The 140,689-nt window shown below is 42.3% G+C and overlaps 1 protein-coding gene, 1 long non-coding RNA gene and 2 other non-coding genes across 5 annotated transcripts; 3 read left to right on the forward strand and 1 right to left on the reverse strand.

Moving 5' to 3' along the window:
* Window positions 1–12,809: 12,809 nt before the first annotated feature.
* LOC128423476 (uncharacterized) lies at window positions 12,810–21,377 on the forward strand. The gene is made up of 4 exons (XR_008332764.1): window positions 12,810–12,932; window positions 15,028–15,080; window positions 18,687–19,887; window positions 20,953–21,377. It is a non-coding gene; the product is annotated as an uncharacterized LOC128423476 (long non-coding RNA).
* On the forward strand, window positions 14,100–14,234 carry LOC128423809 (small nucleolar RNA SNORA13). The gene has a single exon (XR_008332870.1). It is a non-coding gene; the product is annotated as a small nucleolar RNA SNORA13 (small nucleolar RNA).
* LOC128423808 (small nucleolar RNA SNORA13) lies at window positions 15,566–15,693 on the forward strand. The gene has a single exon (XR_008332869.1). It is a non-coding gene; the product is annotated as a small nucleolar RNA SNORA13 (small nucleolar RNA).
* A 929-nt stretch (window positions 21,378–22,306) lies between the features above and the next one.
* On the reverse strand, window positions 22,307–119,792 carry EPB41L4A (erythrocyte membrane protein band 4.1 like 4A). 2 transcript variants are annotated; one of them, XM_053408637.1, is made up of 23 exons: window positions 119,497–119,792; window positions 118,626–118,917; window positions 84,979–85,083; window positions 79,472–79,523; window positions 78,900–78,978; window positions 76,899–76,996; window positions 74,922–75,042; window positions 70,998–71,085; window positions 69,064–69,152; window positions 68,173–68,236; window positions 58,516–58,607; window positions 54,019–54,096; window positions 47,884–48,005; window positions 41,461–41,539; window positions 39,056–39,139; window positions 36,642–36,755; window positions 36,118–36,195; window positions 33,076–33,195; window positions 27,816–27,863; window positions 27,645–27,713; window positions 25,199–25,309; window positions 24,211–24,292; window positions 22,307–22,831 (listed from the first exon to the last, which is right to left on the reverse strand). In XM_053408637.1, exons 2-23 carry the CDS (start codon window positions 118,722–118,724, stop codon window positions 22,703–22,705), a joined length of 2,001 nt encoding a protein of 666 aa, XP_053264612.1. In that variant the 5' UTR covers window positions 118,725–118,917; window positions 119,497–119,792; the 3' UTR covers window positions 22,307–22,702. The 2 variants fall into 2 exon arrangements, with proteins under 2 accessions (XP_053264612.1, XP_053264613.1); XM_053408638.1 differs by lacking the exon at window positions 119,497–119,792 and adding an exon at window positions 119,337–119,395.
* Between the last annotated feature and the right edge of the window lie 20,897 nt (window positions 119,793–140,689).

Here is a 140,689-nt window from a genome sequence, read left to right on the forward strand (position 1 = left end):
CTTCTGAAAATATAACTGCATTTGCTAGAACAATTGTAATACACTCATACCTCGGAAGTCGAACGGAATCTGTTCCAGAAGTTTGTTCAACTTCTGAAACGTTCGACTGCCAAAGCGCAGCTTCTGATTGGCTGTAGGAAGCTCCTGCAGCCAATCAGAAGCTGCAGAAGCCCTGTTGGATGTTTGGCTTCCGAAAGAATGTTCGAAAACCAGAAAGCTCACTTCCAGTTTTCGATCATTCAGGAGCCGGAATGTTCGACTCCCAAGGCGTTCAGGAGCTGAAGTACGACTGTACAATGTTGTTTCAAGGGTATCTGTTACATTTATATTTTGCCTTTCTGTCGTCAAGGAAATTAATGCAGTTTAAGCCCTCCTCTGATATGCAAACCTTGCATTAAGTAAATGTGTGAGGGCCCCCCAGCTCTGCTCATTGTTTCCATCACTTTCCATAATTTGGAGAGGGACTGCTTGAAATGGGGGCCCTCCTGTACTTATAGATGCTTTCCACAGATTTGAGAACCTTGATTTTCCAGGATTCTAAAAGACACAGTGGAACCTCCATGACTATTGGAGGCTTCTGCTTTCAGACCATCATCCTCCAACTCAAGGAGGCCAATGAGAATGATGAGGGCGGAGCTTAGCCAGCATGCTTGTTCCCACATCGCCGCCTTGCAGGTTTTCTTAACTCTCATACCGGATACCTGAAGCAGGCTATAAATAAGCCTATTTTGGGTATTAATAAACCAAATGATGCATGAGCTTTGCACCTGCATTGTTCATTTTTGCACTGCTTGTTCCCATTCTGGTGTATTGTGCTTATCCCAGAAAGTCCTCAATTAACCATAGTTTTCCTTTACATCCAAATCCTAAAACTATGGTTAACAGGATTGCAACAAGCCAGGATATGAAACCATAGTTTGCTTTTGCTTTATTTTTACCTGGCATTTCTATGGGTACAGTTGGAGATCAGAATGCTAAGCTGGGTTCTTTCCTGAATGCCTGTGGTTATTGATGAATAATAGTGAATGTTGTTTCATCAAGGGATTTTTTCTTAAGTGTGAAAGACTGGAAATTTGCAATCACAATGTGCAACTTGATTGGGTATATGCAAGTGTCATTTATTCAACTAAGTGTAAATTGTTGTTGTGACATAATATACAATCTCCCAACGCTGACATCACAGAAGGTAGAGGAGGAAGGAGGTGAGGTTGATGTGGTGTGAACACACTGGCATGAGCACCAGTTTGGCTGCACCAAAAAAACCACACATCCACTGTTTCATGGGGCCGCAATGGAGCAAAAATGTGGTAACAAAGTATGGATCCACATGGATACTCAGGATTTTTGCATTGGGCTACCCCAAACTCCACGTCAAATCACATATCTTGTCTGTGGCCACAGCATGAACCACAAAAATCATACATCCACTGTTTCGTTCAGAATATTTTTTTTCTTGTTTTCCTCCTCTAAAAACTAGGTGCGTCTTATGGTCGGGTGTGTCTTATGGAGCGAAAAATATGGTACTCAGTTTGTGGGGATGGCACAGAAAGCGAGGTTTGCGACACAAAACGGCACAAAAGCAGCACACCACTTTGGCACCTATTTGGAATCATTCAGAGAAGAGTGCAATTTTTGGCATTAACTTGTGATCCTGAAGGTGATGGACCGAAGATGCATGACAGGCAGGGTAGAGTGGATCCATCGGGACGGGAAGCTGAGAGGAGAAAGGGAAGCTCCCAGGTGAGAGCTGGGAGGTTTCACTCTTCTGTGTGTGGAATAACTGTGATAAAGAGCTTAGTATTATTATCCTCTTTCCCCCCTTTTCTTTTTTTCCCTTTCTCTCTTTTTCATCTCTCTCTCTCTCTTTGCTTCTTCCCCATCTTTATCTCTTAGATTAGTTGTGCTGTTTTGTATTTTATGTTGAAAACTTTCAATAAAAATGATTATTAAACAAAAATACTTGACAATGTTTTTCTTTGCTTGATCCAAAAGATTTTTAGACTTATGGAGACACCTGGTGGTTTCTCAACAAATCTGGGAGTAAAGAGAACAGAAAGACGATTCCTGGTGCCTGATCTCTATATAGTTGAGCCTTTATTATTTTTAAAAAATGATCCCTATAGGACTGAGTTTCAGATTGCAATTCTAAGGCTATAATCTTCTGTACACAGTGGGGATTAGACCCCACTGAATTCTGTGGTCAACATCATAAACCTACATAAGCACAGAACGAACATGATTTGCATGTAAAAATAACATTAATAATGTAATAATATTTTTACTAAGGCCAACTGAAGCCGTGTCAGGTGTGTCAGTTCTCATTTGGGAGCAAGCATTTTAAGTTTGATACAGATACACAGATACATAGATACAGATAGATACAGATACACATATTTAGGTTAGATGTTAAAAGTTAAGGCAGAACAAAAGTTGCAGGAAGGGAGAGAACAAATATACGTTCCAGGGCATGATGTCTGCTTTCTGTAAGTCAGCCATCAACTTGCTCAGATACGTGTGGGATTTAAACATACCCTGTGCTCTGATTTTATTAGAGTTCAACTTGTTACAAGGTATCCTGAGATGATAAGGTATTAATGATTGGCCTGGTTACATTATCTTGAGGCTTGCTTCTGCAAACAACCTTGTCTACTGAGAACAAAGGAGAGCTGATTTTGCAAAGAGACCCGCTATTTCTAAATGAAAAAGAGAGGAAAGCCTTTTGTTGATTTATTATGATTTATTATAATTATAATTATAACTATAATTACAGTAATTATTTATAATTATTATTATTATTACAATTGATAAACAGAAAAAAATAAATTGTAATATTAATATACCCAAGGCAGAGTAGGCCACTAAATTTTCTTAAAGTAAAACTCACACACATTCCATCCAACATTCATTGTACTCTGTTTTAAAAGTCAAGGGAGGGGACTTTGGAACTTTTAGTTCATTCTGAATCAGAATTCTAAGAATGTTAGGTGCTGTATAACCCAGAAACCAGAGCACTTTTTTCCCACCTTGCTCTTCAGCTTTTATGTGAGATGGTTGGAATAGTGTTCTCGAAGCTACCAGCATGAGTTTGACCAAACTGCGGGAGGCAGTGGAAGACAGGAGTGCCTGGTGTGCTCTGGTCCATGGAGTCATGAAGAGTCAGACACGACTGAACAACAACCACTAGCATGTGGCCCTTGAAACGTTGCCCAGAAGGGAATGCGGCCCTCAGTCTGGAAAAGGTTCCCCAACCCTGAGATACACATGCAGCTGTGCTGTGCCTGCATCATATGCCTGGTTAAATACTGGAGAAAACTCATAGAATATGTTCCTGTTCCTTCCCATCCACTTCTGCCATCCAGAAGTTTCAGAAGGCAGCAGGGCTCACCGGCTTATTCCCGAGTCATAATAAATGCAGGAGGTGAAGTAGGCTGGCATTTCAGATCCCAATATTGGTTTCAGGCTCAATAGAACAGAATTCTGCTAATTTAGATCAGCCAGCAATTGGCTGGACAGCAACCATAGTTCTTCGTTCTGATGCTGCAGACTTGCTCCAACCTGAAGATTTCATGTCGGAGCAATGCTTACACGATAAGTATAATTTTGAAGACAGGCGCTTTATTCTTTTTGACTGCTGTTTTTCAATTCAGCCCAGATAATACAGAGACTCTTCGTAGAAATTATAGAAGAAATTAGGAATGAATTCCCAAATATACTGAGACTCACAAGCTCAAATCAGGTAATGTTTCTGAACTAATACTAATACTATTTCACTATTATTTGAAAGTTAAGTTTCTTTATACAATAGTCTGTTAAAGACTGCATTTGCTACAAACTCAGCAAGTTTCAGCTTAATGTTTTACTTATACACAAAGTTAGAAAAATAATTAATATATTCAGGGGAGACAAGTTTTGGCATAGCATACCTCCAGAAAGCTGCTCCACAGATTATTATTTTTTTTAGTATCATTTTTATCCAATGATGATAAAAACGATATTATTACTAAATCCCCCAAATAAGCATACCCGTGTGTGCATCTATTGAGTTAATTTATCCAAGTAAGCAAGGTTAAACAGATGTTTCTAAAGCAGTCTAATGATCTATGGCATACAATGTTCTTTAGTAAAGAGCCCAAGGTTAGTAATGCTAATTTCCCCCCTTACTGGTGTTTCTGTGAATAATTGTCTAAAATACATGTCAACTTGGTGCATTTGCTGGAATGTTGGACTAGGAGGGACCAGGGTTCAAATTCCCACTTAGCCATAAAGTCACTGGATGGCAGCCCAGTCACTGTCTCTCAGCCTAACCTCCCCCACAGGCTTGTGGGGAGGGAGAGATCCATTTATGCCATCTTGAGCTCCTTGGATTAAAAATGAGATATTAATATAATAAATGAATGAATACAAGGGTCAGATGTTTGCAGATCTCATTATATATTCATTGTCCCCAATGGCAAACTATTACTACATCAGCAATAGGGCCCAGTGTGGGAATGTTGAGGATAGTAGGAGAGAATATATTGATTAAATATTATCCTTCCTCACTCATGCTACTGAGCTAGTAGCAGAGCACATTCGCTTCTACATTGCAGGAAGCTAGTTGATGGATTCGTGAGAATCATTTGACTTAAGCAATCCAGTCTGGCTTGTCCAGATTGGATTGTTCCTGGTAAATCCCCTTTAGTTCCCTCTTAAAAAGAATAATGACCCAGCAGTCTTCCTTTTAAAAGTAATGGTAAAGTTTACTTACATTCAGTTCACTGTATGGTCCTGAAGGGCAGGCTTTATCTTGTAGTTTCAGATACAGAGAAAAGTGTGGGTTCATCCTCTGTGAGGGATGAGCCCATGTGCTGCTGGCTGAGAGCCAGCAGACAGCAAAAGGCAAAAGGGAAAAAGGCGGAAAAGGGAAGATGGCTGCATGACCAGCCCTTTTGTAGGGTCTGCTAGGGTCACGCCCATCTACCTGGTCACACACAGGGGGAGAATGCTCCAGACCAGGTATGACAGTAAGTCCTCCTGGCTGGAGCAACATTCCCCTGTGTGTCCACACTGGACAAACAGGAAATGTTGTATTTGACTGCTTCAGTGATGTTACATCCCACACCCAGAGGCATTGGAGATAAGGAAGATGCCACCAGTTGCAGCTATCTCACTTCACACTTGGCTTTACAGTGCTAGGCTGAGGGCGTACCAAGTGTCTGAGCTGCACAGTTTCCAGTGGGATCACCACCTACTGCCACTCATTTCCTCCGTTCCCCTGGTAAGGGAATTTCAATGGGAGGAGCATGTTTTGGAAGCTAAGCCTGCTGAAATTCATCTAGAGAACTGTTAAAGGTACAGGAGCCTTGTCCTCTTTCACATCTGACCACATCACTTTCCCTCTTTCCCAGATACATAATGCATACTTAAAGTGAAATATGGAATTTTCATGTGATCCCGAATGCTCTACCCAAAGGTCTTGATGCATCAAACTGGCTTTCTCTGTTCTAGGCCTCCCCCCCCCCGAGTACCATAATTTGACTATTTCCCCCCCTCCTTGTATTGACTTATATTTCAGGACGGCAATCGCACCGTGCAATCTAGATCTGTCCTTGTGAGAGCGTTCTCTTCCGCTCTTCAAAATCAGTTGGGAATTTGTGCAGCCACACCTCACATGCTTCAGGATAATGAACTATAACAAGTTGGTTTCTGGTATCACCTTTATAGGAAACCGGGACAATGGCAGTAGGTTGAAAGATTGCATCTACCCCATACGGGCTAATCTTCAAGGGGTCAGGCTATATCTGTTGGGGCAAAACCAAATCTCTAGACACGCTCATAATATCGGAGCCCGTGTCCCAAAAAGAGTTCACAACAATTTGATTGATCGTAATAGGTGCTGTGAATTCTAAATTAGCCCAATTAACATGTGGCACTCTCGTTCCCGCTCCAGTTCTCACTGGCCCCACATTAACAGCATTGGAAGTGTTTCCAGTGGTCATGCGAACTGTAGCACCAGGCGCTGATCCACCCCCATTATTTTCTGGGAGAACTATCCCTTCAGCCCTCAACCCTTGCGACTCCACCTCCCAGTCCTCTGCTGGCCGTTGAATTACGCGCACTGTCGGCGTTGACATCACGGCTGGGGGTCTTTTATCTTTTAGTTGGGGGCAAGCTGCCTTCACATGACTGGACTTCCTGCAATAGAAACACAGTCCCAAAGAAGGAGTAAGTTTAGACCAGTCACCCTCCCCTGAGGAGGAGTCTTTGGAAGGCATGGGGTTAGCCCTGCTTTGTTCTTTAACCGGAGAAGCAAACTTCCCCGCTGGAGCTGATGCCACTGGTCGGTTTCTGCTGGGCTGGCTTTTGTTTGCTAGATGCGACCGATTCAACTTAAAAGTGTGAGAGCCAGTGTGGTGTAGTGGTTAAGAGCGGTAGACTCGTAATCTGGGGAACCGGGTTCGCTTCCCCGCTCCTCCACATGCAGCTGCTGGTGACCTTGGGCTAGTCACACTTCTCTGAAGTTTCTCAGCCTCACAGAGTGTTTGTTGTGGGGGATGAAGGGAAAGGAGATTGTTTTGAGACTCCTTAAGGGGAGTGAAAGGCAGGATATCAAGTCCAAACTCCTCCTCCTCTTCTCTACAGGAAAAAACCAAGTTGCTTTATGATCTCCTTTCCTATCCAGCAAAGACCGCCCTCATTGGTGTAATGAGCATTTCTTACTCAGCACTAATTTATTGGGTAGGTTAGTAAATACTGTTCTTTCTGATCCTTCTTGTTTTGTGCTTCCCCTTCCCTTCAGCAAAGAATTGAAGCCATGCATTATTCTTCAATTACTGTGCACACTTTTACTGTGCACAGGTAGCGGAGCGGTACCTGTTTATCTACTTTGACGTTATCTACGTTGACGTGCTTTCGAACTGCTAGGTTGGCAGGAGCAGGGACTGAGCAACGTGAGCTCACCCCGTCGCGGGGATTTGAACCGCCAACCTTCTGATCGGCAAGCCCCACTCACCTCACAGAGTGTTTGTTGTGGGGGAGGAAGGGAAAGGAGAATGTTAGCCGCTTTGAGACTCCTTCGGGTAGTGATAAAGTGGGATATCAAATCCAAACTCTACTCTTCTTAAAAGTCTCTGCAAGTTGGGTAGCTTGCTCAAGAGTAGCAGGGTGTCTGTCTGCCACAAGACTCGCTACTTCAGAAGGCAATTGTGGAGTAAACTGTTCCTTTAACATTAATTGCCTTAGGCCCTCAAAAGTATCCACACCTTCAGCAGAAAGCCAAAGATCAAAATTTTGAGCCATTTTCGAGGCAACCACAGAAAGACTGTCCGAGGAGGTGGTTTTATCCCCCTTCCGGAAGGCACGCCGATAATTCTCCACATGCAGCCCATACCTTTGCATCACCAGACTCTTGTAACTCTTATAGTCCACTGCCTGGGATAAAGGGAGGTGGCCCATCAACTTGGCTAACTCCCCACAAATTATTCAAACTTAAAAGTTGGTACATCTCTTACAGGTTTCAAACAAGAAAATAAAAACATTGTTTAACATCGCTAGCTAAATATACTCACTAACGAGAACAAAGAAGACTTAGAATGTTTGTAAGGTTCTCGGCGGATTCCGGATTCCAGGACAACAGACAGGCACCCTACATCACAAAGAGCGTGCATATGAATGGCGGCTGTCAGCAAGATGGTAAGCCTGGCAAGATGGGCAGCTGCAAAAATGCAACTCAGTTCCCTAAGATTTTATCCCTTGGGACTCACGTGTATTCGGACCCAAGGACCAATCAGTTCTTCTAATTAATTAAGAATCGCCAATGGTTACACAGAAGGGCGATAACTCAGCTTGCTGCTGCTGAACCTTGTTTGTTCTCAAGACCTTGAGATGAAAGAACATCTTCCCAATTCTCAGGCACACACCAGATACACATTCTTGCTGTAATAAGGTTGATGACTCTATTCACACAGAAACGACATCTTAGATAACCAGGTGTTAAGGCACACAAATCAACTAAAAAGCCTCCTTCCTGCAGATGGGGGAGATAACTTACCATATTTTTTGCTCCATAGGGCGCACCGGACCATAGGGCGCACCTAGTTTTTAGGGGGGGAGAAAGGGGGGGATTATTCCCAGCCCCAAAGAGCAAAGAAGCCAAGACAGCGAGCGGGATCCATCCACTTAAAAGTCTTGTTGGAAGAGAAGGGTCTTTAGTAGGCACCAAAAAGACAACAGGGATGTCACCTGTCTAATGTTTAATAAAGGGAGGGACTTCCAAAGGGTGGGTGCCACAACACTATAAAGTTAACAAAACAAAGTTGAATATTACAGATACATTGTATCATGTCAAATATTTTGGGTTTTGTGAAGAATATGCCTTGTTACACTAGTATTCAACAAACATTACTCAATTCCGTCTGAACACAAGTTTTTGCTTTCTTTCTTTCACTCTTAAATAGTAAAGTACATACAAAAATCTCCATAGGCCTTGTTAAGTCTGTTACAGTAAAAGTGTATTGAAGCATGTTACTGAAGCTGCAGTGCTTTGTGCATACCAGAATGTAAGCATGCCTGGAACATGTTTCTTATGGTATAAGCTTTCATAGACTGCAGTCTTCGAGGGTGCTAATATTTACTTGCAAGAATGGCAAGTTTGTACTTTCCTCAAAATGAGTCTCAAACTGGTTACAACGAGGGACCTAAAATACATTGCAAGTGCCTTATAAACTTTCCTGAATTGGCAAGCAAACACACACACAGAGAGAGAGAGAGTGGTGGGATGTAGAAGAGTCAGTGTAGAGGGAAATGAAAAAGAGACGGGAGCAATTACTGGACCTGGGGGGAAAAGTTACCGAGACAGTATTTTCTACATGAAAAAAGATCCCAGCAACTGCGAGGCTTATTGCTTTACCAGTTCAATGGGGCTAACAATATCCCACCCAACCACCACTTAAAAAAGAAAGAACAAAAGTGAGAGCATTCCTCCTATCCACGTGTTACAGACCAAACGTCTGTACCCCTGCCCAAATGGGTGGGATAAGCCACCCACCCTTCCCCCTCCCGGCCAATAGCCAATCACGCAGCATTTTCCCTCGGCCCGCGTTAATTTAATCCAGGTCTCTCTCTGGTTGGCCAACTCCGTATCAGATTGGCAGCCCAGCTGGGTTAGCGTCACTCGACCTGAAGGAAAGAGAGCCGCTTTTGCAGGTAGCCTACACACACACAAGAGAGAGAGAGGTGCGCGCGCGCCTTTGGAACGAAGCTGACGCGCTTCTCGCCCAGCGCCCCCTCAGTGACCGCTCCGGTGGTCGGAGGTGCCTATTCTCCTGCCACCTCCCCCCCCCCACTTGGCTGCCAGTGTGCCTGCTATTGACCACGCCTGCCGTGCTCCTAACTCCAAACGCACCGCTGTTCGCCGCCGGCTCGGCTCATTGGGCCGCAGGAGTTGGCGCTGCGCCCCCCAGGCTTCAGGCTGCTTTCCGCAAGCCTTCGGAACCCGGTGGGAACTCCTGCCAGGCTCCCTAGGCTTGCGGATAGATGCCCAAAGCCCAGGGTGCGTGGCGCTGCGCTCCACGGGTTTCAGGCTGCAGGCTGCTATCCGCAAGCCTTGGGAGCCTGGCAGCAGTTCCCAAGGCTTGCGGATAGCTTCCTGAAGCCTGGAGAGCTAGAGGGGTCGGTGCGCATTCGCTCCATAGGACACACACACACATTTCCCCTTCATTTTTGGAGGGGAAAAAGTGCGTCCTACAGAGCGAAGAATACGGTATTCACACTTTCAGAGCCAAGAAGTCTACGGTTTAAAGAAACAGATACACATTCCCCATAAGTCTCTATTCTTTGGTTCTCCCACAAAGACCTTCCTTGGCTTGAAGCAAAGTTTTCCTTGCTAAGATTTCCTAACATCACTATAGAGTGTGTGAGGGATTTTCCTCAGCACCATAACAGAGGATGAGAAGGTAAAATTTCCTCTTCCATGCCATCTCGAGATTCTCATAATTATAAGCCCCATCAGCTGATGCTATTTGCTCTAAAAATGTTAGGTGCAAAGACCCCTTTTTTTAAAACATTCACATATAGTTTGATCTTCCTTGTGCAGACAAGGATTCAGTATGAGATAAGATTCAGTATGGCAGCTTCCAATGTTCCTGTGATAGCATATTACAGCACAAACAAAAAGCACTTCAAGTGGACAGGCTGAAGCCAGATAGTCTGTTAGGACCAATGCCTAAACCAAGACCGCTCATTACCTGTAACCAATAAAGTTGTGGCCATATTTAGCCCATTAACCTTAAATAATTGTGTCATGTGTCTTTATTTCCACTGGGGGGGACGACTCGCCACGCAATCTCAGAAGGGGGGTGTCCTTAAGAGTGAACCAGTACTAAAGTTATTTTCCAATGAACTTTAAGGGAGACTTCCCAGGAGTTTGCACTCTTGAGATTTCCACGTTTTGTGAAATTTCAGGTATTTGTTTGTTTTATTTGTTACATTTATATGCTTTAAAAAAAACAGGAACCTAGTACTCCTATTATAGTGGTATGGAGGATTTTGTGTGGGGGATGTTCAGTGTAATAATAATAATAATAATAATAATAATAATAATAATAATAATAATAATTATTCCCCGCCCATCTGTTCTTCCTTCCTTCCCTTGTGTGTTTTGGACAGCCATGCATTATTTGTCCCTGGCACAGGTATAAAATAACTCTGGCAACAGGTGAAGGATTGTATCAAGCAATAAATCCAAGGGAGCCATCTCCGAAACCCAAATGGCAGTCGAAAGGAGTTAAACAGAGGACTCATAGAGTTACTGTGGACAACGGAAATGTTTATGTGCCTCTTTCAGATACAGATGGCAATATAGATTCTGATCATTATAATAATATGCACAATAGGATTATACTGCTTTCTAAGAAAAAATAGCATCTTCTGTGCTTCATAGTAAATGGCTTTAAAATAACAACGAATGTGAATGTTATCTTTGCTGTCTAAAGAGCATTCAGCTTCTGAGTGATATGAAACTGAGCTCCAGTCTCTCTAAAAAGGGAGTTGATCAGATAAGTATTTGTGCCTTTGAGAAGAATATACAGTGGTACCTCAGGTTAAGTACTTAATTCGTTCCGGAGGTCCGTACTTAACCTGAAACTGTTCTTGACCTGAAGCACCACTTTAGCTAATGGGGCCTCCTGCTGCCGCTGCGCCGCTGCCGCATGATTTCTGTTCTCATCCTGAAGCAAAGTTCTTAACCTGAAGCACTATTTCTGGGTTAGCGGAGTGTGTAACCTGAAGCGTATGTAACCCGAGGTACCACTGTAAAATAAAATAGAGCATGCACATCAGCAGAAACTTTTTTAAAAACATTTTTTATTAGTTTTTAGCATACAAAATTTTAAAGACATACCACATAAATTATAACACACATATTCATATTTAACTTCCTTCAGCTCCTCTGATAATCCTCCGTCATAATCACATCTCCTGCAATTCTTAACTTAATATTGCCTTTACATTTCTTAACAGATCATCTCTCCCTTTCCATTTTTACAATATTTCTTAAATTACTCCTCACAGAACTTCTTGTAGACATACAAACGTAGTCTGATTGTCACAAATACTTTTCAAATACTCTGTAAATTTAGTCCTGTCTTCGTTGAATCTCTGGTCCCGCCAGTTTCAGATCCTTCCTGTTAGCTTGTCCAATTCTGCATAGTCCATTAATTTCATCCTCCATTCTTCCAATGTTGGTAATTCTTCTTGCTTCCATTTTTGGGCCAGTAATATTATTGCTGCTATTACTGCATATAAAAAAAGCTTGCAATCTTTTCTATTTATCTCATTTCCAACAATACCCAAAAGAAATGCTTCTCGTTTCTTTATAAATGTATATTTCAACATTTTTTCAACTCATTATATATCAATCTCCCAGAAACATTTCACCTTTTTACACTCCCACCACATATGGTAGAATGATTCTTCTTTCTCTTTGCATTTCCAACATTTATTACTGACTTTATACATTTTTGCTAACTTAACTGGTGTGATGTACCATCTGTACACCATCTTCATCACATTTTCTTTTAATGCATTACATGCGGTAAATCTCAAACCCTCTTTCCATAGTTTTACCCAATCACTTAACTGTATATTATACCCAAAATCTTTTGCCCAGTAAATCATGACTGATTTTACCTCCTCATCTTTCAGGTGCCATTCAAGCAGTAATTTATACATTTTAGGCAGAATTTTAAAATCGTTATTCAATATTTCTTGTTGAAAGTTTGATTCTTTTTCACAAAAACCTTTTTCTTTAACATCTTGTTTGAACATTTCATTAACCTTGCACATCAGCAGAAAATGATGTAATCTGGTTTAATCACCAAATAAATAGAAAATGACAGAATCTGGCCATTAACTGCTGCGCCAAACAAGATGTTGTGCAGTATCTCCACGTGCATTTCTGCCCCTCTCCTGCTGCAAAATGCAGATCCCAAATCAAAAGAGAAGAAACGAGAGCGGAACGAGATCTGCTTTACTCTGCACTGCTATCTCTAGGGTCCCGCAACCGTTTGAAAGAGAACAGCGGGAAGAAGGGGGTAGAAGCACAGTTGGTACATTCCACATTCTCCTCATGTTTCGACAAGAGGAGGAGCGAGTCACCCGAGAGCGCGTTTGGTATATGTCAGACCTTTGAAACCTGTCTGGGCTACGATGGTTTCCTGCAGAAATCAATGAATGGAGCGGTCTGGCCTGGTCTTCTCTCTCTCCTCCCCCCGCTCTAGCAGCAATGGTTTGGCCCGAAGCGGAGGCTGTAAGAAGCGGCCGGAAGGGGAAGGGAGTCTCTTTTCCCGCTCTCGGCGCGCGCGAGGGAGGTGGCGGTTGAGAGAGCCGCTGAGGGCAAGTACCAAGCGGGGTGTTTGAAAAGCGCGGGAAGAGCTGTGGGGGCTGGAGCCAACCAAGTGAGTGAGGCTGGGGGGGGGGGCTCATATGTGTGGCAGTTGGCAAGGGAGGCGGGAAACAGAGGAGGAGCGCGGGCGGGTGAGGCAGGCATGGAGGTTTCGCTGAGGGGGGATCGAAGTGAGCCGGATTCCCACAGCCTCTGCCATTTCGTCTCTCCCTCGGAAGAATCCCGGGCTCTGCGCTTTATCTCCTCGCGGAGATGCAGTTCCCAGCAGCCCTTTTAAACGAAGCGCAGCGCCCTGAGGAAAAAAAGCGCTTCCTTTGAAGGCCTCAGCCTCTGCCGGCGAAAGCTCCGCGCCGCTTTAAGCTTCCGCGGGGGCCCGAGGTATGAACGCCCCCACCAAAAAATAATAATAAGCCCGGCGGTTAAAAGTAAAGACCCTACGCGCTCTTTTTTCTTCCCTTACCTCCGGGGAACTGAGCAAGGCGGGCATGTAGGCCTTGCCGGCCCCTGAGGGAGCTCGTCCTCTCGCGCGAATGGGCGCGCGGAGGCTGCGGGGCCTTTCAGCTGCTGCTTAGCGCGTGGTGTTAGTGGGGGCACAGAGGCAAGTAATGACGGCGTAGCGTGGCCGCCTCGGCTTCGCGCCCTGTGGAGCCTCAGGAGGCGGTGTTGGTTGGGCTTGACGGGACAGGCTAGCACGAGGGGGGCCCCATCACTTTTAGATAGGAAGCGGGGATATTTTGCACGTGTGGCAAGTTCGCTGTGAGCGCAAACACGGGCACAGCAGCTCTTCTCGCGTTGCTTTCTAGAGAGAAAAGGGTAGAGGTAAATAAGATTTTGTGAGAAAGAGCCCATAGAGGAAAGAAAAGTGGAGGATCTTTTTCTTACAGGCAGGCATATAAAATTTCAGTATGCTGAACTGCAGGAAATGTCTCCAGCTCTGTAATGTAGGTAAGCTGTGTGTACAGTGGTACCTCGGGTTACAGACTTGACTAACCCAGAAATAGTACCTCAGGTTAAGAACTTTCCTTTAGGATGAGAACAGAAATCGCACCGTGGCAGCGGGAGGCCCCATTAGCTAAAGTGGTACCTCAGGTTAAGAACAGTTTCAGGTTAAGAACGGACCTCCAGAATGAATTAAGTTCTTAACCCGAGGTACCACTGTATAGGCATGCAGGTGCAGATCTTTCCTTGCTTGCTTAGTTTTGGTTGCTTTGTGTCATCTTGCCTTCAGTGTTGCCCGTTCGTTTTGGTTGCTAATGAACGTGGTGTCAGAGAAGGCATAAAACAAATCCCCCCCTTGCAGCTTTTTCCTAAGCTAGGAATTGTTCCTAGCAGGCTTGCTGTATGTGGGACATCTTTAGCTTTGTTTGCCTGTGGCTCCTTGAAAGTCTTATGTGTAGGTTTCTTCTTTGTGTTCATTTTAAGCTTTTTACAAACTTAAAAGCTCCTGTCTGTTTGAAGACTTAACGCTTCAACTTGACTGCAGTCCCTATTTTCACAAAGAGCAAAGGACCAAACTGGACATGACACAATTAACAATTTCCTGAACGTTGTTTTTTTAAAGTAAATTGGTGCAGACGTCTGAGCAGTGGCTAAGGGTGGGACCCCCACAATGCAGTGGCATAGTGTGTAGTTTGCTTCAAAGACTAATCTCATGCCAGTGCTTGTTTAAATCAACCTCTTTACAAACTTCAAAATTACTGGGTTGTTATCCCTGGCATATTCCATATGTTTACTCGGCCGCACTGTATACCAGTACAGACAAAGCTTTCTGATTCAAGGAACCTATGGGAAAGAACTGGTGTATATGCACTTCTCTAGCATTTTCACTCTTCCTTACAACCACATGGGTTGGTGACAGTGTAATTTGCTAGTTTGCTCTGAAGTACATTCCACTGTTTGGGACGGACCCTGAAAAGGGACTGTTGATAAGAGTGAACTCCACAACCACTTTTGCAAGTGAAACCTCCTGGGATTAATGTGACCTTATGTGCTAAATGTGCACTATGCAGGTTTCCTCTTAAAAGATTGCATTATGTAGTTTCTATCTGTAACTGAGGGACTGTGTGGGCTACTTTTAAAGCAAAATGTTTTGCAGTCATACAAAAATGGCTGGTTCATTGTATCATTGTTTCTTTTTTATTTTTCAGGTATAGGCAAAACCCACACAGTTTTGACGAAACATTTCACTTCAGAATATAAGGTATGAGTACATTGTGTTATTCTATGTTTATACACTTCTTTAGCGGTCCGAGAAGCCCTCTTGAGGGTCATTCTACACCAAATCACCTGGTGCCATGTGCTCTCAAAACTTTTTCTTCCTAAAAAATTATGTGTAGATACCTATGAGAGAACCTCAAATGATTTTTTTAAGATTAATCTGAGTTGTGAGAGCACAACTGAGTATTAAAATACAGTAGGTGATTTGGCATGGAACGACCCCAATAGTAATCATGTTCACGTGTTTTTCACATAATACTTATATGGTTGCTATACATCGTATTTACTGTGCGCTTCAGAGTTGCACAAATTCTTTGGGTGTTTGCCTTTTCTGTGCCTTCTGCCATGGCTGAGTAAATGCTTTGACTTTCCACCTCAGTGTGATCATTGGCTATGTTCACCCTGGCCTAGGCACACATTTAGTCCACAACACTTTGACATTGATCCACATTTTGCAGCATGTAATTTTGCCTTTGTGTTGCCCATTCATTACTTTCACTAGTGAATGTGGTGTCAGAAAAGGCATATATTAACTTTAGCTGTCATACTACCAGGAGTTGGTTATGTACCTTCTCTGTATTTCAGCTAAAACACACCATTTGTGTTGGGTCATTCTATGTCATTTCAATGAAGGCATGTCACCCTCTGTCTCGGATGTTGATGAAATTTGGTGTACACCCTTCCCCTGTGGTTGGAAGAAACCCCCTTAATTTTTTCCTCTGTCACAAATGGTTTTAATTTTATAGCACTATCTGTTGTCTGTCCCGCTTGAGACCTTCACCACAAGATACTCTTGTGCACATTGTTTTTTCTCCATAACCATTGATCACGTCTCTGAAATTTTACACAGAGCTCAATAAAATGATGAGATTTCAGGAAAAAATACACCAGCACTCAAGATTTTATAAATGCACTTACCATAACAGATTATGCTATCATCACAGTTTATTACCTTACAAGTTCAATGATCCTCAGTTTCTTTGCTGTAGCCTCAGTATCAGCTGCAAGATTTTCATTTTTTTTCTTCTATCAACACCATACACTTGTTGGGAAAGAAGTATCTTCTGCCAGTTATTGTCTTTGGGAGTTGTACAATACCAAGCGTGTGAGGAAATGGTTTTACGCAAGAATTGTCATGGCTAGGCCAGCAGAATGAAGGCGAAGGTCGATTTGGGTGAATAAATTTTACAAAAGCATCTCCATCATCTTGATTATTTTCCGATACCATTCCAAAGTACCACAAATGATCATACTTGCTTGCAAGTTACAAAACATCCAGGATACAGATCATCAGCATTCACAGGAAGCTTGGGGAGGCTCCTCAAGTTGAAAGTGAGGAAGGGTTCTTTATCAGTGCTCATTCTTCTTGCTTCAGTTGTGCCTGTAGAATTCAGTGGTTTAAAGTTGTGGAAATTGTGAGTTCCAGGGAGTGTCTGCACATCTCTGAAACAGGTTTCAAGGGAACAGCAGATTACGTCTACGTCTTCCCTTGCAATATAATGGAATTTGACCTTTTCAAAACAAAATATTTTTGGAGTAGTAATCTGCTTCTCAAGGGATCTCTGAAGACTCTTTTCTAAATAGAGTGAAACAGACGCATTGGAACCTCCTTTAATTAGGAACATGTCAAATACCGAACTCTTGGTTGTACATAGTAGCGGAACCTCTTGTACCTAAATTTAAGTGTCACACACAAATAGTGGAGAGAGCTGTCAAGGAGGTAACAAAAGCAAGCCTGAATGTAATTGGTATGAAGCCACGAGATGCAACTATAAAGACATCAATGGAGAACTGGGTCAGATACCCAAAACAGGAATCAAAGGATTTTGTCCCAAAATAGTTCATTCACAGCTTTATTTTTATGTGTTATTGAAATAATGTACAGTGGTACCCCGCAAGACGAATGCCTCGCTAAACGAAAAACGCGCAAGATGAAAGGGTTTTCTGATTTTTTAGCCGCTTCGCAAGACAAATTTTCCTATGGGCTTTTCTCGCAAAACGAAATTTTTTTTGAATTTTTCCCCACAGGCTCCCTCTAAACTTCAGCGGAGCGGGGCGGGCTGGGAGGGAATCCCTTGGACCGCGCTTTGCTGCTTTCCCCGGAGTGCTTTTAAAGGTGGGCGGCAGTGAGGGAATCCCTTCGACCCCCGCCGGACTTCCCGCAGCTCTTTTGAAGTCCGGTGGGGGGAGAAGGGCTTTTCTTCCCACTGCCAGCCTTCAGAACAGCCTTCTGAAGGCTGGCGGTGGGAAGAAAAGCCGTTCTCCCCCCCGCCTGCCTACAGAAGAGGTTCGAGGAAAGAGGCGAAGGAGCGCTGCCCCTTCACCTCTGTCCCCGGAGCTTGCCGTTCTCCCCCGGCCTGCCTTCAGAAGAGTCTGGTCTGAAGGCGGTCTCCATAGGAACGCATTAATTGATTTTCAATGCATTCCTATGGGAAACCGTGCTTCGCAAGACAAAAAACTCGCAAGGAGAAAAAACTCGTGGAACGAATTAATTTCGTCTTGCGGGGCACCACTGTAAATGTAACTTTACATGTCATTATTAGTATTAAGTTATGTAATAATAAAAGTTGGTATTCAATACCCACGTATCCAGTTGCTTAAATGTAGAAATAATTGTAGGATCGTATGAAGAAGAAGAGGAGGAGTTTGGATTTGATATCCCGCCTTTCACTCCCTTTAAGGAGTCTCAAAGTGGCTAACATTCTCCTTTCCCTTCCTCCTCCACAACAAACACTGTGAGGTGAGTGGGGCTGAGAGACTTCAAAGAAGTGTGACTGGCCCAAGGTCACCCAGCAGCTGCATGTGGAGGATGGAGCATGTATGAGTCACATTTGGATTTAAATGTCAATACTATCATCATTAAAAAAAAATTTAAGTACTGGTTTTTGTTGTATCAATTTGTATTCTGCATCTTTTATTGTTCTCTAAAAAAAATGCAATTCCTGCAAAATAAAACTGAATTGGTCATAAAGTGACAAAAAAAGACCTTTGGAGCAGGCATTAGTTTTTTGTTATGAACTGCCTTAACTTTTATAATGCACTGCTACAGGATGCAAAGTACAAGAATCAGAAGTCCAGTGGTACCCTTGTACCTCATCTTGAAGCCTGCATACAATTCTTGTAGGTTGTCCATTATTAGCCGCTTTCTATGATACTCTTTTCCAATTCTGACCACATCTTTTATTCCTGGCTTTATTCTAGACTTCTCACCACTGTAATAAAAGTTTACAACCTTGCTTACAGTTTCAGATGGAAGCTTTTTTCCACCTCTGGTATCTGGTTCAGCTAAAATTCCTCTTTCCTTTAAAAAGCTTCTGTGCCTGGCAAACTGAATCACTGGGGAACAATTTTTTTTTCTTTTTCTGTTGCATGAGATTTTCCAACTGTTTTTATATGTTCTTTCAATGCTGATTTCAAATCTGAAATCGATTTTTGTGTACATGCTATAGTTATCTTTCAATTTCTGACTTTTGCCGATATGTCATATTTGCACTGGGAATAAGTGGACAATGACACATTGATGTACCCTAACCAACTTAATTTTTCTTTATTTTTATAGTTTTGTAACCTAAATATTTGTATTTTTCAGATCAGACCATGGCTTCTTCAAAATGTGTAAACAACCCTGATGCCTTTTGTTATGTATGTGGCTGCTACGCATTTCCTCATCAAAGATGCAATATAACAGCGTTTGTGAGGCGTGCCTATAAAAGCTATTTTGAAATTCCCCTGGGTGACCAAGACAAGAAATGGGCTCCGCATATTGTCTGTCACAATTGTGAGGAAATGCTTAGAGACTGGACAAAAGGAAAATGGAAGAGTATGCCTTTTGGGGTTCCTATGGTTTGTTGAGAACCCAAGGATCACACAAGTGATTGCTATTTTTGTCTGGTCAATATGAAGGGTATCGGCAAGAAAAACCGACATGCTGTCGCCTATCCCAGTATTCCTTTAGCAATTAGACCTATCCCGCACTCTGAGGAACTCCCAATTCCAGTTTTTAAGGGGTTTGTCTCTTCTGAAGATGAAGGAAGTGAACATGGTGAGGAAGATCATGAGGATTTTGGGAAGGTGCATTGAGAAATGGCTGTAGAATCCGAAGACGACTCATCTTAGTAGCGATCAGCTCCACAGCAGTTTGGCCAACGGGAACTGAATGACTTAGTGCGTGATTTGGGCCTCTCCAAGAAGGCAGCTGAGTTATTAGCATCCAGGTTGCAAGAAAAACATCTACTGCACCACTCGGCAAAAGTGACATATTTCTGAAAGAGGGACCAGGATTTTATGGGCTTCTTTTCAAAAGACAAGCGCTTTGTTTACTGTCATAATATTCCAGGCCTTCTCTGCCAATTAGGCATTACATCATACAATTCAACAGAATGACGCTGATTTCTTGATAGCTCCAAGCGCAGTCTCAAGTATGTTTTCTTGCAGAACGGAAACGTGTATGGAGTGGTTCCCGTTGGTCATCATTGATGATGATGTGGAGGTGAAAATGAGTGAGGAAGATGAGGGTGCAAGAAGGCTGAATTTAATAAGCCCCAATGGACTCCTACGGACCTGGAATTTCAAGGAATCCAGCAGAAAAAGAAATTGACAGTGTGTGAGCAAAAAGAGAAAATCAAGGTACAGCACATAGTTCTGGACTATGCCCCACTGAATTCAGTGGGATTTTCTTCTGATTAAACATGCCCAGTCTTAAGTTGAAAGAAGAAGAAAACATGCTTGGGCAGGATATGAAGAGAAACACATGTGAGGAGTGGGAGCAAGGTACAGGCACTTTACTTGAGGTAGGCTTCATTTGCTTTCAGGCAGGTAAAGGTGGTGGCTTTGCTGGGTTGTATTCCAACAAACAAGTGAAATAACTTATTGGAAATAGGGTAGGTAGGCAGGGTTAAGGCACAGTGGATTGTCCATTACATCAGCAAAATACGCATGTGTACCTTTACGTCTACACCCACTTCATTCTGTTCCTGTTTTGCCAGGGTCTTGTTCTTCGCTGTTCATACACTCTCTTTATTTTTCCCATCTCCTGGAAGCAAGGCTTCAAATCACCATGGTGAGGAGCAGGATACACATCCTGGACATGAGAAGTGCCATGAGAACAGATGATTTTGGCCCCATGACAACATTACCGATCATCCACGTGGGGTGTAGCTGTTTTAACTGCACAGAAACATGTTTGCCCCAAAACATTAGCTGCTACACAAGCACACTTCTTCTTGATGGGAGAAAGTGGTCTGCCCAGGCCAATGAGTAATAATAGTTTATAATAATTTATTATTTATACGCCGCCTATCTGGCTTGGTTTCCCCAGTAAGAGGTCATTCATAGCTATGGGCCTGGTGATTGACCTTGTTGCTAGGGCTGCTCCTGGATTCACTGCAGCATGGCAGGCAATTTGACAAGTGGATTAATGCTCTGCTCTTGCCATGCGTTTGGTGAAACAAGCATCAGGTGGTGAAGCTATGTTAGATAATTAATAGTTCACATTGCAAAGGTTTGATGAGTTTCTACATTAGAAAAAATGCCAAAATAAATTTGGCTGGGGCAACCTTCACAAAAATATGGTCACTCACAGTTAGTGGACCAAATGCAAGATGGCCACTTAAATGCTCTAAAAATGAATTTACCACCCTTTTCACATAACTGAATTGACACAGCACATAGTATGTAAATACAGGTTTCCAACATCAATAAATTAGTTTGACAAACTAAAAAACAAAACTAAAAAATAAGATGGCCACCAGTTAATAACGACTTCAAAAATTAGGGTAATCCAAATTCATTTCTTGTGGCACATTTTCTGTTTGGTTGCCGGATAATTAATAGTGGATTGTTTTCTTCTTTTGCAGGAATATGTATCTACAGCATCAGCTGCAACATGCTAGCAGAAGCCTGTATTAAGGAGGAGAGGGAAAGTAATGTGTAAATATTACCTGTTGGATTGTGATAATTACACCTTGAAAGTAAATAGGGTGAACATGCCTTGCTCCATTGCAACCACTCACCACCAGAACACAGACAGACTCTTGTTGATGGTATATAGTTTCCAATCTATTGTTCCAGTAAGCTTTGCACACAGGGGTTTTAAAGTTAAAACATGGAAACAGATTGGGATTGAAAATTAACACCTGCCACTGAAGTATCAGTAGTTTTACATGGTGTGGCTTATTCTGCTCAACTTCTGTATCAGGTAATTTCATGTATAGGTATAAAGAAACATCTGTACACAGCATCTGTGTATGTTCAGTTTAAAAATAAATCCATTTCAAAACACCATGGTTGCTAGATGCGTCTTTCTCATCCATAAACAGTGTGATACACACAAAAAAGCTGCCACCATAAAAGTTACTAGAAGAAAAGCAAAACCAAACCAGTGTTTGTGGTGTGGGCAATCCGAAGTTCTCCCCTTCAATTAAGATGTTCTGCCGTTTGCAGGAAATTAAAAATGGGAGGATCTCACAGTTGTAAAACCAAGTGGACAGCAACAATGAGCTAGCAGGAATAGAAAATGAAGGGTTTGACCTTCATCCCTTGTTATTTAATCATCCAGTTTGCTTTTTTCCTTGGAGTGGAAGGATGGAAAAATGAAACCTGTACTCTTTTGATATCCAGAGTTGGTGCTATTGTAATGCTTCCCTCCTTGCCATTCTTTTCATCTGTTTCTAGGCCCTGTACACTAGGAAGCAACATCTGGAGGGCCACATGCCCCTCCCTGCTCCTAAACATTGGTTGCTTAAGAATATTTCATTATATCATAGCACCTTAAGTCAAAGGTGGTGGCAACTCATTTCAAAATACTATAGCTACACCTTTTACAGCTGAACACTTTTCTCTGTTCTAAACTCTATAATTTGATGCCTCATTCATAGCTCTATGAACTTCCCCAACCAGATACCCTGCAAATATTTTTGCCTTCATTCTTATGATGAGATTTGTAGCCAAGGGAAGGGTACCAGGTTAGGGAAACCTGCTCTAGAACCACAGTAAAAGATCCTAAAAACATCGGCAACAATAGCATGAATCTTAAGGACCTAATTTTAGGACATTAAAAATTGGAAGGCTGCATACAAGACAGTCTGCTTTTGTGTGACCAAGCAGGATGTAGAATTCACTGTGTAAAGTTCTGATAAAATAATCAACATTGCTGTGAATAAGAATGAGATTGCTAGGCAAGTATAGGCATATGAATTACAGTCCTTACTCTTAAATTCAGAAAACATTTACTATTGCACATTTGGCAAGTACATTGCTTTTGCATCTTTGCTGATACTTCCATTTTTTGAATCAAGTCACCCAGGGCATTGTCCATGGTTAACAATCGGCTGTAACTGGTTTTTGGAACTGGAGTAATTATTATCTAAAGCCTTTACTTTTCATAGATCTTCCAGTAAGCCAACAGCTGTTTTGTTCAATCCTCTGATCTTATTGGTGTTATCCTTCAGAGCAATTTGCCTCGTCCTCAAGAAATATTTCATAGTTTAAATCTTTGCTTTAATTTAGGTCAAAAATCCCATCTGTGCAGTTTAAGTGTAGTTGGACTTCTGTACCATTTGAAAATGCCAAGGAGCAGCATCCTCTCACAGTCCTTTGCTAGAAGAATCAAGTCTCTGTCTTAAGCCGTGAAGCTTGTACAATTTTTATTGTCTTTGCACTGTGCTTTCCATCCAGGTTGTTGATGGGTGCCTGTGTCTTTTCTTCTATTAGGCTGTCTTTAGATCCATTTCGCCTCTGAAGAGAAAGAAAATGCATTACTATAAGTTCAATGCAGAACCGATGAGAATTAAGTCACGTTCTGTGTTCTGGTTACAGTTCTGCAAAAGGAATTACTGTATTTTTCCATATATAAGACAATGCTTTTTGCTTTTAAAATTTAGTCAAAAATTGGGGAACATCTTATACATGGATGGTGAATGCACAGGGGCTCTGGTTGTGGCTCTGAACCTGGTGCAGGAGGCCTGGGCTTGAGTTCAGGCTCTGACATGGGCGGCCTGGACTCTGGCTCTGGCTTGATTTCTTAATTTTGGGTTCAAAAAAATAGGGGTTTTCTCATACAAGGGGGAGTGTCTTGTACACGGAAAAATATGGTACTACAGTCGTACCTCGGAAGTTGAACAGAATATGTTCGGGAAGTCCGTTCGACTTCCGAAATGTTCAAATTCCAAAGCACGGCTTCTGATTGGCTGCAGGAAGCTCCGTGGAAGCCCCGTCGTACATTCGGCTTCCAAAAGAACATTTGAAAACTGGAACACTCATTTCCGGTTTTTGATCGACTCCCAACAATCAAAATGACCAACATTCGGGAGCCGAGGTACGACACTACTCCCAATATAAACACTGAATTAGTGAAAGCAATGCAGAAAGCTTTCAAACGTCAACAAGTTAGCTAATGACTAAATTGAAATTAACATTGTAATGCATGGGACTGAGAGTGTGTCTGCAGAGGGATCCAAAATTAAATCCATTAAATTTAAATGGGGTGAGGTGGCATTGGAAATGCTTGGCATTTGATTTCAGCAACATCCGAATACTGTTTGGTATCCGAATACTCTTTGGTTATCATCCTAACAGAATCAATTAGGATGGAGGCAGGTGGCAGGATGGATGAGTTGGTGAATGACTGTAAGAATGAGGGAGTGAAGTTAGGCTAGGACAGGCATAGGCAAACTCGGCTCTGCAGATGTTTTGAGACCAGTACATCCCTAGCTAACAGGACCGGTGTTCAGGGATGATGGGAACTGTAGTCCCAAAACATCTGGAGGGCTGAGTTTGCCTATGCCTGGTTAAGTCCTTTCCTCTGTGTGCTGAAGTCCCAATGAGCCAATGAGAGCATTTCAGGTGTGGTATTTAGCACTAACTAGAGTCAGACACAACAATTCTAACTCTAGGAAGCCAGTGTAGCTTTCACTTGTGTATGTTACTCCTATTGTAAGCTCCATTCAGGACTGTATGGGACAGGCTACTGCCAGCAGCTGAATGTAGGTCCAAGTTTTAAGGCCTGAGTCCTGGGTCACATGACCTAAGCTGAATTAGATTTGGAAGCTGCATAAGTCTCTCCTTGTCCAGCCACTCCCCCAAAATATGCAACTTAAAATACTCAAATTACCAACCTGGTGAGATGCTGCAATGGTGGGGCACTGAGCATCTGAGGAACGGGTTACAGGTAATGGAGGTACAAGGTCTGTTTTTGAACTGAAAAAGAAAACAAATGGCAAGATGTATGGCGCTTACACGTTAAGAAAAGTTTTGGGGTTAAAAAGTTATCTGCACATGAACAGGCATCCTATCTGTGATTTTCTCTCCGTAATAAATACAACCCAAGGGGATATATAGCTGACTGTTTCTCCTATAGCCCAACTGGAACCCAAACAAGAACAACGATCTTTGTTAGACCCCGAGGATAGGATAGGATAGAATTCAATTATTCTAACCTTGAAATGTTCTTAAGTATTTCTAATTAAGGTGTAACTGCTGATTTACAGTCCTGTGTTCCAAGGGTTGCTTCCCATATTATGATACAAGTGAGGCAGTGACCTTTTCCTTTAAGCAATAAAGGAGGAGTAGGAAGAGGCCAAGTGTTTTCATATACTGCCCTGCCCTTTCCTCTAACAGGATAGCACTTCTGATACAAGTGTATTGTGCTTCTGGATATGCAGGAAGGTCCAACATCCTGTTGGCAATGGTGTAGAACAGGCATGTCCAACTCCCAAGAGACTGCGATCTATTCCCACTTTTTAAAAAAATGACAGTGATCTACCCATTGGATTTACAAAAGTTGTTGAACTTTTTTTGTCAATCGTTCAGGATCACAAGATCAACCTGGATCGACCTTGGGCGTCCCGCAATCAACCAGTAGATCGCGATCGACCTGTTATCGACAGGCCTGGTATAGAAGATTCTAAGCAGAATGAAGAGTGAAGTAACAGGCCAAGGTGTAAACCACTGATCTCTCCCACCCAATTTTTTTTCCCTGAGGAGTCAGGCAGGGAACATAAAATATTTAACAAGTTGCTGCACAATAATCTCAAATTGGAGTTGGGGGTAGGGGATAGGTAGTGTTTATCATTAAACCACTGGCAAATTAAATAGTTGACCTACTTAACTTCTGACAGAACAGATCTCTCTCCGTCAGAGCACTGCGACCGTCGATACTGGCGATAACTTCGAGGGGAGTGGGAATGTCTGATGCGAACAGGGTCGCCTTGAGTCCTAAAGTGGAATTAACATTTCCAGGAGCAGATTAGTATCGCAAGGGACTCTCATCAAAAAGAATACAAAAGTTGACAACCCTGGAAAGTTGTTTAACCTCCATGATCAAGTTCATTTGCATCATGGTTTCCCAACCATGGGCCTCCAGCTGTTTTTGGACTACAACTCCCATGAGTTGTATGATTTCTGTATAAAGCCTTCAACTGGTTGGGACCTGTTTACCTGAAGGGTCTCCTCAACCCCCTATGTCCTCAAACTAACTCGTAAGTGCCACATGATGTTCCTCCTGCACTGACAAGAAGTTGATCCTTTAGTATGACAATCACCCGCATGTTGAAATTCCCTGTATTATTTTTGGTGCATGCTAAAAACTTTGGATGCCTACTTAGGCATGTAATTTTGACATGTGCTTTTAGTAAATGTGTTTTAAAATTACTGTTTTTATTTTCTGTTTCATAAATGTTTATGTAGCTTTTTTATTTCTTAACTGGTATTTTTACTGACTATTGTAAACAATCGTAAACTGCACAGAGGTCTTTTGTTCCAGTAAGTGGTACATAAATTTGGTTACATACAAATGTAAATTTTTCAAAATGCCATCGTGATGGATTACGGATTACTATGCACCTGGAATCAGAGCAGATTTAAGGCGGCTACTTAATGAATATTGTGTACACGTGTTTGCGTATATATTTTTCCTTTGCGACAGACACAATCTCACTTGAAGGCCAGAGGCAAGTTATGATTCTCTCAGCCTCAATGTAGTCTGAAATGTAAGGTGATGGTGGTAAAACCGGGCTGCTTAGAAGGCAGCAAACTGGCAAGACAGACATATTAGGAAATCCATGGTATTAAAAATAATAATGTATGACTTGGCTAAGAAAATTATGTGAGTGCATGTGTTTTTGAAGAAGAGTTTTATGTTCCGTGTCCTACCTGCAGAAGTTTACCACTGTTTATTTCATTCTCAGTGATGTGACAGAATTGCATTGTGATGTAAAACGTGATCCCACACTTGTCAGAAGGACTTGCTCACATCTCTACATGGAAGTCCCAAATGGGCTAATTATGAGAACGAAATGGGTGTTTGATCTGAAAGGAGCAAATGTGCTCTGGCAACTGATGGCTGTGTGCTAAGGAAGAAGGGTCAAGCGGGTCAACCAGTCACTTTAGGGGATCAGAGGAAGAGTAAATATTAAAGGGAGAGTTTATAAGTGAAGGTAGCTTGGGCTGAATTTCCCCCAAAGCTGCTCTAGATTTTCAGCATTATTCTGTGTGCTGTTCAGCAAACTTGACGGGAGCATAGGGGATGCCACTGAGAGCCAAACTAGACAGGATAGTGTAAGTTCTCTGTGTAAATCCAGGTCGGTCCCAACTGCACAAGATGGGGAGGGTGGTGGGTTTTGATGTAAACAGCACAAGGTCTGTGATGGGTAAGGAATGTGAAACCCCTTTGCTTTGTCTGTTGTTTACCTTGTTATGGTCTGCTCCCTAAGGTGATTTTCTTTCGAAGTGATATGTGGGTAAACCGTATGCAGAGCGAGTCTGCCCCTGCAGCCTGATAGAGGTGGAAACCGTCTCTCATGTCTTGCTATGATGTCGTTTTTATGAGGATATACACTCGGTCTTTATCACCCCTGTTATACAGAAAATTCCAAGTGGGTCTGAACTTCAATGCTTAAAATCCCTGATAGAGAAGAAGAATCCAGAGATCACGCTAAGGGTGGCCAAATTTTGCGCGGCTGCCATAAAACTCAGGGAACAAGCTGTGCTATTACAAAGACTAAGGCCTCAGATGCAAACTCTAGATAATATTTTAGAGACTTAAACCACATTTATAATGGCTGTCATATTCCTATTGTTTATTGTTATGTTTGATTGTTAATTCGGACTTAATTCTGTTGTGCTTTGTGTTCGCTTGGTACGGTGTGTGAATCTGGTCTGGGACCATAATAAATTTCATTTTGTTTCATTTCATTCCAAGTGAGGCTCACTTCTGCCATCAAGGCTTGCTTGGGGGTGGAATTTGTGAGGGAGTGGCAGACTGCAGAGAACTAAGCTACAAGTGGAAGAGCATTCTTAAAAGTACAATTATTGGCAACACAACACATATACGCCTGGCTGAAATGAAATGGAGCTCAGAGATTCACTTCTCTTTAAAGTCTGAGCGATGTTCACAGTGGATTGTGCCTCATTATTTAAGACAGAACTTTGCAGCTCTCTCCAATCTTGCATGATTCTTTCCAATACAAATCTCAGAGTTAGATTTATTTAGCTATATACAAATAGAAACACTCCTGTTCTCTAGGAGAAAACAAAACAAAACACAACTTACTCTATTTTAGTATATGGAATCTCTCTTAATTGTTCCTCAGACATGCCAGATGGGTCCACAAGCTCCTTTCTAGAAAAGAATTGCACACAAAAAAGAAGTTATGCAACCACACTCATAAAAATAGATCTGTATTGTTCCATGGAAGCTCCCCACCCTTGCAGACATACTTACTGAATGTGTTTCCACAATTCTTCCTTTGCTTGCACATCTGGACTTCTCCTACATAAATGCAAACAAAAATATGTCATTTCACCAAATGCATAATCCTAGAGCAAAGACAAAACCCTGAACTAAGAATAGTGATGCAACTAGCTAACATTTCTGCAGAGAAATTAGCTTTATGTTTTCATGACATGGGGTGGTGTTCAGAGTACACCCACTGAAATTAACAAACACGACTAAGCTTGTTCCATTAATTTCAGTGGGTTTACTCTGAGTAAAACCTAGCTGAATATGGAAATGTCCTATTCTGACTAAGTAGTTCTGAGTCTGGACCACAGTTTGTCTTCCTCCAGGCAACTGTTCGACTAAGCTGCTCATAAAAATGGAGCCACTTCAGCTTTGTTTTCCCCTCCCATGTTCTATTAGCTGGAAAACAAATGGGGTTGTTGTTTTTTTGAGAGCTGGGTTAATGGTGACATCTCAGCTGACAGTCAACTAAAGTGTGTGTGTGTATCTATTGTAATAATACCGCCTTCATACAAAGACTACCTAGCACAAGAAACTGATGACCCAATTTCTCACTCTCTTTACCCCAAGGCTGTCAATGCCATGGATTATTTTAATGCTGTTTGTGTCTTTCACCTTTCTTCTCCTCCTCCTCCTCCTCACTCACTCCCCCCTCCCAGTGCCTTTGCCTTCCCTAAGGCAGAAGCCTGATGCATTGCTTAACACTGGGGGAAGGGTTAATAGTACCTTCCAGCTCTGAATGTTGAATTGCTTTATTCTTCCTTTTGGTCCCATTCATGCAAAGCAGCAGCAGCTGTGTACTCCGCACATATCCCGAGGGACTGGCAAGCCCTTCTGAATCTATAATACTCAAGGCTCCAGGGAATGTGCATAAGCAATCCATGATTCACTGGGAAGGGGGAGTGAATGGCTTTGATAATGTTTATGTCCCAGCTACCATGGCGAGAGAATGCCCTGAGGCTCAGTGTGCTTGGCATGCTCACAGACCATACTATCCACTAGATTAGGTGATACTGGTACTTCTTGAAAAATGAAACTGATTCAGGTGGGCCCTTCAACTGACAGCAGCCATAGGGATAAGAGCAGAGGTGCCAAAATGGCGCCCACTAGTTGTTGGCCATTTCAAATTCCCCCAACCACAGCCAGCATGGCCAAGGGACAGGGATGATAGGGGCTGTAATCCAAAATCTGGAGGGCATTATAGGTTGTAAGGGGATGAACTTCAGCTTTTGATTATTCTAAGAAGGTTCATCACATTCATCTGCACTCAGTGGCTTAAATGCAATGATGATGATCATCATGATAGAATAAGTCATTGTTCACTCCACTAAATAAGCCTACATGTGGCTCTGCAATGTAGCCCATGCGTCTTTCATGATAAATGGGCTGTTTAGTTCTGCTACTTTTACAGTGAAACCATATTGAGAAATCTGTATTTGGACACAGTGATGATACTGCACGCATGCATGCTATAAGCCCCACCTTCCCTTTCAAACCAGCCTTGTGTGAGTGAAAAGAACAAATGGTTAAGTTTGTGCTTATGTTTTAGGAAAACTGGGCTTTGCTGCATGTTAGCATGCTGCCAGTGACAATAATTGGGATAGACACACGGCAGGGATGTAGCAGAACAGGGGAAAGGGTTTACTCGACATGTCCTACATAGTATAAAATATTGCCATTAAGCCTCCACTGAAAAACAGAATGTAGCTGCTCTCCAGTTCCTAATGGCCTGTTCTTAGCAAGGGATGAGGAACCTGTTGCTGGACTGCAACTCCCATCATTCTTGATTAGTGGCCATGCTCGCTAGGGTTGATGGGAGCTGAGTCAAGTCCAACAACTTCTGGAAGGTGGCAGGTTCTCCATCTCCACCAAGACAGCTGTTGCAAAGGGAGCAAGCAACAGATGACTGGGACCAGGATCTAATTCCAGCCACATCGCTAGTACAGCAGCACCAATCAGCATGCTTGCGTACATCACTCTTTTCTCCTTTAATGTGTACAGGGAGTAGCTCAAATGAACAGTAGGCTTGCTTAGGGAGTATTCAGGCACTCAAAGACACTTATGCATAAACTTAAAACCCTAGATGGTCTGAACTGGCACAAAACTTGTACGCTATACTCATAATTATGATTTTCAGGCTGGTTGACTTTGCTCCACTTGCAATGCCCTTTTAGCTTCAGTAACAGCTGAAGAATCCCACTAGGATCAGAGCTGATATGAGGGCGCTTCCCTCAAACCCCAAAGCAGCCCTGCACAACTTGTGACCCACAATTCCAAAGTGCACAATGCTTGTACAGCAGACCATCAGTGGCTCAGTGAATTTCACAGTTTTCTGCCTGCCCAGGACTATAAAGATATGAGCAAAATACTCAACTCCATGGGTGGTGGTCTGTATTCAGCATGGGGAGCTGCAAGTTGTGCAGGCCTGTGGTTCTAAAAGAAATCTGTGGTGCACTGGAATTTAATCAGGAGAGAGGTATGCGTGTGGCTTTTCGTTTTTTATTCTCATTTTATTTATTTTTTAAAAGAAACTTTAACCAGCTCCTATATGCTGATTGTATCTGTATTACCTTTTTTTTTTTTTGCTTGCATTTTCACCTTTATTAATAATTCAACAAGAATTTATGATTTGCAACCAGGCAACGTTTTGTGCTTTTAACTATGGGTTTTTTTACAGCTATTCTTAATTCTAAAAAGCCCTTTGGCAACACAGATGTTTTGCTTGAACTCTTAGAAACGATCCCCACAGCACTAGAACATTGAGCTTTTTATGTTCGCTGTTGTCGTAAAAAAGAAACTTCTTTTCACCTTTCTCACCCCATCCCCAGACAAAACGCAACACACGCATCCCAAACACAAACCCACACACCCACACCAGATCAGTAACATCCCTTATTAAGCCAATTAAAATCAGATGACCAGGTATATTCAAGCATTTATAAAGTTAACCCTGACTCTCTTAAAATGCATCTAAAACTTGGAAGTGTTTAAATGACGCTAAAGACAGCTTTCATCGTCAGAGTGATAGCAGGTGTCTGTTTCAAATGTATTGCATGTAGCAGGGCAAGAGAAACTACAGGAAACCTTTTCATTTTGGTCACTCTGCTGTACCAAAACAGGCACGAAGCAATGCTGGTTGGCTGTTGTGGGTGGGGCTTGAGGGGGCCTTTGACACACTTACCCCCCACATCCATCACTAACTAAGGCTACGAGAGGCTGCTGGTCTCCAGCCCTTAAGAGTCTGCAAGCGTAGCACAGAGGGTGCACTTTTACTGCTAAGTTTGTGGTTTTCCAGATCAAGGCCAATGGGCATTAATCTAAGCCAGTGTCACACAATCACTTTCTATGGCATAGCTCCACAAACCTGGATGGGATTAGTTTAGGCGGGGTTTCCCAAACTTGGGTCTCTAGCTTTTTTGGGGGGGGACGGGACTACAACTCCCATCATCCCTAGCTAGCAGGGCCAGTGGTCAGGGATGATGGGAATTGTAGTCCACAAACAGCTTGGAAACCCAAGTTTGGGAAACACTGGTTTAGAGCATGGGTGAAGGAATCATTGGCCTTCCAGCTGATGTTGAGACTTCATCTCAAAAAAGGATTCAGGACAGAAAATACCCCTGCAAGAAGCCATGGACAGCAGCTTTCTTACTCCCTATATAGTCTTTTCGTTCATTGTACCACTTTGTAATGCTTTTTCCTATTGCATTACATTAATTTTTTTCAGTCAAAGAAAAAGTCAGGAAAACTAGTCAGTTATCAGGCTGTCAAATTGTAAACTCATTTATAATATTCAAATTGACCACAAGAGGGAGCCTGTGCCGTCTCATTTAAGTAACAAGTTCATCCAACAAAATTAAGTGGAAAGTGAAAACAAAAACAGAAAACCTTCCTACGGAACGGCAGTTCTGAGGCAGAGCAGGTTTTTCTCAAAATGTACAAGACTTGGTATACTTAATTATTCTGAAAATCTGAAGCACTCTAGTCTTGCAATATGAAGGGATGTCCCCCACTTTGACTTATGCACTCTCTCAATACAAATGAGATGATTTGCAAATGCCGTTTAAATTATGCCTGCATGTGTATTGAGTTAAGGCAGCATTTCTGTGCCATCTTCAAGATTCCAATACATACTTTTAACACAGTTATTGATCTGATTCTCACAGTTTCCCCACAGAAGTATTTCATTAGTAGAAAGGGCTGTCTTGTAGGAAATTTACATAAAGTCATGTGCTGCAGTTCTTAAACAACTACTATAGTCATGGATATAAACTATAAGTCATGCAATCTATTTTTGGAAATGTATCTAAAGTAGGTGGGGCAACTGGGAGGTCTTTCTGAGCCAGAATTCAACAACCCCCCCTAAGGTCATTTTTTCCACCCACAACCCTGGAACTGTTCAGCATATTTTTTTCTAACTCCTATATGATCAGTCTTGTTTTGTTTTTTTCCATAGGACCAATATCTAAGATTCGCAAAGGGTGTTTATCTAATCACACTTATATGGCAAACATGAATCAGATAGGAAAAATACACAAGAACTCTCTCCACATTTTTAAATATGCCAGTTTTTAAAAATCAGTGTACAATTTGGAATGGGCAATCTGTATATTCAGCAAACTGCATAGCAATTGTTAAAAATTCAGCATGAAAATGCTGCTTAAAAATAGTGGCAGGTTTTGTAGATAATAGGAGTCTAGGACATTTTTGAGATTTCCAAAATAACACACTCTGATTCTTTTTCAAAGAGTGCCATGTATTACAACATAAAAATAAGTAATCTATAAACCTTTGAAATGGGATATAGCAAGTGAGAAACTAAGCAACTGAAGTCTGGTTGCTTCCCCAGGAAAATAAAAAGTGGAACACTGGCTGATTTTAGCCTCTGTCTTGTGACTCATTTCATTTTGGCCGGAATTGTGCCTGCAATAAGAGTTAATAGGTCTAACACATATGATCTGAATTGATTGTATTATGCAGGTGACAGTATTTAAATTCATTTCCACTATAGATCTCTCTTCCTTCTCTCTGCAGACTCTATGTAGATTTTGAAACTGCCATTTGTAGTTAGGTAGGAACTGCATGAATGAACATAAACACGTACATATCTTTCTCTTGTTTGGGAGGATAGATAATAAAATATGTAGCTTTCACGTATGCAAAAGTAGAGAGCTGTAAAAACCTTGTTAGAAGTCATTGTTTTAGATGTATTATAACAATACAATAACAAGCGGGATTAACGTACGATCGAGATCTGTGCCTGGATCGCCGGTGGTTGGGATCAGATTGGTTTTTCTCTTTTTGCCGCCTCTGCACTGCTTCCCACTGGGGACCTGAATCAACCATGTCATTCTCCTGCCGTACCCTGAGGAAAGAGTGAATGTTGAGAGTGAATATCTGATGGATCAGCGTTTTAGTGATTTTTTTCACCACTTTCTGAGAAAGTACATTCAGCTTCAGCTTTTTGAAAAGCTTCTTCATGCATGCAGGAGAGAGAAAGAACATTATGAGACATAATCCAGGCCAGGTTGTAACTCCCATTGATTTCAGTGGGAGATATTATATGCATAACAACATAAAAAAAATCTGCCTTAGAGTTGGTCAGACTATTTATCTAGTATGCTATTCTCTACTCTGACTGGTAGTTCCCAGTGCCCCAGAAATAAGGTAACAGACAAGACCTACATTGATTTGATTCCTTTGTCATATATGCATACATGTGTACACACAATCATATTCATGCTGTTATGTACTGAAGTTCTCACCCTGGGCCAGCAGGGGGATACTGTAGATAGTTCAGGTCCACATATGCAAATAAGGGATCGAAAGTGACGTTCAGTGATTCAGCTCAGCTCAGAGAGTGGCCACATCTGGCTGTGCTCTGATGTCCATCGATCCCATCCACGTCGCCAGTGTTAAGTTGTGGGTGAACATATCAGGCGACACAGCGATTCTTCAAACAGCTCTTGTTTACTTGGAAGCTGGAACAGAACTGAACTGAAGGGTTCAGTCAGCCTGCTTATATAGAGCTCCAGTACATCGTAACTGTAACAACTTTCTGTAACTATCCAATCACTGAACGTCACTTTTGATCCCTTATTTGCATATGCGGACCTGAACTATCTACTGTTCCCCTGCTGGCCCAGGGTGAGAAATTCAGTACATATCACATGCTGTTTAACTTGCTGTTATCACTGAAGTTAAAGTTAATGCAAGCATTTCAGCTTGCCAGACATAACAATCCCTTCTCTCTTCCTGTTCTGAGGGTTCTGCTGACCCCCAGATGAAATTTGGGGAGGGGGCAAGGGAGGCACAAAAGAGACTGGGGAAGCCTTGTGCTAATGGAAGTCGTTGCATGGACTTCTACTAGTGAGGCTCATTAAATATTGCCTGTCGCAATTTTCTGTACAACTAAAAGCATATTTTTCATAAAGCAGCTTTTGTGAAAAGCCCTATGCTCTTGCCTCGTGGGATGACAAGGTTGCTAGACTGGCACCTTGCTCATAAGCAGCTCAGCCCATAATGAATGGGCTGGATCTGGGTACAGGTAGTGTCACGCCTGTGCATGGGGTCGGGTGCAGCTGGGTACACTTGCCCGAGGGCTCAGAGGGCTCAGCTGGCTGGAGGGCCTCATCAGGGGCCTGCCGGGCTTACATTGTCATGCTGTCAGGAGCTGGAGTCAGGCATAGGTCAGCAATAAAACAATAAAGCACCCAATGTCCATGAAGCTAAGTATTTATTCAAAGAAACTAAAACGGGGCAGGTCTAATGATCACAGCAACTCTTCCCAGTAGATCTTAATGAAGCAGTTGCGAGGACTGAAGGTCCCACCTTCCCACTGCTCTCTAAGGCTCCTCCCCTGGTTCCTTCTCCAGCAGTCTTAGGCTCCTTGGTCTTGTCTCTTGTTGCTCCACCCTCTTCATTCCTCTTTGTGTTCTAGGAGGAGGAGGAGAGGTGGTTGCAGCAGGAGGGGGCAAACTCCCTGGCTTCTTCAGCAGCCTTCCTCCACTCTGTCTCTTGGCTACCCTCCTCTCAGGACTCCGCTTCAGCCTCGGAGTCTGAACTGCTCTCTGCCCCGGCTCTTCCTGCTCGTTAAACCCTCTCCAGCTTCTGACACCTTCTCCTCCCAGTCTACCCTCTCTTCTCCTTCCAATCACTTATGGTCAGCCCACCACCAATCCCCTTGGGGGTTCCCCAGCTGGTGCCTCCCACCAGTCCTCTGCATCCAGCCAGTTCATGACACATGCCAAGAACTGTATTCTAACAAGACTCTTGACCCTGGCATCAGACAAGCTCTGCATAGGCCTGGGTGGTGCTGGTGAGAGGCTGAAAGCTTTCAGACTCCTCCTGATGGCTTATGAACCTAAAGAAAGCCACCATGGAAAGGGAATAAAGGCCAAGACTGCCTCTTGAGAAGAAGACAAAGGAGAATGGTAGGCTGGGTTAGCCACTGTTCCCCTATGCTGAGCAAGCCGCCTCTGGTCTACCAGGAAGACAGGAAAGGATATGAAGCTGGTGCTGTCCAATGCTCTGAGGGGTTTAGGACCTAGAAACTGTGCCACCCCAATATTCCATGTTTATTTGTGAAATATTAAAGTACTGAAAGGGCAGGAGTAAGAAATCCAGTTTTCACTAACACTGACAAGGGGAAAAAACCTGCTTCTACAAATTGATTAGCAAGACAATCCATATAGATTTATATTTAAACAAAGTGTGCCCTAAGTCAGACCAGTGGTTTTCAACCAGTGTGCCATGGCACCCTGGGGTGCCTTGAATGATGGTCAGGGGTGCCTTGGGCAACACTGGCCTCTGCCCCTCTTTTCTTTCTTTCCTTCCTTCCCTCCTCTGATGTCCTCTCGCATCTCTGTCTCCCAAAGGTTTGCACATCTGTTTGTTGCAGCAGCCCTGGCTACCAGCTCCGCAGGTGAATGGTGCCTCTGGGGCTGGCCAGGGGGTGCTTCCCAGGCCCCCGTGGGGCAGTGGGAGGAGGCATCTCTCTTTGGGGCAGGGGGGCAGCCCAGAGACCAGGGGCAGCAGCAGTGGTTGGCTAGAGGACTCCCGAGGAGAGGGGAGAGGAGACTGAGGGAACACTCCCCAAGGGAGGGTGTTTGAAAGGGGGTGAGGAGCTGCTGCCTCTGTAGGCAAGGGGTGACATAAATGGGCTCCTGAGCCCCACAGGGGTGCTGCAGAAAGAATGTAGTTGGTCAAGGGAGCTGTGGAAACAAAATGGTTGAAAACCACTAAGTTCTACAATTTGTTTCGAATGCTGGCACCATTTCTTATTCACCTATGTCTCTTCTTCCGATGTTCTCTGTTTGAATTTTCTGATTCACTACCACTGCTGGTATTGCAACGGGACCGTGATCTAGAAAGGAGGCAGGCAGAACAATGTTCAGAAAACAATTAAACTTGTCTTATATTGTTAAATTACAACAGAAAATGGGAACATGGGAACATTTTGCTACAGACAAATTCTCACTGTTGCATCAGTCCTGCTATGATAAATGTTACGTTGTCCCAGTTCCACTATCCCTTTGCTACAGGGATAGTGGAGCTGTATAGCACAAGGAGCTGTATCAACAGGCTTGGGAGAAGCCCGAGCTTTACAACAACAAAATACTGGGATGGGGAAACCAAAAATAGCTCAATGGCTATTGAGCATGCTCAGTAGCTGTGGAATGTTCACTGCTCATTGGAAAAGATAAATGGAGTAGAATGCCCTGCTGGTTGGCAAAGAACCCTGAACATCAGCACCTCTTGCTAGGAAGAAAGGGTGCAATGGAACATTTTATTGAAGACCCAAACTCTCACCTTCGTCTAAGTGGCACTCCAGGCTCATTTTCACTCCCTCCTGAAGGATGTCTTCTTCGTGAATTAGGGAATTTTGGAGATCTGTTGCGGTCACTGGGAGAATTATAAAGCCCGCTAGGGTCAAAGAAGAGTGAAAGTCAACAGATGAACCCCCTTGATTTTCACAGCAAGTCTTGCAAGGACAGACTCTCATTTATTTATATTATTACTTTGATAGTGATGGCAAATGTTGGCATTTTCTACGTTGATGCATATGTCATTTTAACAGGTACATAGGTATGATTTGGCCAAGCTAAGATGAAATATATTATGGCCTTTTTGAAACAAATTAAATATATTATTCTGAACTCTGCAAGTAAAGAACAATGGTATAGAAATGAATGTTTACAAAACAATTGCACTGATGCAATTGATTGAAGTAGTCATAAAGCAGAACCGGGGGGGGGGGGAGAGAGAGAGACATTATTCATTCATAGGAGGACTTTTTGCACACACACAAAAGTCTTCAACTACACCATTTCCTTATAATATTAGTGAAAATAAGACCTGCACTGCCCACTGAAGTCGAAAGATGTAAAGAACCCAGTTTGGAACAGAATTACAACCTTATTATCTGCATACATCATCTTCTCCACAAATATCGTTCATTAATATTCATTAAGAAATTCCTAATGCCCCATAATTCCTAATGATATTAATGAATCACCAAGTATTCACAGTTCATTTACATGAAAAATATGCAAGTGGGGACATGACATAACACTTGGATCACCCAGAGTTATTTTTTTCTGGCGTCAGCCTAATGGCTTCAAGTATGTGTGCTGAAGTTTTGCCTCTCTCAGTCAATAATGCAAAAACGTATATTTACTGGGCTTTATATTCTGAGCAACTGAAATGTGTTTGCGTAATACAATCTGTAGATCTTTCTACAGACGTAAATACTTGTTTACATCAATATGTACCCCATATATGAAATGAATCGTGTCACATATTTTCGCCAGGAAAATATCTGAGGCACTCCTATTTTAAAAAGAGCTAAACATGGTGGGGAGGAGCAAAGGGATGGGTCTGCACCGTCACCGTCACCCACTGTGAACAGCATGTTCCTACACATATTTGTGTTCAACCTTTATGTAATATGGAAGCGCACATGGGTACACCTAAAGCATTTCTGCACCCACACCTGCACCCACAAAGCCTCCTTCTCTGCCCTCTCCATACAGCTACCCAGAGGTGGTGGAGGGAATGGAACAGAGATAAGGAAACACGACACCAGTGTGGTGTAGTGGTTAAGAGCAGTGGACTCGTAATCTGGTGAACCGGGTTCGCTTCCCCGCTCCTCCACATGCAGCTGCTGGGTGACCTTGGGCTAGTCACACTTCTCTGAAGTCTCTCAGCCCCACTCACCTCACAGAGTATTTGTTGTGGGGGAGGAAGGGAAAAGGAGATTGTTAGCCGCTTTGAGACTCCTTAGGGTAGTGATAAAGCGGGATATCAAATCCAAACTCTTCTTTATCCTTCCCCACCAACAAACATACACCTATCCCCGGGAACTCCACATAGACACATGGGAACCCATTTTCCTATGCCAAATCCACCCCTTCTTTCTCCTATTCTTTTTTCCCTCTTCTCGTGACAATCCCTGGTGCTTTTTGGTGTCAACTCTCCATCCGCCACGCAGGTGGCGCTGTGGGTAAAAGCCTCAGCGCCTAGGGCTTGCCGATTGAAAGGTTGGCGGTTCGAATCCCCGCGGCGGGGTGCACTCCCGTTGTTCGGTCCCAGTGCCTGCCAACCTAGCAGTTCGAAAGCACCCCCGGGTGCAAGTAGATAAATAGGGACCGCTTACTGGCGGGAAGGTAAACGGCGTTTCCGTGTGCTGCGCTGGCTCACCAGATGCAGCTTTGTCACGCTGGCCACGTGACCTGGAAGTGTCTCCGGACAGCGCTGGCCCCCGGCCTCTTGAGTGAGATGGGCGCACAACCCCAGAGTCTGTCAAGACTGGCCCGTACGGGCAGGGGTACCTTTACCTTTACCTCCATCTACAGGGATAGCAGTGTCAAAGGAAAAGAAAGAAGAGCTGCTGGCAGCTGCCTTTAAGGTGGAGATTAAGTTGAATGTGGACAAGCACACTCCAACCTCTCATTTATCAGTACTTAGCAGGCAATGCCTAGGACTAGGAACTGGTTTCACACCCACACACATTTTGGATGGAAGGACAGGGCACCTCTACCATTGGCAGAAGCTTGTCCTGCCTACCCAACGCTCTTGTTTTTGTCCTATTGTCAGCACAGCCTGAATGTGTTCGGATGTCAAAAGCAGTACACTAACAGGTTTTTAAAATGTATATACTTTGCTTAGCAAAGATAGATTGATCATATCCTTTTCCCAAGGCATCATACTACTGTACTGCTTACCTCTGTGGGCAGTTTTCTTCCCATGGTGCACTGGTTTTGCTTCTTTGGGTTTCTGGGCTGCTTTCATTTCTTAATTTTTTGAAACTAATAAAGTATAGAAAAATAAATCCCTTAAGAGGATCAAATCATAGAAATGAAGGAATACAAAGGTGTGTTAAAACTTTCTAATATTTCTTTCTACAGGTTTTGCTAAAAAGTGGGCATGCACACGAAAGCTTATACCCAGAACAAACTTAGTTGGTCTCTAAGGTGCTACAGGAAAATTTCTTTATATATAGGTTTCAGATTTGATTACCTAAAGGACCAACTTCCTCTGTATAATCCTGCCCCCAAACTGAGAAGTTTCACAGAGTCTTTTGTGTGGCAGTCTCCCTTCCCTGAGAGATCCATATGGGGGCGAGTAAACACTTTCATTTTTAATCAGGATTTTGAGCCTGCCTAGATATTTTGGCTGCTGCGAGCTATGTTGTTTGTTACACGTTGTCCACCTTGTTCATACAGTTTAAAATAAAAGAAAGGCAAATTATAATTCCCATTGTGTCCTGCTGCTACTAAACTGAATTTGGTAAAAAGCCTGTCTGTTTTTATGAAGATTCTTTTCCTGAACATTGATATGCATAATGCTGTTATGTCTAAGGAAACTGTGTATCTGCGTGTGTGTATGTGCACACGCCCAATATGGCTTTAAAGCAGAGTGAACTAATCCAGGATGTTGAATTGTTTGCATTAGATTTCTAAGCTATTTGTCATTTGTAGCAGACACACATTTCACAGCAGTAATGCTAAATCGCAGCAGCTCTCTAGATATGAGGATTATCTCCTGCTGAACATTTAAGAAGGGGATGAACTGGTTCAGATTTTTCAGAGAAGGCTTGGGATGTGAATTTCATGTGTGATCTCTGCTCCTTAATTTAGAGTGTACAGCGGTACCTCGGGTTACAAATGCTTCAGGTTACACACGCTTCAGGTTACACACTCCACTAACCCAGAAACAGTGCTTCAGGTTAAGAACTTTGCTTCAGGATAAGAACAGAAATCCGGCTCCGGCGGCGCGGTGGCAGCAGGAGGCCCCATTGGCTAAAGTGGTGCTTCAGGTTAAGAACAGTTTCAGGTTAAGAACGGACCTTCGGAACGAATTAAGTACTTAACCTGAGGTACCACTGTATACAGATAGATAATTGGTTCTCTTTTCGGCAATGAACAAAAGATTAAGCTTTGATCATTGGGCTTACAAATTTAACTTGGGAAGGATTTCTAATGTGTTCTGTGAGAGTGATTATCAGACCTGGAACCAGGTTAGACTCTCTTAACCAAATTAGCTGAAAATGATAGACAAGGGCTCCTGAAGTCAGAGTCTCAACAGCAAAGCTCCAATACATTTTTTGCTTTTTTCACCCACCAAGGCAGGACTACTGAAGAAGCTGCAGTCTGAATCCCTGAGGCGCCACTTAGGCAGCCTTACAGGCCCCATTAGTTGATTCAGTACTTGGTCTGGTGACCTAGGGAATCATCTGGCCCTACCCTTAGGCAGATGGAGAAAGCTGTCTCAGGTAGCAGATTTTTTAGGTATCATTCAGTAGCAATAAATTGTTAGTTATTTCAATTTACTACAATTATTATTGTATGCTTAGAGGTGGAGAGCAGAGTCTAAGCTTCCCATCCAGATGTAAGAAGGCCCAGACAGAATGACCTCTGGCTTCCCATCATTCCTCACAGCAGCTGCTGTTTTGTAACCTGACAGACGGATAACGTCAGGGTGTGGCTTGGCCTCACAGGCCAAATTAGGGCCCCTGTTGGACCTAATCATGTCTGCAGGTTTCCTGTGCCTGAATTAGAGCTTCCATATAAGGAAAATGACCCTTCACAACAGCAGCAATTGGTGGCATCACCAAATACTACTGCTGTAAAGAGTCATTTGCATGCACAAGTTCTAATGCATTTTGGTGTTCAGCTGCTATTTAACTCCTTGCTTTCGATCCATGTCTATATATGCCACAAAAGCTTATACTGTGATAAAATGTGTTAAAGTGTCACAAGACTCTTAGTTGTTTTATGTGAAATTCCGCGGTTGTGTTTATAAAGTGAGGCATGGCTACTTAATTATAATGCACCATTAAAATGCAAGCTTTTTAAAATAAACTTTCATTCATTCTTGCATCAAAATGCAAACATGCAGTTTACAGAAGTAGACTATAGACTAATTATTTGCTAATGAGCACTGAATAAGTCCTTCGCTAATGTGGGTCTGGGACATAGATTTTCCAAATCCAAGAAGGCTAATAGCCTAGAACCAACCTCTGGTTCTTTCTGCCTTTACAAGCTTATTGGAATTTCAAGTACCTTGCTTCAGACATTCTGATTCACTTTATGGCAAAATAAAGTAATAATAATTATAATATCACTACCTTTTTATTGGTGAGGGTGCAATAATTTTTGTAGTTCCTTCATTTTCTCCAGTTAAAGTGTGATTTGTACAATGTGATCCTGAAAGATAGAAAAAAAATGTATTTTTACTAAATGATTTTAGTGGTTCTCTTGGACTTTGCAGCACACTATGCACCTAGACTTTTGTTGGAGTACATCTTTAGTTTTTGAGATGATTGTGTCTGCAGGGAGGGTGGGAAAGCGGACTGAGAACTATGAGGGGAAAGTAGATATTATGAAAATTTCTAACTTTACTTTTAGTGACTATCTGAAGAAGTGTGCATGCACACGAAAGCTCATACCAATAACAAACTTAGTTGGTCTCTATGGTGCTACTGGAAGGATTTTTTAAATTTTGTTTTATCTTTGCTGAAGCAGCAGTGTAAGAAACACCAATCAGATTCCGTCCATAAGGCACATTTCACCACACTTGGACTGTGGCTGAAGAAAATGTGCTGGAGGCATATTGTGCCTTTACCAGAGTTCGACAGTTTGCCAATACTATATTGAAAATACCAATGACAATGTTCTCATGGGAGTTTTTAACAAAATGAATGCACTATCATCAGTTTGCAAATAGCTCTGTAAAAACACAATTTTCAGAATCTGTCATATATTGGATCAGAAAGAGGTCCACTCAATCTAAGCAGCAATCATAATAAACTGAATGTCTGTTTTATACAAAAGCAAAGCTTTTCCAGTCGGACAGACAGTGCATTATTTTTATAATTAAAAAGCCTGGTGCCAGAAAACAGAAGTGCCAAATGGTGATTATTTTGTCAGGCATAATGCTAAACACAAACTAACAAATGCATGGATCAGAGTTTTTATACTCTAGTTTTTAATTCCTTCTTCATTTTATTTTTATAGTGCTAGACTGTTCCATCTTGGTGGAATTCTGAAGTAGTGCTGAAGTTCCAATTCTTGATCATAGTAGAAACATTACTGAGCAATGAGTAAGCTTTGGTTGCCTGTAAACATTAACCACTGTGGTCAAAGAACGACAATTTATTGACTCTAACATAGACCTTCCCAACATTAATGCAAAGCATATTGGAAATCATGCTAGTTCTGTTAGTGGGATGTTAAGAAGGGATAATACCCCACTATAAAACATGTAACCTATATTTAGGATGTCCAAATCTTCAAATAAGCTTATTGGATCGAGTTGTTAGATGAATGTTTGAGCATTTCATTATACACCAGATAAAACACTCTGTTATAAAAGCCTACTGTCATATGGCCTAATAAAATAAGTATATACTAAACACACAAATATAAAATATATCAGGGGCATTACACAACAATACCTGAAAATCTAAAAGATGTAATCTTATAACTAGTTTAACATATGCTCATACAATTTTTTGTGCAAATCACATAATCCAACACTGTGCACGTGAAGCCCTTAAAAAGAATTAAAGCACCACCAATCAGCTAGCTGGCAGGGGGCTGGTTGCGGCATAGCCTGAAGCCAGACCCCTGCTTCTCCCCCAAATGGCGTAGCAACAGATTAGTAACATTTTTGAAAGTGTTTCATGCACAGAGCCCCAGCTGTTGAACAGGAGAGGCAGGCTGCACATGCAGTGTGTATCTGAATACATGATTCCCTATGCAGATGCATATATTGAAATTTCTATGCCAATTATCATTATAGCAGTACAATGAAAAACAACCCGCAGCAATCTAACCGTGGCAATAGCAGCAGTAAAGAAGATTGCAACAATCCAGTCCTGAGGTTACCGGAGCATGGAGTTCTGCAGCCAAGTTATCCCTGTCCAAATAGGGCCACAGTTGGTTTACCTGCTGAAGCTGGCAGAAGGCAGTGTTGGACAGCAAGGCCACCATGCCTCATGTGACAGCAGTGGCTCCAGGAGGGCTCTCAAACTACAAACCTGCTCTTAGGGAGCATGACCCCATCTAGAGAAGGCTGCATACAACTCAACCAGGAGCCTTAGAAATAAGAGGCTTGATTCACAGGCAACCAAACAGTTGTGGACTTTAATATATTGGGTTCTTGTGCTTGTTAGTCAACATGCTACTGCTCCTTTATGTAAAAAAACCAAGCAGAATTCTGGGGGAAGAGAGGGAAGCTTGGACTTATGCGAGAGTTGAGTCCTCTTTTACGCCTCTGTTAAGCAGAAGGAAAAGTTCTGTTGGGAAATTAATTTGTTCACATCTTCCTTGACTGGAGTGTAACACATCCACCTCCATTTGTGAGGTGTATGTTCACACATGTGGATTTTATCTGGTTGCTTTTCGCACCATCATTTTGGTGTGTGACCGTCAGGTCAGTCAACCATATCAGGCTTTTTCATGAGTGCTGCAATGGTACGCCTTTACAAACACAATATTCCAGTAATTTTCTCATCAGAACATTGAAAATCTATATCTAGCACTTGGAGGTAATCCATAAAACTAGAATAATTGATAAATTTGGTCCATTTAAACAAAAAGAAAAATTGAATTTCTCTAGAACCGTGATTCTTTTCTCTAAATCTAATGTAACAGGTTAGTTTAGCCATTATTATATAATCCCATGGGACTTGCCGATCGTCAGGTCGGCGGTTCGAATCCCCGCGGCGGGGTGCGCTCCCGTCACTCGGTCCCAGCGCCTGCCAACCTAGCAGTTCGAAAGCACCCCCCGGTGCAAGTAGATAAATAGGGACCGCTTACTAGCGGGAAGGTAAACGGCGTTCCGTGTGCTGCGCTGGCTCGCCAGATGCAGCTTGTCACGCTGGCCACGTGACCCGGAAGTGTCTCCGGACAGCGCTGGCCCCCGACCTATAGAGTGAGATGAGCGCACAACCCTAGAGTCTGTCAAGACTGCCCCGTACGGGCAGGGGTACCTTTACCTTTACTTATATTGCCAGTAATAAGCAGCAGGAAAAGATTTAAGAGGGCACTATTTGCTTTCAACAATTAAAAAATAAGCAATCCCTTAGAGGACAAACTACACCTTTTGAAAAGGTCTCTTTTATACAGGTATTAAAGGTGCAGAAGCCTTGACTTCTTTTATACCTGGTCAGTCTACCACTACTAGTCATAAAGGAAAACATTACAAATGTGTGTATAGTCCGTTAGAAAGCAGTTACATTGCTTCTTTAATAATATGACTTGTAGTATTTCTCATTGAATATATTGAAACTTTACCTTGTCCCTGACACACATGATCTGCGGAGTGGATCAAAAGCAGGTAGCTTTCTTTAATAATTCAACTTATCAATGAAATATTATATTTATTCTATTCATTATTCACTTAGTTAAAGTTGTGCTTGCAAAAATACCCATGGAAAAAGACAGGAAGTGTAATGCTGCTTGAACTGTAAGCAGAAGCGAAGCAAGAAACAGCATAGCTGATAGCTCAATAACGTCAATGTTACGCTGCCCTATATTATCCCAAAATAACAAGCTATTTCCAGAGGAAGCTGATCTCTTGTTTAAACCAGAAAATGTGTGATAATCTGTAAGGAAAGGAGTATCTTCCTGATACAAATACACACCGCAAATCGCTTCTAACTTCAGAGAAGCAGAACTATAGTCTCTCCCTAGGTTACACCCAAACCTAGAGGGTGGAATAATGTTACTGCTGGAAGCACTAACTTCTGCTAGACATCAAAGAGACCATAAATAATGTGGAATATTCCTGGACCATGCAGCTGCCCAGCTCTTCTGAACTCCTTGCTTTAATAAGGTGTTTTTTGAGAAATCCCATGAGCAGAACTTGTCAAGATTTCATATCCAGGTTCCCCCGCCCATTATTTTTAAAATTCACTGTGGTATTTCTCTACTCTTTATATAACTATTTAAATAAACATGTATGGAAGTTATTAGCATTTAAACTAGATGCTTTATTTTCAATGGGGTTTTCAAAAGCACTCACTACCAGCTGAATTCTCCTCCCATCAACTCTGAAGCTGGAATCTCTTGCTTCAGTTAACTTAAGAGCCACACTCCATATGAATGTTGGTCACATGTTTAAAGAATGTGCTTAACCTAGCTGCTTCTGATTTAGAGAAAAAGCAGCTGCAGGGGCCAGATTCAGATCAGGGACCTATCTGGGGAGGTCAAGGGACACATGGAGCAGGAAGGAGAAGGTGAAGCCTCAGCCTTGGATTCAAGCATTGCTCCCTCCCCGCCGCAGCCCAACATGAACCACCAGCAAAAACAGCAGCAGAAGCCCAGGAAGCAGCAGCTGTGTGAGCCCAATGGCATGGAGATGGAAGCTTCCCCATTTCCACACTTTCCAGCTCCTCGGCCCACCCCCACATCGCATCTACCCCACCGGCTGATGCCCTCCACTCATTCCTTCCACGGTCAGCAGGCTGGACGCAGAGACAAGATGCAGCTCTGAGTGACCAGCTGTGAACTCATCCAGAGATCCTGCTGAGGCTCCCCTTCAGCATCTTTATTACAGCCTCTCCTTCCTGCCTGGTGGACTCCACGAGCCGCCCTACTCGCTGCCCTCAGCAGCCAACTTTTCCTCCACTACCATTTTGGCCAAGGTGTGGCTGAAGAAACTGGAACCGCAGCTGGTAGACGGGACGCCGTGTGGGTCCTGAGTGTGGTGGAGGCGCTGCTGGACCTCCTGGTTGGCCTCTTCAGATAGTGCAGACGTGTCACGCTGCTCTGGAGGAACAGGCTCATCTTGGACTTCGAGTGGGAATGGACTTCCTGATTATCAAGAGTGACATGGGTGAGTTCCTCATCAACAGTGCCTGAGAAGGCTACCCAGAGTCAACATCCAGCTTACTGGAGGTAGGCCTGAGAACCCTGCTGTCTCCACAATGGCTCACTATCTGAGGATCCCAACCAGTGCAGCACCTGACTGTGCTGGCTTAACAACAAGCATTATGTGTATTTTAATGAACTGAATAGAGTGAAATGTTTTGAGTCATGGGGGTGTAGACTGTGTGTATTAACATAATCGTGCTCAGCTTAATTCTTTTTTAATGTCTTTAATATTTAATGCTATTTTGTTAATGTCTTTAATATTGTTTTGTTAATCTGAAAAGGATATTTAACCTGATCTTTCCTAAAAAAACAAAATCTTTTTGCTTCGAATAATGGGGACCAAAGTCCCAAAAAAGCTAACTAATTTATTTAGGTACGTGACAACAGCAGCTAGAACTTTATATGCACAGAAATGGAAAGAAGAAAGATTAGCAAAAAAGGAAGAACGGCTTATGAAACTGATGGGACTATACTGAAATGGTGAAATTAACTGCCAAGCTATGAGGACATAAAGATGAAATGTTTAAGGAGGTATGGAGACCATCTATCAAAGTATCACCTAATTAATGATAGTGAAGTTTAGATAATGAAAACATATTGTAATGGTTTTAGGGGTTGCTCATGCATAAGTTACCGCCGCTCTGGGCTAGGTTGCCTGGTTAAACCTTTTCTGTCTGGACAGCCATTCACTCCGTGGCTGTTCAGTCGCTAGCAGAATCCGTCAGTGGGCGTTTCTTGAACCTCTTCCAGCAAAGAAGTTCTTTGACGCCAAGTCGCCGCCTACTCTCCCTGCACGGAAGTCTTCTGCGCAGGGTGGGTGTGGGCAGCGGAGGACCCGTGCTCTCCTCGCTGGTCTCCTGCGAGGAGTCCTGGAGCCTCCTCTCCGCTTCCCCCATTGGCCCCCCTCTATCCCTGGTGTTGCGCTGATTTTCTTCCCCAGCCGGAGACCTGCCTCTCTCCCTGCTTGGCCCTTCTCCAGCATCGCTGTGGAGCCTTGCCTCCTCCTCTAGTTCCGATGGCAGTTCCCTGACACATATGTATTGTAAAACAGCTAATAAAAAAGTAAAATAAAATAAAAAATCAGGAAAGGAGGGGTGGGAAGTCAAGAAGAAATATTTATGGGGTGGGGACTTTGTATATGGTGATAATTTTTTTGGAATTTTTTTTGAGAGTTAATAAAAATGACGTGGAAAAAATATTGTTTTGTTAATCATATAATATATAATCATATATAATACGATTGTTGCTGTAATTCTTATGTTAAGCTTATTTTCAGTTGCTGTTTCATTAATAGTGTTTTATCGATTGCAATTGTTCTACTGATAATTTGTTAATTATTTTAACAAATTATTTTATATGATTTTATATGATTTGTTCACTTATGTTGTTGCTTTTTTCGTTCGTAAGCCGCTTTGAGAGTGAATTGAATAAAAAGCGGCATAGAAATACAGCAAATCTAATCTAATCAAAAGCTTTCTGCTGAAAATTGCCCCCTGTGTGTCTGTTATTTGCCCCTGAAGGTACTGTTTACTGCAAACAGCACCAAAAAAAGAGGAAAATTTGGAAGGAGTCTGAAACTAGTCAATCAATTGTAGTTTTGTAACGGACTCTAAAGTATTCCCTTCTGTTTAAATCTCAATGTAACAGGAACTGTGATCAGCAACGCTTACCAATCTGTTGTGTTTTTGACGCTCTTTTTGGATAGGTTTTACTACGACTTCTTTCAACTGTTTGGTCAGGTCGAGGAAGCTGGATAGAGATGTCTTTGTTCATTTGCAAAGCTGTTCTCCCACTAGAAAATGAAACAAAATGAGTCAAGTAGGTTTTCTGTACTTCAAACAATTAAAAGGGGAAATGTGGCCCACTGTCCTCACAATATAACAACTTCCTTCACCCCCTCCCTTCCGCTGCCCTGCAAGTTTTCCAGTTTAATCTTGAGGTATAACTGAATTCCCTTCCATTTTCCAGCATGTGTGTGTGTTGAAGTGGCACAGCGAATCTGTATTTAGTACTTCCTTAACTTCCATCTTTGTTTGGGCCAGCTAAGCACTAAGTGAATCTCTAGCAAGCACTCTTGCTTCCCTCAACAAGATAAGTAACAAAACGTCTCCCAGCAATAAGTCCTGAAAGTGCATAAAACAGATGCTTAAAGGAGGTAGTTTTCACTACTCCTTCTAGTAGCTGGAAATGCCAAAGGTTGCAAGGCATGTGCTCTGCTACTGAGCCTTGCTCACCTGTCAGGTGTTGGGGTGTGCAACTCAAACCAGGGCCTGCCACAGGCAGTCTCCAGTGCCTTCACCCCTGCACCAACAGCATTCTAGTCCTTAGAGGAAAAGCAGGCAGATTAGGCTTCATGGATCAATAACAGTAATAGTCAAATTTAGATTTCTTATCTACACTTCATTTTAAAATACATTGAAGTCAGTAAAAGCGAATTATGGTCAATATAATAGAGTGTGTACTGAAATATTTTATGTATCAAGGCAGGGTAAAGATGTATCTGAAGGAGCGTCTCCCCATCGTTCAGCCTAGACACTGGGGTCCAGCTCCGAGGGCCTTCTGGCGGTTCCCTCACTGTGAGAAGTGAAGCTACAGGGAACCAGGCAGAGGGCCTTCTCGGTAGTGGCGCCTGCCCTGTGGAATGTCCTCCCATCAGACGTCAAGGAAATAAACAACTACCTGACTTTTAGAAGACATCTGAAGCCTGCCTTCAGGGATATGTCTGTGAACCTGAATGAATCTGTGAGTAAACTACTTTTATATTAACATTAATCAGATTCATTAGAAGGGATTTTACCAGGAAGGAATCTTTAATAGTAAGACTCAGGTGAGTCAGCAACAAGCTGATCACTGCGTAATTTAAAAAGGGGGATGTTTGGAACTCTGTTAGAATATGGAACTTGCTAGTGCAAGTTAGGAAGGATATGATTAAATAATACACCCTCTCCTGCCTCCCTAATCATGCCCACAAATTTCAATAGGGAAAAATGGAAGGTTCTGCACTTAGGCAGGATGAACCAGCTGCACAAATACCAGGGTAGTTGGAAGTTTCCCTTACAACCATATCTCTTCTTTTTGAATGTTTGGTAATCTGCTCTAGGAAGGCATCATCCAAGCCTTCAATCTGACACCCACAGTAAGGTCCCTGTTGTTTCCCTTTCCTGATTTTGTTATCCACATACTCTCAATCTGCCTTCCATGCTCCGAGTCATGGAACTCTACACAAGTGTACACATCCTTTATATATAATGTTATTCCTCCTCCCTTCCTGTTTGGTCCATTCTTTTTGAGTCTCATCCCACCAGGTTTCAGTAATACCTATGAATGAAAACACCCTTGATGTTCTATTGTGTGTTTATTGGACTGATAAGTCCTGTCTCACTTGCTCAATGCACTACTTGATTACCAACCTTGGCAATCCTGAAGCCCCAGCTGCGGCTGGTACTGGAGCTTGGCCAAAGCTTGACAAAAGACTGACACCCTCCCAAGAACAAAAGCTGCTGTTGAAATCTGCTCACTGGAAGTGAATCCTCTAAAACCATGGCCGCTACCAAAATCTAAGATTACATGGGTGAACCACTACTTAATCTGGTGCATTTGTGTGAACCAGCTTCCTGTGAACTGGCAGAGATTCTCACCACACCAGTGGAACCACTCTTGCTCAGCACTAAATCACCATTACATCTTTCTTGTGCAACCATGTCTCTAGAATACTATGTTCTTAACTTGACCAAAATAGGTCAAAGCAGTTATTCTTGTAAATAGATGTGCAAACATGAAAACAGCAGCAGATTAAGCTTTCCCCCTCAGAAATGACAAGTTGCAGAGACCAAAAGTGCCACTTCTAAATTAGCTGTATAATTAACTATTACCTTAAATATATACCAAAGTTAAAAAGTGTTCCTTCCTTCTTTGTAAGCTCATCACCCTATATGAATCTGCTTACAGTGACAGCTGGCCCAAGAAAACCAATGGATGGCTTTTAAGAAACCTCAGGGATCTTAATTCAAGCCTCATGTTTATAGGACTGGCTGCACAGTACTGCTGAGTATTGTTTTGTTTTGAAGCAAAGCTAGTTGGTATTTTCCCCAAAGGAAATTATATTAGAACCCCCACAAAATGCTTCATCTGCTGAGAAGAAAAGAATATAGCAAAGGAAGGTGCTATTTAGTGTGGTCCTATAGAAGCTGTTCCCAATCCGTTGCCCTCCATATGTTTTGGACTACAATTTCCATCAGCCCCAGTTAGTTGTCATCTTCTAAAGTATCAGAGGGTATCAGGAAGGGGAAGGCTGCCCTACAACACAGCCTGCATCTTTAAAAATATATTTAGGATGCTGCCATTGAATCCTTAAAACTAATTTAATAGAATATTTATCTGTACCAAAATGTGCATTCAGCATTTGCCCAAACTGATCCAGATAAGTGGCTGCTTCAGAGAGAGAAAGAACATGAGAGAAAAGTGTAAGTATCAAATGTAACAAGAATTCCAGTAAACAGGAAAACACACTATCTTCCATTTGCTACCAGAACTGCTTATTCACCTTATAGAACAGAGATGGCTAACTATTTTGGCCTTGAGTACTGCCCACATGCACATACAAAGTGTCAGGGACTGGACTGAGGAGGAATGGTGGAAACCGCCTCCCCCCACCCCCACTCCTCGACCTTCCAGAGAAGAGGAAGACAGTATGGATTAACAATAGCAGTTTGCAGAAGGTCACGGCTCTGAGACAGAAGAGGGGCAAAGCTGGGAGATAATGGGAGAAGAGGAGGGGGGAGAAGCAGAGCCAGAGCAGCTAGCTGACACATTATCACTAGAAAGCATTCCTGACCCCCCCCTTCTCCCAGAACCCGGTGAGCAGTGAAAACAGGAGAGCAGAGAGCAGAGAGGCAAATGGCCTGGTGCTGTTGACAACTGAGAAGAGAAGGGGGTGGCGCTTACTCAGTGTGATGGCCTGGGAATCCGATTCAGAGGCTGAACTGGAGGAATCCCAGCCTGCACAGGAGTCCCCGCCTCCAGGGCTGGCTGAACTGGGGCAGGGCCTTGATTCTGAAGTGCCTGCACCTGTGCCGGATCCTCAGGAGCAGGCACCAGGTGAATCCACTCTGGCTCCGGAGGTGGTTGAGGACACAGTGCCTACAGGTGCGCCTCCCCCAGCCCTGTCAGGGGAAGGTGAGTCTCCCCCTGGGTCCAGTAACCCTCCAGCCTCTCCTGAGCTGCAGAAGCTCAGGGCAGAGAGGCGGAGGGAACTGGTTTCTCCCAGGAGGAGTGCTCGCCTTAAGGCCAGGAGAGGCGGGTCTCCTGGGGGCCGGGACTGCCCCTGGCCTCAGAGAAGATAAAGGCCAGTCAGCCCGGTCCCAGGTTGCGGGAGCAACGTCGTTGAAGAGCTATTTCGGCCAGCACCCAGTCCTGTTCCCCCAGAGTTCCTGTCCTTGCCCGGCTCCTCGCTCTGGACCCCGCTTTTCCCGTGGAGGACTGTCTGCCGACCCTCAACTCAGGTCCTGGACCTCGCCCCACGGTAACCTCCCCCCGGGACCAGCACACCCAGAGCAACATCAATACTCCTAGAGGCAGCATTTCTAAGCCTCTCTCTGTGAATATTGAATAAAAGACTTGGTAAGAGCTTATTGTGTATCTATTATTGGCAGCCTACTGTGGGGGGGGAGGATCGGATTCCATGAAGCCTGACACAAAGAGGCACAGACTGTTTTCTCAAGCAATATTAGGAGCTGATTCAAACAATTAAGCGATACCAAATGTCTCCTTTATTGCTATACACAAGCTAGGCCAAATCCAGCAGCAGCATGGTATCTTATCCAGTGCTTATTTTTAAAAAAGAAAACATGGTGCTGGTACTCACCATGAAGCTGGCACAGCAAACGCCACATTTAACATTGGGGGGGGGGATATGTGCCGGTACTACATGCGCTTGAGTACCCCCATTAAAATAGCACTGAATCCACAAATAATGGAAAACAGAGAGCCTGCTCACTGTTCTTTTTTAAAAAACTAAAAACAACAACAACAAATCCTAACACAATAAAATCATGTATAATATAGCACTGGAGTGGGGAAAATTCCCAACTGCTTCCTCAATTAAAATATAATTATAATATTAAAACAGAAAACATTACTGCAATGGCTGGACAATGTTGCAAGACACAAAACAGGCCCAAGATCCACCAAATCCAAACTCTTTCATGCTGGAAAATTCCAGTGTTAGTATAATAAAATTGGGAACAGGTTAGTCTAAAATGTCAAGATTTAAATATCAAGCAAAAAGTTCTGCAAATGGTGTTAAGAAAATGTTTTAAAACAAGGAGCCATTTCGCAGCTAATGTGCTCTTGTTTTTCCTGTCGCACAATAAGATCTGATAACATTATTTCAGCTTCAACAAAAGAAAAATTCATGGACTTGCCAAGCTTTGTTCTTGAACAACCATTAATGGTGCAAAATACAGCACTTTCCCAGCAATAATTCCCAGTTGCCAAAACATCTGCAGTTGAATGATTGAAAAACATCCAGGTGGATTTGTTTAATGAGTGAAGAGCAATTATACTGTATGTAAAGAAACAGTAATTACTGACGGACTCGTATGAATAGGCTCTGCAGGGACAGGTTCTGTTTTACCAACAAAATGCCAGAAGGCAGCCAAAGAAGAAAACTTTAAAAATTTCTCCCTAAGCATCCCAACATTTGCTTTGACACGTGTGCATTTAGTGGGTTTGCAGTGGTGTACATTCAGTTGTGTAAGCAAAGAGCTTATCAGAAACTTAGCTTAATATACCTTATTTTTTTTAATGCCAATTTGCTTGTTAGCCAGCAAATATGAACTGCTAATCCCCAGGTCATTTAAAGCCTTGGTTACAAGTGGTGGACTTCATTATTTATGAAGGTTTACTGTACATGCAAGCTGCTAGGCAGTTTCAATTTGACCCATTCACTTATGCAGAGCCAATGCTTTGGGGGGGAACCCGCTGATTTTGATTGGCCATAGACAAGTTATGCGGGGGACTTGGGAAGAAAAAAGGTATGCAAATGATAAACCAGATAATCATGAAACAATCTACATTTAAAAAACTGCAGCCTTGCAAGACAAATATTAGGTAAAGGGACCCCTGACCATTAGGTCCAGTCGTGACCGACTCTGGGGTTGCGGCGCTCATCTCGCTTTACTGGCCGAGGGAGCCGGCGTCCAGTTTCCAGGTCATGAGGCCGGCATGACTAAGCCGCTTCTGGAGAACCAGAGCAGGGCACGGAAACTCCATTTACCTTCCCACCAGAGCGGTACCTATTGATCTACTTGCACTTTGACGTGCTTTTGAACTGCTAGGTTGGCAGGAGCAGGGACCGAACAACGGGAGCTCATCCCATCGCGGGGATTCAAACCGCCGACCTTCTGATCGGCAAGTCCTAGGCTCTGTGGTTTAACCCACAGCGCCACCCACGTCCCTACACCAAACAGGGCATACCACCCCAGACCATGGTCAGTGATGATGAGAGCTGTAGTCTCATCATCTGCAGGGACACAGATTCCCCAACAGATTCTGCACAACCGATCAAAGCATATTCTATTTTTCATGGAACCACACGCTGCATCTATTATAATAAGAGGTGTAGATGAGCTCAGGAAGCCCATTTTTAAGCTGTGCCTATAATATAACAGCTACTCCAGAAAGAAGTAAGGAACAAAAATACACAGCAAAGGATACCTAAAATAATAATAAGATCATAAACGTAAACATGTAAAAAAGAGTGCTTAGTATGAAGGTTTGGCATCATACTAACAAAGTTTCCTTACCTATACCGGTGCTTATAGCCAAGAGGCCCAAGTTTGCCAAGTTTTCTTGATAGAGAATTGGATTCGTTTTCTGGCATTCTGTATCAGTTTTAAAAATAAGTTAATTAAATATGGTACAAAGCTATGCAAGAGAACATAGACTGTCTGCAGGCTTCTCTAAGTGACAACCCTATTACAGGCAATTTTATAAGACTGAAGATCTGTAGCTAGAGGGAAACCCACTATATTTGTTCTTTTCCTATTTAAACAAATACTCCAATTTTTTTTTTGTCATCCTTTTTAAAGCTAGAGAAGCACGACCAGGAAGATGTAGTTATGCTTACATTCTGTTGATCAGTACCAACCTAAGTCATAAATGATTTCAAGAGAGCACAAGCACAAGTAACTTTCTAAGATGAACATTACTTCAAAGTGTATCCTCTGGAATTTGAAGCTTTTTGCTCCGTTGGACGGTAAGCTGTATCTAAACAGAACATAAATACTAAAACAGTGCATTGAGATCCCACGGCTGAAAAGTTGTATATTAAGACTTCTATAAATATGGGGCACAATTCAGTCAAAGTTAAAAACGTCAGTGTTAATAACTTTACCATGCTGCAGTCCTGCACACAGTTATCCCTAGGTAAGTCCCATTGATATCAACAAGACTCAAGTACAGGTAATTTATGTGCTGGATTGCTTCAGATTCTGCCTACCACACTGATCTCAAGAGCATCTGCATGAAGACCGAGACTTTACTGATTCTATGAAACTAAGAAAAACCCTTCCTATATCTGTCTCATGAAAGTTCTGAGAAGTTTCACAAATTCTCTCTTGAAATTATGTAACATGCATAATTTCACCCACTAGGTGGGGCCACACCATTTTTCAATGCTATAGGTACTATTTGCTTGTAGGGCTTTATAATAGAGATTAAAAACTAGCTGTTCAGAGGAGCAAGCTGGGAGCTGCTCTCTCTAGTTTTAGTGAAACAAGTAAGACCTTCACAGTAACAACATGTATAGGTGCACAATGGAGCTTCTTTTGTTTCAGACGGCACTTAATGAGTGTGAGGCAGGGTGGGAAACCTTTTTCAGCCTGAAGGTCCTATTCCCTTGCCCCTAGGGGGCTGCATATCACTGGTGAGAGGAGTTGGAGGCAAATCACAGAATTGGAGAGTTGGAAGTGACCCCAAGTTTCCCTAGTCCAACCTCTTGCAATGCAGGAATCGCAACTAAAGCATCCATGACAGATGGCCATCCAACCTCTGCTTAATAAACTTCCAATGAAGGAGAGTACACAACCTTCCAAGGGAGACCGTTCCACTGTCCATCACTGTGGGCAGAGAAATGGATGTGTTTCTTACAAAAACCAGTAGTGTACACAGACACCTTTCTCCATCCAGACAAGCAAGAGGGATCATCACAGTTCAAGGAGATATTCCAACTACGTGGAGTCACAAGGAGGGACATGAAACAGGACTATTGAGGGTGGCAGCTTGGGGAGGGGCATTGTCTAGGGAGAGGCCTGGTCGCTGGATAGAGAGGTCGGGGGAGCCTGCATTTATTATTTGTGTTCTTTCTTATTATTTCAATTTATATACTGCCCTTTATCCAAAGATCCCAGGGTGGTGTGCAACAATAAAAACACATTACAGAACTTCAATGATAAACACATAATAAAAAGCATACTGGCAGACAGTCTAATAATAAAAGAGACACAGGTCATGGATTATTTAATAGCCATAAAGGTAAATGTAAAGGTACCCCTGCCCGTACGGGGCAGTCTTGACAGACTCTAGGGTTGTGCGCCCATCTCACTCAAGAGGCCGGGGGCCAGTGCTGTCCGGAGACACTTCCAGGTCACGTGGCCAGCGTGACAAAGCTGCATCTGGCGAGCCAGCGCAGCACACGGAAATGCCGTTTACCTTCCCGCCAGTAAGCGGTCCCTATCTACTTGCACCTGGGGGTGCTTTCGAACTGCTAGGTTGGCAGACGCTAGGACCGAGCAACGGGAGTGCACCCCGCCGCGGGGATTTGAACCGCCGACCTTTCGATCGGCAAGCCCTAGGCGCTGAGGCTTTTACCCACAGCGCCACCCGCGTCCCACTTCATTTAATAGCCATAGGCCTGAGTAAAAAGGAATTTTTTTGCCTGGCGTTTAAGACAGGTAATGATGGTGCCAGGTGAGCTGCTCTGGGGAGAGCATTCCACAGTTGGGGAGCCACCCAGAAAAGGTCCATTCGACACTAGTCTTGAGGTTCCCTGAACCGCAGCTGGAACCTCAAGATAGGTGTCATTCAGAATGTAAGATGCCACACAAAACGCAGGGAGATGTTATACTGAAGGAAGAAAAGTATGTTGGCTTGGTATGTAAAGGTAAAGGTAAAGGGACCCCTGACCATTAGGTCCAGTCGTGACCGACTCTGGGGTTGCGGCGCTCATCTTGCTTTATTGGCTGAGGGAGCTGGCATACAGCTTCCGGGTCATGTGGCCAGCATGACTTAAGCTGCTTCTGGCGAACCAGAGCAGCACACGGAAATGCCGTTTACCTTCCCGCAGGAGCGGTACCTATTTATCTACTTGCACTTTGACGTGCTTTCGAACTGCTAGGTTGGCAGGAGCAGGGACCAAGCAACCGGAGCTCACCCCATTGCAGGGATTCGAACCGCCAACCTTCTGATCGGCAAGTCCTATGCTCTATGGTTTAAATCACAGTGCCACTTGCGTGTAGACACCCCAATATATATATATAAAAAACTGGTTGAAGATGTAATGGCCCTAATGATTATCAGAGCTATAAAAAAATGAAAGGAAAGAAAAATAATATTTTAAGGAAAACATGCTTCTCTTTTTTGCATTAAAAGTTCTTGCAAACCTCAGTCAAAGCAGACAAAGCTAAGTGAAATTTGGGGTCAACTTTGCATGCTATGAGCAATACCAAAAGAGGTTGGCAGGACACAGCAACCTAGTAGCCACTTAAGACCAGGAAATGAGCCAGAATGGCAGTTAGTGATACAATTTTTAAAAATTATCACTCATCCTGTGAGCACACCAAGTCAACAAAATAAGTTGCACTGTAATTTTCTTCCAGCAAGTACTGAAGATGCATAGTTTAGTCGTCCTGGATAAGGGAGCATGTGACACACACACACACAATGTGTTGTGTACAATGTGTGTGTGTGTGTAAAGTTAGAAAGAAATGAGAGAAAATTTTAAAGGCCCAAACTAGTTTGAGACAATCACATTTTAATTGTTTTTAAGTGTTTTCTTCCAGTATAAGTATGCTGGTTGAACTTCAGTGAGCCTTTTCCATTTGGTTGTTTAGACAGCTTTTCTTCCATGAATGGAACCTTACCTCCTTTACCTCTGCAGCCCGCCTGCACACCCTGACAATCTGTTGTTGGGTTGATGAACTCCTGGGAATGGTGTGGGCTGCAGATGAAAGGAGAGTTGGTGGAAACTGCTCCCTTTCTTGCACAAATTGGATCCAAGCCAAAGACATTAAAAAAGATACTTTGTGTGCAAAAATATTCATTTTTTTTTTTTTTTTTTTTGCAAAATAGATCAACCTATGTCAAGTTTTGGCAACTCTAGGATTCAGAAGAATTTTGCCCTAATATTCTGCTAACAAATGATCAGATAACAAAACTGTCAAGGCACTATATAATCTCTGTGAAAGCCTATAGATTGGGACAGCCAGCATCATTGTGCCATCCATGTGTTGTTGGACTATAACTTCTATCATCTCAGATCATCAACCATGCAGGCTGGGGCTTGTGGTCCAATCTCTGGAAGGCACCACATTGACTAATCTTGCTATAGATCAGGGTTTACCAAACTTGGGTCTCCAGCTGTTTTTAGGACTACAATTCCCATCACCCCATACCACATGGTCCTGCTAACTAGGGATGGTGGAATTTGGAGTCCAACAGCAGCTAGAGACCCAAATTTAGGAAACACAACTGTAGATGGAAGAGGATGACTTATTTTGACAGGATAAATGACAGGAAATTAGTAAAAACATAGCTCAAACTGATTTACTGTTCTCCTTTCATTATTCTCATTTAAAACATTGATGTTCCTTCAGAAAAAAAAAGATTTGGATCGAAAATGTGCTCTTTTTTGCATGCAGAAGGTATATTCTGCTCATTCAAAGGCTGTTTAAGTGAAACTGAATCCGGATATATTCTTCCACTTCTTGTAAGAACTGTGCAAGAATTGCTATAGCATTGTGTGAACTCTTGCAAATGCATTTATGGAACAGAGGCAGTGGCTATTTATCTCCCATTCACTGGTTTTTTTGGATCAAATCCAGTTTGAGGAAACCAGCTAGGGCCTCTTATCTTTTATAATACAACCAGGTCAGTTAAAGAGATCTGAATATACTTGCCTTTTAACTGCAGATAAGCGCTAGCCTGAAGCTCTAAACTGCACCGCCCTGCACCACCACTGCCAAGATGTGTCTGTCTTCTGTCATCGTTTAATAATAGATTCTTTACAGCTGTAGCTTACCTACCTGAAGAATGTGTGCTGCTCTACGCAGCATTTCCATAAATGCTTGCATGCAGTTTTGCTCTGTGCCTCGAAGAAGAAGGAAGTTTCATTACACTGAAATAATAAAAAGGAAGCGCTGTGAAGGATTCTTCTGATATAAAGGAATCATATTTGATAATCTAGGCACATGAACACAGACTCTTCTTTCATTTTTAACCATGTGGAATCAGGAGAATTACACTGATGTACCGTATTTTTTGCACCATAACACTCACTTTTTTCCTCCTAAAAAGTAAGGGGAAATGTCTGTGCGTGTTATGGAGGGAATGCCTACGGGTGGCATGCCTACGGATTTTCCTCCTCTAAAAACGTGTGTGTTATGGTCGGGTGCGTGTTATAGAGCGGAAAATACGGTAATTCTATAGGCTTGATGTGAAAAATGTTCTCTAAGTCACGATCTTTAAAAATGTGAATAATTTAAACCATCTTACCAAATCAACACAAACTTCAAGGATCACTTCATGTCTTATATTTCCCAACACTAAGGTCACACCCACACAACACATTTTAAGCACTCACACCAATTTAATGGCTAACCTCAAAGAATTCTGGACACTGTGGTTTGTAAAGGGTACTGAGTGTTAAGAGACTCTATTCTCCTCACTCTGCTAGAATTCCAAAGATCCCCTGGGAAGATGGATTGACTGCTAAGCCATTTTGGGAATAGCAGCGGGTGGCGCTGTGGGTTAAACCACAGAGCCTAGGACTTGCCGATCAGAAGGTTGGCGGTTTGAATCCCTGCGACGGGGTGAGTTCCCGTTGCTCATTCCCTGCTCCTGCCAACCTAGCAGTTCAAAAGCACATCAAAGTGTAAGTAGATAAATAGGTACCGCTCCGGCGGGAAGGTAAACAGCGTTTCCATGCGCTGCTCTGGTTTGCCTGAAGTGGCTTAGTCATGCTGGCCACATGACCCGGAAGCTGTACACCGGCTCCCTCAGCCAATAAAGCAAGATGAGCGCCGCAACCCCAGAGTCAGTCACAACTGCACCCAATGGTCAGGGGTCCCTTTACCTTTACCTTTAGGGGGAATAGGGATCTCCTAACAACTTCCATCACCCTTTACACATTACAGCTTCCAAGCATCCTTTAGTGGTATAATAATAAAGTGGTATAATAGTGCTTTAAATGTATGGTACGGATGTGATCAAAGATTAAAGGTAAAGGTGATGGTAGAGGATCCCTGGACAGTTAAGTCCAGTTGAATTTGACTGTGGGGTGCAGTGCTCATCTCCATTTTCAGGCTGAGGGAACCGGTGCTTGTCCGCAGACAGCTTTTCTGGGTCATGTGACCAGCAACGGGACACAAGTGCCAGAGCACACAGAAACGCCATTTACCTTCCCCCACAGCAGTACCTATTTATCTACTCACGATGGTATGCTTTCAAACTGCTAGGTTAGCAGGAGCTGGGACAAAGCAACAGCAGCTCATCCTGTTCCACGGATTTGAACTGCCAACCTTACGATCAGCAAGCCCAAGGGGCTCAGTGGTTTTAGACCACAAAGCCACCCATGTCTGTGATCTAAGATAAATCATGTTGAGGAGGGACACCATTGTGAATTAGCAGTACAAGGGGGTTTGGAGGCCACCCTATGAGTGTGTACACACCAATGATTCTTCAACATCAACTTTGTTGGACTGGTCATGTCGTTCAGATCCCTGATTATTGTCTTCTATAGCAAGTACTCTGTTCCAAACTTAAAAATGGAAAGTGTAATGCTGGTAGTCAACAAAAGAGGTTTAAAGACTCTCTCAAGGCAAATCTTTAAAAATGTAGTATAAACACCGACAACTGGGAAACACTGGACTGAGAGCACTCCAATTAGAGAATAGCCTTTACCAAAGACATCATGGACTTTGAAGATGCTCGAACTCAGGACGAAAGGGAGAAATGTTCTAAGAGGAAGGCATGTTTGGCAAACCCTCACCGTGATCAGCTCCTGCCTGGAAACCTATGTCCCCTCTGTGGAAGGACATGTGAATCCAGAATTGGCCTCCACAGTCACTTACAGATTCCCTGTTAAGACTGTGTTCATGGAAGACAATCTTACTTGGCCACACTTGATCGCCAAAGAAGAAGAAAGAAGACAAGTGGGTTGTCTTTGGTCCATGCAGTGGACGGCATCAAGCATACATCGTAGTTTCATGGCAAACAGATACTTATTTCTAACATAGACATTGACCTCCATGATATAAAAAGTAAATGTGAAGTATATTCAGTAAGAAAAACACTTGGGCCTCATTTAAATAGTAGAGTGCTTGGCATCTGGTGGGCGGGGCTTGTGTGTTTTGCTCCAGAATCAGCCCCTCCCTTCAGTGCATGTGTTCCATTATGTTCAGTTAAGAATGTCAGTTAAGAGGGACCAGCTGCCTCTTGTTGTTTTCTTGCCTCATGTTGTTGTTTCAGTTTCTCTCAGAAATTATGTTATTTTGTTACAGTTTTCTCTCAGTTCATTATTAAAGCTTGTTTACAATTACGTGAGCCACTTATTTTTCTTAAAGAAAAAGAAACACTGCTGAAGAATGGTGGAACATCCTAAACTTGGGTGAGTGAGGGGATATTCCCAGTAGGATTGATTTTGTTAATCATCACCCCCACCTCCACAACATATTCACCAAATTACAGGACTGAACCTGTTAACTCACTAAAGAACCGAAAAATGTTTACATAATCAGAAACCCTCCAAAGTGGACATTTTTATAAAGAGTACTAGTGATTAACAGTAAGGTGTGGTATGTACGCAGCAAACAAAGGTGACATTGAAGAATTATATAGTTTCTTCAAGAAATAGCACCCATCAACTGGGTGAGTTATAGCTTTTGTCTGAAAAAAAGGGGTGGGAATGCAATGCATAAGAAACATCCTATGGCATGCCATAGTCAATTTAATTCACTGAAAGCCTTCAAAGAATGCCCCTGAATCTAAGGTAAGTTACTCATTAGACAGAACACAGTTAACCCAGTCAATGAATGAAAAGCCAAGTGTGATTTATATAATGCCTAACTTTCTAAACTCCAAAGTCAATGAAAAGACTCAGAGTGACAATAATGTGGCTGAACTGCATTCTAAAATGTAGAAAGCCTTTTGAACCAGAACATTCATCATGCGTAAGATTACAGGCCTTAGTCACCCTTTCCAAGTTGCCTTCCTTTCCTGCCCTAAAAGCACCTCCCCATGCTGTACGCTGGGCTGCAGAGAGATTTTAGTAACAGACACTAGCATGGTGAATGTGGCAACGAGTGGGGCTTATGTCCAAAGAGAATACTAACAATTCACGCCAAGCCTGTGCAAGCCTTTGGTTGCATCTGAAACTGCTTTCTTCATGGATATTGTATGCTATGGGGATTAATAATAATAATAATAATAATAATAATAATAATAATAATAATTATTATTTATACCCTGCCCATTTGGCTAGGTTTCCCCAGCCACTCTGGGCAGCACCCATCATCATCATCATCACAGAATATTAAAAACACAATAAAACATCAAACATTAAAAACTTCCCTAAACAGGGTTGCCTTCAGATGTCTTCTAAAAGTCAGATAGTTGCTTCTTTCCTTGACATCTGACGGACGCCACTACCAAGAAGGCCCTCTGGCTGGTTCCCTGTAACCTCACTTCTCACAGGGAGGGAACTGCCGGAAGGCCCTTGGCGCTGGACCTCAGTATCCAGGCAGAATGATGGGGGCGGAGATGCTCTTTCAGGTATACTGGGCCAAGGTCATTTAGGGCTTTAAAGGTTAGCACCAACACTTTGAATTGTGCTCAGAAACATACTGGGAGCCAATGTAGGTCTTTCAAGACCAGTGTTATATGGTCCTGGCAGCAACTCCCAGTCTAGCTGCTGCATTCTGGATTAGTTGCAGTTTCCGGGTCACCTTCAAAGGTAGCCCCACATAGAGAACTATTACTGATGGTTAAGTTAACCCAGGCTCTAGCTTTTGGGGCTTAAAGGTAAAGGTAGCCCTGACCGTTAGGTCCAGTCGTGGACGACTCTGGGGTTGCACACTCATCTCGCTCTATAGGCCAAGGGAGCCAGCGTTTGTCCGCAGACAGCTTCCAGGTCATGTGGCCAGCATGACTAAGCCGCTTCTGGCAAACCAGAGCAGCGCACAGAAACACCATTTACCTTCCTGCCGGAGCGGTACCTATTTATCTACTTGCACTTTGATGTGCTTTCGAACTGCTAGGTGGGCAGGAGCTGGGACCGAACAACAGGAGCTCACCCCATCGCGGGGATTTGAACCGCCGACCTTCTGATCAGCAAGCCCTAGGCTCTGCGGTTTAGACCACAGTGCCGCCCGTGTCCCCTTTTGGGGGCTTAAGTATTACTTAAATGTACGTAAATAGTAGACACAGTTTTGATTAATAAACACTTTGCCTCACAGACCAGAATCCAAAACAGAATGCAACTACCTCCACACATCCCAAGGGGCTTTTCTCAAACCGCACTTCTCCATACCACTTAGGGCATTTAAGACCCAGAGTACAGTATTTTCAGAGGAGGTTTGAAACATAGCACAAGAGTCTCTTAGTTAAGTAATAAAGAAAAGTTTTTTAAAATCTCACTGTATAATCTCTTGGATCGATGACTTTCCCTCCCAGCAACAAGATTGGATCCCAAAGCGTTTTAAAATGAAGTTGGATGTTAGTTAGAGAAGGCTGGGAAAGAGTGATTACAGTATCTTCATTACAGAAAGTTCAGCACAGGAACAAACCCCACTTGGAGCACAAAGCAGACCCAATTTGTTTTCATTAGTACAGAATTTGTGCAATTCTATTAAACCCAAATTCTGCAAACTTTTTTTAAAGAAAAAGAACAAGCAAACTACAGTTTAATCCTGTAAACTTACTCAGAGAAGGGTTGGGAGGAGTGATAGATTGTAGGGACCAAAACAAAAAGTCTGGCAAGCTCTGCCCAGTAGTGTGACGGCAAACAGTAAGGCAGCAATGAATATGGTAAGTGAAAAAATGGGAGTGTGTACACCACTCTGAACAACCTGTTTGCAAGATAATGCCCCCATCTGGACAACAACCTAAACAGGGACTCTGCTCCCTATGATCTGTCCAAGGTACTGAAGGAACTCTCTCCAAATACCACCTGTTTACACTTTCCATCTCTTTATTTGCAGTCAACAGACCATTTAAACATTAGTAACAATTTTATAATTGACCATTAACAACATCACTAAAATATGAATTAATACAACTGAAAAGTGCAGAATAACAATGCTAAGCTATCCAAGTATATCAACCATAAGTGGTCTAATACAGCAGGCCATATTTGAAAACTTTGCCACTTGCTCTGTGGCTGACACAAAGGAGCCATGAAGCAAAGTGATCACAAGAGATTCAAAAAAGCAGACAGGGAGAGACTGCATAATAGGATAATTAGGTCTTTCCTAGCCGCTTGACACAAATGTCAATAAAAAGGACATGCAAGATAGACTCCACCTCAACGTTGTTACAAAGGCAGCATTTATGGTTCACTGAGGTTTTATTAAAATGGAAAACATTAGACCTTGGCAAAGAGAAAGCCTTCCTATATTTAGGGTTAGTTAAACATACAAATTATGGTATTCCATCTTTGCAGGGGAGGCATGGTAACCCTAGTGGCTAGGGAACATGGTGCCTCTGCAGTTCCCTATATCTTTTGGAAATCCAAAGGCCTCTCTCTAATTGATTTGTCACCCATAAGATTCATAATTAACAGATGAAAGGGTGCTAGACCTGTTGAGATTACTTTTTCACCAAGCTCTGGCCAAGCTTGTTTACAAGAACCTGAACATTGCTTTAGAAACTATGGAATTAGAGTTGAGCACAAGCCAGTAGCCAAGGCAAAATTGGTAATCTTGTTCTCCAGTCCAGTTCCTGCCCTCAGATGGGACATGCAGTCCCTGTCTGTCTACTGGCTGTCCTTAGCCCTCAACTGAAGACTGCATCTTGGTCCTGCTTCCTTGCAAACCTTTTGTGGGCCTTTCTGAGAACAAACAGATTTGACTGTGCCATCAGTAATATGTCTACTGGGTTTACTGTTTGACCAACAATTACCAGCACAAGAACAAGCAAAAAACATGTTTCACCTGAATCGCTATAGAGACACAATCAATTCAATTTAAATTTTGAGGGAGTGACAAGACTAAATTATTTGCTGTTCCCATCGAGGCCATGCCACATGGTGTAATCAGTAGGCTACTCTTTATTTCCAACCTAAATTGGATCTATGGTAAGGAATAAAGGGTCTGAAGCGGTATGGTAATATGGGTGGGTGTTGCCTGCCTGAATTAAACCTCGGCTGAGTAGGTTTGCAGGTCAATGCAAGATAGCTATTAGCCGAAGCACAAATTCCTTCCCTGATATTGCATAACTTATTGCTTGTTATATTTTCTGTTGCAGAAGCATTCTGTTGTAAATGCTTCTATGAAATATTTGAACATACTTGGAAAACCAGAACTTAATCTCCAAAGCAAACAAGCTTTAATTCCATTCAACAAAAGACAGAATACAATAAGGAAGGTATAGGTTTCAAGAGGTTTCATAGAATCTGCCAAGATACAGCAAAATGGGAAACTGAAAGGAACATACTGTCGAACTTCCTCTCTTCTGTAGAAAAAGAGGGGGTGTAGAAATGTGGAAGCGGCATGATTATAAAAAGAGAAAGCTCTCAAATCTACCATCACATTTATAAATATTTCCCCAAGTTAATTCACGGGTCAAGCTCCTTTATCTTGGTCATTGATTATTTACATCCAGTGACTGCAGAATTGGGTTCTGCCAGCCTGAAGAGATAAAATGTCCTTTTTTGACCAGAATAAGTGCAATTCATACAGAGAGACTAAAATTCTACTTTGGTGAAGGTTTGCTGCATCTCCAGCTTCTACAAGCTTGTATCACTGAGGTTTCCACTATAAAAAGCAACAGATTGATTAAATTTACCGAAGAATCTCAAACAAGATTATTTATTGTATTGCCTTTTTATATTTCTTCTATCTGTCTTGAGGTTTTGTTTTGTTTTTTGCTCATCTTCCCTTCTCTCTGTTGCTGAGATACTATGGTGGCCTGCACCTCGATCCCAGTTGCCAGGCTTCCTTTTTGATGCTGCTCATGCATTCACTGTATCAAAAGGAAACATGATGGATGAGATAAGGTGATAGCAGCAACCAGGAAAAAGCAAATTGTAAGATTGGAGCAGCAGGTCAGGCACTGGTCCTGGCTCACCTGACCACTTAATTAAATAGCCCTGTCATTCAGGATGGTCATGCTGTCAAACTGAATTAACAAAGCAATATGTTCTAGCTTTGGCTTTTGTTTGCTTAAAGGTAAAGGTAAAGGTACCCCTGCCCGTACGGGCCAGTCTTGACAGACTCTAGGGTTGTGCGCCCATCTCACTCTAGAGGCCAGGAGTGCGCTGTCCGCAGACACTTCCGGGTCACGTGGCCAGCGTGACATCGCTGCTCTGGCGAGCCAGAGCCGCACACGGAAACGCCGTTTACCTTCCCGCTAGTAAGCGGTCCCTATTTATCTACTTGCACCCGGGAGTGCTTTCGAACTGCTAGGTTGGCAGGCGCTGGGACCGAACAACGGGAGCGCACCCTGCCGCAGGGATTCGAACCGCCGACCTTTCGATCGGCAAGCCCTAGGCGCTGAGGCTTTTACCCACAGCGCCACCCTTAGCTAACCAAAATAAAATCCTATAAACAGCTAGATCCATCATTACCCTGAAAGTTTCCTCATTAACTTGTCCCACATTATATAATATATCTAAGCAAGACTTTAGTTATTAAATCTACTTTGTGGAATTGCTTGTCTTTTTTCCATTATCTCTAAATGAGAGTTGGATAAGGGCTTTGAAATTTTCATTGGTGTTTTATTTTTAATTTAATTTGCCTGGAGGAGAAGCTATAAGTAGTAACAGCTTCCCTCAGATAATTATAATGTGAAGTTTTATCACAGCAGGAATACAAAGTGCTAAATGCAACAAACTGTTATCTTATCTATTTGGTATTATCTGGAGAATAACCTACATTCCCCAGTCTTTGTCAGTCAATATCAGCCTCCACTAACCAGATGCTGCCTAGCGATTTTGGACTCTGACTCCCATCAGCCCAGCAAGCAAGTCAAAAGGTCAGGGATGATGAGGACTATAGTCCAATAATACATGTATGGCACCAGATTGGAGAACACTGATTTATATTCAAGAGATATTCAGTTTAAGATCAAACTTTGTTTAAAGACCTTCCATTGATTTGACATTTAAATTCCGCAAGAAAATTCAACCGTGCAACATAATTTCTGAATAGGTTATTTAGCAGAACTAACAAATGTATTTAACCAAACATACTGTGATAGGATCAATGCAGATAGAACCATGAACCATGGTTTTGGAGATAGGCAGTGAACTGTAAACTCTTGTACCTGGACTGCCCCCACCCCCTCTACTCTTGTTCACAATGACACCTGACACCTGAATAAAGGCATTCCTTGACAGATTTCCACACTGGGCCTTAGTCTCCCCATTTAACCAAGGTTAGGATGATTTTAACCGGCATTGGTAACTTTGAAGCAGAAAGTAGAATGGGTGGGACAAACTGGTGTGTGGTTCAGGGAGGGACACACAATCCCAGCACCCAGTCCTAATTTCTAACCAAGTTTCATTAGTTCAGTGCAGAAGACATTTTTAAAAGACAGTAAAGTGTACACAATATTTTGCATCCTTGTTCTTTGAAATGCTTCCTTAACAGCATTCTTGTCAGAACTTGACATTACCAAATGCTGTCAGTTCTTTTAAGCACAACAATGAGCTCTCATTTTAAAAGCCCAGTCAGTCACCAGCCTTAAAACCAAAAACAACAATGTTTCTTTTCTAAAGCTTCCCGATTTCTCATTCATCTGGAGAATTTCAAAGCATTTACCAACAGGTATCTAAGGTAACTGTGGCAGCACTTCCAAGCAATCTAACCTATGCTGTGTTAACAGATGGCACAGATAAAGTCCCACTAGTCTAGTCCAGTTCACACATAATGCTAAGGCAACCATGGTTTACTGTGAGCAAGCAAATGTGCAGCCTCATAGAAAGGATTTTGCAGCTGCTTTGCTCATCCTCTGGTCATCCCACTGCTATACTATACTATGCTAAACTAAGCCATGGCTTAGTTTAGAGGCTGAATCCTAACTCTTGGGATGGCTCTCTGTAGACAAATCATGAGCTGCGACCAATCTCCCCTAGAGAAGCTTGCATGTTTGCTTGTTCACACTAAGCCATGTTTTTGTTTAGCATTGTGTGAATGAGGTTGACCTCTTCTAAGAACTTTACAACATAAGCCCCTCAAACTTAATGGACAACAGAAAGAAGCCTTATGGTGAACGCATCACTTTTGTCCCCCAAATGTTTCTCCCCTCTCAATGTTACAAGTAGTATTAATAAAGCAGATAATTTAAAGATAATTTCTGACACAAAGACCAAGCCTTTGTGCGTGTGTGTGTGTTGTGTGTTAAAAATCACTTTGTAACTATTAGTTAGATACAAATACAACACAATCCTATTCATGTTTGGTCTAGAGTGGTTAGGAATACATGTTTAATAAGCATTATTTTCAAGCTACAAAATATAAACTTACATCTTTTCCCAGAACTCTGAGCTCAAACTGAGTTTCCTTGAAGTGGACTTTTGTAATTCTAGGCCTAAGTGTTAGAAAAACACACACACAAAATACATGAAGATTAAGCCAACAGATACATTAAAAAATTGGAACGGTTGAAGGTTTAATGACAAGTATATTCATTAATGAATTAGCCAGTCTAGCTATGAAACATGCAAGCCAGTAACGATTATCATATAAGTAGAAATATCAATCAACAGCCTATTTTACTTCCCTACAGCAGATATTCAAGAACTGCTTTCTTTTGAATGAAGTGTTGCTAGAAATGGCTCCCAATTAAAATTTTGCAGGAAGCATGTTCATCACTGGTGAAGTTTCTCTTTTTTTCAATTTGTAGATTGGTAGGTACCCTTTAGAGGGAAATATTTAAATGCACTCATATTAAACAACTCGGCCAAATACAAACACCTCCCTCTCTGAACAGATGGACTGTTTCCATTCATAGATGAGGCTAAGACCCAGCAGAGGTTCCTGCTGCGCTAACTGGAAGCTCCAGAAGGCAGAAGGAAAAGGAAATATTTGGCACACTTTCCTTCCCCTTGTAGCCCTCTGCACCTCTTCCCACAATGTCCCAGAGGGACCCCTAGCCCACTGGAGCAGCTGCTTGCAGTGCATATGCTATTAAAGGAGGAACAGAGGAATTGACAAAAATACTTCTTCACCCTGCAAGAGCACCCAATTAGCAGAGCTCCACCAAAGACAGGGTGGGCCCAACCCATTGTCTCCATGTTTCCAGTTTGAAATATACGAAACTGCTCTATGTAGAAAACATTTATAAACGGAAATACGCCATGCAATCTTTGGTAATCTTTTTTTTTAAATGGGGGCTACAAGATAGATAATACTTACCAAAAATACTTCCCAACTTGCTTTTTATTCTTGTAGACAACCACTCCTACAGGGGTCAACCCTAGGAAGTACTCTGATTTGTTTTCACCCTGCAAAACAGTTTTAACATTATACACATAAACACACACATACATTTACAGAGAGCTTCCTGTCTAAAAGATGAACTGGAGCCACTGTGAAAATAGGCACAATGAACGTTCCTTAAGCTGATGTAATGTGCTGGTTAGGAAAGGACATACAATGCAGTATGACACTGAAGATTCTTTTTCTATGTCCTGCATATTGAAGGAACTTTCAGCGTTAATATTAACAAAACTTCCGTAGCTCTGAGCTACTATTTATCTATTATGTCTCGTTACTTTGAACTTTTTAAGGGCCTTACTCAGATTCTCGGTGTTGCTTTCATATTTCCTGCCCGAACACATTCTTTGTAATGAAACCCTTTTATCTTATAACAACACTTAGAATAAATCCCTTAGATTTGTAACCCATATTATTCTTCCAGCATAGTTAATTGCCTTTTATATGGAAATGCAACCACATTCTTTCATAGAAAGGCTCCTTAATCCATGGTTCTCCTAAGTATGTGTTCCAATGGATTTAGACTCCACTTTTTTAAAAAAAAGAAGAGCATGGGATTATGAAATAGAATAATTAGTGTTTTGCATTCTGTGGTGCCAGTTTTCCCTAGCCTTTTAAGGGCAATTGTTTTGAGGATTTTTCTACAATCAAGCAAATATATACGTTTTATGAAACAAATAAATAAATTGTTGACATTGTTGAGGACCCAAAGAACTGCATAGCCAAGCCCATGTGCCAAAAGGAGCTCTCATTGTAGGGCAAACTCCTTTTGAAACAAAAACAGCAGCTTGTGATATGGCACCGAAGTCTGCTATTCAAAGCAAAAGATGTACATACAATTTTGTGTCTGTGTGTATCAAGGCAACTACATTAACTTCAGTGGCAGGTTCAATCTTTACAATCTGAAGAGCTGCATGTATTCATTTAAGCCAAGGGCTGCTGAATTGCAGCTCTCTAGATGTTGCTGAAGTACAGTTCCCATCATTCCTGCCCACCAGAGATGCTGGCTGGGGCTGACAGTGTCTGAAGTCCAAAGACATCTGTAGGGCCAAAGGTTAGCTACCTCTGATTTAAGCTCCAACACTGGCAAGACATTACAGTAATTGCCTGGGGCAACTGTCAACAGTTTCACCATAACAACAACAACAACAACAACAACAATACCCCACCCATCTGGCTGGGTTTCCCCAGCCATTCTGGGCAGCTCCCAACATCATCATCATCATCATGTGATAAAACATAAAACTTTAAAAACTTCGCTAAACAGGGCTACATTCAGAAGTCTTCTAAAAGTCAGATAGTTGATTATTTCCTTGATCTCTGATGGGAGGGCATTCCACAGTGCAGGCGCCACTACCAAGAAGGCTTTCTGCCAGGTTCCCTGTAGCTTCACTTCTTGCAGTGAGGCAACTGCCAGAAGGCCCTCAGAGCTGGACCTCAGTGTCTGGGCTAAACAATGGGGGTGGAGAAGCTCCTTCAGGTATGCTGGGCCAAGGCCATTTAGGGCTTTAAAGGTCAGCACCAACTCTTTGAATTGTGCTTGGAAACGTACTGGGAGCCAATGCAGGTCTTTCAGGACCAGTGTTATATGGTCTCAGCAGTCACTCCCAGTCACCAGTCTAGCTGCTGCATTCTGGATTAGTTGTAGTTTCCAGGTCACCTTCAAAGGTAGCCCCATGTATAGTGTATTGCAGTAGTCCAAGCAAGAGATAACCAGAGCATGCACCACTCTGGCAAGACAGTCATTCATTCATTCATTCATTCATTTTAGATTTGTATAGTGCCCTTCATCCAAATATATCAGGGTGGTTCACAGCATAAAATATACAAAATACATCAAAAATGCTACTTACATAAACAGGATGAAGATCAACTCCATACATTTCAAGTGTTTTTGCCACTCCTAAGTAATTCAGTTCTACCTCAGCCGGAACTTGCCCCCTGTTTAATATAATAAAATATATTTTATAAAGTAGAGAAAAATTATTTTAAAAGTTATGCTTGCCGAAATACTGACATAGCCATTTCGTACATATCCCCTTGAACATGCAGATGATGTAACATATGAGCCACACACACACACACACACACACACACACACACACACACACATATACACAGCATTAGCAAAACGTTCCCCTTTTCCCCTTTGATGAAGAGAAGCTATGCACCAGCATCTCTGAGCATTTGTGTGAAGTCTGCCTCACAGTTATATCATTTGCATGGATGCCACAAACAACATATGAACCAGGGCATGAACTGACTCTTTCTGAGGCTTATTTGTATGCTTGCTGCAGGTAAGGGCTTTCCAGGGAGCTTCAATCTCCCTTAAGTATTCTGCTACTAAGTCTTATAGCAAAATATTTCACTTAGAGTGAAGATTTAATACTGTTTGTGAGAATTCAATTATCCTGAGATGTGTTTTAACCAGATATATTACAGGCCGAAGATAGTACCAAACTGTGAAGTCCCATTTATTTAACAGAAATTTTTATACCACTTAAATGTAAATAAAATTTGGAAGGATCCTGAATAAGTGCTGCAGAACACATATTAAGATTCTCTAAGAACCATCAGATCCAGGGCTTTTTTTCCCAGCCAGAACTCACCAGAACTCAGTTTCAGCACCTCTCAGGTGGGTGCCATTGCCATTATAAGAGAACAAAGAGAGGCATTCATGGTGAGTTCTGGCGCCTCTTTTTCTAAAAAAATATAGCACTGGTCAGATCTATACCTAAATTTCCCACGTGACAGCACAGAATTTATCATTTAATATTACAATGGGGTTGTTTATTGCGTCAGAAAAGCCTTCAAAATGGTTTTTATCACAGAATAAGAACATTCATTTTGCAGCACATTTGGTAAATGAGACTGAAAACATTCCTTGCCACTATCCCCTGCCCCCTATCCTCTACTTCCTCTCCTTCCCTCTCCCTGGCTTTTATATTAAGGAAAGCTGTTATATACCATATTGGCCCAAATACAGTGGTACCTCGGGTTACATACACTTCAGGTTACAAACGCTTCAGGTTACAGACTCCGCTAACCCAGAAATAGTACCTCGGGTTAAGAACTTTGCTTCAGGATGAGAACAGAAATCATGCTCTGGCGGTGCAGCGGCAGCAGGAGGCCCCACTAGCTAAAGTGGTGCTTCAGGTTAAGAACAGTTTCAGGTTAAATACGGACCTCCAGAACGAATTAAGTACATAACCAGAGGTACCACAGTATAAGCCACACTTTTCCCCCAAATCCAACCATGAAAACTTAAAACACAGCTTATATTCGCGACCTTATGGCCAAGACTGCGGGGCAAACAGCACCTGCCCCGCACATAGTTCTCCATCCTCTCCCCCAAGGCCGGGAAGGGAGAGAGTGAGGAAGGGGAAAGGCCGCTGACAACAAAGCGCGGCTCCCCCCCCCCAATGCAGCCAGGAGCAGTGAGGAAGGGAGTGGCTTACATTCAGGTATTTTTTCTTTTTTTCATTTCCCCCCTCCAATTTTAACGGCGTGGCTTTATATTCGGGCCAATACGGTATTTCCAGCTTGCCTTCAACCCAAACTGCTGCAACAAGTCAGCTGGGGCAGATAAGCCCCTAAACGACCACTGCAACTTGCTGCACCCCACAGTGGCATAATGCACAGTAATTTATGAATATCAGGTGGGTTACTTAAAAATATATCCTCACAATATTATCCAAAATTAGCATCACTTTTTATTATTAGTAAAAAAATATTCTGCTTTGTGTTAGGTTTTTTAAATTACTCATCTTATATTACACTCATACATGAGTTCCTAGTGATCCTTACTTATCAGGAGAACAACATCCTAATTTCAGGAACTGGGTCCCCACTGCATTTAATGCATTCCAATTCCAAGAGTGAAAAGACCCAGGAAGCTAACAGGCTTAAAATCCTAGTTCAATTTAATTCTTGTTTTGGAGGGGAAAGAGGGAAGATTTCAAAATAACTTGTCAAAATAAGGTTACATTTTTCCGTTAACCTTTATAAATAGCATCTGTATTCGCAGTATGTTTCAACACAATGTAATGCCAGTGTTTTTATAGAATCACAAGTTTTTGCATAGTTTTGCACATCTCACCAGATAGTTCACCTTATTTTTCCATTCTTATATATGAATAAATTCTTTAAAATCTGGTTTTCCAGCTCACAAATTCTGCCCATCACCCATCCCTCCTAATCAAGAGACATCTCAGCGTTTTTCAGCTTCTACACGTTTTGGCATTCAGTTCTGCAATCATCTTATCAAGGAGGCCTTATCTCTCTATTCATTTGGCTCCACATTCCATAACTTAACCACCTGACTCATCGCTCAAATATGTTTTTCCGTCTCTCACCTTTTTGATTAAGACATGCCAGATTTTACGAAACAGCTATTGCTGACGGATGAGCTGATAAATCTTATAAATTATAAACAGTGACAACCTTTCATAAGTTAATTCTCTTGCTGATGTCTCTTTTTTCTTTCTGCCATATTTTTCTTCCTGCGCTTCTGCATCTATATAACTTTAAGATTCTCCTGCCTTCTATGTCTACCCATAATGTAACAAGGTAAGATTAGCCTACTGGATAAAAGTCAATGGCTCATCTAGCCTGGAATCCCAGTTTCACAGTGGCTAACCAGATGCCTATGGAAAGCCTACATGCTAGACATGAACGCAACAGCACTCTGCCCATCTGAAATTCCCACCAGCTAGCATTCAGAAGTACCTACAACCGGGGAAGCAGAACAGAGCCATCGTGACCAATAGCCATTGATAACCTTGTCTTCCATGAATTGGTGTAATAGTGCCTACAGTTGTAAGCTGAAGACATAGAATCATAGTGTTGGAAGGGACCCAAGGGTCATCTAGTCCAAACCCCTGCAATGCAAAAATCTCAGCTAAAACATCTGTTATTTACTGAGTTGAATAGGATCCAAAATGCAGCAGTCTGATTGGTCCTAGAACAATAGGATCCAAAATGCAGCAGTCTGATTGGTCCTAGAACAATAGGATCCAAAATGCAGCAGTCTGATTGGTCCTAGAACAATAGCATTCAGAATGCAGCTGTCTGATTGGTCCTAGAACAATGCAGCAGTATGATTGGTCCTCAGGAGCCACCCAATCCCGCTCCAGGTGGAAGTGAATCCACAACCTGATTGGCCTACAGGAGAATCCCGGAATTAGCCAATCACGTGCAGCCCATTGTGTATATAATGTATATAAAGCAGATATTGTGGGGGAGCTTCCATTCCTCCTCACCACTATGAGCTGAATAAAAAGCATGAAATCTACTCTCAACTCCGAGTATATTTCAACATCCATGACAGATGGCCAACCTCTGCTTAAAAACCTCCAAGGAAGGAGAGTCCACAACCTCCCGAGGGAGACCGTTCCACGTTGAACAGCTCTTACTGTCAGAAAGTTTTTCCGTATGTTTATTCGGAATCTCCTTTCTTGTAAACTTGAAGCCATTGGTTTGAGTCCTACCCTCCAGAGCAGAAGAAAGCAAGCCTGTTCCCTCTTCCATACAACAGCCCTTAAGATATTTTGAAGACACATGGTAATGTATACGTTGTAATGCACAAACGAGGCAAGATGCCAGAATTAAATGCATTGGTTATATTTATGACCATTGCAGAGAAAAACAGTTCATAAGAAAGCAGATTTAAAACAACAGTGAATAGCTCAACTCACAAAGGAACTGCTTCTTTAACGCCCTTTTCCTTGTACAGTTTTATTTCCCAAGCAACGTTCGTTTATAACCTGAATTCTTACATTAGAGTTTTGTGTATCCGTTCTACAGCATCTTCTAGTTCTTCTTTCTGGTCTGGAACAAAGCGGTATTCCGAAACATAACCTGCAATATGCTTGTATGGATCATAGTCTCCAAGTTCAGCTGTATTTAAAACAAATTTTAAATATGTATTCACTTTCTGACATATTTTACACAATTTTATTTTATTTTCCTACTTTGCTGGTTGTTAAATATATTTTCCCGCTTAATTCCTAGTAGTAGTATTTTGTATCTGTGAACCCGATTTATGATATTCAGTGTCTCCCTCAGCCCTCATAAGCTTCAAAGTATGATCACTGTAACCCCATGAAAAAGAAGAGGAGATGTGGACACTCCCATTTAAAACTGGAACTCTAGCGGTGCTTATTTCCAGGGCATACTCAAAGGTATGTAGTACCGGTACCTCTTTTATAGCTGTTAATAAGTGTGGCGCTTACTGCAACAGCTTCATGGTGAGTACCAGCACTTACTTTTCTAGGAATAAAGCACTAAGCTCTAGAATGAAGATGCAAGAGTGGGAAAGATTGGATCTTAGTGATCTCTCTCAGTTTTCAACTATTTAGCATGTTTTTTTGTATCGTGGAATTCCACAAGCTATAAGAATAAAATGACTCAAAATGTAAACCTATCCTAATCTATGTAATGACTTGTAACATCCTTCAAACCCCCCAAAATCAGCCCTGGCAATATTATGCTGTCACAGTACAAAGCCACTCCCGACATAAGGAGGGGGGGTTGCAGGCTCACGCCCCCGTCTACATTCTCGCGGGTCTGGCTGCAACCCCGCGGGACTCGGGAATTCCATGGCTCATCAATATTCATCACTTACTGCGCCAGCCAATTGACTAGCCGTGGGGGTGGGCTCACGAGGGGCCATTTAAGGTCGGGGCAGCCCTGGCTCGCCCCTTTTCTTTCCTTTTAGCAGCTGCGGTTTCCCACCCACCCACCCTTTAGGTTTGCTCTTGGACTTTGCTATGGGCTTCGGCTGGTCGCTGCAAGGGGCCTGGTAGGAGTTTTTCCATTTGGCTAATTGGCTGTATTTTGAAAGCCACTTGGTTTTTTCGCCTACCTCGTAGCAAAACGTCACAACACCTTTGGTTTTGGCGGTTAGGCATTGGCAGGGGTATTGTTATGCAAATGAGTTGGGGGGAGGAGCGCCATCACCTCCCCCAAAATCATGAAGGGTAGTTCGTTAAAGGACTCCGGGGGGTGTCGCCTCGTCCGAAACCTATGGAGGCTAGGGCCTAGAGCGCTCTCCCCGAGTGGTTACCGCTCCCCCTCGGGGAGCGCCTAGGGATGTGCATCTCGGGGGCTCCCCCTGTTGGTGCTTAACCCTTCCCGGTTATACTGGTTAGTCTGATAGGGCCAATGCCTAAAGCCAATACTGCTCTTACCTGTAATCAATAAAGTTGTGGCTATTTTTCAGCCATTTAACCTTAATTCTGGTGTCCGGTGTCTTTATTCATTCCATCTGTGGGAGGGGGCGGGAATTGCCACCCAATCAAGTACCATAAAGCTTTTCACAATTTTCCTGTCATCTATTTATGAGGGAGAGTCCACAGTACCTGAATTTGCACGAATTTAAACTGCATGCAAATTGGCTCTGCATAATCCATTTGGGGGGGGGCGGGAAACCAGAGTCCTAGGGCACCTGTAAAGGCTAGCAGATTTGTTGTGGCATAATCTTTTATGCACTAGAGACCATAAAATAGAGGGGGTTATCAAGAAAAAAGGAACTCCGGTTCTCAAAAACCTAACCACAACAAAGCTTTACCTAGTCAAAATTATGTGTGATTGTTTGTTACAACAGACTAACATGGCTGGTCCACTGGAATACTGAGATAGAATCAATATATAACCCTCAGCATTCAAGTTCACTGTAATTCAGGTTTGTAAATATGACCAAACCTAAACAAAACCTAGTATTTATGAAGGGAAACGCAGTACAAAGCACATACCCTGTATTGCATATGCTCCCAGCTGAGCAGCAATGTTGACAGGGCAAGGCAAGCGGCCTTGCAAGACATCTTGCTTCACCTGTAAAAAAAACTGATACCTAAAAGAAAGACAGAAAATAGAAGTAACTATACAAGTATAAGGATCCTAACATACGAATATATTGCCGTTGCAGTTTTATTTAAAAGGAATATTGCCAGGTTAGCTTGGGAGAGGACAAGCAGCAAACGCCACAAACTGGATATTAAGTTTTGTTTCCTTTGAATATCTCAAATCAAACGTAAATGGAAAAGCTTGCCCAGCATGTAAACTGTGACAAAGCATGACACATGCCATGAATGCACCGCTGTGAACTTATGATGACAAAGCTAAGAAGCGGAAGCTGGCACTACAACTAGCAGCCTTGGGATACATCTGGTGTTCTAGATCAATCTGATAAAGAACTTGGCTATCACAGCTTCTTTAAAAGAATCCTGGCAACTGTGGTTCCATAAGGATGCTGGGAATTTGCACAATGCCTTACTGTTTCATAATGTTTTCATTGAGTTGTAGCCAACCAAGATCTAGGCAGAGCAGACCCAATGAAATTAATTAACCTAAGTCATGCCCATTAATTTCAACGAGTCTGCTCCGAGTATGACTAACAATGGATACCAACCCATCCATATATATATATATATATATATATATATATATATCACTTTTCTTTGAACAATGTATAATCCATCGCTTCAAAAACATTTTCCTTTTTAACAAAGCATTTCACTTACGAATAAATGAACTAAACCAGAAATGCTGGTTATCTGGCTTACTGACACATGGTGACTAGATACTTGGGAAAACAGACACATCTCAAGCCATTTACCAATATGTACCAAGGATGGGGAGCATGGAGCCCACCAGATGTTGCTGGACTCAAGCTCCCATCAGGCCCAGTCAGCATGGCCAATGTTCAAGGGTGGCAGGTGCTATGGTTCAGCAGTATCTGAACTGCAGGTCTGGACTAGATAAAACATCTGTACAGTTATCAAACTACTTTTACCAGGGTTAGTGGTTTTTTTTTTTAAAAAAGGCACTTACTACACTACAGTGGTACCTTGGGTTAAGAATTTAATTCGTTCTGGAGGTCCATTCTTAACCTGAAACTGTTCTTAACCTGAGGTACCACTTTAGCTAATGGGGCCTCCCGCTGCTGCCACCCTGCCAGAGCACGATATCTGGTCTCATCCTGAAGCAAAGTTCTTAACCCGAGGTACTATTTCTGGGTTAGCGGAGTCTGTAACCTGAAGCATCTGTAACCCAAGGCACCACTGTACTGAAATTATCTCCTGTATATAACCTTATAAACTGCATTCTCATCAATGTGTTTATAGTCTTCTATTTCCCCAATTATCTGGAATAGGGGGCCGGTGAGGCTGTAAGCCTAGAGATATACAGTACTTAGGAATACACGCACATATTACTGAATTATTGGATATGATGTGCTGTCTCCAATGCAACATGTTTTATGCACTAAAAAAAAGCATATTAGTATGCAGACTGCATTCACTGTATCAGGGCGAAGGTTGCATGTTGAATAGGGCACTTAAAATGCAATCCAATCAGCAACTGATTATCGTATATGTTAGAATAAAAACAAAAGGTATGGGAGAACAACAAACTCTCTGTAGAAGTAGATCCATAATGGCAAAATAAAAAGCTGATAACTACTCAAACAAGACAAAAGAAAAAACACTTCTGCAATCAGGGCAAAACTTTGAACACAAACATAAGCAAAGACAAGGGACGTGAATAAGCTGAATTTTGAATGTAACGCCATCCCTCCAACACCATTTTCCAACAAGGATTTATAGCAAGAAAATTAGAGTCTCACGTTGTTCTCCATCTCTCTGTCTCTCTTTTAAAAAGGAACAATTCCTTGATGAGCTTATATAGTTATTTTACTAGATACTTTAAAAGCACCTGCTCTTATTGCTAATGGTTAAAGGTTATTCATACAATACCTTGTGATTTCTTCTTTTAATTTGCATGGATCTTCTGCGTAGAATTTAACACCAAAGTACAGTGTGTAGGGTGGACCAGCTATAAAAAATAAGGACATTTAATTGTGTTTGTGTGTGTTTTAAAGCACACCCTGCAATCCTAAACATGGTTACTTAGAAATCAATTCCATTAATTTCAGCAGACCTTATTGGAGAAAGTATGCACTTGATTTTAACTTTGGATATGTGACAATGCCTAAGTAGCCATCACATTTTCCTACTCCATGCAGGCCACACAAAAATGGGAGAAATGAAAAGGAATCACTCCAAAGATTTGGAGGGAGTGGCAAAAATTTATGAGAAGCTATGCCAGATGCAATCAGCAATTGATGAGCTTCTCTGTAGCCTTATTTTATCTTCTATCTTCTACTTCCTGACTTGATTTCGACCACATTGGTATTTCTGTGCAAAGTCACCATAGACATAACATTAACCAGACATCTGCAGTCAACACTGTTAGCTTTGCAGATGCAGTATTTTCTATGCCTCTCCACCACGAAACAGTTTATGATTAACCAATTGCATATACATACTGTTTATGAGTTCCTTATGTTCTGTAAGGGTCTTTGCAGGATCCAGCCAGTACTGTGAAAAAAGTAATAGAAACCAGTGTTATTTCATTTTTTTATTGTTTAAATTTCTATACTGCCCTTCATCTGAACAATCACAGAGCAATTTACAAAATAAAAACACAAAAATAAATAACATTGCAACAAACAAAAACAAAATTCCCCTCCCGAACACAGAGAAAGAATTTAAAAGGCCATAGATTGTTCAATTAGCCAAAGGCATGGGAGAAGAGGAATGTTTTTGCCTGGCACCTAAAGATATGTAAATGAGGAGCCAGGTGAGGCTGCCTGGGGGAAGTATTCCAGAAGTGAGAAGCCACTGCAGAAAAGGCCTGCTCGCGTGTTGCCACCCTCCAGACCTCTCGTCAAGGAGGCATGCAAAGAAGAACAGTTATAGCAAACTATTATAAATACATATGGCTATATAAAGAGACTTTAAAACAAAGGTGTTACCTTGCCCTGAAAAGAATAAGCTAATGTTATCCTAGAATAATTGAAGACAGTATATACCAGCTTTCTATATGGTTATGCAAAAAGTATCTTGCTTGCACCCTGAAACAAACCATGAAGCCTGTTTCCGATATAATACAAAATCCAGAATTGCAGGTCCTGCTGGCAGGGAGCAAATCAGAAGCCATTTCTTTGTTCTTTGTATACCACTAACTATGATTTAACCATGGCATGCAAACTGAGCCTGCTTTTCTCTTCTGTCCTAGATATACATGGAAACAAAAAAGAATGTGCTTTGTAAGCATCTAACACCTGCAAAGTTTTCCAAAGAAGAAAAGTTAAAATTACAAACTAACATTATATCTGCTTTTACATTATTATTCCGTCAGCATCTGTGTGTGTGTGTGTGTGTGTGTGTGTGTGTGAGAAAGCCAAAAGCTTCTCTATACACCTCAATGGCAGTCATGATTATCTTCATAAGGATAACAAAAAAGCACTGCTGTTACTTATTTTTTTAAATAATTATGTGGCAAATCTATCTTGGACATTGTATTAAATGAACAAGGCACTGTTAACAGAGCATTATAATGTAAGAAAGGGCAAATCACAATTCATCCTTCGCTTTAAACTGAAAAACTGATTTCAGAAGGAGATATATAATCTCCAGGTAGAGGCTGTTAAAAACAGATTTTGAACAACCTGGAAACTCATAGAAGGTGCTTCAGCCCCTTACAGCAATAAGCATCAAGGTGCAGAATCCAAGCATACCGTTTATGAGTACGTGGATATGCATTTTGTTTCAGGCCTTTTTAACGTTAATAATCTAATTGCCAAATCACTATAGGGCTCTATCACAACCAGAAACATGAAAGAACATGTCCTACAATTACAACGCCCAGGCTTACCAAAATACACTATTTGCCAGCACGTCAGCTGCAAAAAGTCATGACACTGTGTAATATTTATGAGTTGCTGCAGGCTTGGTACTTACGGCACAGATTTGTTAAAGTGGGCATTTGCCCTCGGTAACAGAGAGAGAAGGGAAGGAAGGAAGGGGCACACTCCACACTAATGGTTTTGGAATGGAAATAGGATGTCACTTAACTACAGCAGAAATTTAATGTGGGAGATTCCCTGGGGGGAAGTCAAAACTACAGGCAGAAAGCTACAGAGCTACCTGATCCATCTGTCAAACATCTCATTCATAAGAAAGGAGCCATGCACAAGAAAAGCCACTAACTCGCTGCTACTAAAAGGTAAAGGTGAAGGTACCCCTGCCCGTACGGGCCAGTCGTGTCCGACTCTGGGGTTGCGCGCCCATCTCGCTTAAGAGGCCGGGGGCCAGCGCTGTCCGGAGACACTTCCACCTACTTGCACCCGGGGGTGCTTTCGAACTGCTAGGTTGGCAGGCGCTGGGACCAAGCAACGGGAGTGCACCCTGCCGCAGGGATTCAAACCGCCGACCTGATAAGCGGCAAGTCCTAGGCGCTGAGGTTTTACCCACAGCGCCACCCGCGTCCTGCTCTACTACTACATGTCGCTGCTACTACATGTACCCTAAAGGTAAAGGTACCCTGACCATTAGGTCTAGTTATAGACGACTCTGGGGCTGCGCGTTCATCCCGCCCTATAGGCCGAGGGAGCTGGCGTTTGCCGCAGACAGCTTCCGGGTCAAGTGGCCAGCATGACTAAGCCGCTTCTGGTGAAACCAGAGCAGCGCATGGAAATGCCGTTTACCTTCCTGCCGGAGCGGTATCTATTTATCTACTTGCACTTGATGTGTTTTCAAACTGCTAGGTGGGCAGGAGCTGGGACCGAACAACAGGAGCTCACCCCGTCGTGGGGAATGTAATTTTTCCTGGTCACAGGAAATGGCATCTCTCCAGAGGGACGCTCCCTTATCTCTGTGAAATAGTTCCTCTATTCCCTCCCATGCAACAACAAACCTGCAAAAATACCCAACATTTTCCTTGAAAGCCTCCTACCAGAGATGTCAAGCTCTTTAGTCGAGTCGAAATTTCACAGAAGGCATCAGCTATGTATGATAGCTTTCTAAACCCAAGTCCACCTCAATTTCATAAAGACTTTGGGATTTAATTTAAAAGAGTAAAACAAGTACATGGGTAAGGGGTGCTAGATCTTAACATCTAATGATCGGCACTCTACAAAATTGGCAAGCCAGTTTTTAAAGCTGCGGTCAAGAGCAGTGTGCTTTAAACTGTTCCAAAAATAAAAAGACACATAAGCTGAAAATTTCAGTGATGTATGACTGTACTTAAGTTTTAAGTGGGCATGGCACTGTTAACATTCTGTTGCTGTGTATCAAGTCAAATTAAGGTCAAGCACTCTGAACTTGTTTGTAAGAAGCCATTAGCTAGGTTGAAAATTATCCATTTTCATGGATGGTGTCAATCATCAAATGCTTCTGTTACTCAGCCTCTCAGACATGATTCCCCCTCCCCTTTTCCACTTCCACAGAGAAGATGCTTGTTTAACAGGTCCCTTCTGCTTGCTTATCTGTTACAGATTCATCACACTGCTCTACAGTTTTCATGACACACAAGTACAACTTTGTTCTGCTATTGCACAGTGCTGTGTTTAAACTCGTTCAAACACATACAATTATTCAGGCTTCAACTCGCTTATACATGTGTAATATCATATTGCCAACCCCAGCCTGTGTGTTTCATTAAAATCATTCAGTTACGTTCATCAAGCACTGCTTGTAGGCACCCACAATCATTTTACACACAATATCCTGAGAGATCCCACCCATCCTGCTCACAACTTCTTTGAACTGTTGCCTTCGGGCAGAAGATATAGGACAATGAAAACACGAACCACACGCCTTCTGAATAGTTTCTATCCAAGAGCTCTGATTGCACTAAATAATGATCTTAGGGCCAGTTGCAAGAAATAGCAAGCAGGAAGTAGGAAGGAATGAGATAGGTTTTAGGTTATGTTATGCCTTTAAATAGGTTATGTTATATTCTGGATTATGTTATGTTTTATAGATTATGTCTGAATAGGATGAGAATGTTGGAGATACGTGCAAATGTGTATGTGAACCCGGTCTTTGGGTGGGTGTTTGATTTTCGTTGTTGTGTATACTGTGTATATATGGACAATGACAATAAATTTATCTTTATCTTTATCTTTATCTTTCATAGGGTGGACGTCACATTTAAGCTAACAAAGGCTGCATACCAGCTAAGTCCTTAATGTGTAATTCCGTGGCTCCTTTTGTTTTGTTAAGGACAGCTAAGTCTTTACTGCTACATGTCTCACAGGGTAGGATCTCAAAAACAAGACCCTGAGATCTGCTTGTCTGCCTGGGAAATATTAATGAGGAATAGCTATTAAAACACAAATAAAATGCGTAATTATTCTTATTTAATATAGAGGGTGTGTGTTTTTTTAAAAAAAGAAAGAAACAGCAGGCATACAAAACTCTATTAAAAAGTTATATTAAAAATCATTAAAGAATGTCAGGAATCTCTGCTTGATTATGGCTTATGTATTCTTAATGTAATACTTCACATTGTGGGACATCTGATTTTTTAAAAAAACAATATTTCAGTCAAGCGTACATAATCAAGGTTTGTCTTTGTTTTGTTCAGTAAAATATGTAATTCATCTGAATGTATGATAAAGTACTTGTATGTTTAGTGGAAGTCTTGCACAAGGACTTTTAGTTGCTCAATGGAGCTTCTCCCTATCTCCTACCCCAGTGGCTCTGGGAGTGTCAAGAGAACACCCAGAATAGAGAAGGGAGGAGAGGGGGGGTGTTCTATTTAGCAAGCCACAGTTGAAGGACACTATTGCCCAATTCCTTATGCATTTGCCCATGTGCCTGAAGATTCACCCCATTGCTTACCAGTTTGCCCAATCTATAAGGACTTAAGAACAGCCTTGTTCAAAGATTTATATCTCCCAGTTGAAAGTTTGATTGGGCATTTCATTAAATTTTTATTAGGAGACAGGTTCCCCGGCACCTCCAGAAAAGTAGGCTTTTATGCCTTTGGTGTGGCAATTTTAAGGAGAAAGGTTTGTGGGAATGTTAAGTGAAATTCTTCATGGGGCAAACTCTTATCTGACAGAATGCTGGTTTTAACAATTATTTTAATTATGCAATGTATTTTAATCTGTTTTATGTATTTTGTTTTGTAAGTGCTTCAGCTACACAAATAAATAATATTCGTATTCATTTAGCAAGCTGGAATTTTTGCACAAGTGGAACATTTTAAAGAAAGCAATGTTGACTTCCACCTGATATCTTTATTCCAGTCATCAATATCAAGTAAAGAAGGAAATGAGACACGGGACTGAAACTTGCACACACAGTATGTGTAATCATGGGCAAGTTCTTGATTTTCCATCGCTCATTTACATCACTCCAATATACGATGGAACGTGTAATCTTCAGTCTGGTTGAGTTATACCTATCCATATATACATGCGTGAACCTTCATCTCAGTTCAGCACATGTACCTTTCATTCAGATTCCACAAAAAGCTTAACCTAGAAATGACAGGTATCCATTCAACAGAGTCTGCCTCCCACCTAACACCCTTCTATGAGAGACTTACTAGAGGTGTGGCACCAAAATCATACAAGGGAGAGCTGGTAAGCTAGGGGAACATGTCTAGAGTTTGGCATAGTCACCAATAACAAGTAGATGACAGCTGTAAGTTTACTTTTAAAGGGAAATCTGCTCAACCACTTGCTTGCTCATTTTTTAAAAAAACAAACACTAAATGTTGTAATCATGCAGGTAGGCCTGACACTTGTTTCTATCCATAAGAAGGTCTACTCATTTGAATAGAAAAGACCATTTCTTTTAAGAATTCCAAATAAATAAAGAAGTAATTATTTGCGTATAACCATGACAACTCAATTTAGGCTGGTTTAAAAATTAACTTGCTGACAAGAGTATATGCCAGTTTAAAATATGACTGGAAAGTGGTAAACAAGCAGGGTTAGGTTTAACGCTGGAAAGCCACTGTTGTGCTTTTACTCACCGTCTGGTGACTTCTGTCACAGTAACGCAATCCAAAGTAATCTATCTCCACGAGGTTTAAATGCCGGAATACGTAGCCTAGGAGAACCGACCCTTTCGTTGACTTCTGTGGGAAAGAATGTACAGAGTCTTTTCATACAAGTGGTTCAGTCTTTTGTTAGCTGCACAGTGCCATTCATGCATTCAGTTAGCTTTGTCTACAAAAGGAGGTTGTTTTATTAGTTAGAAACAGCCTTACTGTCTTCATAACTAAAATCTCAGCGATCCTTATATACTCTCTTTAGCTATTTTGCGGAAATGAGCAAATATGCTTGTGTGTTACTCAGGATTGATATTTTGAGAGTCGTGTATTTATGTTATCAAAGTGCTATTCTGTGACCTGCGATAGTCCTGCACTCTAGGTTTGCATATGCATGTCTTCAAAGCTTTGCCATTTCATATTGTCCAAGCAGAAAAAAAAGAAGGGGAATGGTTCGAGGTTCAACTCTGTTCAAGTTTCCCTGTAGTGTTAAAGAAATGCTAAGGCAGGTCACACATCACCTGCTTTCTCAGTGCAACGTAACACACAACTATTTCATGAGCAGACTATAGGCATGCATCACTGTCTGATATTGCTGAGGCTAATCTTTATTTATGAATCATAGAATTGTAAATTTGGAAGGGAACCTGAGGATCATCTAGTCCAACCCATTGCAATGCAGGAATATGCAGCTGTCCCATACAGGAATCGAATCTGCAACCTTGGCGTTACCAGCACCACGCTCTAACCAACCAGATGTGTGATGTCCAAGTGCCAACTGCCAACTGGAATGTTTCTAGTTATGGGAACTTTTATCACACAAATGTGGAGAAATGCAAAATCCAAAGGATAATTATGTAACAATCTGCACCTTAGTCCAGATGGCGCAGACCAGGACTGGAATTCACAGAAACCTAATTTCTCAAGCATTCCTACCACCAGACAGAGAAATAGTTTTTATAATGAGCTAAGAAATTACTTTAATGACAAATAAATAAATGTTACAGACTAAATGCAAGAGGGAGGGAGGGAGGGAGGGAGAGAGAGAGAGAGAGAGAGAGAGAGAGAGAGAGAGAGAGAGAGAGAGAGAGAAGCTGTTTCTAAACTTACACAATCTTTTTCATACTAAAGATCAAACTTGCTAGAGGCTTGCATTCTTAAAGGGAACAAGTTTATTTGAAATACCATCAGTAATGCTTTCAAGAGCGAACAAAGAATTGTTCAAAATGAGTCATAGGGCCATGCTTTATGGTAACAAGACTATAAACCAGAAAGGCAGGTTTCTACCAGTTTTATAAAATGACAGCTAGAACCTTCAGAGAAGATCTAGTTTTCCTTTTGACAGAAAATGAAATTGAACCATTAAAATACTGCAACGCACAAATCTGTTTTAAAAGGTGAGACCAGCTTTTATAAAGCTCTAAAACAAGTCTGACAAATCAAGGTTAAGTGGTTCTGAGTATTCATGCTGCACACAAAATATAAATATGACAAACCCCAGATCTGTAAATGTAGCAGAGGCTCAATGTCTTTAACAGGTGCAAGGCCATCAAAAGTTGACAAGCGCAAATTTCACAACACTAAAACCACAAAAAACACAGTTGGTAAACTCAGAGAAGAGTTAAAAAACATGGTAACCTGTTGCAATCAAGCACCAGCGAAGGCCTGGGAACACAGACCTGCTTTAAGAAGAGACCAAAATGTCACTGAGATCCATTTTCACTAATTGTACTTCCTCAGCTATTGATCCTCCAGATCAGGGTTGGGGAACCTGTGACCTTCCAGATACCTGGAGCTGCAATCCATCAACATCTGGAGGGCCACAGGCTGTCTATCCTTGTTCTAAAGTGAGTCTTCAACAAAAAATACATGAACAGAATCGACCAAAGTTCCCTACTCGGCTGATGTGATCTTCCCCTACGAGCCAGATACCCATGCAACTTTCAGCAATACTGCCTGTTCCTACACACAGTTAATCTAAGGCAGGACCAGCCACAAATTGCAGAGTAATTGCATTATGAACCTTCCAGGTATGCCTGGGGATTGCCAGGACTCCTGTGGTGGCAAAGGGAGGAGTGTGTTTGCATCAGCAGGAGAGAAATTTTGCAAATGGCACCCTAAAGCATATCGCTTAACCCCTTAGTCCTCATTCCCAACAGAAAAGTAAACCTCAGTACACATGATTAAGGTGCTTTTGTTCACTTCATTCCTTGTTGCACGTTCCAGATTTGAGCCTTTGAGTAGGTTCAAAAATTCAGTTCTACAGCATACCCACAACTCTTAGCATGATTAAACTTTATGACAGATATAGTTAAGCACATAAAAATAACTGATCTAAGGGAATGATAACAAGGCTAGACCACAACTTGCAGACTGCATGTTCAAGCAAAGAGTTTTAATTTAATAATGGTTAATATTGCAAATATTTACCAAGACAAGGAGCTAGAGCTTAATTAGCTGGATACATGTTCAAACAGAGAATAAACTAATAGACATTTATATGTATATATGTTTCTCCTGCTGGCAACTCGTCTCCCAATATGCATAGATGTTAACAAAGAAAACCGCAGTGCGAATACATCCATGATTAGAATCTGCTTTACACACTAAGCATAATCATTTAGTTCACATTTTCATATCTAATCTCTTACTCCACAATGCAGTACTTAATTTAATTTTGCTAGACTAACCTGGTAGCATCCAGCTGTTTCAGACTGCCACTTCCATCAGCCTCAGCCAACACGGCTGTGAAAATAAATCTAGCCAGATATTTTGACTGATGTCAATATGTCCTGTAGTGTTTTTTAAAGATTGTATTAATGCCTAAAGTGGGGAAGGAACAGTTATCTTAGCTATAGAGTCATAGAAATGTAGAGTTGGAAGGTCTCCCAATTATCATCTAGTCCAACCCCCTGGAATTATTTTGTGAGGGGGGGGATAAATCAGTTCTGCCTCTTATTAAGTATTTCTCCTTCTTCCAGGAGGTTTGCTCATTATTGAAATATACACAACGCAAATATCAAGAGACTTCTTATTTGCTTTCAATAACCTTTCATTTAACTTGTGAGAGCATAGTTTCATCCCTAGAGGCAAATCATCTACTCCAGAAAAATTCACCAGCAATTAGTAAATGATGGAGAAATAATCCGTCCTAATCAAACCAACCAACACAACGGCCCACTTGGTACCTAATGAAAAACCCAACCAGGGTTAAGGATGAATGAGCAACCGTGCAGGTGCACAGAATGAAAATCGTGTCCACGTCACTCCTTCGGATGTGGAGTTTGCACAGTTACATTCCAATCACACTCAGTGGAATTTGTTTCTCCCCCCCCCCCCCCGCTTTTGTATTGCGGCAAGGCACCGTGTCAACTCATTTTGAACATCTCTCATTTTCAAAAATGTCCATAAGACACAGAGAATAGGGATGGTCTGTACGAAAAACAAAACACAAAATCCAGCTGGAGCACATGAAATGAGTTGCATAGTTCTGTGAGTCTAGGTATATGTAGGAAAGCTACTTAAACACCAGGTAGCTTCCCTACATATTTTTACTTTGAAATGACAATTGCTCTCACATGCATCTCGAGGACTGAGATGCTTTTAATTAATCAACCAGGACCTCAGCTCACTTAAGACTTTTGAATGCTTAACCTCTTGTGATCACGTTCAAGATTTCTTTATTCACAGAGCTAATGAAAAATGCATTACCCTCCAACACTTAGACCAACAGACTCTTGGGGTTAATTAATAAAACGCTCCAGGCAAATCTACCCTTTCTTTAAATGGATTAGGGTTTGTTGTACCTTATCAGTTATTTGAATATATTGTTTTATTCAACAGATATAGAAGGAGATCTAAAACATCAAAAAATGCCCTTAGCAGTGAAATACTAACATTGTTTCGGTAGATATATATTTGATAAATAGACACAACAGCTAATTAATGCCAAGAGGCCCACACACCCATTGATTGTAGGAAAAGAAAACAAACAAGCAAACCTGGGGAGCCATCTAGGTCTACTTTTAATTACGGTTATAGGCTTGTTTTCAGGAGACTGTCCATGAATACTTTGTATGCCTAAAGTATTTTTCTTGGAATAAGTTGCAAATGCCACTGACTAAGAACCTTGGTTTGTGCACAGGGCAAAAATAATTTGGGAATGTTTTCACACAGAATAACTACATTGGAAGCAGAGTTAGTGAAAGCAAAACTTACAAAGCAGTCACTACCAAGGGATTCACATGTTTTGTCCTGACACCAAAGCCTCAGCCAATAATCTGGTGTTGAAGTGTGCTGGGATTAGAAATGTGGAGGCCCGGAGTTGGGGGTGCAAAAAATAGGAGGAATAATACTTTTTTTTCCCCCAGGGGGGTTTTCCAGGACCTTCACATTTCTAGCCAGGAGGAAGTAGGATTTTTCCCATTTCTTTGCCAGGGGATCTCTAATAACAGCTGGAATAGGAGAGGACAGAGGATGAGGAAAGAGCTGCGAGTGAAGGGGAGCCCTTTCTCCATCCTCTAGACCCATTAGGAAACTCAACAACCTGCTATACCTAGTGTGGAAAGTGCAACTGAATGGGACGCAGCTGAGGTCAGCCTAAGGCAGCACCATCCATCCTCGGCCTGCCCAGAAAAAGAAAGTGAGTGACGGGGAGTGATGTTTGTTGTTCCAGGAACCATTGTGAGACTTCTGTGGGTGAGTTGGGAGTTTGTTTGGGCCCTGGGTGAGAATTTGGAGGCTGAGATGGAGAGTGTGTCAGAAGGAAAATAAGTTGCATCAATGTAACATTTTTATACGTAACTGTGTATTTTTGTAATATTTTGTTTAATTTTTGTCTGTTGTTGCTTCAGTTTTTTGTACATACTTAAGATATTTTAAATAAATTAAGCGGTATAGAAATTAAATAATCAAATATAATAATAGTTACTGGGACCATTTACTGAAAAAAGTATCACTTTAATTGAAAATTCACAGACAATTTAGTTCTTTAAGCAGGAGTCCCTTATCCCAAACATTAATTTAATATGGATTCATCTGTACAGCTCGGGTGAGACTAGCTTTCCTCAAAGTGATAGTATTTTAACCACCAAATCTGAGGGGGCCCATGAAACACACCAAAACAGAGGGAGAATTCAATTCACTGTGAAGCTTATAAATCAAGGAAACCTGGATTGAAACCCCTCTGACAAAATGTTATGACTACAGATTACTACTTGAAGGAGGAACCTATATGCAGCTACGGAATGTTTCAATCAACGTTCTAAACAGATTTAAAGTAGGAAATTTCATATAACTCCTTTCCTTTAATTATCTGTTAAGAGTCCTTAATTTTGCCGCCTCTTGTTAAAAGGAAAGACTACCACAATATTTGGTCTTAATGGTTCTCTTTTCTTCTCTACATTACTAAATCAAGTATATCAAGGAGTCTTTTTCCACAAGGGCAGATTTAAAGGTAGTAATGACTTCTGCATGATGAAGAGAGGGCACCTACTTACGGAACACAAATATATATAAATAAACTGCGTCTTTATTTTGCAACCGAAGGTCAATAGCTTGTCATAAATTACAGCTTTTAAACCAGGGCATTCCATGTTTTATATGTCTTATAATGTATATAAACTGATGAGACAAAAACATAAATAAGAATTTATCCATTGAGACTGAAGACTGCATGAGACAACATGATACATCATGTTAATTACCCACATTTCTCTCTGCCCTCCTGAAGACTGCTTCAGATACACACTTACAAGAACAAAGCCTGCAAATTTCCCTAAGTGTGCACATCCAAAGCATAGATTCCATAGGGCTGCTTTTTACTGGTGTACGGCTGAAAGCAGGTTTCTGGAAAACCACAAACATCGTAAAACAGGCTATCACAAACACTGGGGGGGGGGGGGCTAGGCAAGCACAACAATTTTCCAAGGAAGGCCAAATGTACATAAACCGAGAAATATTTGCAGCGTATTTTCCAAAAGGAAGCTGTGCAACTTCTATCACAGCAGAATATGCTACTGGCCAGTAGATACATATAAAACAACAAAATATGTTCTTGAAAATGATCTCTAGACATTTCCCCCCATTTAATGCTTACAAATTAATTCAAATATGATCTATATTCTATGTGCTTTCAGAATCAATAACATCATTTCATTCAGTTGTGACCTTACCAGCAACCTAGCCTGCAGTAATTTTATTAAGCCAAACCATCCTGTAGTTATGTCAAGACCGATTATTTTCATGGCAATGCACAGCTACAAAAATGAGGAAATAGCAGCACAGAAGAGTCCATTCCTTCTTCCCTCTGTCTTTCCTCTCCCATACACTGCAATTACCAAGTGCCGGCATTGTAAAAGCAAACTAAAATCAATGCCACATCAGATTTTATCCTTTACTATTAGGAACCTAGGATGTGGCTTTACACCATTGGTCTGTCTAGCTCTGAACTGTCTACACAGGCTGACTGCTGACTTCTAGCATTACCCTCCTTGATTGAACCTGGCAACTTTCACATGTGCTATATTATTAAGTCATGGCACCTTTCCCTGAAAACAGGGCTGAAGCAGGAGACACAACTCCCCCAGATACCCACATGTCTCCCCACAACTTACTGGCTTTGTGTTGAATATTGCACCTGTAAATATTCTGAGCCTTCATAGCTAGATCACAGCCCTGCCGCATCGATTCACTCCGCCCAAGATTACAATTTCAACGTTTTAAATATTAAATCACACACTAATCACACATTAAAAGAAATCTTAATATTGAATATCTCTTAAATCCATACTCATAGTCAACAATCAATAACCAATACAGTTCTGACAATATGGTTCTACCATATGAAGAAAGAGATTGCCGGGGGGGAACTATGGTCATTTGTTTACATGTTCTGGCTGAATTATAGTTCCAGGAATATTGCAGGTTAGTGCAGGTTAGTGCTATTGCTTCTGTAAGGAGGAAGCCAATTTTGATAATGATAAAGTTCAGGTTGTTCAATGAAAAGTCTAGGCATATTTACTAGGTCCTAAAACTGGTGGGCGCAGGTGGCGCTGTGGTCGAAACCACATAGCCTAGGGCTTGCCAATCAAAAGGTCGGTGGCTCAAATCCCCGCAACGGGGTGAGCTCCCGTTGTTTGGTCCCAGCTCCTGCCCACCTGGCAGTTTGAAAGCACGTCAAAGTGCAAGTAGATAAATAGGTACCGCTCTGGCAGGAAGGTAAACGGCGTTCTGTGCACTGCTCTGGTTCGCCAGAAGCGGCAGTCATGCTGGCCACATGACCCGGAAGCTGTTTGCGGACAAACGACGGCTCCCTCGGCCTATAAAGCGATATGAGCGCTCACCTCCAGAGTCGTCCGCAACTGGACCTAACGGTCAGGGGTACCTTTACCTTTAAAATTGGTGCAATTCCTTTATCAAATGCAAGTATACAAGCTGATGCATGGCTTGTGCTTCTTGATTCACTTTTCTTAACTAATCTGCTGCTCTGTATTTGCTTCAGCACAGGTATCTGTCAGAGTCATTACTGCCCTTGCAACAAGTCTTAGGCACACGAGTGTACTCCATCTTTAAAATGGGTAAGTTGTAAAAGCCTTTCTAAACAGGCTAGAATAAAATATTCATTGTAGAAATATGTCAGTCCTTGATATTGTAATATGTTACATACAGGCATGCTATCTCTTTGAGGGTTGATGTCTGTGGATGTGATCATATGCTTGAGTGATGGCTCTACACTTATTTCTAGTTCTTGTGTTATTTTCGTAGCACATTGCACTAGTCTGGATTATGACAGTTTGACGGAGTCTCATCATTGGGGGTGGGGTTGAGGCCTGCCTACCTTTTGAGTTAGAAGTCCACTTGATTTCATTTCACTCCAAATTTATGCATTAAGGTCTGGGAAATCTATTTCCACAAATACACATTACCTGAAGAATGCTCAGCTGTATCCCCATATCAGTTGCATCAGGTGAGCATACCTTTAGTAAACTGAAACTCATAAAGGATTACTTAATATCTACCACAGGGAAAGAAAGGTGATACCACCTTATTATACTTTCAGCACAATATAAGCTTGCTAGCTAGCCAAGCCTTTTTTGACAGTTAAATTTATAAGTTTGCCGAAAACAAGGAACAAGACATTCAAGTAGGTTACAAGTTCAAATATTAAATGATTAGTTATTATAATAAAAGACTTCATGGTTGAATTACTCATTTTTAATTCTAGTAATTTAATTTTAGCAATTGTCAATGCTTATAGAAACTACAATGGATTGCAATTTGCAGGTGTTGTAAGCAATTCCTTGTACATTCCAATAAAGAACCTTTGTGACTCTAGTGGACTGGTATTCATGTTTATTAATGATTTTATCATCATGAAATGCCACCTATTAAACTATGATGAATGTGTTGTGTTATTCCATGCAACTATGGTATATTTTCTACGTGTAGCTTGGGAGGTGGGGTGGGAAGAGAAAGGCCCCAAGACTACGTTTTGCCCTGGATCCCAGGTTCTTTCTCTCTGCAGCCCTGTTTGTATGCACATGTGCTAACAGTTTAATATTGCTGCTATAAACACAAGCTTAACGTGCATTACAGCTGGTGCAGATGTTGGCACTCTTCATCTTAAGCACTTGTGAGCTGTATAGCGGGTTTCCCATCATATTTACCCAGATTTAAACCCCATTAAATTCAACAGGACTTGTTCCCAGTGAATATGCTTAGGATTAAAACCTTGAATTGCACTTATATTTTTTTACTGGGAAGTAAGCTCAAACAGTGGGATTTACTATCAGCTAGGGATATAAAGAGCAAGCTCTTTAGTTTTTCAATAACTTGGGAGGGTAATAGATCCATCTCCCAATATCAGGGTGATGCACAGAAAGCATGTTTATTCCCTAAGAGCACACAGCACAACTTTGGTTATTTACTAGATAAGGACTTCAAGCGCATACAGATGCACTTACTAACTGGGGCCACGGTTATTTTCTGTTGTGGATTAGATTTGGTTTCCCTACAGCTTTACTCCCTAAGCATACTTGCTATGAATTCAGTGCTGGTTTCCTCCCCTCCTGAGTGATAGGGGGCTGGCTTTTAAGAGAGACCACCTACCTGATAACATGCCAAGCGCTGGCTGGTGCCATCAGTCAACTGCAAGGCAACACTTGGGGTACCCGATGGCACTGAGGAGGGCTGTTCTTCTGACAATCCTCAGCCCTTCCTTTACATCTAAACCTTAAACTCTGAACCCACTGGGACCCTCCCCTGGATCAGAGTCCTCTAGCTCCACAAGTCCCTCCCACTTCTTCTCCTTGTCCAACCAATCCCATAAATATGTTCCCACAGGGCTCATGACAGCCAGTTCCATGCACAGATCCATTTTATTAGATGAAAGTGGCAGTGTTATAGTAGTAAAGTCTTGATGAAAAGTCTTCTCTCCCTTCCTGACAAACAGGTCCAACTATGCTAAACTTAAACTGCAAAGTCTTGCGTGACGGAAAACGTGAAGATGAAAAAAAGCAACACAGGAACAGAAAGTCCTTCCATGCCAACATGCAAACAGCAAGGGAACAAAAAAACAAGCGCTGTTGTTGTTAACCGTTTCCAATAATCATAAATCCATGTATTGTACATGTTTTCAGATGCAGTTTGATAGTATGTTTTTAAATGTGCTTCCTGAGTGTTAATGGAGGGGAGATTAGAACCCTTTTGTATGTACACAAAGGGAAATGTATGCATGTCTTGCCTTCCCATCTACCCTGGTGTGCAAGAAAATGAGGCAGGAAGTTTGTTTACTTTTCATTCAAACATCTTTTCAAATCGTTCACAGTGGCATGTTAATACAACAGACAAGTGGGGGGTTTTTCACACCACATTCTTTTGTATCCCTAATCTAAGGGAACAAGGTTATAGTGCTTCAACCCAGTCAACGAAGTGCCATACCATTTGCTTATCAAAACTTTTGTATCCAATATGCTTGATGTGCAGCAGTTTTATTAAAGGAGACAGCAACTTCCTCACAGGCATGATAATTCCACATCATGCAAAACATAATGAGCCAGCATAGCTACGACTGAACTGATTACATTAGTCTTAAATTTAATCACAGAGTGCCCAAAACAGTTAGCCGTTGTTACTCCATTGTAAATTGGAAGACACAACCATTGTTCAGAAGACTGTTAGCAACTGTTGAATGATGAAAGGTAACAAGTACAGGTGACCCACTCAATCACATCATGCATAAACTCACCCCCCCACACACTAAAAACTCAAAATATATTTTAACTATATAGAGAGAGCTTCAAGGAAACTTTTAAAGAATTCCTAATTTTATTGTAAACAAGCATCAGTCCCTTGCCCTATTACTATCAAGTTTAGTGAAGAGAAATTACACAGCAAATAAGTTTGCATGTAATTTGTGAGGAAACAGGGGTGAGAACAAGAGAGAGAAAAAGCAAACTGAGCACATTTCTTGAGAAAATTCATTATACAGCACTTAAACATGCTGGTCTGCAATTTGCAAGTTTATGAGAGTTTCTGCGAGTTTCTGCATTTATAATACATTCCCTCATCACGGGGAAGAAATGAAAACCTTATGAAAGGAATAATTACGAGTGTATGAGTTCTGTTCATACTACTGAGCAATAAGAAATGTCAACCCAATTATGAAACTATGGAAGCAAAACTTGAGGAGAAAATACAGCAGTGGCTCAACTGCTGCACAGAGAATCCTTCAAATTAAACCACTAAATTAAATTGGTATATGGGGTGTTAGGGGAGGGGTAGCACTTCTGGTGGGGGGCATGTCTGACTTCACCCCCAGAGGTGCACTCCATTGTCTCTCGAAACAGACAGATGCCTATGATGATGATGATGCTAGTATGACTTTAAATGAAACTCCTACAACTTTAAAACTAAGCTTTTACTTTAATTACCATATGGCTAAAGAATTGTATAGCCACCCAATCTCACGAAACTGATGAAAATATTTTTATAATCTGTTTCTTGATGATAATAAACCATGTGATGTATAAGAAGCTTTGTTTAAGAAAACTAAACGTAAAGGCAAGATGAAAACAAGAACCCAGAAACAACACTACCTGCATGGTTAACAGATTTTTCAAAGACTGCTCTTCAATCTCTTTTTAAACTTAAAAACCATATTAGACTAATCAGATCATAGAACTGTAGAGCTGGAAGGGACTCTGAGGGTCATCTGGCCATTAACTAACATATAACATAATTATAAAAGTTGTACAACTATAACAATGCAGTAATCATGAGTTGTGAATTGCTACCAACAAATCTCACAGACCTTGCAACAATAGTGTATGCTACCAAAGCACAGCCACCATATTAAATACAGTAACTGCATGAACAGAAGGGGTAAAATGATTACATGGAGCATTTAGTTGCTATTTTCTGCCATAGAATATTCTCTGCAATTGCATCTTTGCGTCAGCACTGTCAGGTCCTACCAGTTACTACCAGCTTTTCTTGCTATACCGTGCAAGATCAAGCCAGGGTTTGGTCAACTTGAGACCTAGGTCTCCTTGGGTACTCACACTGTCATGAGTTCAATAGCCAAACAATATATGCATTTAAACAGGCAGTGTCCATCATATTAGAGGGAGGGGGAACATTGGCTACTGTCTAATCGTATACTTGGAAGTATATGTAGAAACCATCTGGTCACAAATGCCCACATCATCTTACGTTTTCTTATAATAAAGAAATGACCTCAGGCTTGGAATTCTGATCTGAGATTGCTGCATCATTATGCACTGAAGAAAAGAGAATTATGCCCTTTCCTTTCTTTGGCACACAATTTACAAGTGTCAAATCTTCCTGGAAACAAAAAATGCTGTTGTTGATACTTCTGGATTTGTGGGCAAGGAACTCAGAGAAATTCTGATTTGTTTGTTTTCCAATGTGCCAACCAGAGCACAGAGTTTTTCTTAGCTAATCCTCTGGCTGGTGGCATACTAGTGAAGAAGTAACCAGTTGTTATATTCCATGCAAAACCCTATAAATACATTAAGACCATGAACAACTAACTTATAGATTTATCCTCCATTAATTTGTCTAACCCTCTTTTAAAGCCATCCATCCAAGTTGCTGGCCATCACTGCCTCCTGTGGGAATAAAGTATGGAACAATGTTCTGGGCTAACCATCTGTGGACATGACGAGTAAATTATGGCTTCAACAAGCAGCATTTTGCAGTCATTATAGCACATTATATGCATGGCTTTTTAGGTTTCTCTTTCCAGAATCAACCCCAAAGCAGTAAAAACATCATTTCTTCGCTCAGTGCAGGAAGTGATGGCTGAAACATGACATGGCAATTCACACCTCGTCATGGTTGAGAACAACCTGGAACATGGAATTGTGACACAAAAGTTTTACTTTTTTCAGTGTGTTAAAGTCAAAGTCAATTACAAAACTGTGCACCATTATTAGTATTATTCTCAATAAAATACTTCTCTTAGCTCATTGCTGTTGGTCTGTAGAGTGCCTTACATGGGCACTCCACTATCTTGATTGCTGAACCCAATTACTCACACTTAGTTCCCTTAAGTTTGTTGTTGTTGTTTAGTCGTGTCTGACTCTTCATGACCCCATAGACCAGAGCACGCCAGGCACTCCTATCTTCCACTGCCTCCCGCAGTTTGGTCAAGTTTGGTCCCTTAAGTTTAAAATGTGCTAATTCTGGGACAGCACCACCTGACAGACAACAGCCTCCTCTGGAAAAGAGCCAGGACAGGTCCCCCAGTACAATATTTGAGATAAATACCCTCCAGTCCTTCATGTTCAGGAAGAGCTTATTCCCTGAACATGGGGAAGTAGTTTGCAGACGTGTGTAGCAGGGCTGGGCAACGTCTAGGTTTCAATATTATGATATATCCCCAGCTTAACATGTCTGAAATATGGATGGAGCTATGTAGAGGCATTGGCTGACTTCACAGTGTTTCCCGTATTGTGATTTTTGCCGGCGCCTGTTCTTGTGATTCACTGCTCCTTGCATGAGGCAGGGAAGAGCAGAGCCACAGGGGCTGCAGGAATCAAGAGAAGTATTGGCTGGCTTCGTGGTTCTTTCCCACACTGTGATTTTTGCATAGCACATACACACATTATATTGCCTGGTCAAAAATTGCTAAATCTATATATGAGGAGATGGACTTCACACCCAGCCCTAGTGTGTAGACATACTTGTCCCAAGCAAGTATGCTAGTACCTGGAAGTGTCTTAGAGGGCATTCCCAAAGAGTAACACTTGTCGTGGCCTGAAGAAGGCATCTCCTCTGGATGTGTGGACTTATAAGTAAATGGTGTTGCTGGGAGCCCCATGTCTCATCATGAAAACTATGGGTGCCACAATTACACAAAAATCACTTGAAAGTCTAGCAAGTACCCCGCCCCATTTCTCCTATCATCTGCAGAGAACTGCATTAACATTGGGCATTTCTCATCTACACCAATCTTGCTTGGAGGTGCCAATCTTTCCAAGGGAAAAGCCTGACAAGTACGAAAGAAGCATACATACGGGACATTCCCTGCAAGATACATTTAAATGATCTGACATAACTCAAGTAGGCCTTTTTACCTCCAAGTTGTACCTTCACCACCCACTGTATCTGTTTTCTGAAGACCTACATAGCTGACGATCCTTACAGGGAAACTTCAGCAACTTCTTCCACTTAAGTTATTTTACAAGCAGAAGGAATGAGAAAGCAACTGCCAGACCTCCTTATGCCAGGATCTTACTTATGAAAGAGAATGGAGTGCCCTGGCTTGCCTTTTATCCTGCTGCTGGCATTGGCAACTTTAAAGGATACAAGATAATATTTTCAAAAACAGACAAAGAAGATATGGGATTCTGGCTTGAAGTTATTTCATGGTATTTAGCCATTGTTAATTCCGTCTCCTCGACCAAAGAACTGGCAGCACACTAGATATTCCAGATTAGCTCGCGGTCTTGCTGCTTCTTCTTTTGAACAAAGAAAGCATAGGGCAATATGAATTATCTGTGTCATAGGCTAAGAAAAAAAATACCCGGCACCTTTTAAAGGTTTTATGCTTTTCAAGGCATCTGCTTTTGTATCCCTTGTCTGTATGCCCTTCCAAATATTATTATTTTCAGTTGACTTATGAGCAAACCTGATTCCTATTCATTTAAGCGCATCCAGGAAGAGGGAGGCGGGGTTGTGCAATTTTCACACAAAGAATGTGCCAGGTTTCTTTAAGCATCTACATATGTTTGCTTGCCTATATTTGTGTCACTTTTTACATACAGTGGTACCTCAGGTTACATACGCTTCAGGTTACATACGCTTCAGGTTACAGACTCCACTAACCCAGAAATAGTGCTTCAGGTTAAGAACTTTGCTTCAGGATGAGAACAGAAATCGTGCTCCGGCAGCAGGAGGCCCCATTAGCTAAAGTGGTGCTTCAGGTTAAGAACAGTTTCAGGTTAAGAATGGACCTCCGGAACGAATTAGGTACTTAACCCGAGGTACCACTGTATAAGGAAGTCCACTAGCGTGTGTGGGTAGCTAAATTAATTGTGTTTGTGGGGTTCCCCTAACGCATGGTCCATGATATAGCCCCTACACCCTTTAATACAGCTCTTGGTTTTGGGAAGCATTCATATATTTACTACTTGGCTTCAATAATATCATGCAAGAGGGTTAATCTACCGCAACAATTATCACCAGATTGGAAGCATGGGGGAAACTGCCATAGAAGAATTCTTATGCCATGCCCTCAGTGAAGTTCTTCTCAGTTATTCTGTATTTAACTTAGTGCTTACCCAGGTGATAAAGAATAAATGCTCCCAGTGAGATGCTGTCATTTGCACAACAGGTCCAAAGCACTTATTCAAAGATAATTCTTGATAATAGCTCAGTTAGTAGAGCATGAAACTCTTAATCTCAGGGTTGTGAGTTTGAGCCCCAAGTTGAGCTAAAGATTCCAGAACTGCAAGGATTGCGCTACATGACCCTCATAGTCCCTTCCAACTCTACAATTCTCTGATATCCTGCACACATGTTATTAAAGTGGTTGTTGTTGTTTAGTCGTTTAGTCGTGTCCGACTCTTCGTAACCCCATGGACCAGAGCTCGCCAGGCACTTCTGTCCTCCACTGCCTCCCGCAGTTTGATCAAACTCATGTTAGTGACTTCAAGAGCACTGTCCAACCATCTCGTCCTCTGTCGTCCCCTTCTCCTTGTGCCCTCCATCTTTCCCAACATCAGGGTCTTTTCCAGGGAGTCTTCTCTTCTCATGAGGTGGCCAAAGTATTGGAGCCTCAGCTTCACGATCTGTCCTTCCAGTGAGCACTCAGGGCTGATTTCCTTAAGAATGGATACGTTTGATCTTCTTGCAGTCCATGGGACTCTCAAGAGTCTCCTCCAGCACCATAATTCAAAAGCATCAATTCTCCCCTTCATGGATCACTGCCTTGCCGTGGCGAAGGGGCTTGAATAACTCAGAAAAGCTATGAACTATGCCGAGCAGGGCACCCAAAATTACAGTGGTACCTCGGGTTAAATACTTAATTAGTTCTGGAGGTCCGTACTTAACCTGAAACTGTTCTTAACCTGAAGCACCACTTTAGCTAATGGGGCCTCCTCCTGCTGCCACTGCGCCGCCAGAGCACGATTTCTGTTCTCATCCTGAAGCAAAGTTCTTAACCTGAAGCACTATTTCTGGGTTAGCGGAGTCTGTAACCTGAAGCGTATGTAACCTGAGGTACCACTGTACTAAAGGGAGGGAGGAAAGCTTTGCAGGTGGACAGACAAGATATGCCAGCAAGGGAATATTTTGCAACTTCAATAATATCCCTTCCCTAATGGTAACTTTGTAGTGTTACACATACGCACATTCATGCTTGCAGCCCTGCAGTCAGTTTAGTCATCAATCTAAGCAATTGCAGAAAACTAGGAACCTGATCATGAGACTGAATAAAAAAACAATGTGGGAACTGGCCTTAAGGCCCCATGACAAATCAGCTGCAATAGAATTTATGGAGAACTCCAAACACCCACACAAACCACAGTCCAATTCATCCTGTCTCTCTAACAATGGCACAGTTTTCATTATAATTTGAAGAAAACTGCTATCATACTGGCTCTTCAGAGAACAGGTGGCTAATAATTAATTTTAAATACAGAGGTTAAAGAGATCTACAGAAAGCAAAACACTCCATTTTACTCTCTTGTTAATGATGCAATTTAAGAGCAGAATCTCCATTTTAAAAAATCAGTGGTGCAGTTAAGCTTAACTCTCATTTTTGACACCAGAATGAAGACCAGTGTGCATGTTAATACAGCTTAATTAAGAGCAGATTTTTACCATTTTAAGATAGAAGCAGCTGCTACTGACACTGATAAAGAAATGTTTGCCTCTAAGCTATGCTCTCTAGTGCTGTATACATGGGAACTAATTAAAATTTGTTTTCAGAAAGAAGCTTCTTGACAATCAAAGCCATTTGTTGCATTTATTCAATGATACTGAGCTTATAATCCCCTCTGTAGGGTTGTATGATATTTTTCTAAGTACGTACAATGAATTTCTTCTGATTTTGCTTTCCATGTCCCCCATAATGAAAAGTTAAACACAGAAACAAACAAAAAAAAACAATTTTGTTCTCACTTGCCTGTAAGTAGATACAGGCTGTGAGGCACACAGATCATTTTTTAGCCTTTAAGCTCTACAAGGAAAAGGAGAGTGGAACCAAAAGGTACTTTTCTTTTCTATGAGTTTTGCCAACTTTCTCTATGGAAAAGGTATGATACATATTTGAGAAGAGGCTGTTTGCCTGTTCACCTGTTCCACAGAGAAGTACGCAGAGTCCAGAGAAAGAACTGAGTGACCTTTCCCCATCCTTGGGACCCCCTGGGAAATTCACAAACCTGCTGCACCTGAAACGGGTATGGATATTCAACAGAATGTATTGAATATGTAAATGAGCCAGTTCTCCATACTGCTGACCTAGAAATAATGTAAGGAGGACCCAAGGGAGGAAAACGTTGTACATTTCTAAATGTTATTCTAAAAAAACCAAAACAGTGCGTTCCTTCCCACCCCCCAAAGAGTATTTGATCAAAAGTGGAAGTATTATTCTCTCTTATATATAATTTTTTTATTGGGTTTTACTTTTTTCACATAATCACATGTATATAATCACAAAATAAATTCCCGATTACCCCCTCCCCCATGACTTCCCCCTCTGGTTTATAACATACTAACTACTCCTGCTTACTGTCTTATCCCTCTAGTTACGAACTTAATTCATTCCAGAAGTCCGTTCTTAACTAGAGGCGTGCTTTCGCTAATGGGGCCTCTTGCTGCCGCTGCGCCACCGACACACGATTTCCGTTCTCAACTTAAGGTAACTCTTCCAGGTTAGAGGAGTTTGTAACCTGAAGCATTTGTAACCAGAGGCTTTTGTAACTCAAGGTACCACTGTATTGATGTCAAGCTGACCAGTCAGTAGAAGAGGAGGGTTGAGTCACACCAGTTCATAAAAATTTACATCTGTAAGCTACAGCATGACTGAATTCCTGTACAGATCTCTGCCATTTAGACTAGATCTGTTGTCGGTAGCAGAGTTCCAATAAATGACAATTTCTCCAAAACTCCCACACTAACAATGTCATCATCCGTGCTCCATCATTCCCCTTTCGCACACACTTTAGCACCAAGCTAGTCCGGTTATCATTAAAGCAACTAAAAATGACTTTTTGGTTTTTTTTGTTATTTTACAGTGAATAGCAGGGTGTGGGACCTGGATCAGGACAAAGGGGATTGGGCGCTCTAACCCTTTAACCCCCTGCTATGGTTTTAAACTAGATCAGGTTCCCATTCCTGTTATTTGCACCAGGAAGAAAGCTCCTGTTAGTGCCAATGGGAGCTTTCCCCCAATACAAATAAGTGTAGGCTGCCGGTCTTGGTTGTGCCCTGATCTGTATCATAGCATGTTCTCCAGCCAGTGTGGTGTAGTGGTTAAGAGCGGTAGTCTTGTAATCTGGGGAACCGGGTTCGCGTCTCCGCTCCTCCACATGCAGCTGCTGGGTGACCTTGGGCCAGTCACACTTCTTTGAAGTCTCTCAGCCCCACTCACCTCACAGAGTGTTTGTTGTGGGGGAGGAAGGGAAAGGAGAATGTTAGCCGCTTTGAGACTCCTTAAAGGGAGTGAAAGGCGGGATATCAAATCCAAACTCTTCTTCATGCAGTTGCTCTACACAGGAAACCCTATCTCAACAACTCTTGTAAGCTATCCCATTAAAAGGGCCTATAAACACAGAGCACATGCATGCATTTTTAATAAAGTCAAGAGCCGTATCAAGAATACTTTCAGTATTCAGTGGGCAATCTAAAGACCAATTAAGAGTGCAGCTGTGATTTTATGCATACTGACTGGGGAACAGGGGTGCCAACTTGAATAAAATATTGCAGGGGCCCAGGTAAGCCCCGCCCTGCAAAATCGATCACATGATATGGTGCACACACTCCATTTGAATGGCAATGCCCATTATCTTGGGGGGGGGGGAGGCGGCTCCCTCAAATATTTTATTGGAGGAGCCAAAGCCCCCTCGGCCCCTAGGAGTTGGTTCCTATGCTTGGGAGCGACTCCCATTCAAATCAGCGGGACTTACTTCTGATTAAGTACACACAGGATTGGGCTGCACATGCAGTTTAGAAATCCAGATTAGACAATGGATTTCAACTTCGGAAATGAGTGAGATCATAAATTAAATAGTGAATTTTGCTCTGCTACCAACTTCTCCAATGGCTTAGAAGTGCCTAGATCAAAAGCAGATAGTAAACCACACTGGATTTCGAAAGGCACAACATTTCACACTAACCCCTTTATAATATTCTTCATTGCAAAACACAGACAATGGGTTATGTTGTTTGTTTTCCATTCTGAATTTGACTGATCTGTTCAAAGTGGAAACTTGCATGAAAGGATACTGATCTTAGCTAGGGCTTTTAGAGTAGAAATAGCAGTAAATTAAGGGAAAGTGAAAAGATTCTCTGAAGAAAGGCATTACACGAAGGGAAGGGAAGATAAAAGACACTGTCTGCATTTAAAACTATTTTCTTCTTGCACCTTGAGAATATATTACTACGTATAATTAAAAGCTTTCAACCAAACATCCATGGCCTTGCATTTCTTTTCTTGAAAATATCTGAAGAAGATGAGACTTAAGAATTTCAGAGATTTTGTTTAAACTTCAAAGATTTTGTTTGGGGAGTTTTGTATTTTTTGTTTTTCTCACTGGGATTGATCCAAGTCTATTGTGGCCCCGATTTTACATCTGCTCTTTGAAGACGTTTCCACCACATGTCAATACTTCTGTTTCCATGACACTGTCACATCTTACTTCAATTGTGCAAATGATTCTGTGCATATCTTCAAAGGTAATCTCATCAGTCTTAGACAGAGTTCTTCAGAGGCTTGCTAGGCAAAGATGTTCTCTCTTTTTTTAGATAAAAGAAAACATCTTTGTTCAGAAGGTCCCCAGGTAAACATATTCAGATGGATCACTTTCTGATGTACCACATTCAAAACATCTACCAATGTAACTGTTATCTAGACATAGAACTGACCTGAAATGAATTAACACCAGAAATTAAAGATTCCTCCATCTATGGCTAAGTGTAAATTTTCACTTTGCTCAGAGTGCAAATATGTATGTGTAAAGGGAATTGGGGTTGCTCGTGCGTAAGGGGGCTGCTGCTCTAGGCAACGTTGTCTGGCTAAACCTTTCCCTGGCTGGACAGCCCTTTCTCCGTGGCTGTGTCAGTCACTGGCAGAATCCGTCAGTGGGCGTTTCCTGAACTTCTTCCAACATAAAAGCTCTTTGACGCCAAGTCTCCGCCTAGCCTCCCTGCGCAGAAGTCTTCTGCGCAGAGTGGGCGTGGCCAGCGGAGGTCCTGGGCTCTCCCCGCTGGTCTCTGTGGAAGAGTCTTGGAACCATCTCTCCGAAGTCCTTCCCTGCTCCCCTTTCTTCCTGGTGTCACGCCGATTTCCTTCCCCAAAGGAAGTGTTCTCTCTCTCCCTGCTGGTCCCTTCTCCTGCATCGTTGGGGAGCCTTACCTCCACTCTTGGCTCCGATGGCAGTTCCCTGACAGTATGCAACTATATTTGTCATCTAAATTAAGTGCATCAATGTATACATGTCTGCCCAAAACAACTAAAGGTGTTTCAGACAACCTGTTGTAAGGAAACAGTATCACCAGCAATTCTTGCCACTAACCTCCACATGTTGACCATTGTTTTGGAAACAAAAAACTATATGCTCATAAGCTGTACCCAGAAAGGCTCTTGCCATAAGACTGGGTTAGGGACACTGCAGACACATGAACAAATATGCATTTACATCTTGTAACACATGTAGCTTTGTTCACAAAGGAACAATGCTGGAAGTTGGGAGCAGGGACAGCAAATATTATTCTGTACTCCCTTTACACGTTGACTTTACACCTACTTATAAACTTCAAGGAAGAGCCATAGCTCAATAATAGAGCACATTTTTCACATGAAGGAAGTCCATAAGAGCTTCTTAGGAAGAACCTAGTTCATACCACTAGAAAAGACCTGATTCACACCACTATGTCCAACATGTTCATACCATTAGTACAGGCTTTCCAAGCCGCCGCCCCCACCCAGTAAGAAAGCTTCCAAAAGGAGAGCTATATCAAGATCCAGCCATTACACTATTTTGCTTGGAGAACGGAAATGCATTTTGCCCTTAAAAAACAAAATTAACTGAAGAGCAGCTTGAGAATCTAAAACGACCACAGCAATTGTGCCAGCACTAAAGTCAAATGGTAAGAAAAGACAAGACTGCAGAGCTTATAAGCACACTGTAAGGCACTTAAACAGTATCGTTATCTAGTTCTTGTGATTAATTGACCGCTGAGTGTTCTTGCTGAGGGCAAAGTGTTTGCAAAACTCGACCTTGCCAAAGCATATTGGCAGCAAATTATCAATGCTACTGTTACTGATTCCCAAGCAATCATCACATACCTAAGGAGTTAAGAATCTTCAATTCCAGGTACCATATTTTGATACTGTACTAATCATTGGATTAAGAAAGGATGGACTTTCAAAGTCTCCAGAAAGTCTCCTGTTTTGTTTTGATAAATTAGGTATGCACACTTTTATTTTTAAATGTTTATTTTACCCTAACTGATGCAATATATGTGCAGTTGATGATGCACCAAGTTGAAAAGCAAAGTAGGAGTTACTTAATTTAGAACTACTCTATTCTGAACTTAAAAATGGAAAGTGCAATGCTGGTGGTCAACAAAAGAGGTTTAAAGACTCTCTCAAGGCAAATCTTTAAAAATGTAGTATAAACACAGACAACTGGGAAACAATGGCCTGTGAGTGCTCCAATTAGAGAACAGCCTTTACCAAAGGTGTCATGGACTTTGATGATGCTCAAACTCAGGATGGAAGGGAGAAACATGTTAAGAGGAAGGCACGCTTGGCAAATGCTCACTGTGATCAACTCCCGCCCAGAATCCTATATCCCCACTGTTGAAGGACATGTAGATCCAGAATTGGCCTCCATAGTCATTTACGGACTCACTGTTAAAACCGTGTTCATGGAAGACAATCTTACTCAGCCACGAGTGATCGCCAAAGAAGACTTAATTTATACCACACTTTCCTTCCACAAAAGGCAACCCTTGCTGAGTCATCACTGACTTCATTACCTGCTTGGAAAGTACTTCCTTAGAGTTGGACTCCCTAGTATGAAGGCACTTTCCAGAGTGCTAACAAATTTCAGGTATTGACCTCTAATCTTATGCTGGTATATTACAATGTGCAGAAACCATTATTCCTTAGTGCTGATCTTTCCCGTTATTGGAGGTATTTGATGTTATACTGGAACAGATGCACCAATTGTTTACCATTCAAGAACGATGTCATTCACTAAACAACTATGTACAAACAGCCCTTACTGTTATTGAAGAGCCTGGATAGCTCAGCTGGTTAGAGCATGGTGCTGATAATGCCAAGGTTGCGGGTTTGATCCCTGTATGGGGCAGCTGCATATTCCTGCACCATAGGGGATTAAACTTGATGACCCTGAGGGTCGCTTCGAACTCTAAAATTCTATGATCTATTAATGAGTTCTACTGTTATCTCTATGGCACATAGAGAGGCATTTTCCTTTTCAGTATGCATTAACAGAAACAAGGTCAAACACAAAAAGTTAGGAAGGAAGCCAAATAAGTTGCTATTTCAAAAATATTTAGGAAAGGCTGGGTATGTTCACTAATGATGCAGATCAAGACAGATTCACTAAACAGCAACATTTGACTTGGCAGGATGACAAGGCTAAACTCTGTGAAATGCAATTCTTCAGTTATGCATTAAGCATTCTTTTCCTTAACACGCTTCTCCTTAAAATAAAATAAAGTATGTGAAGAGATCATACAAATGAATACGAATTCAGAGAAAGGGTCTAGTTTCTAGAAAGACTTCTCAGAACATTTCTCCTCCTGTGCTGCTTCAGTGTACCCTGAAGGTCAAAGTATACATGACACTGGAGTTCTGCAATGGAAACTCCCAACATCTCTTTACTGTATTTTATAAAATGGAACTGTGGAAGGGGATAACTCTAGATCAGGTCCATGACAAGGGGGAGAAACCTAACCACTGATTCTCACACCAATTCCCTAACTTAATTCACCTTGTCTGAAGCCATTCATTGTGTAGGGAATTTATAGTCTTAATCTCTCATGCTTGTCAGTTTTCTCCTCTACGGCTAAAAGCATCTAGGAGTTCAGAATCGAAATCAGCATGGGAGCAAATAATTAGAACCTTACCCACAGCAACACAACCCCAGTTGAAATTGTTCTTCCCCCTTGTTTCTTACTGTGATACAAAAGGGGACTGGGAGTGCCAATGGTAAAACATAAATGTTGTATGTGGTTTTTGAACCTCATCTCATCTGCTTTCTGTCTCTATAACTACCTCATTCATAAACACATTGTTTTGGAAGTAAGCTCTACTAATTTGTATAATCAATATTTTTTGTGGAATTTATCTCCTCGAAAGTGTTTTGAGGATTACAGCCAGTGACATCTTTGTAACACAGTCATGATCTTTCCTCTTTCTTTGAATGGAAGCAGGGACTTTTCTGCAGTTGCTCCCTGTCTGTCGAATGATCTCTTTGAGGTTATGTGGCAATGCAACTTCCTTTTCAGATTTCAAAAATAATGGAACACATTTTAATTTAAAATAGCCTTCAGGCATGGCTACCACTATTAGGCTGTTTTTTTATACATCCATATTTTTCGCTGTTGTTAAGCTGTGACTGTACAATGATTTACTGTGACAGTATTTTGATGTTTTATGGTGTTATAGGTCATAACAAGCATATGGAGAGGCAAGGTGGAAGCTCAAATTAACATTACGTGGCTACTCAAATGCTGCCACCAGTCTCTCTAAAGTCTAAACTGTAATGAAGCGTAAGACTGCAGCATAATTTTTTTAGAAATTTTATGTCCAGAAGACATTTCATTACCGGTAATTACACCTATAGCGAGCTCCATTTGTACTACTGAACAATATTAGCAGTAATCTCAGCAGACTAACACTTTCCTTTCATCGTCCATTTCACTTCTTCCACTTTTATGACTCATTTGCATGTTTTCCTTAGGAGGTATTTACTTTCCCTCCTACAAATCAGCAATTGATGATCCAACCGTACCATTGACTACCTTGCCTTTGACTATGAATATTGGGTACGGGGGGAGGGGGGGAGCAATCTGTATTAAGACTGGTATTTTGTTTTTCAAAAGAATGATAGAATAACTTCACAAGTATTTGGAGCATGCATAAAACAACATAGACAGCCAAACCTATCCCAGATGTTGGCGCATGAAGTTCTACCGAGGAGGCTGAGATTCTGAAAGGTGCCTAACTCCCATAGGCACACATTGCCTATACAAAAATGAAAATGGTCTGCTTTACTTTTCATCTCTACCAAGGCCAGGTTCACACAACCACGTCAATGCATAGCAGCTTTTGTTCATCTCATACAGAGTGCTTGTGAAGCAACCAAAACAGTGAGGAGATACTGCAGAGATACCCACACAACATCAGTATCACGCAACCACGAACTTGGACAATGTATCAACAGGTAAGTGGCCATGTTGGCTCTGCTGGGACACCTGAGCAGTCCAGAGACCTTCCTGCTTTTCCTTACCCCAAACACCATCCAGGTAAATGAAAGTGACACCAGCTTTGAGGGAGAGGTTCCACAGCAGCCACTTCTGGGTTGTGTGTTGTACAGATACCTATCTCAGCCAATATTGTCATTGTCCAGAAAGCTTTTGTGGTGTGCCAAGCACAGCTTTGTTTTATCACATGTCATTTGGTCATTCAAGACCATCCTCAATAAAGGTTTGCACAGTAACACAGACCTCAGCATTCATCTTGCAGCATAAATCCTACCTGCTAGAGAGTCCCTTTTACGCTTAGTTCCTACAGACAGTAGGTGAGGTGGTATACCTATGTATTGATTGTACTGTTTTACCTGTAGGTGTAGGTTCACTGTGCTCCTCTGTAGAAAAACATCATTCAACATAGAAAAACAGATGTCAGGAAGAGGGGCCATAGCTTAATCTTCTCCCTGTCATTTGTATGCCTGAGGCCTACCCAGACCAACATACCCTCCAACATTTCTCTGATGAAAATAGGAACATCCTGTTTAATAACAATAATATAATATTTATACCCTACCCATCTGACTGGGCCACCCCAGCCACTCTGGGAGGCTTCCAACAGATATAAAAACACAATAAAACATTAAACATTAAAAAACTTCCCTATACAGGGCTGCCTTCAGATGTTTTCTAAAGGTTGTATAGTTACTTATCTCCTTGGCTTGGGGGTCACATAACTCCATACCCTCCAATGAAAATAGGGACATCCTACCATACCCTTCAACATTTCTCTGATGAAAATAGGGATGTCCTAAGGGAAAGCAGGCCATTCCGGGATCAAATCAGAAACCAGGACAGCTTCTGTAAATCCGGGACTGTCCCTGGAAAATAGGGGCACTTGGAGGGTCTGGACAACCGCTAGCAAACTCCTGTTAGCTTGGCCAGACAGTGCCCCTACTAGCAGAGTCTAACTGGAAGTAGTGAGAGCAACTCTATACTCTTGCCTCTCTTTCCTGAGATGTTAGCATGTTTGGTTAGCAGGTCCCTACCAGGCCACAGCCCAATCAAGGAGTGAGTCTCAATTTGATAAATAGGAATTTCCTTCCATGAAAGTCAAAAATTCTGTAGTAACATCTCAGCAGAGGCAGGCCTTCTCAAAAGTTAGGGCATCTCTACTAAGGACTGATTGCATCAGCACAAGCTTTTTAAATCAGAAATATGAGGCTTTAATTCATTCTGTTCCTTGATGATATGAAATATGGATTGGAAAATAGCATCTTTTTTTAAAAGGCTTTCTAATTTTGGCATGGTAGCAAGAAATCTCAAACTTTAATATATTTCTATACATATATATGAATGATATAGTATCAGGCCTTTCCACATTTCTGTTATTCATCTGGAAAAGACCAAAAGGAACAAAAGATCCTGCAAATCTTTTCATAAATTAACCATTCTTCGAAACGACTGTCATTATTTGACATAGATTACTAATTTTTCCTGCATCTTTACAGATGAGACCAGCAATTTTGAATTCTCCATGGAATATCTATATAATGAATGAGTATTGAGACACTTTATTTTCCCAGGATGCATCTAACTAAATTAATGAAACTGGCATGACAGCATGACAGAAACCCATTAATTTTTAAATGAAGTTACCTCCTGGTCAGCCTGAGGTTTGAGCTATAATGTTATTGGCTCAGGCTGTTATACTAGCTTTAATGAACAGTAATTTTCTAATGCAAGCAAAAAACATAAGAATTGTGTTTTTTTAAATCTAATAATCTTCCTTTTGCTTGCCTAATTTCAACTTTTGTAGTAGCAGCAGCAAATTTAGGCTGCATACAAGACGACTCCTTCAAAATAAATTATATTCAGCTTTGTCTCACTGAAAATTGCAAAATTGCAAAGCTACAACTTTGGAATTATAATTATTAGAAACGCCTTCAAAATAAATTATATTCAGCCTTGTGTCGCTGAAAGTTGCAAAATTGCAATGCTACCAACTTTGGAATTATAATGATGAGAAAACAGGCTAAAATTAACTTGGGGGGTAGGGGACTCCGATTCTCCTGTGCTTGAGAAAGAATTATGAAATGACAAGAACTATACTTTGTATTGTATTTTGCAATTTGATTGCCGAGGCAGTATTTGTACAACAACCAAAGAAGATGTGGTAACTTTCATAGCTTTATGCTGTCCCCTTATGGCAGATATATGGTCTTATTAGAAACATTACGCTTGCAATTTTTAAAGTGTAATTAATGTTTATTTAGTTGGTAATTGCGTAACACAGGGCTGTTCTCTAGGAGTCCTACAATCAGCTTTGCGATCAAGTTTTTAAACATGCAAAATTGTTAAAAAGAGCCAATAAAAAATTAAGCTGTCAGATCAATAGATTAAAAATAAAATACCATCCTCCTCGGGGTAGCATGGAAGCTTAAGAGCTACCCAAAGCTGAACTAACATAAAGCCTTGACTTCGCTGCATCAAATTACTCCAATCACCCAGGTGAAGAGGAAAGTCTTAGCCAGGTGCTAAAAACATGTCTGTGGTCAAAGCCGCACTATACATTTAAAGTACATTACTTGCCCCCAAAGAGTCCTAGGAACTGCAATTCGTTCAGGGTGCCGAGAATTATAGCTCCTAGGATTCTTTGGGAAAATCCATATGCTTTAAATCAGGGGTCAGCAACCTTTTTCAGCTGTGGGCTGGTTCACTGTCCCTCAAACCATGTGAGGGGCCAGACTATATTTTTTGGGGGCAAATGAACAAATTCCTATGCCCCAAAAATAACCCAGAGATGCATTTTAAATAAAAGCACACATTCTACTCATGTAAAAAGACCAGGCAGGCCCCACAAATAACCCAGAGGTGCATTTTAAATAAAAGCACACATTCTACTCATGTAAAAAGACCAGGCAGGCCCCACAAATAACCCAGAGTTGCATTTTAAATAAAAGCACACATTCTACTCGTGTAAAAACACGCTGATTCCGGGACTGTCCATGGACCAGATTGAGAAGGCGATTGGGCCAGATCCGGCCCACGGGCCTTAGGTTGCTTTAAATGTATGGTATGGATGTGAGCAGTGACAGCACCCAACAGGCTTTGCTTGCCATTCTGAGCATAAACCTAACTCAGCATATAGTCTGGGTTTTTTTGGGGGAACTCACAGGAACTCAGTTCCAGCACCTATCAGGTGGGCAGCATTGCCATTCTAATTGAATGAGGGAGTTGTTCATGGTGAGTTCCGGCACCTCTTTTTCTGGAAAAATAGCACTGCATATACAGTCGTACCTTAGAATTCAAACAGAATCCGTTCCGGAAGTCCGTTCAACTTCCAAAACATTCAGAAACCAAAGCGTGGCTTCTGATTGGCTGCAGGAAGCCCCGTTGAACGTTCGGGTTCCAAAGAATGTTCGTAAACCGGAACACTCACTTCCGGGTTTGTGGCGTTCGGGAGCCAAAATGTCTGAGTACCAAGGTGTTCGGGATCCTTTGTAGTCCTTTGGGATTTTTAAAAGATCATGTTACCTTAAGTTGTAATTGGATAGTTATAACAATACCACTTGTGCCAGAAATACACTGCTACCTTGTACTAGCCTTTGCTGTCCTCCATGTTGGCTGAGGCTCATGGGAGCTGTAGACAAATATTTCTGGAGTACTTCAGCAGCAGATAACTTCCAGTTTCTGAGACTTCCAGCTCTTCTGGGCCTCTGCCTTCTCTTAAGCCTCTTCCACCAACAAAATAATACTGCTGCTACAACAATTGTTTCAACAACAACAATTGCCTATTTTTACTGGTACACTCTTGTTTGAAGTCTGCCTTCCCAAAGGATGATCCCATCCCCAACAACCAAAAATAGATTGCAAGTGTAGCTATGTGTAGCTGCTCACTTAACAATGAGAGGACTCCTAATCTCATAGGGAAGGTCATGGTTTGGTAAGTTAGCAGTGGAGTTGAACCGTGAGCTGTGCATTACCTTCTCATCCTGCAGCCATCAGTTTTGGGTAAAAAATAGTGGTTCAGCAAACTAGCAGCAGTGGTGCAGGACTGGAGAGGATTCGTGGGTAAATCCCACAGTAATATGTAATTCCTGCTTCTGCACAGACACCTTTCCAGTCTGAAGAAAGTTCTCAAGAGCTTTCATACTCCAGCTTACCAAAAGAATTCAAAGGGTTGCAGCTGCGTCCTTGTCTTTGTTGAAGAACTGTTTAGGGCAACCAAAGTGCCAGAATTGGTGCTGAATGCATTCCCGATTTGCAGCAGCAGCGTTGAAACCTCTTCAGTCCCACTGGGCACAATCTCACAGAAGTTCAAGGACTGAATAACAAAAGGAGAGCTGCAATTTGAAGCCCAGCAGATATTATTGATGTTTTGTCTGAAGCCTATGAAGTAGCCTTTGATGATATTCAATGGCAGCTCTCGCTCTTGAGGTGCAAGGCCACTCTTGGCCCAAAGCTGAAGGATGCTAGACTTCCAGGTGTCCAATATGCCTGTCTCCACATCTTCCAGAAAAGCAACTATTTGGGATACTTTGTCATCCTCATATTTCTTTCCCTTTTTATTCTTTTGGTTTCAGCTCATTTTACCACTCAGCACACACTCAGTTGATACATGAAGCCTGCAACACCTATTAGACTTTACCATTATCACACAGAAACCAAAGTGCATCTACGGGTTGAACATTGCAAAGGAAGTACCAGCAATTATTGATCAAGCTAGGTATCTTTCTGGGAAACCTGTTCACCATTACTGATCTTCTCATTGAGAAGCTCCCAAGAAGGAATTCCAGAGGTCCTAAGAACAGAATTTGAAAGGCGCTAAGCAAGAGCCATTTTAACAGTAAGGCAGGTTGTTTTCTAGAAAGAGGGTCCAAGAAACCAGTAAAATAACTAGGCTCTGAAGCACGTGGCCCTGGGAAAATGAGTGGAGGAAGCAGAAAACCTTCAGAATGAATACAAAGTCCTCCCAGGTTACGCAAATACCTATGGCTGACACCAAGGGTTACTTAAATGCTAACCAGACAGCTCTGATAGGCAGTAATTCCAAAATTTTTACTCTTGAGACAGAACACATTGCTACCTCTTGTTCTTCTCCTCTCCTGATAGCAACTTATTTCACTTCCTAGTGCTCCTTAATTGGAATGCAAAAGCTACAGCGATATAGAAAAGGATGTCAAGATCTGCTGCAGACACAGGAGTACAGCAAAAGTCTTCCTGCAGGCAACTTGCAACCACCTGTGGACAGGCACGTAAGCATCAGTGCTTTCAAGTCAATGTCTTTGGAGAGCGATCTAGGAAGCTTTCTGTTTACTGTGGCCAGTGCATCTAAGTAAACTTTATTACGTCTGTGATCTTTAGCAGATTTATCCAAAAGCAAATCCCATGGACTTCATTGGATCTAATCCTCTTTTATACACAAGTAGCACAGCAGCTGCTTTCCCATAGTGCAATACTATACCACTGGAGGGAACAGTGTCTGTACTAAGCAAACACACAAGTGGACTTGATGACTTAGGTCTACAACTTTGTTCTTGCCCATGCAACAAGTTATGCCCATATGATTCCACACATCCTTTCTTGCAGTGTGGAACTTCACAGCAAAGAAACAGTAACCAGACTATATACCACATGTGTGTGTCTATACAGTGGTGGAGCTTCATGCTCTGGTACCGGGGGGCAGAGAGCTGGTGGGGGCGGCCATGGTGTGCATCCTGGGGGCGTGGCGCACCGCCTGCAGGGGTGTGGCACCCAGCATGGGTGGGGGGCAGCACCAATGGCACCCCACCGGGATCACACTGCCGGGGACGGTGCGCTCCCCCCACACTCCTCTTCCTCCGCCAGTGTGTCTGTACATGAGTATCCAGGTTGCAAGGTGGCAATCCTCTTTGTCTTTCTCATTCACAAATACTAGTCTCTACAATGTAATTCCAAGGAAGCAGTTGCGAACCATATTGATATGACCTAAACCACTGACCCCATTCATGTGTTTGCTTAATTCACACACTGTAATTCCAATTATACCATACCAATAACAAACTTAGTTGGTCTCTAAGGTACTACTGGAAGGGGGGGGGATTTATTTTGTTTCAACACTGTAATACTATACAGCAGGATGGAGAATCAGATCCCAAGCCATGGGGTGGGGGAATAATGTAATCTGCAACTTGGATGCATATCTTCAAGTCTTCTTAATGCTGAAGCAGATGTAGCAGCTATAGATTCTGTCATGTGTCACCACCTCCCACTCCAAACAGTACACTGGTACCTTGGGTTACAAACACCTTGGGTTACAAACGCTTCAGGTAACAGACTCCGCTAACCCGGAAGTAATACCTCGGGTTAAGAACTTTACCTCAGGATGAGAACAGAAATCGTGTGGCGGCAACGGGAGGCCCCATTAGCTAAAGTGATACCTCAGGTTAAGAACGGTTTCAGGTTAAGAACAGGTCTCCAGAACGAATTAGGTTCGTAACCAGAGGTACCACTGTACTTCACAGCAAAAGGGGCAAGGGGCAGAGGCCAAGACCAGGAGGGATCTGATTTATCTCCTACTGTAGCAAATGATTTAAAGCTATGTGGGGTGTGCCAGATATAAGATGGCAACCCAGGGGTTTTTATTTCCAAGTGAGCAGATGTCATTCTGCTGATGTACCCCCACTTTTCAATACCATAACAGTGAGCTGCAGTTCCTTCAATCTACTAATATGTGAAGTCACCATCAGATAGCTCAAGCCAATCGCATGGTGCCTACCATTTAAATGGTACATTTGTACACAGCCTAAAAATGATCAGAGCCACTAACAGATATACTTTAACTTTGCATGCTTGCCTTGTCTTTGCCCAGTTTGCTGTCCCATGTCTGCAATTACTGCACTTATCCCAGTTCCTCATAGCGTCCAGAAATCCCTCAGGTAGCTTCAACAACGTATTTTTATTGCATTTGGGCCCGTGTTCACTCTTCCCAATTCCCTCTCCCCGTGATACTCAAATATTTCAGTAAATAACTTTTGTGTAAATCATGTTCTCACACTTCCCTTGCACAGCACCCAGGCCTCTTTTAGATCCTTTCCCCACAGTGGCCCTGGAAGTGCTAGCCTGGAGCACTGATTCAAAGAACCACTGGTTTCATATTAACAAAAGGTCAACAGGTGAACTGGCTAACAGGTGAACTGCCTACATAACACAATACAAATAAAGTCTATATCCCCAAGAAACAATAAACTCTAACTAGTAAGAGTTATGAAAATTGCATCCATTGTAGTATTGTGACATTAACAAACGTGTTACACCTGTTTAGAATAAATTGCTTTTATCATGAACCACTTGATTTTTTACAAATATGAAGTTCAGACAAAACTGCAAGTGTTTGTAAAACAACAACATCCCTACAATTAGCAACCAACTTGTAAACTATTTGCAATGTATGCAAGGTAGATAACAACCTTTAACTTGCTCTCCTGCTCCCCAGATTATGCTGTTCTGTGCTGCAAGGATACTATGCTGCAGGGATGATGCCTCTATTCTGACATTTCAGTATGACATATTCTCTAGACTTTAAACAACAGGAATGAATTAAAAATAAATCACTACATTCTTTTATACTTTTCTAATGTAAATCTGTTGAACTAGAACTCATTACTAGATAGATTAGCTAGATAGATTAGCTAGATATGCCACCATTTTCAAAATGCAAAGAAATACAATCTTGGTTCCACTCAAAACCTCAGTTTTTAATATCTGTATGATCCACTTATTTAACACATATTGGTCATATTTGCATATTAAAGTTTGCCCTTAAATCATCTTAGATGTACCCCTAAAAACAATGCATAAAGCGACCCTTAGGTGTACAACTAAGATTCCTACATTAAAGTCACAGGATCAGCAAATACAAATGAATCTAGCATCTCTTAGCATGAAATTAGTGAGACCAAATTCCTAATAGTTCTTCTTTCACTTAACTGAATGCCAAAATTTTCCAACTGCCACAGACAGCTTCAGTTTCAAGCAGTTTTATACTCAAGATAACCTCTCTGTTTACAAACTTGTGTAAAAACATGTCAAACTGAATTCTTGTTAAAGGGCTATTTCTTATAGTAAGTTGCCTGTAGATGGACAACTTCACTATTATAAACATGTAGCCCTTTCTTCTGGAGTCCTAACTCTAGCACATGCACAGAAATCAAGGCATATAACAATATATTGTTGACCCACTAAAAGAGCCAAGAGAATACAGTACAGCCATATATACTTAGAATTCCTAGACAATCGCCTTCTCTCTCCCTCTAGAAACATTCACATAAAATTATTCCCCATCAGGAGAGAAGATTCATTACTAGTGAAACATGGCCTATCAGCATTCAGTTCTATAAAACAGAATGCACAATAAGTATTTGAATGACTTAAGAAGTAAAAAAAAAAAAAAAACCATAGAAAACAATTAGCATGTATAGTCTTCCTTCCCAAGCAGAAATACTGACCCAATCCCATAGAGACTGTATTTGAACAAGACCCACAAATGCCTGTTTAGAGAACTGGTTCCTGTAGCTCTTGTGCTAAGAACCACCTAAAAGCTGAGTTATAAGCATTTTAGTAGGCAAGTAAGTATCAGTAAATTCAATAAATAAATAAATCCAAAGTTAAATCTTTTTTACAGCCATCCTTTTCAACAGGAGCATGGTGCACATAGCAATATAATTAAGGTTCTTCTTGAAATCACTAAGAATTAAAATGTGCTTAAAAGGAGCTGGTGAGTAACAGACTCCTCAGCAGGTGCAGACTAGCACTCTGAGCATTTGAAAAGCACACTTCTTATGCAAGCCTCAAGTATAATTTTATTAGGCAAACTCTGAAAATATCTTTGCTGATCATGTATATATTTCAAAGTGCCTGGTTTCCAGTGTAAGATCTTTGATTGCTAAGCACCCTTGCAACTCCTGAAAATCAGATTGCAAAGCAAATTATATAAAGCAAAGAAGTCATCCAGGAAAACATTTTCAAAAGATCTCACCCCGCTAGTATATAAACCTCTGTGACAAAGTTACCGAAGTGTTATTTCTCCTTTTATTAAATTCTATAATATTACACCACATCACATACTTCATACACACTACCCAAGTCACAAGACAACCGGTCGACACTTAAAATCCTGTTGTTCACCTTCAGGACTTCTATGTTCCTCTTGGTTTTTACTCTTTCAACTTTGTCTTGGGTAATGGAATGTGATGCAAAGTTAAATGCCACTTGACATGTCTATTTCCTGGTCATTAGAAGCCAGCCTGTTTTGATAGGCACTCTCTGAGAACAGTATGTTTCCATGTAGATTTGCCCCTTATTGCTCAACTCCAGACAAAGCATTTCAAGCACCACTGGCAAGCGTCCGGGAAACCCCAATGAAAACAGAGCAGGAGGCAGACACTGCTTACCTTTATCCCCTGCTGCTGGGTGGTTAAGGTCAACTTGGATTCATCCAGAAGCAGAACTTCACAATAAAATTCCTCCGGGACTGCGCAGAAGCAGCCCATGGCGGTCTCCGTGCTTTGATGTCAGAGGGCAAATGCGAGCAAGAGATGAAGGCAAGGGGGGGGGGGGGCGAATTAACTCAGCGCCGGCGAACAATACATGATATGGCTCAGCAACCCTGAAGAGAGCAGGTTTTTCTTTGGCCTTGTCAAGTTGAGGAGGCTCCAGCTTCACATATGGCGAGGGAGCTAAGTGCTAGAGGAGGAGGGAGAAAAAAGAATCCTGTTGAGACATCCCACAAAAAAAGTCAAAGTTCTTCTTGCATGTGGAGGGGGGGCATTGGTTGCTAGGCAGCAGGGAGCTAAATTCAGGAATTAAAAGTTTCCACAGGTTAAAGTTTGCAGTCCAAGTACCTCTCAGATCCCGTGGGCTTCTTTGTTCGAGGTTCAGCCATGATAAACCGCTGACCTTTGGAGCACAGGAGCCCTATGGGTAAAAGTAGCCCTGCTGTGGGCACCCCAACCCGGATCAGGGGAAACACGACTTCCCTCAAGGCGCCTATGCGCCAAGCAGCCCTTCAGCCGCCCTCCTTTCTAGCCTCGAGAACTTGAGAAAATGACATGTGCCCGGGCGCGCGCTCCTCCTCCTCCTCCTCCTCCTCCGTCTCTACCCACCGGCTGCCATAGCGCGTCTCGCCGCCCGAGCCATATTCCTGAGGCGAAGGCTTGAGTAGCCGCGCGTCCCACCTCCCCGGCTTCGGCGCTGCTCCTTTGTGTAAAGCGCCACAAATAGATAAACCACCCCTCCCTTCCGCACGCGCGCACCCCGCGTTACCTTGCAGCGGGCCAAGGAAAAGCGGCAGCGGGCAGCTCCTCCCTGACAGGGCGTGGGGAGATCGAGGCGCCGGACTGGGCGCAGTGCTGCCCGGGCAGCAGCAGAAGCAGCAGCCCGCGCGCGCTTTCCAGTCAGCTTCCCAGTCTTTCTCTCAAGCGCTCCTTCCACGGAAAGGAAGCTCCGGGCGCTCTCGGTGTCTGACGCGGCCACCTGAAAGAGACCTCCGGGGTTGGGGGGGAGGCTTTTTTTATTCGGCTTCTTCTTCTCCCTCAACTCCGCCCGCCAAAGTTGGGGCTGGAGAGCGCGACGGAAGCGCCACCTGCCTCGCTGCGGCTCGCCCCTCAGGAGAAGCCGAGCGCTGCTGCCTCGCCGCCCGGCCCTCCTCTCTCTCTCTTTCGCTTGGACGAAGCTCCGCTCCCCCGCCGACGGGCCAACCTTGCCGGGCCCAGGAGGGCGGGAGGCGGGGCAAGCAAGCGCGGCGGCTGTTCGCTCCCAGGACCTGACAGGGCTGCGGCGCGCGCGCTATCCCCGGGGCAGGCAGGCAGGCAGGCAGGTCGGGGTCGCCGCTGAGCCGAGCCTGCTCGGTGGTCTGAGCTGCTGCCCCTGCGGCGTCTTCTGCTCCTGCTTCTTCCCCTCGGGGTGGCTCAGCTGCTCGGCACCTCGGCGGTGTCAGTTTCCAGGTCGGCTGCCCAGCCGGCGTTGTTTCGCTTCCTTTTCCCTCCGCCCTCTTGCTCCTGCCAACCTTTCACCTTCCCTGCCGGCAGCAGCGCCAGCTGAGGAGGCGGCGGCGGCGAGGCTGCTCTGGAACAGCAGTGGCCCCTGCTGGGCGATTCGGGGGAACTGGACTCCGGCGCTGGGGCTGTCGCCGCACAACCCTTAAACCACTTGCATGGATTAAGCAAGGCAAGAATCGCTGGTTCTTAGGGGCAAGGGAGACCCAGGAAGTCTCGGGGCTCCTTGAAAACCCACCAGTTTATTATAGAATAAGCTTTTTCACACAATACATTTCTCAAGTCTTTTAAGGTGCCGCAGGATTCTTGGGTTATTTTTTGCAGCTGCGCCTTTGGAGCATCTCATCGAGGGTTGCTTTGAGGGACAGAGGCAGCATTTGGTGGTGATCCTTGTTCTGGATGAATTGCAAGTTTGAAACCGTTCTTGGAAATTTACCGCCAGAAGCATTGTAAAAAAAGGCAGAGCAGTAACATTTGCCACTTACATGACATTTTGAGGATGGAACTGCAGTTAGGGTCCAGTGGGCACAATACTCTGGGGACTTCTCCTGTCATGTACTGCTCCATTGAAATGAATAGTCCCCCTTAAAGTCCCATTGATTTCCATGGGAAGTTTAAGCACAATTGATTTCAATAGGAGAAAAATAACTCCAGAGATTTCTTCGAGGGTCACCGGAGTGATGACTGTGAGCATCCTGGTGCCGACAAAGAGCTTTCCTGGTTCGCATCCCACTGAAATTGAACTTGGAAAAAAGCCCATGGCCTGTAGAATCGATGGCAGTATGTGCTTGGTTATGGGGTATGTGTGTGCTGCCACTGACAGTTGCTCCAGTTTGTGAAATGTGCCCACACACCTAAAAAGGTTGACAAATTTCTCTCTTAGGAGCTTTAAAATATCTATTCCGAAAGAAATATATTTTCATAATTTGGATATCACCTGATTACTGTATTGTACTTTGAGAGTCATGCACTCAGACTTCTTGCAAGGTATTGCATGTCCTATACATTTGAAAGCGCATCAGTTCCCAAACATGAATATTAACTTGGCCAGTGGCCAGTTCTTTTAATCTTTATTACATGACAGTAGTTGTATTCTCTGACATGCTTTAACTGCTGAAAACATCTCTTTATTAGAGGTGCCCTCTCAAGTACAATGATCTCAGCCATACTCCTTAAACAATTTCCAGGCTTTTAAGTGTGTATATTTTATTGCTTGCTGCTACCCAAAAGATTTTTGAACATTGCTTTTAAATGTTTGGCATATGAGGGGATTAATACACTCCATAAATAACATGAAATTAAATATATATTCCTTTTGGTGTTTTGCACTGTGGGTGGGAGAACATTTCCATGTGATGCTGAGCATTGCACAACACCCCTTTTCTCTTGTTGACACTGAATTTACTGCAAATTACAAATCTGTTCATTGTTTTAGATAAACCATATGTTAGCTGAGGAGACTCTTGAGAGTCCCAAGAAGATCAAACCTATCCATTCTGAAGGAAATCAGCCCTGAGTGCTCACTGGAAGGTCAGATCCAGAAGCTGAGGCTCCAATACTTTGACCACCTCATGAGAAGAGAAGACTCCCTGGAAAAGACCCTGGTGTTGGGAAAGATTGAGGGCACAAGGAGAAGGGGACGGCAGAGGATGAGATGGGTGGACAGTGTTCTCGAAGCTACTAACATGAGTTTGACCAAACTGCGGGAGGCAGTGGAAGACAGGAGTGCCTGGTGTGCTCTGGTCCATGGGGTCACGAAGAGTCGGACACAACTAAATGACTAAACAACAGCAACAAAATGTTAGCTGACTTTAGCACCAGTAAGGCAGAAGGGAGAGTGATTATTGTGTTCTTATTTATAATGTGACTTACAATCTCTCTATTGGTGTAATTGTTCTGGGGCTAATGCTCAACGCCATCCTTTCCAGGGTGCCGGCATCTACTACACGGGAGATGGCAACTTGTGGAAAACATATTCTCTACCATGATTTCACTTAGCATGATCATCAGCTGAGAAAGGAACAGAAGTGTGATCGGCGTCTTGACATGAAATGCATAATAGAGAATGATATACCGTATTTTTCGCCCCATTAGACGCACTGCCCCATAGGACGCACCTAGTTTTTATGGGGGGGAAATAAAGGGGAAAAAATTATTTCCCACCCAGGCGCAGGGCTGGCGTGGGGGAAGCCCGAGCCTGCTATCCGCAAGCCTAGGGAGTCGCGCCATCTCCCCAAGCTTGCGGAGAGCTGCGTGAAGCCTGGGCACGCAGGCAGCTCTGTGTGACCCTTCGGAGCCCGCGTGTCTTTGAGCCGGTCTCCCAAGGGTTGCGCAGAGCTTCCTGAAGCCTGGAGAGCGAGAGCGGTCGGTGGGCACCAACCCCTCTCGCTCTCCAGGCTTCAGCGAAAGCCTGCATTTGCCCCATAGGACGCACACACATTTCCCCTTCATTTTTGGAGGGGGAAAAGTGTGTCCTATAGGGCGAAAAATACAGTACATTGCTGCTATATGTGTTGTAGCAGCAGCAGCAGCAAGGTGTATGTATTGCACATATGTGGGAATTCCTGGCAGGATAGATCACTGGCAGAAGGTCAACATGCAGAACTGTCCAATGTCATTGCTATTTGGACTCATAGAAGCTACTGTATTGTGCGCCTAGAAAACAAAGTAAGTTAGTCTTCTTAAAATCTATGAAGACGGTGCAACTGGGGAACAATGGAGCTCATTCTTCACGCATGGGAAATAGATTCCATTGTTTCAGTGTCTTATTTTAAGAAGCAGCGTACAGGCTTCTGTATTTAGAAGCTGCAGAACGTAAATGCACATCATGCAGTCCCATAAGCACAACTACTGTAGGTAGTGAATAGAACTCTAGAGCTTTGGCTGACACATGGCTAATGAACCAAATGTGCACAATAGTGCTGCTCTGAATCAGCGTGTCATCACCTGTCCATATATAATGTTGCCTTGTGCAGCTGCTCCCAAGACATTTGCATTTCTTGATGGGAGTGTTTGTGTAGGATCTACGCTGTAGATGGTACCTAACAGGCCACTGAGAGGTTACTGCCTCACCTTACCCCCAAGGAGAAAAGGAAATAGGTAAAAGAACATGCATTGCTTCAGCACACTGCGTTTACAATAAACATCCTTCTCTGAGTGCACCAAAAGGAATGTAAGAGCTTGCTTCTACTTGAAGACAGTCAGCAATCAGTCTGTAACATTTTTGGATGCATAAAATAGACATAAACCAAAAAAACTTTAGAATTCTTGATCAGGTTGGTGACAAGTGATTAACAACTTTAAAAAATACAAAAAACCCACAAAACACTAGCAAAGCATTCATATGTTAAGGCACCTTGAAATATTTTTGGGAAATATCCTACAATACTTTATGAATCCAACATGGAGATTGCCCGTCATGTCTTCCTGAAATTTTATCATGGGAATGCTAAGAAGTTTTCCTCTACGTAGTACAAGCCCTGCCATGTCAGAGAAGAGGCAAGCATCAGATTCATCATGCTAGCAGAGGTTGCTGCAATTCTGCTGGCTTCTGCCACTAGATCAGCACAATGTCTCATCATGTTGAAGGACACTGTTAAACCTGTTCCAGGAACAGGGCACAGTCACATAAGAGACTAATTCTATGTGTTAAAATAATTTTATGAGGGTAAAATAATTCAACCACAAAGTAAAGGAAGGTATAGCAATAGCAAGAAAAAGCTGAATGTTTAAGGCAAACAAATGAGAGAAGAGGCACAGACCACTAATACAGTCACCAGAATACAAAGTCCTAACAGTGTTTAGTTTCCAGTTGTTCGAAGTCTAACTCAAAATTAGGCAGAAACTAATAGATTTGATTTGGTGATGGGAAGGAACAAAAGGAGATATATATGGCCAGACCACCTTTTGCATTCTTTGACTGCTTTTATTTTCAGTTGTCTTATTTCCAGTCTCTCAAATACATGGCATAAAAGCATTTTGATGGAATTGGTTAATTTAAACTTGTGGCTAGATCACAGCAACTCCCTTTCCAATCTTTCAGTTATATATTGTGTTTTAGACAATATTTGCAAGGCTAACAGCAAATATTAACATTTAAAAATATTGTTTAACATACAGCTGTAAGGTTATTGTTGTTTTTTGTAAAGTACCAATTTCCATTTTTATTCCTACTACTAATATGTATTATGTACCTAAGGTGTTATTATTATAATATCACAGATACCAGCTGAGAACAAGTTATATAGAATTGATTTCAAGCTGTAGAGTTCTTCCAGCCAGAAAACATCTCGATTAGCCAATAAGGTGTTGCAAAGCCTTCAGGTATTCTTCTTAAATGTGTTCATTACTTGTCATTTTCACACATTCATAATAATGCCAATATGGCCCATCACATGTGTGTGTGTGTGAAAGTTTAGCTGCAGGTGAAACATTGCAACGAATACTTTATGTTAGTACTGTGTATTCAGTTTATGAACAGAGCTACATTCTAATGGAATGCCAAAAGCACATAGCTAAAATGCCATTTCATTTTATGACTTTTCAATTTATATATATCCAGTTATGAAACAGTTAGTGGAATGAGCTTTATATTATATTGTATATATAAGTTTTGCATTGAAGCCCCTGGGACTTCCATTCTGTAACCCTTGTAATTATTTAAATCTAAATATAACTGCAAATAATTCTCAATGCTGACATGTTTTTATTTCATTACTTCCATCTGAAAATGTGCTATTAACCGACAAAGTTGTGATGAAGATACATAAAATCTGGAGGGGAGGAAATTGGATTTATTAGCCCCCACCAATTGCCACAGAACTTAGGTAAAGGTAAAGGTACCCCTGCCCGTATGGGCCAGTCTTGCCAGACTCTAGGGTTGTGCGCTCATCTCACTCTATAGGCCGGGAGCCAGCGCTGTCCGTAGACACTTCCGGGTCACGTGGCCAGCGTGACAAGCTGCATCTGGCGAGCCAGCGCAGCACACGGAACGCCGTTTACCTTCCCGCTGATAAGCGGTCCCTATTTATTTACTTGCACCCGGGGGTGCTTTCGAACTGCTAGGTTGGCAGGCGCTGGGACCGAACGACGGGAGCGCACCCTGCCGCGGGGATTCGAACTGCCGACCATGTGATCGGCAAGTCCTAGGTGCTGAGGTTTTACCCACAGCGCCACCCGCGTCCCTCAGAACTTACTTTATTTTAAATGAGTCAAGAGTTTGCAAATTTTCTCATAAAGTGTTTCAGCAGCAGTTGTTCAACTGATTAATTATTTTGCTGGCAAGGAATAACTGGAAAACCACAACTCAAAGGCAGATGTTACATTTGAGATGTTACATTGCAAAAGCTGGATGGATTTGTAGCATGCCTATTTGCTCAAAAATGAGAGCCCCTGAATTCAGAGGAACTTGTGTGCATTGGATTGCAATTATGACCTTCAAAATTGCTATCATTTCATATTTGAGATCATTTTGTAATTCACAGGTAGTGAAAGCAGGAAATTACAGTGCATGACATTCATGTTTCTGATTTTAACTATTCTTTTAGAACACAAAACATGATACAGTGGTACCTCAGGTTACATACGCTTCAGGTTACATACACTTCAGGTTACATACGCTTCAAGTTACAGACTCCGCTAACCCAGAAATCGTGCTTCAGGTTAAGAACTTTGCTTCAGGATGAGAACAGAAATCCTGCTCCGGCAGCGCGGCAGCAGCAGGAGGCCCCTTTAGCTAAAGTGGTACTTCAGGTTAAGAACATTTTCAGGTTAAGAACGGACCTCCGGAACGAATTAAGTACTTAACCCGAGGTACCACTGTATAGATAAGAAGTATGCAGCCCTCCAAGCCTCTCTATCCGGTCTTGACTCTCCCCATTTCACCCTCTCTCCCCAGGCCAACACCCCTCACTTGCCCTGCTTAAGAACCTCCTTGAATGTTTTTGCCTAGCTGGAATGCATCCTTGAACTCTTTTGCTTGGCAGCATGCAGGATTGAGAGAGGCGTGGATGTGTGTGTGCAAAGGTAACATTTACATTTGTTGCTCTGCCAGCTTTTGCCTCTGGCCCGCTGCCCACAACTGACATGCAGACCCCAGAAGGGATTGTAGCCTTCAAGCTGGGCTATATACCTGCAGGCCAAATTTGGCTTGACCCAGGTCTCAATTTGACCTGCAAGGCCAACAGTGCCCATCTGCCTGATAACAGACATCAAATGTGATGCCCCGTGTGGGTCAGGTAAGGATGTGGCTCAGCCGACTGTGCAATTGAGTTCTTCAGAAAGCAAGACCGAAGTCACTGCCTATCTCCTGATGTGCAGCGAGTACAACCCTGCCGAATTGGTTGGGCAACTGAGTTTCCCATGAGGAACTTGATTGCTCGTTCAGTCCCTGTTTTGTTTTAAGATATCACTCAATGGAATCATTAGGAAATGTCTGGAATTTGAATTACAATATATATATCCTCCTTCCACTCGTCCACAAATTAATTGCAGACTTTTAAAATATTTGGGCTCCATAATGGCTGGTGGCTGTGAAAACGTATAAATCCAATTTGTATTGCCATATGGCCCCACAAATGGCCAGCAAAACATAAAGCCTCAAGCACAGGCACTTCATACCTGTCCTTCTGGGGAAGGTTTTTGAAAGCTCCACGTGCCCTTAAAAGTCTTCTTCCAATAAGTACATTTTTATTTACTGTTCTGCATACTTAGTCTTGGTGTTTACTTCAGGTAGCACATCAAGAGCCCTGAAGAATTAGAAGGCAGCCATGCCTGGATCACTGAGTAGTTATTTATTAACGAACAGAACGAAAGCAGTAAGAATCTATCTGTGCCTTAAAATATCACCAAACCAATCTTAGAGTATTCGTACAGCAGTAACCCTTTCTTAGCTGATTTTTTTGTGACAAGTGAAGATTATAGTTATGAATTAATAGTGACCCGGTGCTATCTGACTCATATTTCTCTGGAGTAAGCTACTACAGTCATACCTCGGGTTACAGCTGCTTCAGGTTGCGTTTTTTTTGGGTTACGGACTGCCGAAACCCGGAAGTACCAGAACGAGTTACAGTGGTACTTCGGGTTAAGTACTTAATTCGTTCCAGAGGTCCGTTCTTAAGTTGAAACTGTTCTTAACCTGGAGCACCATTTTAGCTTTGTGTTTCTGCAACCCAAGGCCGGCTTTGTGAAATGCATGGGTGGGCAAACTAAGGCCCGGGTGCTGGATCTGGCCCAATTGCCTTCTAAATCCAGCCTGCGGACGATCCGAGTATCAGCTTGTTTTTACATGAGTAGAATGTGTCCTTTTATTTAAAATGCATCTCTGGGTTATTTGTGAGGCTGTAGCACCCTGCTTGTGGTTAACGCTTAGCTGGAATGAAATATTCAACGCAGCAATAGAGAAATTAAAATAATAATTTATTTGTCAGACAAATAAATGAGAGGCACAGTGGTATATGGTTACCAAGCTCTGGCCTGCCTTCCTGCCCTTATGGCCAGCACTTATATTCCCTCAGCTCAGCCCCCTTGCTCCTCCTTTGGCTGCCTCTGTCCAATCAGCCTGGTTAAAATTCCTATTGGCTGTTTGCTAGAACCAATCATAAAAGATACACCCATTTCCTATTACCTTTTATGGGAGACAAAGAGCTATATTTCCTTCTATTTATAATTGGCAAAAAAATAGCCATTAACCTCTACAAGGCACCTTAATTACCAAATAACCTTTTGCCCTAGACTAGGCGCCTTAACTAACATTTCATCTTTTGCCCTATTGCCCTATTCACTCCAAAACAGATGGTGGCTAATTTTATCTAAACAGATCTTTTGTTCATCTTCCCACACATTATCAATGAAAGATCTCCTTCTTTGGAGGTCATTAAACAGAGGCTTGACAACCATATGTCAGGAGTGCTCTTGATGGCGTCTCTCTGTCTGGCAGGGGTCCGGACTCAATGGCCCTCATGGTCTATTCCAACTTCTTCTATGATTCTATGATTCTATGATTTCTTACTTTCTAAATCCTTTGCATAATTACATTTAAGCCAATATTTCATACATAACATATATAGATTTTTAGAAGCAAAGATCTTGTCTTAAGTAAAAAAGGAACTTAGTAAAAGCTAAGTTCTATAAGTTTTCTAAATTCTCTGAAGCTTCAAAGCAGTTTCAGAGAGAGAGAGAGAGAGAGAGAGAGAGAGAGAGACCTCTCCCTAGCCAGCTGCTGTTTGTATTAGCTCTTGCCCTTTTAACCTTAGGAAGATGTGGCTCAAGTTTAATGGGAGGCACTATTTGTTTTTGCAACCTTGATTGTATTCTATCATTTGTATGGTCAGTGTGACCTTTTGTTCCCAGCCTGTTTTATGACCGCAATAAACCAAAGGGGCCTCTGACAAAGACCTTGCCTGCTGGTGTCCTGTCTCGAAAGAAACATTTGTGAATTTAAGCTCATTTTTAGAATACAGGAATCTGATCAAAATATAAGCCTTGATTAAAAATGCAGGCTATGATCAGATGCCTCAAGGCCTGCCTGGTGTTTTTACATGAGTAGAATGTGTGCTTTTATTTAAAATGCATCTCTGGGTTATTTGTGGGGCATAGGAATTTGTTCATCCCCCCCCCCCCATATAGGTCTGAGGGACAGTGGATCGGCCCCCTGCTGAAAAAGTTTGCTGACCCCTGGTGAAATGTAACAGTGTTTTGCTCAATGACTGGCTAGGTAGACGTGCTTTAAGTGCTGCAACAGACCTCCTGGTTTGTACAAAGAGGCTAAGAGTGCCAGAAACAACTTCTGGCTCTAAAAGTTTTAACAATTTGCAAAATACCATGAAGCTTTGAAACCATTTCCTATTATACTGACTACAAATGATGCTCACACCGTGGGACAACCAGTCTCATATAATCAACATGCTTAAGTCTAATTAACACATGAAGGGGTTAATACCATAGAATAAAGCTGTCCTGCCAGGCTTAGCTACGTCCACATCTCTTACTTTCAGAGGGAATCAAACCTATTGTTCCACTTTCAGTCTACTTGAGAAACTTAGGTATAAGGAGGTCTGAGCTGGTTGCTCCAGTTCAGACTGCACAGCTCTCACCAACCACTCTTGAGCTCCAATAATTTAGGAGTTTTCACCACTGTAATTAAGCCAAGTTTTGCTGCCTGTGCAACTTTTTCTGAATGCTGTATGGAAAAGCACATGAATCTGACCTTTGGGGAGTTTATAGATACACCATTTGTAACTTACCAGACGTGTGGTATTTTTCTATACTAGAGGAAGAGGGAAGTTTTGGAATCCACAGTGGCAAATTTTAAAGGTTTAGCAACCTGAATTTTGGCACTTTACTTTGCCGCATATTTTGTGATTTTAAATCTCTGCTGGGTTCTCACACCAAACACTGCCCAAAACTTGGATCTTGGCATCTAGCAATTCTCCTTTATTTATACCTTTTCTTTTTCTTGAACCAACACACACAATATCAAAAACAAAAAACCTCACTTTAGAAATGTCTTTATGTTATCATGCAAATCAAACCAGGTGAAATAAAATAAACATCTCTGAAATAAACCCGATAACATGTATTCCATCTCTCAGGCCATCACTTCTAAATAGGCTATTGAAATCAACACTATCTCTTGCTCTTGAGCACTGCCTACTTATCACATTGCCAGAATACATTGTACATCTGCAGATAAATGTTTATTTCCTCCCAGCATGGTGATAATGCCATACATCTTGGAGAACACATCATCTATGTTATTATGCCTGGGACTAATTACTTTTTCCACACAGCTGCTTTGGGGTACGTAAACATTTAGCTGTCCGTAATACAGTACAAAATTATCACATTTCATCTTTGCGGTGGAAACATTCAACAGAAAACCCTTTCAAAATGTGTCCAAAAGACACAGATGCAGACTGAGAGCTAAAACAGATAACACACTCCTGTTGACAGTTCCTGGTGTTTCAGGGAAGGCATACAGTACAGTGGTACCTCTAGTTATGAACTTAGCTAGTTCCGGAGGTCCGTTCTTAACATGAAACTGTTTTTAAGTATAAGTGTGCTTTCATTAATGGGGGCTTCTTGCTGCCGCTGTGCCACCAACACACGATTTCCGTTCTCATCCTGGGGAAAAGTTCTCAACTCAAGGTAACTCTTCCAGGTTAGCAGAGTTTGTAACCTGAAGCGTTTGTAACCTGAGGCGTTTGTAACTCAAGGAACCACTGTAGTCTCAAGTACTGTGGTACCTCGGGTTAAGAACTTAATTCGTTCCAGAGGTCCGTTCTTAACCTGAAACTGTTCGTAACCTGAGGTACCACTTTAGCTAATGGTGCCTCCCGCTGCCGCCGCATGATTTCTGTTCTCATCCTGAAGCAAAGTTCTTAACCCGAGGTACTATTTCTGGGTTAGCGGAGTCTGTAACCTGAAGCGTCTGTAACCTGAGGTACCACTGTAATGAACAGTGTACCATTTCTGGAGGTGAGACTTCTGAAAGTCCTGGGAAACATCTGGTATCAAGTGATGTAGCCTATGGAAATGACAGGCACAGACCCTCCCATCAACCTAGGACCTAGTTATACAAAAGGGCACCTCAACCACACACTTGAGCCCTCATCCGTCTGCTGTGGAACCTAAGCCTATGTATGCTTAATCAGAATGAAGTCTCGCTGAGTTTTGTGAGATTTGCTCCAAAATAAGTATACATACACACAATTTCAACCTCTCTTGCGCTGTGGGGTCCTAGGCACTCTGGCTAGGCTCCAGAGTTTTGGGGAGGTGTGAAGCCCTCACTTACTTACCTTCCCCCCGCCCCCGGGGGCAGCCCGATCTCACCTTCAGAGGAACACAATGAGCTGCAAGTCCTTCACGCAGCAGACCAGAAGTCTTGTCCACACAATTGCATATTATTTATTATTTATAATATTTTAAAACTTTTTAAATAAGCCAAGTATTTGCAAAGCAACATACATAAAAATAACTGCACGTTACATTAGGCATATCAGCTAGCAACTGTACACCTATGAGAAAGCTGCTCTGAATGTCACAAATATTAAGAGAAGGCAGACAGATTCTCAAGACCCTCTTAAAAGCCTGCCCTGAAGGGGACAGATGTAAGTAAATCAGAAGAGACTTCCATAACTGTGGGGCAGCCATCAATAAACCCCCATTTCTCATGCATAGCAATTCGTATAGTTCCCAGGGAAGAAGGACTGAGAATTGTAGCTCTGGGAGATAGCAGGAACAAACAGCTGTGCACAGAAGGTCCACAGACCATAAATCTGCTGGTTATCTGGAACTTCCAAAAATCAGGGGCAGCATACCAGTGAATAGCAGTTGCTTGGAAGCAACAGTGAAAGAGGACAATTCATGCTGTCGATGGGATTCCCAGAGGCATACGATGGGCCACTTTGGAAGCAGAAAGCTGAGCCAGGTGGAAATTTCGTCTTATCCAGCAGAGCTCTCCCTATGTGAGTCAGTTAAGCTATTTCAATTCTTTCTGATTTCAGTGGAAGAGGATTAAGTCATATTTTACGGTGGTCTCACTGATAGCAAATGTCTGCTAAGTGGCTTTATCATTCTATGATATCTGCTGACTTGACTTGTTTTTGTCTACTAATATTTTTGAATTTTTTGTTTGTTTTGTATTTTGATGCTATTTTTTAACTTTAGACAGCTGTAGGTTTCCCTGAAATTTAAAGATGTTGTACAAACCATACATCAGAGAACTCATACTTTAAAAAATAATAATACCTCTTTTATCTTGGTAGCTGTCCTTTTAAATAAGAGGTGGGAATGTTGGCTTGCTTTCAGTTGCTTCTGGCAGTGAATACTGCACTGACAGAATATCATGACTTCATTCTGATAGTTGGCTGGAATGGCCAGTTTTAAATCAATATGAAAAAAATGGCTCTTTGTCTACTGGACAAAGTAGCTAGAAATATCACTCATCTGATGAGCTTTGTCTGTCAGGATCTTGTATGTATGAGCATAAGATTCAATAAACTGCATGTGGAAGGAAATTATAATGAACTCAGTTATTTCATAATTTAATGGACAAGGAACAGCTGTCTGAGAAGCTTAAGACATTAAATGCCAGCTGTATATTGGCTGGAGTGCTATTTACATTTTTGTTGTGGGATACACATCAACCTTTACAAAAATTAGGAACAGCACATGTTTCTATGACATTACCTAATGTAATCTACCGTAATTGACAAAAACAAAATGCAGCCATTTTATTTTCAGTCATGAGGTACCATTACTGTATGTAAGATGTGAAATTCCAGAGGGTACCGTACTCTTAGAATGTTATTAATCTGACACATTATCTGGCGCTTGATACACTATATAAACATTCAAGATCTTGCATGGAAGTTTAGTAGAGAAAAGATTTTTAAGCAGAACACCTAATTCAAAGAGTCAGGAAGCTTTAAAAAGCATAATTGTAAAATCTGAGTGGTAATAAAATCAACATCATAATTCATTAAAAGGCTGGGCTAAATCAGATAGTTTTAGCTAAATACTTTAGCTTAGCTTTAAACTAAATCCTGAGGGGGAGGGAGACAATATTACACATGACAGGGGAACACCTGGTACAGATTCACTGATGCACAAGATTCACCTGTGTATCTGTGATGTACAGATTCACCTGGTACAGATTCACTGATGCACAGGAAACTGAGGCAGTGCTACAGAAGCGGCTAAAGAGCAAGAAACTACAAGAAGGAAGCAGCTGGAGGGAATGACTTGTGGTTTCAGTTGTCTCTATACTAATGCACAGAGTATGGGAAACAAGTGAGACTAATTTGAGCTCTTAATACAGGATGGCAAATATGAGGTGCATGACTGGAATGCAGAATGTAGAGATAACCTGTTCAAAAGGAAAAGACCAAACAGGAAGGGATGAGGAGGAGCATTATAAAGAAAGTGTAAACCCTACACAAATCTGGAGTAGAGTCTCTAAGACGGTTGGATGGCATCTTGTATGCCTCCTTCTGGCAACTCCTGCCACCAAGCTGGTGCCAAATGTATTGCTCTGCTTTCCTTTGAACTACATCAGTGAGGCCCAGAGGGGGGATATTGTTGTCTAGGCAGCCTAGGACCTCCATACACACTACCCAGACTTGTGATCCAGAAAGGTCACTTCAGTCCTGCTAATGCAGTAAAACCAATGTGGGAGGCAGCACTTGCGAGTTACCATTCTTTGCAGCCACAGCAGGTGCTGTGATTCTCCAGCGGTTTGCCTTCACCCCCTGAAGTGTGTCTCATTGTCTCTACAGCCAGACAGATGCCAATGACAAGGTGCAACACTTTGCTTTTAATGCATGATTATAGGCCATTAGAAATAACACTAGATGTCGCTCAAAACAGATCCCTATAAAAGTAAAATCTTGCTATACTTATTTACTCTTAAAACTGGAAAAAACAAAGCAACGGTTTTATACACTTGTTGTTGTCTGGATTGTGCCAAGCAGTAGTCACTGGATATCATATGTAGATTGTGTTATAATAAGTGCAAAAATAAAAATGAGACCACCTTCTCTAGATGAACTGGTAGTTTCCCAGTATGTCTCAGTCTAATTTCTCCTCCTTAAATGTAGATGAGTTATGAGTTACACTCAAGATTTCCAAGGCCTCAGAACTGTTCCAAGAGTTCTCTTGAAGGAATATTTATTGTCATTTCAAGTAAACAGTGTGCTGCACTACAAGAAGAACTATTTAATTGGTGTCAATAATTTATATTCTGTGACTTCCTAGACTGGTAGTAGTTAGAGGGCTTGTTTCATTAATGCCGTTAGTTTGATTTATGTAGACTACCAACTGTGATTTCCTTTGAAACTACTCATTATAGAATGACATTCCAGGATAATTTGAGAGTATTAATAATTTTATAAATGTTAGGGGCGCATTTTTTTTAACGCCATATATTCATACCTTCTCGTTGCAATAGGGAACTTTTGACACACTTTGAAATCACTGCCAAATGTTAAGGTGAAATGTTCAGTTGTGTTTAAAGCACCTTTTGCAAGCTCTTACTATGGTAAAGTATTTTGGCCAGAATCCAAAGAGCACCTCCTGCACATGCTTGAATGTGTCACAAATACACAAGGACTTTACCAGTTTTTCTTCCTGCTTCAGCCCTTGGTGCTGCATCCGATTACACTTCAAAGCACATTGGGCTGCAGTGAGAAGAGGGTCTGCAATAAGAAAGGGTGTGTTTCCCTAGCCCAGGGATAAGGTAATCTGCAGCCTTGTTGTCCTGAACGGGCTGGACACAGAGGAATGGTGGGAGGCACCAGCTGGGGAACTCCCAAGAGAAGAAGGCTCAGAGCCCAGGGATTGGTGATGGGACAATGGTGAGTGGTCAAAGGAAGAAGATGGACAAGACTAGGAGGAGGAGGTGTTGGAAGCTGAAGAGGTAACAGAGTTTAGTGAGAAGGGAGAGTCTGTGGTGGAGAGAAGTCCAGAAACAGAAGCAGAAGAGAGGGGTGGCCAAGAGGGAGAGATGAGTTGGGCTGGGGAAGAAGCGAGTGTTTCTCCCACTCCTGCTGCAACAAGCTCCCCCCGCTCCAGTCTCCCAGGACCAGGAGACACATTGTGATGGCCTGGGAGTCTGATTCAGAGGCTGAACCGGAGGAATCCCAGCCTGCACAGGAGTTCCCGCCTCCAGGGCAAGCTGAGCCGGGGCAAGGCCTTGAATCTGAAGCACCTGCACCTGTGCCGGATCCTCAGGAGCAGACACCAGATGAATCCACTCTGGCTCCGGAGGTGATTGAGGACCCATTGCCTACAGGTGCACCTCTCCCAGCCCTGTCAGGGGAAGGGGCTCAGGGCAGAGGCTCAGGGCAGAGAGGCGGAGGGAACTGGGTTCTCTCAGGAGGAGTGCTCACCTTAAGGCCAGGAGAGGCGGGTCACCTGTGGGCCGGGACCGCCCCTGGCCTCAGAGAAGATAAAGGCCAGTCAGCCCGGTCCCAGGTTGCGGGAGCAACGTCGTTGGAAACCTGTTTCTGCCAGCACCCAGACCTGTTCTTCCGGAGTTCCTGACCACGCCCGGCTTCCTGCTTTGGACCCCGCTTCCCCCTTGGTGGACAGTCTCCAGACCCTCGACCCAGGACCGGACTCTGACCACGCCTCTTGGTAACCCCCCCCCCGGGTCCAGCACACACATGAAGCAGGAGGAGGAGGAAAGGCAGGCATGCCAGTGTAGTATCAGATTGCTTGGGAAAGACCCCAGATTTAGGCAGCTGTGGGAAGGTGGGGACCTTCAGTCTCCACAACTGCCTCCTAGGGGCAAGACCTACCAAAGAAGAGTTGCTGTGCTCATTTGGCCTGGCACTCCTAAGCAGATCCTCTTTCTTCTTCTGTTTCTTCATGCTTTGTGGTTTGTTGCTGGCTCGCTCTTGACACTTGTGCATGCCGTTGAACTACAACTCCCATCAGCCCCATCAACATAGCTAATGCTCATGGATGATGGGTGTTGTAGTCCAACAAGGTTCTCATTCCTTGGGATTCCAGCCATACAAAGCTCTCTGGTTGTCAAGCCAGAGCAACTGAGCCAATGGCAGGCAAAAAGCAGCTGATTCACTTCTAGGAATAACAGACATTCACCATGACGTTGGAATGCCTGTTGAAGCCAAATCCCACCACCCCGCAAATTAAAATAGCAGGACTTAAGATAGGCAAAGCAAGTATAGAGAGAACCAACCAGAAGTGGTTGCATAGAAGCCTTCTAATGTGGCATGTAGCCCATTGAAAATGGGGATCTAGAGTACAGAGGCCTACAAAAGGTGAAAATGTACAGTGCTAGGATTTCCACCCTCAGTGAGTTTGAACATCTGCCAAGATCGTTAATTCTAGAGGGTAGTCTCTTAAGCTAGGGACCTGGGAGTAGCTGAGCTATAGCACCTGGTTATCTGAGCCTGTCTTACAAGCACCTTAATTGGGTAGGATGAAAAGGATCTGCTGTGTACGGAGGAATTTTTGCATTGCTCCTTTTTACCAAGAGATTGTACCAGACTATGCTTACAAAAACTCCTAAACTGTACAGGGGTGGGGGCATTGTTAGAATCGCTTGCTCCTGGAGACTGGCTGATAGAAATGATTTTTTGGGTAGCTCTGTGTTTTTTCTGCTGATATGGCTCATGGTCTTGTGATCATCTCTGAACATAAAGAGTGCCTCACTCAATTGGAACAAAGGCCTTTTCTAGCCCAGTAACATCCTGTTTCCCAGGCACCTATGAAAAGACCACAAGCAGGATATGAGGGAAGGCTGCATGCCTTCCAACGTTCCTCAGAGAAGATAGGGACATTTCTCACTCCAGCTGACTCTCCTCAACTCCCCATTAACCCAATCAATTTGGGTGATTTCATTCTATTCAATACGTTTAGTGCAAGCAGTTTCCATTGTGCTGTTTTGAACACCAGGTGTCTCTCTTGTCTCAAATTCGTATGTTAACAGCAACATAATATTAATATGGCAGCATGTTATCCAGCCTTGCCCAAGGCCAATATTGTGGTATAACGTTTACTCTCTTGTCCTGTTCAGCACTCTCAATTGCCCCAGCACCAATTTCTATTCCTACAGACTGAAGGTTTAAATTACTGGTTTCCTCTCGGAGTTTTTTCCCCTTTTAATTTTTCTGAGTAGCAAAGTAGCTAAATTCCCCTGCCAAGAAGGAAGATAAGAGAGACTATTCAAGTGGTATTACATCACCTGTTCAACAGAAAGCAATAAAGCAGGTGGAATTTGTCAGGAGGACACTTTCAATTAAAGCTTCCATAGCACTTTACCTGTCCAGATTGGACATCCCAGTGCTGACATTGTCCTTAACTCTTTGCCACAAAGATGGAACGGGGGACACAGAAAACACCAGAATACAACAAATGGACAACCGCATTTGACACACCCAGGGAGGTAATGCAGAATCAATGTGCAATGAGCTTTTATTTTGGGAATGAAACCATTTTCTCAAAAAGCTCTTTTCAGGGGACAAATAAAGAATAGAACTAGATTGTGTATGGACCACATAGAAAAAACAAATGCCAGGTCTCTGTTGAGTCTAAAATAAAATGTCATGTCTATGCAGCCTGAACAAAGGATTGCAATTCTATAAAGGAGAGTGAGAAGAAGCTCAGAAATCTGGGTTTCAGAAAGCAGGTATTTCCTTTCCAGAGGACATGTGTAAAGAGTTCCCTGAGTGAATCCATTGCCCCATTGAGATGCAAATTAATGGTCAACAGTTCTGCAATTCTTTGGGAATGTCTCCATATAAACCAAACTTTTGCTACTTCATTCGGCTGCTCTCTTTTTCTGCTCTCTGAATAGTCTCAGGAAGTTCTGGATAGTTCATGCAGCTCCTAACAGTCAGAAATTCCTTTTAGCTGCAACAAATGTAAACCAAAGGTGAAATACAGTGCAACTCATAGCTTTAAGGCACATGGGGGCAGGGAGGGAAAGCAACTAAATAATGCTCTCTTGTCCACTTGCAATCCTTTCTACTTCCTTTCACAAAAACATGAAAATGGAGGGAGGAGGAGCTGCCCAAATGCATTTTCTTTAAGCATTAACAAGTGGATTATAGCAGTTAGGAATTGGTGCTGTAGCAGGGAAGACAGGATTGTGGCACCACCCTTAAAACAACAATGCATGGAAGATACATTTTTATCTTAACAGTCAAGGACTAGAATTTAAAAAGAAAGGCAATTTGTGGAAGGCTATCCTGGGGCTGGTCTGCGGGATTTGGCTGCCAGAGGCAAAATATGCAGATGCCAGACCCTCCAAGTGTCCCTATTTTCCAGGGAAGTCTCTGATTTAGAGAAGCCGTCCCAGTTTCTGATTGGATCCCGGAATATCCACCCTTTCCTTAAAGGTAAAGGTAAAGGGACCCCTGACAGTTAAGTCCAGTCGCGAACGACTCTGGGGTTGCGGCATTAATCTTGCTTTACAGGCCAAGGGAGCCGACATTTGTCTGCTTCCGCAGACAGTTTTTCTGGGCCATGTGGCCAGCATGACTAAGCCACTTCTGGTGAAGCCAGAGCAGCGCACGGGAACGCCGTATACCTTCCCACCGGAGCGGTACCTATTTATCTACTTGCACTGCGTGCTTTTGAACTGCTAGGTTGGCAGGCACTGGGACCAAACAACAGGGACTCACCCGATCGCAGGGCCTCAAACCGCCAACCTTCCGATTGGCAAGTCCGAGCGTCACAGTGGTTTAAACCACAGCACCATCCACATCCCTAACACTTTTCCTTAAAGGTATAGGGACCCCTGACCATTAGGTCCAATCGTGACCAACTCTGGGGTTGCGGCGCTCATCTCGCTTTATTGGCCAAGGGAGCCGGCGTACAGCTTCCGGGTCATGTGGCCAGCATGACTAAGCCGCTTCTAGCGAACCAGAGCAGTGCACGGAAACGCCGTTTACCTTCCCGCCGGAGCGGTACCCATTTATCTACTTGCACTGGTGTGCTTTCAAACTGCTAGGTGGGCAGGAGCTGGGACTGAACAACGGGAGCTCACCCCGTTGCGGGGATTCAAACCGCTGGCCTTCTGATCAACAAGCCCTGTGGTTTAACCCACAGCGCCACCCGCGTCCCTCCACTTTTCCTTAGGATGTCCCTATTTTCATTGGAGAAATGTTGGAGGGTGTGGAGTTATCTGATCCCCGAGATGTCTGAAGGCAATCCTGTATGGGGAAGGGTTTTTAAAAAAATAATAATAAAGGTTTTATGTTTTACTATGTCTTAATATGTGTTGGAAGCTCTCCAGAGTGGCTGGGGCAATCCAGCAAGATGTGTGGGGTATAAATGGCTGTTGTAACATTTTTCACATGGAATGAAAGTTGTTCTTAATCAGCAGATCATTCAAATCTAGAGGTGCAGCTCATCCCTTCCTCTCTTCTTCCCTAATTGTCGACTACTAAATCTGGCACAAATTTAGCCTTGATCACACTTCCTCCTGCCCAACAAAACAATATTGTGCAGCTCAGAATGATGTTTATCATACTCCCATCTTTTTTCATATGCAGACTAGAACCTCCACTTCAGCTATGTGCTCTTTATTCGTTTTGAGTACATGTGTGTTCTGTGGAGATCTGAGAAGGTGGGGCAGCATCTCATGCCCTCCAACATTTCTCCAATGAAAATAGGGACATCCCAGTCCATAATGATAAGTTTACTATTTATTTCATCCAAAGCAGATTGTAATTTACTTGCAGTAAATCCTCACTTTATTCTCGAGTGTGTTTGGTCAGCCTGGACAAGTTGAGAAAAACATTGCCTTGGTTTCAAAGCACCAGTGGAAGAGATAAAATGTTTCAGAAGCAGGTTAGAAATTACTCTTCTAATCTTCTCAGGCCTTTAAATGCTCTTGCATAAGTGTTTGTAGTCAATATTGTCATTGCAGGCAATATTGCCTTACAGATCAATAAGCTCTGACAGGCAGAGCGGAGGATGAATTATTTGATGCCTTTATCAATGATAAGGAGAAAAGATAGGAAGTTTCACCTGATTTGCCTGCAAGACTACAAATAACACAGGTTTTCACAATGGTAGACAATGATGCAAAGAGACACAGAGATGAGCAAAACTCAGTCATGTGGTACAATTGACCCATTACGTTAACACACTGTTAAATATAGCAACATTCCTAAGTTATACATCTAGCAGAAAGAATCTATGAGAAAAAATTACATGATTATTGGATTGTTAACAGCTCATTCAGAAATAGCCGATATATGTAGTCCACATGTTGGACTACAAGCCCCATCATACCTGACCATGCTACCTGGGGCTGATGGGAGTTGTAGTCCAAAGATGTGGGCTGTCCCTGCCTTGTTTGATGATACAGCAAAAGAATATATGTGTGGGAGAGAGAGAGAGAGATCTCAAGTATCAAGGGAGAATTGTAGAGCATCTTTCAGGAATTCCTCTTTGTCTCCCATTGTTTTTCCAACTTGGTGCGCCAGAAGTAAACGCAAGAGGGCACTCTTGAGTAATGCTTTGAGATTGTTACATGATGCTAAGGAGAAGACCATATCAAATGTGTTACGCCCAGTGTATTAAGGACTTCATAGCTGTGTTGGGGGGTAAAGTAGTATTTGGAGGACAGGATCCTAGGGATCCTAGGGACGTGGGTGGCGCTGTGGGTTAAACCACAGAGCCTAGCACTTGCTGATCAGAAGGTCAGCGGTTCGAATCCCCGTGACGGGGTGAGCTCCTGTTGCTCGGTCCCTGCTCCTGCCAACCTAGCAGTTCGAAAGCACACCAAAAAAGGTGCAAGTAGATAAATAGGTACCACTCCAGCGGGAAGGTAAACGGCATTTCCGTGCGCTGCTCTGGTTCACCAGAAGCGGCTTAGTCATGCTGGCCACATGACCCGGAAGCTGTACGCCGGCTCCCTCGGCCAATAAAGCGAGATGAGCGCCGCAACCCCAGAGTCGGTCGCAACTGGACCTAATGGTCAG

The sequence above is a fragment of the Podarcis raffonei genome, chromosome 11 (genome assembly GCF_027172205.1).
Source record: "Podarcis raffonei isolate rPodRaf1 chromosome 11, rPodRaf1.pri, whole genome shotgun sequence".
Taxonomy (NCBI): domain Eukaryota; kingdom Metazoa; phylum Chordata; class Lepidosauria; order Squamata; family Lacertidae; genus Podarcis; species Podarcis raffonei.

Excerpts from the sequence above, each read along its gene's own strand:
- EPB41L4A (XM_053408637.1), bottom strand. The coding sequence starts at position 118,724 with ATGGGCTGCTTCTGCGCAGTCCCGGAGGAATTTTATTGTGAAGTTCTG. Across the intron at positions 41,540-47,883 it reads GTCAAAAACACAACAGATTG|GATCACATTGTACAAATCAC; the intron begins GTAAGCGTTGCT and ends TCTATCTTTCAG. Across the intron at positions 22,832-24,210 it reads CCATTGCAGCATCTCACCAG|AGGCGAAATGGATCTAAAGA; the intron begins GTTGGTAATTTG and ends CTTTCTCTTCAG.